Source organism: Saccopteryx bilineata, chromosome 4 (genome assembly GCF_036850765.1).
Source record: "Saccopteryx bilineata isolate mSacBil1 chromosome 4, mSacBil1_pri_phased_curated, whole genome shotgun sequence".
Lineage (NCBI taxonomy): Eukaryota > Metazoa > Chordata > Mammalia > Chiroptera > Emballonuridae > Saccopteryx > Saccopteryx bilineata.
In genome coordinates this window covers 160,782,687-160,919,740 of record NC_089493.1, presented here as the reverse complement: position 1 = coordinate 160,919,740, position 137,054 = coordinate 160,782,687, and the positions used below count along the sequence as shown (strand labels likewise).

Here is a 137,054-nt window from a genome sequence, read left to right as displayed (position 1 = left end):
TGGTTGGTGTGGCCCAAAGTCCCAAGTAAAAAAAGAGTCCATCTTATCAGGCAGAACATTACAAGGCCTTAGAGATCACACTGCAGGAGTTGAGGGAAAAGACCAGACCTCTCTTTGGGTAAGATTAATTCTTTCCTACACAGGGGTTTAAATCATATTTGATTTAACATCATTTCAGAATTCTACAATAAAATTGTCTATGGATCCTACTTGAAAGAAAAAATATATTTGAATTGTATCAGTAATAGTTGCTACCTAGTAAAAAGTCTTTATTTTTGGCAGTGTGATGGGAAAAATCCATGCCATATTTGCCTTAACCTTTTGAGTAGTGAGTTTTTTTCATGCTCACTGACCCCCGGGAGTGAGTGTTTTTTTTTTTTTTTTCCAAACAATGAAATTAGTTCCAGTTCCAGTTTTATTAACTTAAAATCATGTTTGTTTGATAACCAATTTATGAAAACAAGAAGAACATACATTTGCCTTTTTTTAGTGCTGCCTTACACATGGACAATCGTACTTTGGATGGTCAGGAGGCACAAGGATGTACATAAACATTCGTACTACTCAAAGGGTTAATATCTAAACTGTCTGCTTCCCAAAGAAAAATCAGGGACATTTCTACTTTTTTCCCTTGCACGTTACCAAACATGTTTCCTACATAAAAAGATACTAAAAGATTTGCTTTGTTACCATTTGTTCCATGGGAACCCTACAATGAATTTAATTGTGCTCTCAAGACCTATCCTGCTTTCCTTTTAAATTTAGGGGTTTTAATATTTTAAAAGGTATATGATCTGTTTTCTAGATAGGGTAAGAGATTTTTGAAATTTAGCCTTCACTTCATATTTTATTTTAGATTAAGCTTTCCCCAAAGGAAATTAGTGAAGGAACTATAAATATTTAACTAAAAAGTAAAGCTATTCATTTTAAAATCACAAATGGCAATTAGTGTCTTTAAATATGGAAGAACTGACTGCTGTTTGCACCATCTTCAAACACAGAATGAAGCCCCTGTAAATGCGGAGGTTATGAAATAAGCATTTCTAAATGGGTCAGGGTTAGTCATCACTTACAACATTGATTCAAAGCATTACCCTGCTTTGAAGAGTGAATAAAGTCAAGGGATTCTGTGGAGCTCAATGTTTCATGAACATCATGTTCTAGCTGATGTAAGATAGCATTGTCTTGCATAGCCTTGTGGATATGAACTTATTATTTTTTAAAACAAAGGAAAAAATTCTTGTAAATCTGTTGCTTTCACTTATGCTTTTCTATTCAAGCCTTTACAGTGTGAAGTTATTAACATAAAATTTAACATTGAATTGTGTTCTCCAATTTTGTAGATTGCCTGGTTTCAAAAGTAGTAATCCAAATAAAATAATCTGCAAATACACTTTGTTTTAAAAAGAAAGAAATGAACTCGTTACCATGTTTAACTAAACATTTCATAGAAATACATTGTTAATCTAGAGATAATTTTCTACAGTTGTTTTATTTATGAAAGGCTCAACCCTGGGCTATTACTATGATTGTCAGCCCACGTCTGGGATCATTGAGAGAAACAGGGTCAGTCATTCTAAATCATTAAATATAAGTAGGTTAGTAGGTTATATTTGATAGTTGTCCTGGTGATTTATCATTTTTAAGGGTACTTCAAAAAGTAATCATTAGCAAAAGTAAAAATTCCTTAGTTTTCTGAACAAAAAGAAAAATTTAACACTAAAATATTTTCTGTATAAAAAGCAGTAAACTCTTTCAAGTTACTAAATTTTAATTTTTTAATTTATGGCTAGTTTTCTTGTTAATTCCAAATCTTTAAAAAAATGACATATTTTAAGATTAAAAATTAAGTACACAGTAGTGTAACTTAACTTATTGGTTTTAGAAATACGAAAGTTTTTTTTTTAATGATTGTTATTTATCAACTCAAGGAATATGCTATATTGCCAGTCAATTACACTGAAATCATAAAGGAGAACAGCTGTCAGAGGAAACAGAAAAAAATACTGTACTATTTAATGGAAGTAATATGTAAAATGCCACAGCATAGCAGTAGACTGCCAGCAAACACACTGATCAAGCACCCAAACGGAAATAGGGCATCTCTTTGTTACAAGTTATTAAGGAGACACTGGAAAAACAGGCTCACAGACATCTGCAGCGTTTGCCAGTCAATGACAATGGTAACCAATTCAGGTCAGAGAACGGTGCAAAAGTACAAACTGTGAGATAGGTACTCGTGACGATAATGTTCACTACAGCTCACGTTGCTGCTGAACACACACACACCTGCAGTAAGGCTCCTGGAAGGTGGTGTTGATGAAAGTTATCACAACAGAAATTAACACAGAACATAGCACCTCTGCTTTTTACATTTCCCTTATGGACTGCATGTATTGAGTAAAATTATAAAGCTCAACACTTTCTGTAGGGAGAGTTACATCTTCAGATCTTTCCTAGGTGTGTTCTTATTTTAGTGTTACCAAAAAAATAGGGTGAGGTATGCAAAACATGTACAAATGTTTTTTTGTACTGACCACGTGCAGGAAATGATGTAGGCTCTAAGATGGGCTTAGAGCAAAAGTCCAGACTTTTGAGAATGCAGAAACCTCTGGATTGAGGAGAAATGATTTTTTTTCAGAAGGAAGGACTAGATCTCATGTGTGAGAGTTGGAACTATTTTCTTTTGTGATTTGCAACACATGTATTCAGTTTCAGTTGTATCAACGTAAAAGAGTGTATTTTAGATCCTCAAATCTCAGTTGAACATTTTTTGCCCTTACATGTAAAAAAAGAGTTTTGAAAGGAAATCACGACACCATCCCTATTGAATGAAATGTGTTTCATTAAAGCAAATTGCTGTTGAGTCATATCCTGAAAGTGAGTTGTTACTTTTAGCAGAATAATTACACAGGTGCTTCAGAAGAGAAGCCAGTTGAATTTTTATTATATTGATGTATTTCCCTGTGGAACAGTTTTCATTTTTAATCCAGAAAAATTCACTAATATTAAACTTGCAGATTATAAACACAGGTTGCCATTAACAAATGGTGTTGGTGTTAGGCAACTACATCATTGACGTCTGAGTATAATTTAGTTGCAATTCCCTGAATTAACTACCTGGAAAATTGTGTTAAAAACATAAATTCATAAATCACAGCATTTCTTCTACAGTATTCATAGCATCCCTAACATTTTCCTTAATTGTTCTCAGTGTAGTGTTTGAACACTATCTAACCATAAAGGTAATGGATTTGAGCAAAATGTCCTTTTCACAAACTCAGATTCCCCTATATTGTGGAAATTATATAAAACCTGTTTTCAAATAGCATAAATTTTAGATTTATTTTTGCTATTATTTCACAGATAAATATGATAATGACATAGATACTCTTTTAAATAGCATAAATTTATATTATTTTGAGAGAGAGACAGACAGACATCAATTTGTTGTTCCACTTGGCATTTATGCATTCATATTTTGTTTCTTTTATGTGCCCTGCCCAGGGATCGAACCCACAACCTTGGTGTATCACGACAACACTCTAACCTACTGACCTACCCAGCCAGGGCCGACAATATAGTCTTCAAATTATTTTAATAATTAAAGTATAGTTGGTATACAATATTGTATTCATTTTAGGTGTATAATATAGATATACACCTCAACATTCATATATCTTATGGTGTAATCACCATGATAAGTATAGTAACCATCTACCGTGGTACCTACAATATATTCTCAATGCAGAAGCCAGAGTAGTCCTATTAGAATGTCAGCTCATGTCACTACTCTGCTTGAAACCTTCCAAATGCATCCTTACTCAGAGTAAAAGCCACTCCTTATAAGGACCTATAAAACCTTCTCTCAACCTTTTTATCCCCCACTCCATTTCTTTGACTTCATCTTCTGTTACCTCCTCCCTTCCTCCCTCCCTCTCTCACTCTACTCTGATCACAAAAGGCTCCTCCTCCCTGTTCATCAGACCCTCCAGGTTTACTCCTCCCCTGGGGCCTTTGTACTTACTTCTCTGCCTAGAATGCTCTTCCCATGCATATCTACAAGGCTTACTCTTTAGTCTCCTTCAGGGCTTTTGTCAAATGTCACCTACTTTCTTTCTCCTTATTACTAACCCTATATATCATAATATACAGTGCTTTGCTTCTCTCTTACTAAAATGTAAGTTCCAGCCAGGGATATTTTTGTGTGTTATATACAATTCTATAGCCTCATTACTTAGAGTGGTGCCTGGCACATAGTTGGCACTCAATGCATAATTATGGACAGAATGAGTAAATGAATATCTTTTCAATTGTTCCATTAGCCAGAAGATGGATGGATGGATGAATAGAGATAGATAGATAGATAGATAGATAGACAGATAGATAGATAAATAGATGATAGATAGACAGACAGAACAAGCCTCTAGATAGGTTGGTGTAACTTTTCACTACCTCTCTCCCACCCCTACTCCAGGGTAAGCAGCACAAGTCCCAATACAGAATTACAGAGAGAATTCTCCCATTTTAAGCTAAGGACAGCCTATAATCATTATACATTTTATATTTATCAAAAATTAAGTATTAATTAATACCTTTCATTTGAACATCTCAAAATGTGTTTTAAAAAAAGAACACCATAATTACATGTAGTTACACATCACTATTATACTTCAGTTAGTGATAGAAGGCTTAAGGAATTCAATTTTGCTGGCTTCTGACACCTTTGTACCAGAATGGGAAATGCAAGAGGAGCCCAAGTAGCACTTTGACATTCATAATATGCCATTTAAACCTTAGAAAATCTATTACCACCTGGCTTATAAGCATAAGAAAAAACTGAAATTACTTGTAGACTGTAACCGAGTGTCGTGGTGTCCTTGGGCCAGCAGTGACCTCAGTTGACTTCACTTGGTTCTTCCTGTCTACTCAGCGTATCACGGTCACACATATTAGTCAGGAAGGCTCTGAGAGGAAGTGGGGCTCACTCTTGGCGGTTAACCAAAAGTGTTTTCCTGAGGTCACAGTGTGAGTGACACATGTGCTCTGTGTCAACCACACTTATAAGGCAAACACAAGTGTTCTTGCTGAGACTGAGCTCCTACAAAATTGCTGATGTTTACAGTGTGGCTTTAGTGCCCTGGTCTCTTAATGGCATATCCCTTAGCACCTGAAATCCCCTCTTCAAATGCCCAGAACCCTCATTCATTTTCCTTTCAAAACTGGAGCACAGCAAAGCCTCTGATTACATCTTAAGCAAGCTTCTCTTCCAAGGTTGTTGTATGTCCCTTTGGAGAGCATGAAGCCAGAAGCAAAACAACTGAAGTGTCAGTGGTAAGTTTCAGGTATAAATAAGCCAGGTCCAGCCTCTGTGTTTTAGGGAGGACTCTGACTGCCAATATCCTGGAGATGAAGTCTAGTAGGACAGACACTCACAACCCTGCAGTCCAAGCATACCCAGTACCTAAGTGCTCTACTTATTACAATAAACTGCCCCATGAGTCTTAAAGTCTGAAAGAAACTCTAATAGGTCCTAAATCATATAGTTACCATCATCTGGAGGATCTCAGAAATCATTTAGTCTCTCTCACTTTATAGATGAGGAAATTGAAGTTCCAAAAAGTCAACGCTGTCCCAATCCTCCTCAGTGCATATTCCATGTCTTGCTTTTGTGTTGTGCTTGGAAATGACCAGCTAAATTTCATGCAAAAGGTCTTGTCATTCAGCATAGTCATTCTGCACATCCTCTTAGTCTGAAGTAGTGATATTTAACTGAGCTTGTCAACCAGGATGCTCTAAAAATGTCCATGTTCTAGTAATACAGACTATATAAACTAATAAGGAGATTGCTAACTTACTATATGCCTCTAAAATGGAGTAATGCACCCTGGCTGGTTGGCTCAGCGGTAGAGCGTCGGCCTGGCGTGTGGGGGACCTGGGTTTGATTCCCGGCCAGGGCACATAGGAGAAGCACCCATTTGCTTCTCCATCCCCACCCCTTCCTTCCTCTCTGTCTCTCTCTTCCCCTCCCGCAGCCAAGGCTCCATTGGAGCAAAGATGGCCCGGGCGCTGGGGATGACTCCTTGGCCTCTGCCCCAGGCGCTAGAGTGGCTCTGGTCGCGGCAGAGCGACGCCCCGGAGGGGCAGAGCGTCGCCCCTGGTGGGTGTGCCGGGTGGATCCCAGTTGGGCGCATGCGGGAGTCTGTCTGACTGTCTCTCCCCGTTTCCAGCTTCAGAAAAATACAAAAAAAAAAAGAAAAAAGAGTAATGCCATGACCACAGGCATCAAGTTGTAAATAAGTAGTATTTGCTTGACCAAAGAGAACTCATGGTGGTGTAGAGGACATTGGTTGGGGAAAGGTAAGTATGAGTTTTAGCCCAGGCTTCATCACAATATAGCCATTTTACTTTGGGCAAGCACTTTCTCTCTTTGGGACATAGAAACCCTCCTAGTAAGTAACCAAACTTACTATCATCTGCCAGGCAGGGCAGACAGATGAGCAAAGCAAATGGGCAATAGTTTTGTTTTAAGGTAAAATGTCTCTTGGGCTCAGTGTCTCCTCATTTATTAGAGGCTTGGAGAAACAGATTGTCTGGAGAGGCTGAGAGCACACCTGTGCTATTCCAAGTCTTTCTAGCTTCTTCCTATACTCAGAAAAATGGACACCAGAGAAGAAACCATGAAGATTGTTCCTCCAAACCAATTTCAGGGGTAGACATCTGATCCATACTTTGCCAATGATAGTCCCTACTCCTCAAACAACAGAAAGAGGTCCAAAGGAAAGCCATGTGACCAAAGCAGGACCAATCTAAGTTCTTACCTCTGGTATACAGATCTTGGGAAATAGAAGTCCTTTTCTGTAAAGTTCATATAGAATAATGATGCAAGGTTGAAATGACAGGGTACTTCCCTTGGGCCCATAGTGGAAGCCCATCTATAGGAGGATAGAGAAGGCCAACACAGAGATGATCAGAGCTAAGAGACAGTGTTCAGTGACGCTGTCTGATTCCTGGACCCAGCCATGCCTGTAGATGTTTGAGTTGAAAGTTTTTACTTTTTGCCTGAACTAGCTTTAGCTGGACTTATCATTTCTGATGAAAAAATTCTGAATACACTCTTTAATTTTTCAAATGAGGAAAGTGAGGCTCATATGGGGGAAGTACTGTTATTTCCCCATGTATAAGACACACCCTTTTTCAAAAAATTTGGGGTAGAAAAACTGGGTGTGTCTTACATAGAGGTTGTGGCATTTCAAATGCCATAGATGGAACTGAGGACAAGGTAATATATGAAGACAGTGATTTGTCATCCAACACAGATGAGGATAAACTAATGGATGGGAGTTTTGACAGTGATGAGTTGTATGAATTTTATGATGAATAAAACTTGAGTTCAATAACTTTATGTAATACATTTTTTTTTTCAAATTTCAGGCCCCAAAATTAAGGTGCGTCTTATAGATGGAAGCATCTTATACATGAGAAACTATGGTGACTGATTCAAGGTTACGCAACACATTGGGGACAAAATTTGGACTTGAAGTCAGATCTACTGATTTCCATTCCTGTTGTGGACCATAAATGGCAAAAAGCCTTTGTGAATTCGAGGCTTAGCAAAAGGCTAAGTTCTCCCCCCTCCACCTCCATATTGGCTATGATGCTGAGTATTTGCACCCACTTCACTTGCTTGCTTAAGTTGCTGGAAGCAATTTACATGTCCTTCCTCTTACTCTTTGTTCAGATGTTGGTTGATTTCACTTATGCATGGTAGGGGGATTCCTGTTTTAGCCTCGGATGTGTAACTCTGTATCAAGGACTTCCTTGATTTGCATATGGCTATATAATAAAGCAAACTGGGGCTATGGGGCACTCGGATATTGCCATCAGCATTTGAAGAGTCCTCCCAGTCCCATCCTTTTTTTCTTAATAAGTCTGTTTCCTTAATTACGCACTGTTATTAGGAGCTGTGCTGGTTCGTGGCACATTCCAGTGATTTTACTTCTACAATGAGCTTTATATATATATATATTTTTTTATAAGTGAGAAGGGGAGATAGTGAGACAGACTCCCGCATGTGCCCTGACCAGGATCCACCTGGCAATTCCCATCTGGGGTTGGTTGATGTTTGAATCAACCAAGCTATCCTCAGTGCCTGAGGCCGACACTTGGACCAACCGAGCCATCCTCAGGGCAGACACTTGAACAAATCGATCCACTGGCTGCGAGAGGGGAAGAGAGAGAAAGGGGGAGATGAAGGGAAAGAGAAACAGGTGGTTGCTTCTCATGTGTGTCCTAACCGGGGATCGAATCAGGATGTCCGTGCACTGGGCCAATGCTCTATCCACTGAACCAACTGGCCAGGGCCTGAGCTTTGTATTCTATATCTTGTGAATTGGTTAATATAAATATTTTCTGAGTGATAATACAGATATTTTTTCCTGCCATGTTGCACAGGGCAAAATCCATTCATTTAAGCAAAAGATGGAGGACCTCTTATTAAGGAGTCTGACCACTTATTAAGGAGAAGTTAGACTAATAGGTTTGTATCTATGTAAGTCCAAATAAAAGATTTAATTATAACAGGATCAAAGATAGAAACCATGTACTTGATTCTTTGTGGGATTTTGTTTGCTTTTTGTCAGTATGTTCTAGGCATAGCAACAGAGTCTCTCATAAATGTGATCATATGCAGTTGCCCCACAATAGGTTTCATGCATAGTTGAAACACAGTAAAAAAAGAGGGAAGGAAGGAAGGGAGGCAGGAAAGGAGAGAGGGAGGGAGGGAGGAAGGGAAGGAAGAAGGAAAGAAAGGAGGGAGGGAGGGAGGGAGGATAGATTGAAAATAGGAAGGGAGAAAAAAAGGGAGAGAAAGAGGAAAGAAGAAAAGTAGAAATTAACAGTTTTTTCCTACTGTGTAGTAGAGTTTATATTAATAACTAGTATCTTATAGTTATCTTAAACTATGTCCATCAAATTGAGTCTATTATGAAACTACTGCTTCTCCTAAATTGAACAGAAGAAACTGTGAGAAGAGAAACTTCAAGTCAGAGCCTCAGACCAGACGGCAAGCCTGTCATAGTAGGACTGAGCATTAGGAGCAAATGAGGTAACAGAAGATGAGGACACTTGATAATTGTCCTAATTGTTGTAGTTCCATGAACTGTTTACAACAGGGTTCAGTCACGATCAGTAATATTCATCTACAGGGGCTGAATATTAATTGTAAATTGTGTGAAAGTGGGAAGTTCCTGGATTTAGTAATACAATGAATAATGTTTTAGAAAACCTGAACACTTGATGATGAATAGATGTTAAGATAATTCTGAGTTATTGTTTAGTATGTGTTATATCATTCTTTGTGATCAGATTTTTTTAAACCACAAACAGGATGTAGACAAATGGTGAACAAAAAAAAGTCTCAGAGTCAGAAAATAAGACAGTCATCAAGAGAACTGTTTTGCATTGGTTTGTAAAAGTACTCACCACTTTAAAACTTGTTCTTCTCTAGTTTTAAATACACTAATGAGACACAACACCTCAAAAGATTTCCTTAGTATCATAATCACACAATCAAAGGGCACCACTTGCCATGTTATATTTAGTTAAAATTCAGACATTATAAAAAGGGGGAGAGATTTCACTGGCATCCTCATCAAACTAGCAAAATGTAATATACTGTGTGAATTACTTATTAAATAAGGTTTTTAATCTAATTTCAGTTATAGATGGTTTCCATCAATAGTTTTATATTCTAGAGTACTTAAAAAAACTTTAAACACTTAAAAAACATTATTTAAGTATGAACTTTGTTCTGAAACATTTAAAAAACTTTACCTTAAGTATGAATGTTGATAACATTTACTGATAGCACTGATGAACTAACTGGGCATGTCATTCATCACTGAAAAATGTAGAACATTGTGTGTTGTCCCCCAACCAGTTAATTGGTTTCTTGTGTTCATTTTTCTATCTGTATGTTTCTAGAGCCATGTCACTGTCTCTTGGAGAAATACTAAAGTCTTGGCTTTTCCGGTAAGCAACTTGCAGTCTTTTTATGAAACACCTACAATAGCACCACATGCAATTTTCACCCTTCATTCTTTACAATTTAAGTGTTCATTCAACAAATATGTGCCATTCAGTGTTCCACTGTTCAAGACTCTGAAGACAGAGGTGGGCCGACAGAAATGGTCCCTGTTTTTGGAACTGTCATACTTGTGTGAGACAAGAGGGGAAAAGGCACAAACCAATGAATAATGAAAACGACGATTTCGGAGGGTGATGAATGCTATCAAGAAAACAAAACAGGTAATATGATAGAGGGCGTGGGAGGAGGGCAATATAAATAGGTCATTTAGGAAGTAACATTTGACCCCAAACCTGAATGGCAAGGCGCCAGCATGCATTTTCCGGCCGGAGAGAATAGCAGGAGCACGAGGAATGAACAAACATAGTGTAGGAGGTAAAGTGACTGTGAAGGAGCGAGATGAGGCTGGAGCAGGAAGCAAGGATCCCAGCATGCAGAGCACCCTAAGCCGTGATGGGAAGTTGAAACTTTGTTCTGAAGGTTTAGGCAAGACATTGAGGGTCTTCAACCAGAGCATGATTCATGTTTTAAAAAGGTCGCTCTGTCTTCTGGTGGATAATGGGTCCCAGGGAGAAGCATAGAGTGAGAAGGGCTGTTGGCTGTGTCTTTGTAGGTTATATCCCGCACAAGGGTCCCAGGCAGAACGGGCGAGTGGGGGAAGTCCAGTCTTTGTGCTCTTCACTGAGCCCTGTGTCCAGCATGGACCTGCGTTCACTTGCAGAAAGTGGTATCTTTTTCTACCATATACAATGCACCATATGGGCAGGAAGCAGCGTCAGGAGTGATAACAGCAGGGAGGATACCAAAATAATCTTTGCATGGACCATGGTCATGGTGGAGGGGGAGAGAAATGGGTTTAGGATGTTCTAGAGGTAGAGCCGACAGGACTTATTGATTGATTAGATGTGAGTGAGGGAAAAGGAGAAATCAACCATGAGCCTTAAATTCATGGGGTATGGTGTTATCACTGACTGAGATAATCAAGTTGGGAGTGGACCGGCTTTCTTTACTTACTTTTTTTTAGGAGAGGGGTCAAGAATTTAGTTTGGCTAGGTTTAGTCTAAGATATATGTTAAATGTCCAACACTCAGATTTATGAGTGGAAGAAATTTACGATGCCATTAAATATATCTCAGAAGTACAAAGAAATCATAGCCACTTCTTAGGTCTTCCTCATGAGTCCTGACCCACTGGAGGGTGGGGGCAGGGGCCGAGGGAGAGAACTCAGATTAGTCCAGTCTGGCATTCTTCCTCCAAAGGAAGAACTTAAACACCTTCTCAATCTTTCAGATTTCCACCCCCTCACACACTTCTCCCTCCAGATGGAGGGAGCCCAGGGCCCGCACTCAGCAGTGCCAGAAGGAGCCCTTATACCTTGTGGTGTCTTCTGCCTCCTCTGCACTCTACAGCATCTTACCCACCTGCCTCTGGTTGCTGCTTGCCCCGCTGGTGTTCACTGTGGGCGCTGGCAGCCAGTGTGGCTTGGTGAGAGCTCAGGGGAGGCTCTGGGCCTCCCCAGCTGACTTGGCCTCAGGTCAGCAGGCCCTGCACCCCTATGGGTGTCTGCCATGTTCTCATCCAGCTCCTGGTCCAAAGACCCATTTGACCCTGTGGATATCTATCAGTTCTCTATCCAGTCTTAGGCCATGGACACTCTGGGAGCATGTGGGAATTCCTGAGTCCCATCCTTATCATGGGGGAGTAGGCAAAATCTTTAGAGAACTCCCATCCAGCTTGTCTCTGCCCGACTGTGCTGTACCGCTGCTTCTACTCTGATATGCCCACCGTCTACTCCAGCCACCCAGGTTGGCATAAGGGCCAGCTGGGTGATGATCTCCTCTCAAAGGCTCCAAATTAAATTGGACAGAAACTCTCAGCATTGTCCTCAAGAGCTGTATCATACTTCCCCTGCCTGGGTGGAAGTTCAGAAAGGGAAGACCATCACCACATGTCTCCCTCAGTTGCTTCTGCCCCACCTTCTTCCCCACAATTCCTTGGTACCAGAAAGAGATGGATTTCCAACTTTCATTCGTCCTGGTCCATCTTCTCCTGGCCCGGGGCAGCAATTATCCCAGTCCAGCCAACAGAGTCAGGAGGGCAATTTTCCCTTTACATATTGGATCTTAGTACATGGAAGGATGTACAAGTCCTCTTCAGTCTCATTGCTACACCCTGATGGCTGAAGGAGTGCAGGAAATGTTGATACGATTATTCATAGGAGAAACAAAATCTGGATATATTTAAATATATCACACTTGTAACTTGCATTTGTGGCTCAGTGAAGCTGTCACTGCTGGAGATACAATTTGAGAGTCATCAGCATGTGGATGGGGAAAAGCCAGGACTGAGTAAGAATATCTAATTTAGAAGAGAGAAATTCTGAGAGCCTGGAATAGAGTACTAGGGTGATCCAGCATGCAGGCTGGGTGGGGGAAGGAGCCCACAAGGGACACTTGAGAGGTAGTGCAGGAATAAGAACAAGGGAGAAAGCTAGTGTAGCATCACTGGGGCCACGGGAGGAGCATTTTCCAGAGGAAGGGAGCACTTGATGCAATCAAATGTTTCCCAGAGGTCAAGCCTGTATTCACATCCTAACCCATACTCTGATCCTGACCCTTAGAAGGATAATGAGAACAAGTTTAAATGAATACAATAATATTTTATCTAAAAGGGTCATTCATAACAAAACTTCATAAAATCATGTCACCATTTTTAATTAGGAGGATGCTCTATTCGGCGAATGCTGTGTTCTTTCAACCAAACTGAAACCCCATCGGGATGACTGAAGTAATTCACATTGGCCATTGGAGATCCCCCGCTGTTACTGAGAACTTTTAGAGGTACTCCACAGGATCCTGCAGTCTGACTCTTATGAAGCATCATGACTCTTTCTTTTCTTTGCTTATCTTTTCCTAAAATCAACTTGGAAAACACATTAGTCTTTCATTCTTTCAGACAGATAATAAAGCACAAGGTTTGGTGGGTGAGGGCTCTGCTGGCAAGCTATGATTTGTGTCCAGGTGTTCTGGAGCCAGTAGAGATGTAACCAGAGGTGAGCCTCCTTCTCCACCAAAAAGAACAGTGGAACAAATCCTTGGGATGTGTATGTGCTCGTGTCCTGCTACCTCTCCCCACCATGGCTCTGAGCTACTGGTGCCAACCACCTCCACCCTGACCTTTGCTGTTCCATTTTCTCTATTCCATTCTCCCTACTTAATCAACTTGGCTATACCTAGACTATGGAAACAATAGACTGTGAATAGTGTGATTCATAGGCTGAATTACCTGTTTGCTTCATTGGTCAACCTGGAAGGCTGAATGAGATAATATATAGAAAAGAGGGTGAACTCTAGTTCTGCTTCTCACTAGCTGAGTGACCTTGGGGGTCTAAGCAATCCGGTAGGCTGGAGAGTAGGCAGTGAGCAATCCAGCCTCTAAGCTGAGGTGGGTTTCTAGGACCTGTCACTAGCCAATGAGGAGGTGCAGGGTTTGCCACAATCGTGAGAGGACTGAACCAGAAACTAAGGAGAAAGTCATGTTGATGAAATCCATCGATGGAAACAGGGAAAAAGGTGGAAACTGGAGACAGAGGCCAATAGTTTGCATGTAGGACCAACTAGATAAAGTTAACATATCTGAGTGGGTGCACAGGAAGTGGATTCTACTACAGTCCTAAATTGCTGATATATAAGTCTCTGTCTCCTTTGGGACAGAGACTATAACTGAGCTAAAATGACTTCCGCCCAAGTAGCTCTGAGCATCCCTGTGCTGAACAAACTATTGGATCTGTAAGCTGCTAAAGAGAAAGTGTACACCTTAATTCATCCTCTATTCGTGTAAAGAATGGAAAGATATTATATTGGTTTACTCAGTCTCTGTTGGGACCTATCTCTACTACCAGTCCTGATTATTTATGTTTCTGAACAACTATTCATATGCACCAGCAGAGCACAAACTTACCATATATAGAAAAATACTCAGCAGTTTAAAGGGAACATTCAGAGCAAATAACCCTGAGTGAAAAAACACTGAATAAAAGAGCTTCTTTCTCACTTGTTTCCTGTGCATCTATATTAATAATGTTTAATCTTACATTGCATTGATAAAGTAAGAGTAAGCTGTTATGAAAAGGAAGTAATATTTAACAATTCTTAAAGATAAAAAATATAATTGCACAACTGAAAGAAATAGAAACCTAGTAGCAATAAGCACAGCTAGCTTTAATCTTGCCATCAAATGCCAGTCTTTAATAAAAGGAATCAGGCCCTGGCCGGTTTGCTCAGTGGTAGAGCGTTGACCTGGCGTGCGGGAGTCCCAGGTTTGATTCCTGGCCAGGGCACACAGGAGAAGCGCCCATCTGCTTCTCCACCCCTCCCCCTCTCTTTTCTCTCTGTCTCTCTCTTCCCCTCCCATAGCCAAGGCTCCATTGGAGCAAAGTTTGCCCGGGTGCTGAGGATGGCTCTGTGGCCTCTGCCTCAGGCGCTAGAATGGCTCTGATTGTGGCAGAGCGACACCCCAGATGGGCAGAGCATCGCCCCCTGGTGGGCAAGCCGGGTGGATCCCGGTCGGGTGCATGCGGTGTCTGTTTGACTGCCTCCCCGCTTCCAATTTTGGAAAAATACAAAAAATAAATAAAATTAAAAATTAAAAACTAAAATAAATAAATAAATAAATAAAAGGAATCAGCACTCTTGGAAGAAATGGTTGATTCCAGGACCAGTACAGGAAATAGACAAGATGAGCCTGGAGCATCTTGTGGTGCCTGGAAGTAATACAGTGCTTAAAAAAACAAAAACAAAAAAGCCATGAAGATGGGGTCAAAAGGAACACAGGAGACAATGGAAACAGCTTCCAAATGGCCAAAGCTGGAAATATTTGAGCAACAAAATAAATATAACAGTATTGGATTATAACCCAAAGTGTAAAATAAATATCTGTGATCCCATATTAATATCAATAATTAATTGAGCAGAGGACCCAGGTTCGAGACTCTGAGGTCGCCAACTTGAGCATGGGCTCATCTGGTTTGAACAAGGCTCACCAGCTTGAGCCCAAGCTCGCTGGCTTGAGCAAGGGGTCACTCAATCTGCTGTAGCCCCCCGGTCAAGGCACATATGAGAAATCAATCAATGAACAACAAGGAACTGCAACGAAGAATTGATGTTTCTCGTCTCTCCCTTCCTGTCTGTCTGTCCGTATCTATCCCTCTCTCTGACTCTCTCTGTCTCTACCACAAAAATAATAATAAAAATAATTAATTGAATAAATAAAAATGAGGAGACAAATCTTCTATGCAGAAGAATCCCAAATAACTTATATAGATTCTCAGCACTCAAGGAAGTTGGACAGAACTCTGTACTTCTTATGTGCAGGCTGTGAATGGTGACTTCCAGCCAAAGAGCACAGTATAGATAGGGGGGAGAAGAGGAACACTACAATGAAGACACCTGACAAACATGATCTCAGGTGATCAAGGTCAGTATCAACAGGGATAAGTCATGCTGATGTATGTACCTTTGATATTTTATGATGAAAACAGCATTTTATTTCAGTGGTTTTCCTCCCCAAGCACATAACCCCAGTCTTTTCATGAGCAAAACATCAGGCAAATCACAACTGAGGGGCATTCTGCAAAACATCTCACCAGTGTTCAGTCAAGGTCATCAAACACAAAGAAAGTCTGAGAAATGGCCATAGCCAAGAGGAGACTAAAGAAACATAATGACTACATGTAATGTGGTGGTATCCTGGATGAGATCCTGGAACAGAATAAGGACAATAAGTAAAAACTAAGGAAATCTAAATAAAGTAAGAACTTTAGCTAATAATAAGGTACAAATTTGGGTCATTAATTGTAACAAATGTACCATGTACATATTGTAATGAATGTAAGATCTTCATAATATGGGAAACTAGATGGGGGGTATATGAGAACTTTCCATACTATATTCACAACTGCTTTGTAAATCTTAAACTGTTCTAAATAAAAACTATTCAGGGTAAGAAAAAAAATGAAAGCCTGACCTGTGGTGGCACAGTGGATAAAGCGTCGACCTGGAAATGCTGAGGTCGCCAGTTCGAAACCCTGGGCTTGCCTGGTCAAGGCACATATGGGAGTTGATGCTTCCAGCTCCTCCCCCCTCCTCTCTCTCTGTCTCTCTCTCCCTCTCTGTCTCTCTTTCTCCCTCTCTCTCTCCTCTCTAAAAATGAATAAATAAAATTAAAAAAAATTAAAAAAAAAAGATAAAAATTAGCAAAAAAAAGAAAAAAAATGAAAAGATGCTGAGGTGAAGCTAGGGGAGGAGGTTTTGGGGTTTGACAACGGATATCAGATTTTGGAGGAAGGAATGCTAGGTGGCTGTAACTAGAGTAGGGCTTTAGTGGAAATGAAAGTTTTAATGAAATTTTGAATTAATTTAATTTTAGTGGCAAACTTAAAGTGCATTTTATATGGCTTTGTCATTTGTATATCATCTTCCTTCCTCATTTTTATAAAAATAGTGCAGAGTGGGCTTTATGAACGTGTTACATACTTTTTGAAACGCATACGGAACGTTAGAAAGCATTAAAATTAAAATACTTGTTAGTGAGAAAAACCTCACTAAAGATAGATTTTTCAGATCATTCAACTGGGAATTAAAAGATGCAGTCCAGAAGTTCCCCCAGAAATCAGAAATAAAAATGATAAGAAATCTAAGGGAAAAGTAAAGGTATGAAAAATAAGTTTAGGAGAATTGAACATATATTCAATAGGAATTATAGGAGAAAGAAAGAGAAAATTTAAGATTAAAGACTTTGTAGAAAAGATTTTTACTGGAGAAAGATTGTGATCTTAAGATTAAATGGACTAAAAAAAAGATTAAATGGACTATGGACATGAAAAAAAAAATGAATTATCACAACTACACAAATTCTGGTGAAGTTCCTGAGTTTCAATTCAAGGATAAAGATCATACAGATAGGAACAAGCAAAAAGTTTCCTACAAAGGCAAAAATAATAGGGACTTCATCAAAGAAGAAACTAAAACTAAAATTACAAGCTAAAACTGAAATCTTTGAGTGAGCAAACTACATACCCAAATCTATGCAATGCTGTCCAGGCTGTGTCCAAAAGAAAATGGCTCCTTATCTAATAAATAAATAGTTATGTGACCCTGGGCAAGTTATTCAACTTCTTAAAGCTTCAATTTCTCATCTTTAAATAATAATATCAGCTACTTCCATGATGTTAATTATGTGCCAGACACTGTTCTAGAGGCTTACTGTGTACTGGTTTATTTATTCCCCATAACAGCCCTACAGTGCAGATTATGTGATTACCCTATTTTATAGATGAGGAAACTGAAGCTCAGAGAAGTCACTGGCACAAGGTCGCAGGTTTCAGTGGCAGCAACTGTCTAGCTTGAGTCTGCACTCAAAGCCACTACGCTATAAAGAGTTCTTACGAAGCCTTGTTTCTCCTAAAGAGGAAATGTCAAAGAAATAAACTCTGAAAGTCATCAGACCCGAATTTTACAGGCAAATTCTATCAGAACTCAATTAATTCAGCAAATAAATAAATAAATAAATAAAGTAAAATATTAAAGGAACTCTATTTCCCATCAGCCTGATTTCCATTTTCTGTTTAACCGTCTGGAGGAGCAGCTTAAGACCACTCAGTTGTTCCTACCCATTTGCTGCAAGCCGGATCAGTGGCTGGGTCCTCAGTGCCGGCAGCCACTGAATAGGCACCGGGCACCGGCTTCTTCAGACCAGCCTGCGACCTCAGGTTGAACAGCAGCAAATTTGGGAGTGGAAGCAGTCCATCCACCCTGAATTCCCTCCTGAGTTCATGCCTTTTCAGCAGCAGCCTGCTCTTCCTTCAGCGTCGCTGGTGAAATGTGGTGGTCAGGGGAGATGGCGCCACGCATGCGCAGAAACTCCGGGTCAGTCTCCAGGACAATGAATGCCCCGGTGGAATGAGCTCCCTTGCTGCACAGGATCGTCGTGTCCACATGGCACAGAGGAGAGTCTGTGTTACACAGAGCGGTGGTAGACAGGGTAATACAAGCTGCTTCTATAAGAGGCTGGTGGTCAGCCCTGGGATGAGTAACCTCCAGACACCTCAGTCCTGGAAGGGCTGCCTAGGTCTGGTTAGTGAAGGTTCCAGCAATAAAGCGCCACGTTAGGAGTGGCTCCAGTGGCAGCAACAAACTTCAGCACAGCACACTGACTGGTATTCCTGGAGGATATGGCAGTGACGTCATTTTCAACAGCATCAAGGGCATGAGCTGCCATCCACAGCTTCTCCCAGGTTCTCTTCGATGCCTTCACTTTTCCTTTTGTAGATGTATGTTCCATTTGGAAGTCAAGGTTGGTACCACCTCAGTGAGTTTTGGCCACACGAAATTTGAGTACATCCTTTTCCTGTAGGACATCAGCGGCTCCAGATATCGTGAAAGTTTCCATTTAAATTACAACAGGACTCTCACATGCCACATGGACCTCTCTCTGGGTAGTGCAGAAAGGCCAGCAGATGATGTGTTAGTGATTAATGATTATCATTGCCTGCTACTAAGGAGTTGTGGTTATTGATCACACAGCGTAAGTTCACTATTTTATCTATATGCCAGTAATGACCAGTTAGAAAATATAACCTGCACATAATAGCTAGTAAAACAGAAAACACCTCACCTCTTTTTTTACTTTACACTTTTATAGCCAACTGCCTGCTCAACATGACCCACAGATAGTCAAACTAAGCGTGTCCAAAACAAAGTTCACCCGTCACAACTCCTCCACTCCAATGCCTGCTTCTCCTGCAGTCTTCCTTACCTTATTTAATGACCACTATTCTACTAAATGCCTGGGCCAAAAACCCTTGGGTCATCTATGACTCCTGTCTTTCTCTCCCATCATGTATCCATCCCATCAGCATATTTATTGGCTCTACTTAAAAAATATATCTATATCTAGATTCTGATTATTCCTTACTCTCATTGATACCACCCTGGTCCAAGCCACCATCAGCCCTGACACAGACTATCTCAGTAGCATCTTAACTGATCTCCTAAATGTAAAAGGGGGTCATATCTCCCACTCTGTGCCCCAGCTATCGTCCATGCAGCAGCCAAGTAATCCTTCTAATTACTCATGTTATTCCTTTGTTCAAAGGCCCTCAATAGCTCCCACCTTACCCAGAGTAAAACCACAAAAACCACAAGTCTTCCTCACTGCCTCTAGGGCTCTATGATTTGCCTTTTTGCCCCTTGTCTAGCTTCAACATTTTCAGTCTCCAATCATTTCGCTGTAGAAATACTAACCTCCTTGCCGGTCCTCCTGCATGGTAGAAATATTCTAGTCTCAGGGTCTTGGCACTTTCTATTCCCTCTGCCTGAAATGTTCTTTTTAAAGACATCTTCCTGACACTTACTTTCTTTGGGCCTTGACTCAAATAACCGTATCAGAGAGGCCACCTAAAAGAACAGCCTCTAGCACTTACTCTTTCTCACCTGCTTTTGATTTTTACAGCACTAATCACCATCTGACATTTTACCAATGTATGCTTCTGTTTATAGTCTTTCTCTGCTCTCTAGAATACAGGCTTCACAGGATCAGGGACTTTGTTACATTCATTGCTTTATCCCAAGAGCCTACAGTATCCCAATGGCCAGGCTACAGTAAATTCTCAATAAATATTGTAGAAGAAATAGTTCAACCTAAGAAATAAACTGCACATGAATATGAAAACCTGTATGGAAAAAAAAAGAACTATAAAATTGAATTGAGGGAAATAAAAAAGGCTTGAATATAGAGAGTCATATCATCATCCTGGGTGGAAAGATTAAATTTATAAAGGTACCAGTTTTCCCCAAATTCAAATTCAGTTGAACACAACTACAATTAAAATTACAATAGGAGCCTTACCAGATGGTGGCGCAGTAGATAGAGCATTGGACTAGGATGCAGAGGACCCAGGTTCAAAACTCCAAGGTCACCGGCTTGAGTGCAGGCTCATCTGGCTTGAGCACAGGCTCACCAGCTTGAGCATAGGGTCACTAGCTTGAGCAAGGGATCATAGACATGACCCCATGGTTGTTGGCTTAAGCCCAAAAGTTGCCTTTTTGAAGCCCAAGGTTGCTGGTTTGAAGCCCAAGTTGCTGGCTTGAGCAAGGGGTCATTAGCTCTGCTGTAGCCCCCCAGTCAAGGCACATATGAGAAAGCATCAATGAACAGCTAAAGTGCCACAACGATTAATTGATGCTTCTCATCCCTCTCCCTTCTTGTCTGTCTGTCCATATCTGCCTCTCTCTCTGTCTCTGTCACACACACACAAAATAATTTCAATAAGATTTTTTTAGGGAACTTATAAAAAAGTTTATAAAGACTATCTAGACCCACAAATGTTTGAAATTATCTAAGACATTTTTGAAAATGACAAGTAATAAGAGGCAGGCAGAATTCCTATATATAGTTATACATACCAAAGAGCTATAAAAACTAAAGATCACAATACTGTAAGACTAATACAACTAGATAGTTCACAGAGACCGATCAGAGAGTCCAGGAATATATCCAAGTAAAAACAGAAATTTGGTACTAAGTAAAGGTGGTATTTCAAATCAGTAGGTAAGAGAAATAATTAGCTAATAATGGTATTGAACAAACTCACTGAAGAAAAACCTTGGCTTTCTTTCATACTCTCAAGTAAACTTCAAAGATTAATAATGAAAGATTTAACTGCTTGAAATGAAATAATTAACAGTCTAGGAAAATAGAGGTAAACATATATATTTGACAACACAAAAATATCTGTACCGCCAAAAAACACTACAAGTAGAAGAAAATAATATATCTGAAAAACAAATATACATATATATATTACATATATATGGAACTCTCAGAACTCATTATGTAAAAAATCAACACAGCAACAGAAAACTGGGCCCAGTCAGGTAATTCACAAATGAAAAATATATAAATGAGTGACAATTCATTAATTCAACAAATATATATTAGCATCTATTATATGCCAAGCACAATGGCCAAAAGTAATAAAAATCCTTGCTGGCAGTGGTGGCAGAAGTGGACATTCTCAAACTTGACTAATGATGATTGTAAATTCTTTTTTTTTTTTTTTTTTGTATTTTTTCTGAAGTTAGAAGCAGGGAGGCAGTCAGACAGACTCCCGCATGCGCTCTACCAAGATCCAACTGGCATGTCCACCAGGAGGTGATGCTCTGCCCATCTGGGGCGTTGCTCTGCTACAACCAGAGCCATTCTAGCACCTGAAGCAGAGGCCACAGAGCCATCCTCAGCACCCGGGCCAACTTTGCTCCAATGAAGCCTTGGCTGCAGGCGGAGAAGAGAGAGATAGAGAGAAAGGAGAGGGGGAAGAGTGGAGAAGCAGATGGGCGTTTCTCCTGTGTGCCCTGTCCGGGAATCAAACCTGGGACTTCCACACGCTGGGCCAGCTCTCTACCCCTGAACCAACTAGCCAGGGATGTTGTAAATTAGATATATGTTAGAACAACTTTCTGGAGGGCAGTTTAATAATATATGTTGAAATGGAAAGCATTAAACATGTTCAACATCAATTCCAAATCTAGAATTTATGTCATGTCTGGATATAAGACCTGGGCCTAACACTGTCATCTTTTTTTTTCTTCTTTTCTTTTCTTCTTTATCCAAGTGAGAGGAGGGAAGAGACTCTCTCAATCACCCCAAACGGGATCCACCTGGCAACCCCATCTGGGGCAGATGCTCTGCTCATCTGAGACCATGCTTGCAAGAGAGCTATTTTTAGCACCCGAGGCAGAGGCTCCATAGAGCCATTCTCATTACTTGGAGCTGATGTGCTCACTCCAATTGAGCCATGATTGCGGGAGGGGAAGAGAGAGAGAATTAGAGAGAAGGGAGAAGGGGGCGAGGAGAGGTGGAGAAGCAGATGGTTCCCTCCTGTGTGCCTTGACCAGGAATTGAACTTGGGACATCCACACACCAGGCTGACACTCCACCACTGAGCAAACTGGCCAAAGCCTGAGGCTGTCATCTTGCAGCCTCCAAGGGAGGCAATGGGGTGGCAAAACCAACACACAGAGACAGGAACCTATTGATCCACAGATTCAGTGTTTTGTGAGATGGTAAATTTCCTCATTGTTTAAGCCTGTTTAATATAGTTGATCACTAGAATCTACTTCCCATCAGCCTCAAGCCTTACTTTCATTTTCTGGTTGTATTAAGTACACTTGGACTATAGGCTTTATAGTTGAGCTATCAGGAATAGAGATTGATAAACAATAATAGCAGACAAGAGCACAGGCTCTGGGGTCAGATAAATCCAGTTTAAATTGCCAGCTGTGTGACTCAGGCAACTCCCTTAGCCTCTCTGAGCTTCAATTTCTATATCTAGAAAACAAGGCTAATAAAAATTATTGAGAGAGCTGAATCAGAAAATATCCATAGAGTGCTTCATATGTGACCTTGCATATGGCAAGGGTTCAACAAATTCTAGGGCCTTCCCCAATGTGATTCAGAACAGGAGTTCTCATTCTTTCTTAATTAAATGGACACCAATAAATTGGGCACAGCAAAAGGGGTCCCATAGTCTCTGACAAATATACCGGCAGGTTTCAGGTAATGATGAGGGCCATATCAATGTGAGGGTATAAAAATTTCATTCACGCCCTGGCCGGTTTGCTCAGTGGTAGAGCGTCGGCCTGGCATGCAGGAGTCCCAGGTTCGATTCCTGGCCAGAGCACACAGGAGAAGCACTCATCTGCTTCTCCACCCGTCCCCCTCTCCTTCCTCTCTGTCTCTCTCTTCCCCTCCTGCAGCCAAGGCTCCATTGGAGTAAAGTTGGCCCGGGCGCTGAGGATGGCTCTGTGGCCTCCGCCTCAGGTGCTAGAATGGCTCTGGTTACAACAGAGCGACGTCCCAGATGGGCAGAGCATCGCTCCCTGGTGGGCATGCCGGGTGGATCCCAGTCGGGTGCATACGGGAGTCTGTCTGACTGCCTCCCCGTTTCCAACTTCAGAAAAATACACACACAAAAAAATTCTATTCGCAAGGATGGCCTGGATTGTTATTCAAGGACAGTGAAGAATAGGAGGAGAGGGGTGGGGGATGGGAATAAGGCTAGATCCTAGGTCTGGAGCTCTAGAAATGGCATGGGAGCCAAACTGGGAGCAGTTGGCCCTGTGTCCACAGTGCCCAGCAATGCTGAGGAGGGAATGTGAATTTGCTTAGGAGGGATGGGAGGAAAAAGGTGCAGGGCAACCAGCTAGAACTCACACGCACCAGGGAAGAAGCCGCTAAGGGGAGGACCGCACATCCAGTGGGGCTTGCCCCATCCCACTTGGTTGGGAAATGCCAACTCAGAAATAACCATTTGATTAAGAAATTAGTGCTTGAGGATTCTCATAATTAGTTATCTCTTGGCTGTTTAGAGAAAAAGGCAGAATGGGTTTTACTTAGAAATTTAGTGTCATGTGTGTGTGTCATTTTGTGCTGTGGCTTCCCAGAACAAATAACTATTTTGTTTTATTCCCAGAGAAATAATTCATGACACATGGGTTTTTAATCGCAAAATAAAAATGTCAGACTTTATCTTTGGAACTAAATAAATGGTTGAGTATTGTCATTTATTGTAAACTATGTCATCTATGCCCAGTCTTGGTAAGCATCCCACTCTCCAATCTTCTTTATATTTAAAATAGTGAGTCATTAATTTCTGAGCCTGGCGTATTTTTTTCTGCAGGAGATCATTTGCATGCTTACATTTTGATATTGCAAGAAATCCTAGAAGCTAAACCTCAAAAGCTGTTGACTGCCTAGATAAGCATCTGCTGTTTTAATGGTGTTTTGAACTGCTGAACTACCATTTAAATGTTCTTAATTCTTTCCTTTTTTTTTTTTTTTATAACTGAGTGGGTGGGGATGTGGGCAAGAATTGTAAAGCATAGTCACCTAACTCTCTCTGTTTCATCCTTTACAGAGTTGGGGTCCCCACACCTGACACCCCCCCCCATGTAGTCATTTTAAGTCTTGAAAGGGAGAAGAGGCTGAAAAGCACTTCAAAATTGTCAGGGACCTACACAACAAGCAAATTTACGTTGTTCATTATGTAATCATTTGTGAAATGCTTTCTTGTTCAGGTCTTTAAAATGTCATGTCTACTCTTTGTTCCTGATCCACTAAAAACATATATTGGTCATTTCATAAATAATATACACTTAAGAGCTTTAAAAAAATTAATTTTGTCATCCATTCCTCTAAGCAGTAATTCCTGAACATTTAACTTAGGCCATACCCTGGGAATACTGTGATGAACAGGAATCAGTTATCATGTCTCATGGAACTTATGTCCCCCTAGGAGGAATAAATACTAAGATGGAATCATGCAGATTGCAATGATTACTATAGTCAAGGAGGGCTTCGTGAAGGAGGAGGCATTAGGGTTGAGACCACAAGGATGAGAATGGGCTGTACATGGAGGAATTGAGGAAGAACACTCAGGCAGAGCTTTGCAAGAACAAATGGAGGCTGGAGATAGAAAGAAACCAATGTGACTGGAGGGTGGTAGGGGAGGAAGAGAGCAGAGCCTGACCAGAGCATGGAAGAGACCAGTGGAAACTCGGTTCATTCCTAGGGAAGCATCCCAGACAGAATGCTCCTATCCTTCCATGAGGAAGGGCTGGTGATCTGCCGGTTTCTGTGTGGGGAGGGTTGATAGCACACTGATGCTTGGAAAGGCTGGGTCACCTGCTCGGGGAGCCCCGCTGCCCACAGGTCACCTCTTCCTGCACCAGCCATTGGGGGTGGGGGTGGGGTGACCCAAGCCCAGCTGCTTAGGCCAGGATTTGGCCTGGGGAGAAAAAAATGTTTAGCTTGCCCACTTCTTTCCTGACTTCAGGGTGTGGGGCTCTTCCTGCTAAGCCAGGGCCGAGATGAGAAACCATTGATGGTGGGTACCTGGCTGCACCAAGACCAAACCTTTGGCTCACGGAGCTGTCAGCTCATACCACAGCACCGGAAAGAATGGGTCCTCAGCCCTTCAGAGGATCTGGCCACCAGTGCTTCAGGGCCACCCCCCTTCTCCACAGAGGCCTGAGCTGAGTGACCAGAGCAGCAAAGGAAGAAGGGACAAGGGGGTCACCAACCCCTAGGTCTACCCTTCCCAGGAGGGAAGATAATAGCTGAGGAATACAGGGTGGGAACTAGACCCAGCATGGGTAGATTTTCTCTGTAAAGGGCCAGAGTGTAGATTTCTTAGGCTCCACAGGCTACAGTCTCTGCCATACCTTCTTCTTTGTTTTTATTTCTTAACTATTTTTTAAACAACTCTTCTGAAAGATTAACAACTATTCTCAGCTTGCAGGCCTTACACTGGATCTTGCCAAGTAGGTTATGGTTTGTTGACCCCTGAACTAGACAATAGGGCCCTAACAAACTTTAAATTAAGGCTATTTAATTCATTCTAAGCACTAAGTAAATATTTATTTTAATCTTTACAAGAATCCTTTGAGATAGGCTTTATATAATAATCACATCCCCACCACCCTTTTCTACATCCTCATCCCTGTTTAATAGTCAGGATATGGGAGCTTGGAGAGGTCAAACCACCTGCCCAAGGCCATGTGTCTAACAAGTGATAGAAACAAGATTTGAACCCTGGTCATCTCATTCCAGGGTCACTGGCTTAACCACTATACTATACTATCCCCCACTAGTAACTAGAGATGTGGCTTTAGACAGCCCATTTTTCTTTCTGGGTATGGCCCCCATCATTACAGTAAGAGGGGTGGTATAGTGTTTCCTCAGTGTGAGAGGCACATCTGATGGCAGGCGACATCATTTCCATGGTTCACCCACACAGCATTCAATTGCACTGATTTTTTTTTTTAGGGATTTTATGTATTCATTTTTAGAGAGGGGAGAGAGAGACAGAGAGAGAGACAGAGAGAGAGAGAGAGAAGGGGGAGAGGAGCAGGAAGCATCAACTCCCATATGTGCTCTTACCAAGCAAGCCCAGGGATTTGAACCAGTGACATCAGTGTTCCAGGTCGATGCTTTATCCACTGCGCCACCACAGGTCAGGCCAATTGCATTGATTTCTATAGTGAGAAGATGATGACCTTTTCAAGTCTCTTTTAAGTCTCCCAATGATGTCAGGGAGAGTGGTTCAATTCAATACTAGCACATCTCTGACATCTTTCCAGCACATGTGAACTTCTATTTTTATAAGAACTTTCCATTTTTCCTGAGCTTCAAGGTCCTCAGTGGGCAATGATATCTCACTAGAATTTAGTACCACTCTTATATTCTTATTGCTACTTTCCTTTTTTATGTTTATTTTTATTAAGAGAGAGAGAGAGAGAGAGAGACAGGAACATCCATCTGTTCCTATATGTGCCACAACCAGGAATCAAACCAGCAACCTCTGTGCTTCAGGGTGATGCTCTAACCAGCAGCTCTGTCCGGAGCCTTATGGTTACTTTCTATCATTGCTTCTGTGGCTTTAACTTTTTTTTATGGTTATTTTCTATTTGTGCAAAGTGTTAGTGTTGCTGCTACTGCAATCGCTTGTCCATTCCTTCATAGTTATAAGATTGTTACTGAAGCATAATTGGTGGTGGTGCAGTGGATAGAGCATTGACCTGGGACGCTGAGGTCCCAGGTTTGAAACCCTGAGGTCACTGGCTTGAACACAGGCTCACCAGCTTGAGTGTGGGGTTGCTGGCTTGAACATGAGTTCATCAAAATGATCCCGTGGTTGCTGGCTTGAGCCCAAAGGTCTCTGTCTTTAAGTCCAAGTTGCTGGCTTGAGCAAGGAGTCACTGGCTTGGCTGGAGCCCCCCTCCCGGAGCCCCCCTCCCGGTCAATGCACAATATGAGAAAGCAATCAATGAACAACTAAGGTGCCGCAACGAAGAATTGATGCTTCTCATCTCTCTCCCTTCCTGTCTGTCTCTCTCTCCTCTCACTTAAAATATAAAGAAAAGAAAGGAAAAGAAAGGAAAGGAAAGGAAAGGAAAGGAAAGGAAGAGAAGAAAAGAAAAGAAAAGAAAAGAAAAGAAAAGAAAAAAGAAAAGAAAAGAAAAGAAAAGAAAAGAAAAGAAAAATGCTGCTGAAGCTCCTGCTAGCACACTCACAGCCACATTCATGGCCTTTGCATTGATTCGCACGTGTCACAGGGACACCTGTAGCAGCAAGAGAGGCTGAAAAAGGGGCTGTTTAGCTGGGCACATTGCCTCTCTAAACCAATCAGGGTTCTATCGACAAGGAAAGGGTGTAGATACCAGATTCTGTAGTCAGTGTGTCTGCTATAGGCTGGGAGACCTTCTCCATGCCAGAACACAGGCATGGCGGTCAGAACAGCAGGAGGAGTTAGGGAATTTTGCAAAAAGCCAATTTGTTTTCACCTTGTTTGGCACCAAGATACCCCCCACCCCCATAGTGCAGCCAGACCCCGAGTATCTCCCATCACTCCTAAGGAACAACATACAAAGAAAAACTCTATTGCCACAGGCTGTTAAAGCAGAAAATTTGTCCCCATTGGCTACTACAGCTCCAAGTGCTAAACAAAAGGACCCCCAATGTTGGTCAAATAAGTTTGTAAATATGATATATAGATTTGTTCACTTACAGTTTGCATTGGGTGTGGGGGACAGGCTGTATGCAGGCAGGGTGGTTATACCCTAAGGCTTAGTTTTAAGACTAAGCCTTTCCCACCCTAAGTGACTTTGTATCAGAGACTTCCTTGTTTGTATATTGGATTAAAGGTTTTGATTTCTACATTATAAAATGGGGCAGACTGGGAGCTTGCTCTCTCTCAGTTCCTGAAATTAGCATTAGAGAAGAGAGCAGAGAAAGGCCATGTGGAGGAGAGGAGAAGCAGCCAAGATGGCAGAGTGCTGAAGGAGAAGCCAGTTTGTGCAGAGTTTGTGCAGAGAGAAGGAGATGGGGAACAGAGGTGAATAAGGTTGGTGAGGTAGAAACCTTTGATTCTAGGAAACTCGGATAAGTCAGTGGCTTTGGGAGCCCTGAATGGAAAGGGAAGTGTTTTCCCACTGTGTGTATTTCTTGCCTGCCGGGTGCAAGCTAGGATTAAAGCTAATGCCCACCAGTTTTTGGCTCCGTTGTTTCATTACTGTTTGTCCCAATCTAATGCAAACATGCACTGGCCAGGCGGCTGTGATGGTGGCCGTGGCTTCTGACTTTACACCCACCTTTCAGTCTCTCGTGTGTAGAACATACATATTCTTAAATGCATATGCCTTCAAATATGTATGCAGAAACTAAATTTAAACCTTATAAAAATTTTACTTTATGTGTATCTTTCTTACAATTTCAGAAACTACTTTTCAAAATGAAGTTTTCATTAAACATTCATTTAGTTCCCATGCAACTAGCCCACTGTTTCCCAGGTGCCTTCCCAAGCGCTGAGACCCAGGAGTGAACTAGACCCACAGGGCCCATGGGGCATACATCCTCTTGGGAGAGGCAGACCAAAACACACTGAGAAAAGCAGGGAAGATGGAGGATTAAGAGCCGGACCTGGGGGCCAGACTTCAGCTCTTGAATACAAATTTTGTGGCTTCCTGGCTATGTGACTTTGGGAGAATTCTTTACCTCTTGGTGCCTCTTTTTCCCTAGCTCTAAAATAATGAGGATAATCATAATACTTATCCCGTAGGGCTACCGTGAAACTGCTTTCTAGCTTCTGGTGATAAGAACAGCCCCATCAAAGGTCTGGGAAGCTAAGATAGAGACAGTGTTTTAAAAGGTAAAACAGGGGAATGACAAATTAGTACCCACCTCATTTGGGGCTGTACATATACCATGGCTTCATTCCCATACAGTGCTTAGAAGTGTGACTAGAATGTAGTAAGTGCTCAGTAATGTCAGCTACTATGCCATTTCAAACACCGAGTTTTTACTTAGTTGCACAGCACTCTGTAAGTTCCCTGAAGATACTAAAGAATCCTCAAGGCCAATTAACAGGCAGGTTTGCTGCATTCTTGCACTTACAGTTGAAGAGTTTCCTCTTGAGATCCTCATTCAAAGAAATACTTGCACAAAGATGCACTTGTATGAGGTACAGGATCTGGCCTCAGGCATGAAAAGACATTGTTAAGATTTGTGAATAAATATAGTAAGACTGAGGTGGCAATGACTAGACTGAGGTTGCAAAAACCCTGACAGACAGAACAGCTCAGGAAACGGTACTATCTCTCATCCTCCTGCCCTCAACCCGCCACGCTCTTCCCCACTCCTCCCCACCTCCTTCGTTAGAACAGCTGTGGCTGGCTATTGTATCAGCATTTCCAATGAAGTGGAAAAGGGAAAATACAGCCCTGGGCTTTCATGGAAAGTGTAAATTTCACAACCACAACCTCTGCCTTAAAATGATATATCTATTATATGTTACACACACACACACACACTCATAAATATATGTTTTAAGGTCTTTGACTTTTCCTATAGCATCTTAGTATCCAATCTTTTCAAAAGTATCTTTTGTAATGAAAGATTTCCTGAGACTATATCAATTAGTCTTTGCCAAGTGACTCAGTTTTATATAATGCCTATCTTTTTTTTCAATGTCAAGTGGCCCGAATTTACAGAGAAAAAGTGGGCACTTGGTATCAGTTTGATGTCAGGGTTTTTCCACGTTTGCAAGGGAACTTTAAATACGACTTGACGTGAAGGTGTGTACAGGCCGAGCTCCAGCCCTGTGTCAAGATGCTCCTGACTGTAGTCCTTGCCTCTGCCCTGCTCCTGTGCTCCGTGGCTGGCCAAGCGTGTCAGACCCTGGTAGCAATTCAAAATGTCAAGAACCTCATTGACAAACTGCGGGTAAGCTGCAGAGGGGCGCGTCAGTGTGAAAGGCAGCTATTGAAAATTTAAGTGAATTTTTTTAGGAGGATGAAAAACACGCCACCCATTATGGATTCTTGTCTCTGTCTACTTTAGGGAGATCCACTGTCAAAATGCAGCTGTAGCAGCAATGTGAGTAAACACTCTGTTAAGGGCTTTCCAAACTAATTTAATTTTCACATCTGGGATCTTCACTTTGAACTTAATCTTTTGCAGGTGACCGATTGTTTGTGCCTGCCCATTCCTTCTGTAAGTATTGTAAAGGAAGATAATCTTGATCTTGTTCTTTGTGTTTAAGCAAAAGTAATTGCTTTACTTGATGTTCTAGATAAGCAAGTGTTACTTAATTACACTTGTTACAGATTAGTATTTCCTTTTCAAAGCAGGCTTGTCTTGGCAGTCTATATTATATAATTTCTTTATAGTTGGTCAGCTCTATGTCCCTTGAGAAGTTTGATCACTTTTCAATATTTAAAATAGAATCCTGATCCTCTTTTTAGGTTAGTCGCGCCATGGGCAAAATGAAGTCAAACTGGAAGGGAGATTATAACGAGTGATATAGCCCATATCACACCACTTTCTAATCCAGTCAATGATAACTCTAAGGTTGCAAAGCAATGCCAAGAGAATGACAACTCTTCCTCTTTTTTCTGGCACTATGTGTGTGCTGGACCTTTTCCCTCCCTCCTCTCTCCCTTCCTGTCTATGTAGCTAATTTAGAGTGGTCTCTGGGAGGGTGGAGTGGCTGAGGGGAAGTGGGAAGGGATTCTGGAAGTTCATTGCCACTTGGGTTGAGAGGACACATGGCAGGAAATTTCTGGCTAAGATGAGGAGGAAAAACTCATGCAGGGAGCCTGCTTTGCTCTCTCTGGATCAAGGTCTGGGAGAATCTGAGCTCCTCATCCAGCTGAGGTCAGACCTCCCACTCCCTGTGGCCCAGCCATTACATGAAAACAGGGAAGCGCAGCAGCATGCAATTATACCCTATCCCATCCCCGTGGGCTGCAGTCCCCGATTTTGGCTACTGCAGAAACACTGGCTGCATTCAGCTGGTACATCCCAGCAGACTGAGGTGAAAAGCCTTTTTCTTCCCTGTACTTTCGAACTTGCTATTTCAAGACTTGGAACAGGGGAGCATTGTTTGAAAGGAGACTCAGAGCTCATTATTTCCAGGGCCCGTAGGCCTCATGTTGCTTGGATGGAACATACTGAAACTCTCCAGGGACTGTCACTGTGGACAAAGGGCCTCACCTTGAAATTCTGATCATTTTCTAGACTGGCAAGGGATCTGTCAAAAAATAATGTCAGTTTAGGTTACACTGGTTAAATTAAAATAGTCTCCAAAACTACTCATTTTCTTATTTCTTCTTAAAGTGGTCCTCTGTGTGCTTCTCTTCATAAATCCTTATTAATCCCCAGGACAGCTGCACCACCCCGTGCTTCCAGGAGGGTCTGGTCCGGATGACCAACACCACAGTGAGCACAAGCTCCCCCCAGATTTTCAATCGGGTGAAGAAAACAGTCGGAAATCTGAAGCACAACAAGTGTCCAGTGAGTTTGTCTTTATCTGCGTTATCTTCCGCTTAGTTGTTTCTATGTAAATGCGATGCCAAGTCTATCTGAATGAGAACAGATGATAGTGTTGGAATTGGTAGTTCAAGGTCAGTTAGAGACTTCTCAGAAAGTTAATCAGAACAATAGAATTAAAGTGGGATTTGCCTTGGATATCCCAGTGTTCCCTAGCTTTAAAAAATGCTCATACTGCCTGACCAGGTGGTGGCGCAGTGGATAGAGCATTGGATTGAGATGCGGAGGACCCAAGTTCGAGACCTCGAGGTCGCCAGCTGGAGCGCAGGCTCATCTGGTTTGAGCAAAAAGCTCACCAGCTTGGACCCAAGGTCGCTGGCTCGAGCAAGGGGTTACTTGGTCTGCTGAAGGCCTGCAGTCAAGGCACATATGAGAAAGCAATTAGTGAACAACTAAGGTGTCACAATGAAAAACTGATGATTGATGCTTCTCATCTCTCTCCGTTCCTGCCTATCTGTCCCTATCTATTCCTCTCTCTGACTCTCTCTCTGTCCCTGTAAAAAAAAAAAAAAGCTCACACCTATGTTGATACTAACTTCTCTGTACTGACTGAATACTGAATGAATTCACCCGATTGTAATCCCTGGGCACTAAATTATCCTAGAGATTCTATTTGTTAACTAAGTAGACATTGTGGCCTGCAAGTTAAAGATTTTTTTTTTGGATTGGCTAAGGAGGTATTTATTTATTTATTTATTTATTTATTTATTGTATTTTTCTGAAGTTGGAAACAGGGAAACAGTCAGACACTCCCACATGCTCACGACCAGAATCCACCCGGCATGCCCACCAGGGGGCAATGCTCTGCCCATCTGGGGTGTTGCTCTGTTGCAACCAGAGCCATTCTAGCGCCTGAGGCAGAGGCCACAGAGCCATCCTCAGTGCCCAGGCCAACTTTGCTCCAATGGAGCCTTGGCTGCGGGAGGGGAAGAGAGAGACAGAGAGAAAGGAGAGGGGGAGGGGTGGAGAAGCAGATGGGCGTTCCTGTGTGCCAACCGGAAATCGAACCCAGGACTTCCACACCTGGGCCTACACTCTACCACTGAGCCAACTGGCCAGACCAGGCTAAATATTTCATAAGTGGCAAAGCTTAGATTTGAATTCTGGTCTGTGTGACCCCAATCCCTGTTCTTCGCCATTGTGCTATAAAATGGCCCCGAAAGGACATCCAGAAAGGACTTTTGGCCTCAGAAAGCCTCAAGGAAAGGTTTCCTCTAATGAGGAGATTTAGGACCATTTGATAAGTGTGCGTGTATGTGTGTGTCCCCTGCAATCCTGACACGAAGTCAGCCACTCACGCGTCTACACAAAATGCGCCATGAGCTGGCCCATCGATTTGCTCTCTGGTTCGAGCTCCCTGCTGCCTGCACCCTGCCCTCCCCCTAGCAGGCTCTTGGCAGGCGGCCCCTGGGCTGTGAGACCCCACACTGTGTCAGTCACTCTGTCTCTGTTAACTTCACCCCTGCAGTATTTTTCCTGTGAACGGCCATGTAACCAAACCACCGCAGGCAACACACTGACATTTCTGAAGAGCCTCCTGGGAGCCTTCCAGAAAACAAGGATGGCAGGCAGAGAATGAAGATGACATAGTATTTATTCTATTTATTGAATTTTAAAAGCCTCGTCCTTAAGTTGTTACAATTTAAAAATGAAGTAAGCCATGCTAAGTCAAAATCATTTGCAATATTTGTTTAAGATTTTAAGAATATGTATTTGTTTAAAATTGTATGTCTTTATTTTGGAATAAATACATGTGGAAAAAAGGAACCAACTTGGTCTCTTGGGGCTTATTCCCACCTTGCTGCTCAGAACAGAACACTATGAACCCAGCTGAGGGCTGAATGGCTGGAGGGGATGCAGTTTTTGTAAGGTCGGTGGATGGGGGCATGGTGACGTAGGGACTCAGACCCGCCCACTTTGGCTAGGACCGCCCACAATCAAGCCCACCAAGGGAAGCTTCCCAGGAACCATTTGGAAAGAAGCAATCGTCTGCCAGCCAGTGAAATTTTACCATGTCATAGTAGTTCCACTTCCCTAGAGGGACCCTTTAAATATCTGCCACGCGGTTTAATCTTTGCAACTTCCCTAGCCTCCATTTTCTCCATCTTTCTTTCCTCGGGGCCAGGGAACCTTGCCGGGCGGGGTGTGCGCTCTGTACTCAATAAAGCCGTTTATTATTTCACACTTTGCGGCTCCGAGCCCTCTTCCTTTCTTCTCGGCGGGGAAAAATACCTTACAGTTTTGAGGGTGTGGGGAGAAGCTGAGGGTTACAGCTAGGGGAAACTAGGCCTGCCTGAGGTGCCCTACCTGTGGGTGCTGGAGGGAGGCTCAGGCCACTGCCAAGAAGTTCCGGGTCCTGAGAAACTAACCGTGTATGTGAAAGGGGAGAAGGCAGCAGTTTGGTTAGCCTGGAAGGTGGGAGACTACTCTACAGTGGGGGTGTGTTCATACATAAGAAAATGCTGGAAGCTGAGTCAGGATCAGGTCCTTGAGCAGACCCTCTTTGGGTCAGATCACCAAGCAGAGAAGCCCTGGGATTCATATAGTCATCTGTTCACCGGGAAGACCTTCCACTAGTACCCGCCACAGGTCACGTGCAGTACCAGGTGGGGTGCAGAGGCTGAGGGGGGATATACCTGAGGGAACTTTGAACTCAGCTGTCTGTCTGGCATGGTGTCACTGTAGCTATCTGTGATGGTTAATTGTATGTGTCAGCTTGACCAGATCACAGGGTGCCCAGATAGTTAGTTAAACATTATTTCTGGGTGTGCCTGTGAGGCTGTTTCTGGCTGAGCCAACTGAGTAAAGCAGGTGTTCTCTCAGTATGGGTGGGCCTCATCCAATCCCTGAGGGTCCTCAGGGAACAAAAAGGCAGAGGAAGAATAATTGGCTCTGCCTGACAACTTGAGCTGGGACATCGGTTTCTCCTGCACTAGAACCGGGACTTACACCATTGGTTCCCTGGCTATTGAGCTTTTGGACTGAACTAAAACTATACTGCTGGCTTTCCTGGGCCTGCTGCTTGCAGATTGCAGGTGGTAGGACTCTCAGCCTCCATGACCATGTGAGCCAACTTCTATAATCAATCTCCTTGTCTGTCTCTCTATCTGTCTATCTATCCATCCATTTGTGCTATTGGTTCTGTTTCTCTGGAGAACCCTGACTAATAGATTATCCACCACACCTAGCCACCAGCCCAGTTCTCCTGGTCCTGGCTTCTGGTCCACAGTACTTACCACCTTCAAAGATGCTCTCTCATTTACTAATTGACCATGTTTGTTGTTTACTGCTTGTCCTTTCTGGCTCACATGCCAGCAACCTGAGGACAAAGAACTTTGTCCTGTTACATCCCAAATACCTATCCTGAGCCTCTAGTACTCTTATTTCAGAGTAGATACTCTATAAATATTGACCAAATGGATGAAAGCCCTTTGAGATGCAAAAGCAAAGTTTAAGCTGGTGTGTAGGTCAGGAGAAAAGATGGTACCTAGAACACACTACATGTGTTCAGAAAGGTGAGGTTCCTAACAACATCCCCAGGCAGGCCCCAAGTTCAGATCTGGCCGTGCGGGAGTGGGCAGCCTGTGCAGCTTGGGCTTCTTGGCTCTGTGTCATGGGTGGGATGGATGGGAAGGATAGGTTGAGGGTGAACATCTTATAGTTGGGTGGACAGACGATCAGACTGACCTGCTCCCCTGCTACCTGAAGGCTCAAAGCCTTGAGAAGAGCATAGAGGAACTGATTATGGGAACCATTTTTCTAGGCACTGTCAAAAATAGAATTGTACCCTTCTATGGGGTTAGACCATCCTTGTACATTTACTTACTTTATTTATTTATTTATTTAATTATTTATTATTTTTATTGAATTTATTGGTGTGACATTGATTTCAGGTGTACAATTATAATAAATCATCAGTATATTGTATTATGCACTCTCTACCCCAAGTCAAGGGCCCTTCTATTCTTGCATGCTTTTGCTCACAATAATATGGAAAGTTTAGAGCACCAAGAGACAGAATTCCTCAAAGGGCTTTGCTTGGCTTTTACTTTCAATCAATTACAACATCCAGCAATAGCTCATGTGACCTGCACTGCAAATAGCCCTTGGCCAAAGGTGAGGTTTTCTGATGATCTAAGTAACCTCATCCCTGGAGTTATAAAGTTACTTTAGCAAGGGGGAGGGTACAAGTTTGGCCCCCTCACCTGCAGCCAAGCATCTCCCATGTAGGAGGGACACAGAAGGAGTTTTAGCAAAGGGGGCCCATATCAGAGGAATGTCTTACTAACCTTCTTGAGGTGCAGAAATTGTGGGTCCATGGTGATATTCAATCATAATTTTTTTTTACTTTTTTTTTTTTTTTTGTATTTTTCTGAAGCTGGAAACAGGGAGAGACAGACAGACTTCCCGCATGCACCCGACCGGGATCCACCAGGCATGCCCACCAGGGGGCGATGCTCTGCCCATCCGGGGCATCGCTCTGTCGCGACCAGAGCCACTCTAGCGCCTGGGGCAGAGGCCAAGGAGCCATCCCCAGCGCCCGGGCCATCTTTTTGCTTCAATGGAGCCTTGGCTGCAGGAGGGGAAGAGAGAGACAGAGAGGAAGGAGGGGGGGGGGGGTGGAGAAGCAGATAGGCGCTTCTCCTGTGTGCCCTGGCCGGGAATCAAACCCGGGACTTCTGCACGCCAGGCCGACGCTCTACCACTGAGCCAACCGGCCAGGGCCCAATCATAATTTTTTAAAATCTCAGGACTGAAAGAAAAAAAATTTCTCAATGATTTATCCATGGGGCTTGTATGTCACAGGTTAGCAGGTAGGATTTTTAAGTTAAGAGGCTTTCAGGAGGGGACCACTGTTTTGCAGGGGACACAGACCTTAAGACAAATAGACAATAGTCACAGTTTGTTGACCAATCTGCTTCTCTCAAGAAGTGAAAAACTTTGTGTGGCAGTGGTGAGTGTGGAGGGGTGGGACACAAGTTCCTTCAAGATTTTCTGAAGATGTCCCATAACAGTGAGTACGAGAATTCGTGTCTGTTATAATCTCCCAGCATCTCCTATATGATTTCTTCCCTAAGACTCGAAGTCTGAGCATCAAGTGCCCTCAGTGCCTCCCCCTCTTCATGGACAGCTACCCCCGCATGGGGCACGGAACACAGTACCCAGATGAGGCTGTCCTGCTTGTCTCCCTAGCTGGTCTGTGGATCCCACGGATAAAGCACTGAGAAAAAGATCTATCAAATAACACTTATTACTATTTGTTAACATGAAGCACATAATGATTAATCACTGACTCTGTGGGTACTAAGCATGTATCATCTCATTGAATCCCCTAATAACCACAGGGAGTGGGTATTATTATTTCACTTTTACAGATAAGGAAATCAAGGCTCAGAAAGGTTAAACGACTCTCCCAAGGCACATAGCTGGTGAGGGTTAAAGCAGGGTTCCCACTGTGGCTGTCTCTGATTCCAAACTCTTTGATTTTTCCATTCTAATTCTGTGAATGTCAAGTGCATATGTCGTGTTTCCTGACTACAGTTTGAGAGTAAAACAGATTCATAATAATATCAGTCCACACTACCATATCCAAAAACATGGGCATAGACAGTGTTCAGCACTGAAAACGTTTAGCCTTTTAGGAAGGTAATACACAGTTCATGCACCATATATTACATAACACCCAAGCAGGGCCTGGGGCAGGATTCCAGAATTAAACACATTAATATTCTGCAGCAGAGTACATGAGCAGTCACATGAGATGATCAGGTCTGGCAGCTCAATGAGTCTCAATAAATCTCGGGCTCTTGGAGCTGTCTGGACAACAGAATTGTGATGAGGGACAGAGGGGCTTTTCTCCAGCTCTCACCCCAGGGCTGGGCTGGGAGTCTCTGGAGGAACCCAGGCTTCTGTAGCAACCTGGATGGCCCGCCCTGTGGGGTTCCAGGTCATGGCTGCAGGGCCTTCTCTTCTCCTGTCCTCCATCTGGGTTTTCTGAATGACTGTCCCCAGGCCCAACTGCATCGCATCACACAATGTGGTTTACAGGATGCAGCCTCGGCACTGCCACCTCAGCCAAGCTTACCCCGCAGGGGGATCACGGCAAGGACAGATGCTAGTGATTGGTTTCAAAACACACACGGGGAACAAAATTGCTGCCAGAGAAGATGGGCAGAGAGATGAACTGCAACCCACCGCCACAGATTCATTGGCAGCACAGCTTGGTGGTTTCCCTCCACTTTTCTGCAAAAGTCATAAACCCCACAGGATACACCCCCGCAGGCAGCACAGAGCAGGCTTCTCAGCGTCTGGGTGAGCGGATGAGGTGTGCTGTAACGACTCTCCTCCCTGTGCCTGGAGAGCAGAGACTTATCCAGAGGCACCCTTGGAGAAAGGAGACTCACACTTCCTGAGTGTTTACTGTTACCAGGCACTGTGCTCAGCATGTTTTGCAGAATATTGTTATAAAGTACGGTACCCCAGATTCTGAAAGGTACTGTTCCTCACTTCATTGAGTTCACGTAGAGACATCCAGTCCAGATGAATTTTGAAGAGTTTTATTAAAGGAGGAGATTTATTAAATATGCCGGCCTCATATGGCTGACACGGGGCAGCAGACCCAAAAATGGTTCAGGGGCTGCTTATACACCCTTGATCACACACGGGCGGGGGAGAGCATGACATTATGGCACAAACTGACAACATTTGTTTAGGGGATACACAGAAACATTAAGACTTTCACGGTAACACAATCAAAGATGTTTACAAATCTTTTAGGGTTCATCTTCCCTCATTAGCCTAGGGGTATTTTACCCTCAAGATTCCAGGAAGGGGGAGGAACTACAATCAATGTAAGATGGTCTATAAATTCTGCCTCCTATTGAAAGAGAAGAAGTTTCTGTGTTAACCTTTATTTTAGATTTAAAACTAAATGACCCATTGTTCTTGCAAGCCAGAAACTTCTACATTCTTCTCCCTCCCAACCCCAAAAGAGGCACCGGACAGGAAAACCTGACCTTTCCTCCCAGAATATCAATATTAATTTTCAGCTTTTTGGTACCTTACAACAATATCCAGTTGCAATCGCCCCTTGAGATAGATACATAAGTATTATATATAACTATTTCCAGCGCATATATGAGGAAACGAAGGCCCAGAGAGGTTACATACCTTGCTCGGGGCACACTGCTTACAAGTGGCAAAGCCAAGACCCTAACTCAGGTAGCTGACTCCAGAGCCACACTTTTAAATCCGATCCACAGGAGCCCCTCTCCACAGTCGGTGGTCTTGTCCAGGTTGCTAGGACCCAGACTATGTTGTTTCCAGGAGAGATTCCAGACCAGGGTACAGCATAGCTGGCCAAAGCCAAGCCCAGATGCCACTGGTCTAATGTTCACCAGTCCACATGCATGTCTCTCTGTGTTCCCATCCATCCAATTTGAAACAAGAAGAGTCTGTAAAGGCTCAAGCCTGTAATTCCTTTCCTACCCAGACTAAGGCCTCTTCCTCTGGAAGGGAAACCCTCAGCAGAAATGTATAGACTATTTATTCACCCATTTAAAGTGGGTCATTCAATGGTTTTCAGTATATTCACTGGGCTTTGCAACCATCACCACAACCTAATATGAGATTTTCATTTCCTGTAAAAGAAATACTGTATACATTAGCAGCAATTCCCTATTTTCCCTTCCTCCAGCCCAATCAACTAATAATCTACTTTATGTCTGTATAACTTTGCCTCTTCTGGATTTTTCCTGTAAATGAAATAATACGATATGTGTTTTTCTGTGTGACCGGTTTTTTTCACTTAGCATGGTGCTTTGAGATTGCATTCATGTTGTAGCAGGTATCAATACTTCATTTCCTTTTATTGCCAAATAATATTATTTTATGGATATACTGCATTTTATTTATCTGTTTATCTGTTGATAGACACTTGGGTTGGTTACACTTTTTGGCCATTAGGAATAATGTTGCTATGAATATTCATGCAAAGGTTTTTGTGAGGACATACGTTTTCACTTCTCTTGGGTTTATATCTAGAAGTGAAGTTTCTGGGTCACATGGTAATTCTATCTTAACCTTTTGAGGAACTGCTGAACTGTTTTTCCAAAGTGGCTGTACCATTTTATATTTCTACCAGCAATGTATGAGGTTTCCAATTTCTCCACATTCTTATCAACACTTGTTATTAACTGCTTTTCTAATGTAGCCATCCCAGTGGGTGTTTGGTGGTATCTCACTGTGTCTTTGATTTTTCATTTCCTTAATAACTAGTGATGCATCTCTTTCTGTGCTCATTAGCTACTTGGACTTCTTCCTTGGAGAAATGTCTACTCAATTACTTTTACAATTTTTAAATTAGGTTAGTTGTGTTTTTATAGCTAAGTTGTAAGAGTTCTTTATATATTTGGAATATAAGTTTCTTATCTGATACAAGATTTACAAATATTTTCTAGGTTGTCTTTTAATTTTCTTGATGGTATCATTGTAGCATACAAGTTTCTAATGGTAGTCCAATTTGTATTTTATTTTGTCACTTATGCTTTTAGTATTTTGTCTAAGAAAAATTTTGCCAAACCCAAGATCACAAAGATTTATTTTGCATTTCCTTCTATGAGTTTTATAGTTTTACTTCTTACATCTAGGTCTGTGATCTATTTGAGTTAATGTTCATATATGGTGTGAAGTACAGTTTTAACCTCATTCTTTTGGCATGTAGACATCCAGTTTCCCAACATTATTTGCTGAAAAGTCTATTTTTTCGCTATTGAGTTATCTTGACACCCTTGTTGAAAATTAATTGACTATAAATGTAAAAATATATTTCTGGACTCTCCATTTTATCCCATTGATCTACATGTCTATTCTTATACTAGCACCACACTGTCTTGATTGCTATAGTCTTGTAGGGAAATGTGAGTCTTCCAAATTTATTCTTCTTTATTAAAATAGTTTTGCCTATTCTTCTTTATTAAGATCATTTTGGCTAACCTTTGTATTTCCATATGAATTTTAGATTAGCTTGCCAATTTCTGTCCCCCCCCAATCCAGCTAATATTTGAGAAGAATTTAATTAAGTCATTAGATCAATTGTGGGGGAGAATCATTGCTATTTCAACAATATTTAGTATTTTGATCCATGACATAAAATATATTCTCATTTGTTTAGATCTTTTTTTTTTACAGAGACAGAGAGAGAGTCAGAGAGAGGGACAGATATGGACAGACAGGAAAGGAGAGAGATGAGAAGCATCAATCATCAGTTTTTCATTGTGATACCTTAGTTGTTCATTGATTGCTTTCTCATATGTGCCTTGACCGCGGGCCTTCAGCAGACCGAGTAACTCCTTGCTCAAGCCAGCAACCTTGGGTCCAAGCTGGTGAGCTTTGCTCAAACCAGATGAGCCTGCGCTCAAGCTGGCGACCTCTGGGTCTCAAACCTGGGTCCTCTGCATCCCAGTCCAATGCTCTATCCACTGCGCCACCACCTGGTCAGGCTGTTTAGATCTTTTAAATTTTCTTTCAACAAGGTTTTTTAATTTTGTTAAAATATGCCTAATTATTTCATTTTTAAAATATATTCTGAATGAAATGATTTTCTTAATTTTGTTTTTGGAATATTTGTTGCTAGAAAATAGAAATACTACTGATGTTTATATGTTGATCTTGTATCTGAAGCCATGCTGAACTTGTTTATTGGTTATAATAATAGTTAACAATAATATTTATAATAATAATATTCGTAATAGTTATAATAATATATCAATATAATAGTTTTTAAATGGATTCCTTAGACTTTTCTATGTACAAGATATCATCTGCACACAAAGGTAGTTTGGTTCTCTTTTTCCAATTTGGATGTCTTCTATTTCATTTTCTTGCCTAATTGCCTTGGGTAAAAACCTCCAGTACAATGTTGAATAGGATGTGAGATCTTGTTTCTAATATTAAAGGGAAAGCATCTAGCCTTTAAGCGATGAGTATGATGTTGGCTGCAGAGTTCTAGATGCTCTTCATCAGGTTGAGGGAGGTCCCTTCAGTTCTGAGTTTGTTGAGTGCTTTTATCCTAAATGAATACTGTATTTTGTCAAATGTTTTTTCTGCACTGATTGAGATGATTATTTTTTGTTTATGAACATAGAAGTTAATTCTTGGCTTTTGAACGACTGAAGTAGAGCTCCTAGGTCCTGTCTTTGAACTGTGGGAGAGACGTCAGGGAGGAGAGGGTGAAAGCAGCCACTGTGAGCATCCGGACCCTGGCTGAGCCTTGAGACTGTGGGGGCAGAGTTCCCAGGGAGGGCTGAGAACGTGAGAATGGGGGGCCTCCCATCACTTGTGTGTCCTGGGAGATACCAGTCTGAAAAGAGAATGCCTCCACCACCTGACACGTGGCATGGCACAGGGAACCCCGGAAGAAGTTAAGGCTTTTCCCATAGGACAGAGAGGGGCATGGAGGTGTCATGGCACTTAAGAGGACCACAGAGGCCTCGGGTTGGCAGATACGACATGTACAGACCATGAAGTCAGATGAAATGGGAATGAAGATGCTTCCACCTATGCCATGAAGGAAAGATTATGCCCTAGGATGAGAGAGGAGAATGCTAGGTGGGGTGGGGTATCTCCCAAGAGACAGAAGCCTCTCCCTAGACCCCCCTATACCCCCCAAATCTAAAGTCAACCCCAGGGCAGGGAAAAGAAAGAGAAAATCCTGAACTGACTGCATTTAACTTCTAATTTCTGAATTTTACCCTGAGATGGCAAAATCCTTTATTTTGCTATCAGATAGAATGGATGCTTTATTAAAATACTAAATTTAAAGTAGAGAAATTTCATTTACTTTGTGTATACCTGAGAATGTGGTTGAATCATTAGCAAACACCATAAAGCACAGAGTGAGTGCCAGGTGCTGAACTCAGTACAACAGTAACTTAGAGCAGCGTCTTTGGAGTCTGCAGGTGTGGAGGAGAGACCTGGTCAATGCTGCTGGGAGGCAAAGGGGCAAGGCGCTGGGGTGGGTTTTGTGATGGGCAGGGGAGATGGAGCCCAGAGAATTCTGGCCCCTCTCCTCTCAGCCAGATGAGGGAAGCAGGGATTTTCTGGATGGTTTTTCAGATTCCCAGGAACTCATAGGCTGGACTTTGCTTTAAGGTTTCCTGGAGTCGCAGAGAGGGGCCAGAACCCTGAAGGGCTCAAGTCAGTGACTCATCAGATACCCTGGCCTCAGAAAGGCCACACCAGCATCTGCAGCCATCCCAACCCTAGTATGTGTATGAGGGCTTTACCTGCAGAGACAAGGCCTCGGGAACACCGCTGCAGCCATCCTGTGTTGCCCCCTGAAAAATGCAAACAACCCAGACTCACAGAGAAGAAGGCAGGATGCAACCAGATACAAGAAAAACCACAGTAACCCCCTGCCTTCCTCTAACCCCCATTTTGCACTTTATAGCTTACAAAACAACTTTTGCACTTGATTCTTAACGAAGTCCTAGAAGGTAAGTAAGGAGACCCAGTGTGGCCATTTTGCAGATGAGGAAACAGGCCTAGCAGAGGGAAAAGCTTGCCAGTGTCACACAGGTAGCTGATGACAGACTGAAACTGGAACCCAAGGCATAGGTCTTGCTAGTCTGAGGTTTGTTCCACCGCGGAGAAGTTAAAGGACAACAGCGAGAGACACAGGAGACCCAGAAAACAGGAAGAGTGGTGTTACAGGGCCCAGATGCTCTCACCACTGAAGTATTGTAGCTCACAAGCCACCAGAAGCCGACACCTGTGGAGAATTAGTTGATCTCTGCTGCCACCAACTGGTGATTCTGCAGCTTATCAGCCAAGAAAGCCTTTAGTGACGAATTTTTTTGTAGATCTGCCGTTTCAAAGGCGTCCTCGGGTCAAAACTATTTTCATAAAACACTGCGATGGTATCTACCCTTTTCACTCTCATTTTCTCACGAATGTACAATGGAGTTTTCTAAAGGCTACATGGCAAGTGACATCCCAACGGATTGAAAACAGAGGTGATACAGGGCTCCACCTGTCCTCTGTTTACACCAGAAGTTCGGGAGATTTGCAAAAATGTAACAGTGCAACTTTCTCGTTATTATTATTATTATTATTATTATTGGAAAGAATAGATATTTTCAATAAAGTGTTATGTTAGCATGTAATGAGTTACTATACTTTAAATATTTTTTAAATAGTTTTAATTTTTGGTAAATGTTATCATCTACATAAACAAAGGTTCTTTGAGGCCCTCCGTAATTTTGAAGAATGAAAGAGATGGCTGTTGAGAATCCTCGTTATAGTGTGTCAACTGACAGTTTTTGGCGCCAATTCAATACCAACAGGAACCTCCCTTTTGGGATGCGGTGAAGAAACTTTATTCAGTGCAAAAGGGCTCAACTGTGATATAGCAGGCTGTGAAAATAGCATGGCCGTAGCACAGCTCTGGGGCCAGCACCCTCTCTGTCTAGAGTCAGCTTTGCTCTGCTCTGCTCAATGATCTGTTCTGCTGCTCTGCTCTGGTTTGCTTTGCAATGCACTGGTCTGCTTCATCCTGATCTGGCAAGACATCTCCAGTGGGAAATACAGTTTCATTCTTCAGTGGAAAGGGAAAGTCACTCACTCCTTGAGTCACAGGGGAACTTTTATAGACAGAAGTTCCTGCCATTGGTCCCTGATTGGTCAGTCTTCATGCAAATTAGAGCTCCAAGTCCTTGCAGTTTGATTGGCCTGAAAAGCACTCTCCTGATTGGTCAAAGTAGAGCTGCTGTGATTGGTCAGAACTGTGCAGCTCTGATTGGATGGGGTAAAGTCTCAATCTTATTAGTTGAAGTAGGATTTCAGGAAATCTTTATAAGGGCTGGTTCAGATGGCAGAAACACAGTGGAGGCAGGTGGTTCATCTGTGGCTTCTCCATGAAGTGGCCTCTCCATGTGTGAGAGGCCCCTGTGCAAAATGGCTGCTAAGTTTCCTTTCCTTCTCTTCTTTCATTTGTTTTTTCTTTCTTTCTTTCTCTTTCTTTCTTTCTTTCTCTTCCTTTTTCTTTATCTCTCTTTCCTTTCTTTCCTTCTTCCTTCCTTCCTTCCTTCCTTCCTTCCTTCCTTCCTTCCTTCCTTCCTTCCTTCCTTCCTTCCTTCTTTCCTCCCTCCTTCCCTCCCTCCCTCCCTTTTTCTCCCCTTCCTTCCTTCCTTCCTTCCTTCCTTCCTTCCTTCCTTCCTTCCTTCCTTCCTTCCTTCCTTCCTCTTTCTCTTTTAATTTGAGCTCCATTAGCCACCAGGAGCCCTTTTTAGTAGGTGTTTTTTACCGCCCTTAGGGTTTACAAGAATATTGGTAGTTGTTGTTTTTTTACAAGATAATAGTAATGTTCCCTGTTCAGGGGGGTCAGGGTGTCCAGGCAAGAGAAAAGAAGAGGAAAGAAAGCCTGTAAAGTGATGGGCAGACAGGAGCTGGTCTCGTGGATTTGTTGGGTCACTCAGTCACTCCATCAACAAACATTTAAATGCCCATTATGTGCCTGGCATTGGGTGGGATGGGAAAATTGGTTGGAGTACAAGGAACCTGGGATAGAGCAATAAGAGATGAATCGAAGAGCAGCTCTGATGGGAATTACCAAAGGCCTTCAGTGGCTGTTGGGGACTCTACATTATATGTCTCAACAACTTATTTTTTCCCCAATTTTGGAATGATGTTCCTTGGGCTAGACAGCAGGGGGCAATGTAGCCTCAAGAAGATTATCAAATGGAACTGGAAGTCCAAGCTCAGCAGGAGCTCAGATACCTTGGAGCCTCACTTTCTCCCTCTGTATACTCAGTCAGCAATGCTTCTTTCTACTTCCCTCCTCCTATCATAGAGTGATCATAAGATGATGTGGCTGGCTGGTCATGGCTGTTCAGGGCACTCTGAGAAAGATTCTGAAGTGGCATTCAGCTCAACAAGATAGGGCTCTACACCTGATTAAAGGTACCTGTTGTAGGCACAAAAGTGGGTGACATCATGGACACATGACATATAACAGCAGAAAAGCAACGCCCCGTCCCATGTGATTCTAGTGAAAAATACAATTTAGAATCATGACATTATTCTGGAAACCAGACTGAACAAAGTAGTTTATTTTGCTTTGCTTTGTTCTTCATGTGAAAATAAGGCCCAGAGAATGCCCACCTAACCTGTGCTTGGTGCCATCGCCTCTGGAGCCCTTAATCAGCATGTGTAGCTGGCAGGGTGGGGCCAGCGCCTGCATGGCTTCTTCTCACTCTGCTGCCCTTTCCACCACTGCACCCTCCCTGCCCACCTTAGGCAGCTGGGGAAAGGGAAGTGAGACTTTCTTCTCACCTGTGTGGAGTGGCCTCTTCTCTGGGTGACATCTACAGGGGCCTAAACAGAGGAAAGAATGAGGGTGGCCGGTGTCTCTTGGAAGCCAGGCAGAAGCATCTGATACAGAAATGACCTGAGGAGGTTTTCAGTGTTTTTATTTGGAAACTTAAGAGACAACTCCAGCTCCTCTGTGCATTCCCAGTGAGTCTATAGCAGGCATGGGGAGCCAGGTGCCAGCGCAGATCTGAAACAGACGGCGATCAATCAGTGAGCCTGCCAAGGCAGCAGCACTGCGGCTGCAGCTGGGAGGGGAAGAACAGAGTGCTTGCCATCGGGGAGGAAGTTGATTCGGAGGTGAGCAGGCTCTGGAGAGGCGCCCTGCAGCAGAATGAGGTCCTGGTCAGATGACAGCAGCTCTAGTCCTGGGAAAAACGGAGGAAAGATAAGATGTTCAACTATCTGGACTTATCAGTCAGCAAGACGTGGCAGGCAAATAACCCACTTGGAGCTGCTGTGGTGTAGCAGCACTTGGCGAGTGCTCCATGAGGCCAGCTGGTGAACAGCTACGAAGCTGTCTAGTTTATTCACAAATGTTAAAAAAAAAATGTTATGGTTGCGGGAGATGTCTCTTCTTTCCTTGAAAATGAAATTGAAAGAAGGCTAATGAGGATTGGAGCATGAAAGTCAAGGCAGGGGGCAGTCCAGCATTATTCTGGGAAGGTTTTTTGAGGCAGCGGATCCCAGTGGACAGGTAGGATGGTGTGGATTCACGGGCCTCTGACAAGCCCAAGAACTGACCAGTGACTGACCAGAGGTTGGGTCCCCTTTTCTATCACCAAAGGTCATCTTCCTGGTATTGTCTGGCTTTGGTTTCTCCATGCACACCAATAAAACTGACCTCGTCACAACCACCTCATGCTGTGTCCACTAGATTACACATGGTCCTTGGGTCACTCACATGTTGACGTGGAGGGGAATAACTGAGCAGATGAGTGAGAGGGAAGTATTCCTTCCCAGGACCCGTGGGAGCCGGGAGAGCTCTGTGTCTGGTTGTTGGAAGGGGGGCTGAAGGTGCTTGCAGCTGGTCTCTGTTTCCTGCAGGCACCTGAGAACAATTCCATGTCATTCCCATCGTCTTTACTGGGTACTTGTGAGATGGTCACCATGCTATCACTTCACTTCCTTCGTTCTCTAGTCACACATCTTACTGTCCATAGTTTAGACCATGGGTTCTCAAACTCTTTGAAGTCGGGACGCATTTAAAATCCTACAAATAATTGTAGGCGCACTATATACAAATTTCTGAGAAATATGTTATAATAATTAAGTCAAATATTAAAGAAAAAAAAATAAAGTCCAAGTGTGCTTGTACGGTAATTAAACAAAATAAATATGACAAAATTAAATTTATTCTGACATTAAAAAACATTTTTATGTTACATTTTTTGAATTATGCTTTTTAGAATTTGTAAAAAAGAGGGGTTAAAAAAATGACAAAAAAGTTATCTTTTTATATATATAGATACATTCTGAGTAAGATTTAGTAAATTTAGCAGGTCCTGGTGCAAATGTGTTAAGTTTTTTCATTCTTGTGTTTATGAGAAACATGAGCCTGATGTGTCCTAGCGATTTCTTCAATGTTTAGACATATATTTGAAAGGTAAACTCTCATTTCCTCATCAATACATTGAAGAATTCCTCTCTTTTTACTCTTAATTGTGTTGAGGGTAGAAAATCCTAATTCACATAATAGGATGTTGAAAATTGTAGGAAAATGTTCAAAGCTTTTTTAGATATTGCCACATACTCTTATAGAAATCCAAAAGGCTTCAAGAGAGAACTCCTTATGTTTAAGCATCAGTCCAAAACCCCTACCATACATATCATCTTAACTTTACACCAAACAAAGGATAGAAAAAGCTTGCCTCCAGTCTTTCTGGGGAACATGGGAGGTAATGTAAACAATCCAGCACCACAGCTTAACAGCCTTTTGCAACCTAATCAGGCAAGTGAGGTGGGGGGTTGGGTAGACTGTCAGCTGACAGCCAATTCTCCACACCTCTGCCCAAAAATCTAAACTCCAAAAATCCTGTTGGTTTTTTGGTCCCAAATAGGCACATATTTCTCTGAAATACTATAGAGTGCACCTGGAAATCTTCTAGGGCACACACTTTGAGAACCACTGGTTTAGATGATGAGAGAGGCACTGGTGTCTATGTGGTCAAAGTGTGAATAGTGCCCTGTCCTGGACCATGGCCTTTCTGAGATTTCAGAGCTATGTGGTAAGTTCAAATCCAGAACTAGTTAGAGGGCCTTGGTGTTCTTGGGTGATAGCAGGAAATCGAGCTCCTTGGGTGAGGCTTGTTCAGATGAGGCTCCAGGAAAGTCATTTGGAACCCCCCCCTTCCAGCTGAGAGGCACCAGCCTCCTCCCCACCTGCAGAGGAAAGGTAGACAGACCTCTGTGCCTTTGTGTATTCAAAGCACTTTCAGAAAGAAAAGCTTCCAAATAAAGTGGTCACTCTTCTGAATGGCCAAATCCAAAACAATCAGGATTTCCCTTGCTAGAAACTTCTTCCTTCTTCCTGAAGTAACCAATCACCATGGTAGTGACAAGTGGCAGAGTGTGACAGCTCAGGCAAGTGTCCAGCCACTTAGATCTGCCAGGTCTTGGCATTAAAACCACCTTGCCGCTGGAGACTTGAGGACACAGGGAACGGTCCTGGACTGTTAACCAGGAGAGCAGGTTATAAAGCATTGTGGGAAGTATACATAAAAACACTTGGGAGAATAATAGGAAGCTCTTAGTATTTTTTAGGGTTTTGTTGTTATTGTTCTTCTTCTTTCAATTTATTTATTTTTCCAATTTTTTTTACAATAAAAATGCATTGAATTTATTATAGCATTTTTTTTTTCATTTTTCCGAAGCTGGAAACGGGGAGGCAGTCAGACAGACTCCCCCATGTGCCCGACCGGGATCCACCCGGCATGCCCACCAGGGGGCGATGCTCTGCCCATCCGGGGCATTGCTCTGTTGCATCCAGAGCCATTCTAGCACCTGAGGCAGAGGCCACAGAGCCATCCCCAGCGCCCGGTCATCTTTGCTCCAATGGAGCCTCGGCTGCAGGAGGGGAAGAGAGAGACAGAGAGGAAGGAGAGGGGGAGGGGTGGAGAAGCAGATGGGTGCTTCTTCTGTGTGCCCTGGCTGGGAATTGAACCCAGGACTCCTGCACGCCAGGCCGATGCTCTACCACTGAGCCAACCGGCCAGGGCCTATAGCATTTTTTTAAGCCACTTTCATCTGTTCAAAGCAGGGAGTGGCCAATATCTGAGCACAGCTCTCAAAACTAGACTTCTCTTCCCTGCCTTGGACATAACCCAAATATACTAACTTGTCACCTAAGATGCCTAACTATGCAAAATGCTTTGCTACCCTTCTCCTTTTGCGAGAGGGCAAAACACCAGGAAAGCTGCAAATGTGGGTGCTTCAGTAAAGAGCTAAAAGCCTCTGATTGAAAGCCAGTGTTCAGGGCTTATCTTGAGCTTACTCTCATCAGCCTGACCTGTCCGTCTGTCCCCAATTCTGGGGTCTGGCCATCCAGGCATCCTGGCGGGGCTCGGCTGCCTCAGGGGCGACAGCAGGGTGGTGTGCTAGACCTTCTGGACGAAGACCTTTCTCTCTGAGAGAATTTGCAGTCACCACGGCCCAAGTAAAATGGTTTCTAGGTAACTAAGAAATTCAGTGTCACTCCACTTTGTCATCTGAGCTCTGCAAGTGTCCGGTTTAGGGCCAGAGGAGGAGCAATGAGAATGGAAAAGAGGAAGAAGAACTGAGACGATACTGGAGGTTGATTATCCAGCCACTTGATGATGTTTCTGAGTGGCCATTTTGTGGCAAGCTCTGTGAGAGGAGGGGCCGTGCAGAGGTGAAGTGCCAGCCACAGCTCTCCTGGGACTTCTGCGCTGGCCGGGGAGTGAGAAGAATCGCCAGGCTGAGCAGGCACTGTGGGAGGGAGCCTACAGCATTACCCCCCTCCCCCGGCTGGGACATCGGGGCAGGCTTCCTGATGTCCTGATGACAAAGAGGAGCTGATGAAACCAAGGACGAGGGGAAAGGCATAAAAACAAGGTGGGGACTGTATGTCAGGCAGGGACAGCACACAAAAAGACCCAGAGATGAGACCGAGGATGGTGTTCTTGGGATGGTGGTGAAGAGACATGATTAAAGACTGATTGATGCTTTACCTACAGGGCAATGGGGGGGGGGCGAGAAGGCATTTGAACAAGGGAGTCTCTTGCTCAGATTTGTTTTCAGCTTTCTGCAATGAGAAAGGGGAAAGGGCAGGGTGTGGGAGGGAGGAAAGAGGGCAGAGGCTGTCCCCTAGAGCTTTGGGAGCCTTCTGGTGTCTCTCAAACTCAGGCTCTGAGTTCACTAGGGAGGTAGGAAGATGGTGCTCATGTGACAGGGGTGGGCACCCTGGTTTGAGTCCTCACTTCTGAGCCCGGGTCATTAAATGGTACAGTGAAACGACACTTCTCTCCCAGGGCCATCAATGCTGCTGAATAGAAAACCAGGTGAGCTTACTATGCAGAGGTAAGCTCTGTGCCAATCCCAGTCACTGGGCTCTCAGCTTGCCACTGGTCACAGGCAGGCATCTACGAAGGGGTTTTAGGTGACAAGAAGGGTGGCAGCCCTAGCCCCAGGATTAACACAGGTTAGACAGGAAACAAATTACAGAGAGACAGTTTCACGGCCAAGAAGAGAGCTTCAAGCTTTGCAAGGTACAATTGGTGGTGAAGGAAGCATACTGACCTGGCACTCAAGGGCTGGTCACTGCGTAGTCCCCCCGGAAGGCCCGCAGAGAGAGCTCATACCCGAGGAACATGGCCGCACTCATGGGGAAGCCCCGTACAGCATTCACTGTGATGCCTCTGAAAAACACCTTTGACAGGAGACACTTGATCACAGGGAACTGAGCCACACCCTCTGGGGGCCACCACTGAAGGGCAAAGGGAGGGCTGGTGGTGATGCCCACTCAGGCCCCCTGTCTCAGGCTGGACCCCATGGAGCTCGAAGGACCTGTGCAGGCAAAGACCACCTGGGATGCCCCAGCATGCCCCTGCCCTTACCAGGTCACATCTGATGGCACTTTTCCTTCTAGTCCTGGTCCATGTGCACTAAATATGATGGGAAACTGTTGAGTCCTGTGAACACCCACGTATACTTGTTTAATTGCCACTCTCTTGTGAACATACACATACACCCCCCGCCCCCCACGTGTGCATGTACACCCAGTGCTCAGGAATCTGGATGTCAGAGGCCCCTGCTTCACCTACTTGGCAGTGGTAGACAGAGCACCCAGCCACGACCAATACTGTGACAGGTGCGTCACAGGACAGCCCAAAGGGTCACGGTGCTGCAGATGGTGGGCAGAGTCAAGGCATAGCCTCACCACTCAGCGGCTGTGCTACTCAGGCAAATGGTAGCCTCTGGAGTCTCAAATTTACCAACTAAAATGGGGGTAAGCAAATGGTGGTCCTGATGCAATTGTTGAGGAAGTAAATGAGATGGTGCTGTTAGGCACTCTTGCAGTGCCCGCTGCGCGGTAAGCGCTCAGCAACTGTTGACTAGCACATCACCACCCGTTACCAACAGCCATTGCTTTGTGCAGAGTAGCACTCAAGCTCAGTCATTAGTGGATCCCTAGTGCGAGTGCCGGGGGAGGAGTGGCTCAGCTGTTAGTGCAAGAAGACTGTATGTATTTGTCTTCCATCCCTAGGGAGCGTGGTAAGATGCTTCACTTCCTCCCCAAATCTTCTTGCCTGGAGCTGGGTAGACACAAATCCATGTGATCTCATTCTAGCCCTTGGAAAGTTTAGAACCTACAGGGGAGCTAATCCCATTCAGGGATAACTGCAACATAATGTAAAATGATAAGAACAGATAAGGGCTTTCGTGAGCAATGGGGTGGAGAGGGCCTGTCCTTAAACGTTCTCTCTAGAAAACACCAAAGGCAAATTTCTACCCAAGCATAAATGACACAATAACTGTCAGACACAAGATGCAAATCTGTTAACTGACTCCTGTATCATATACGGAGTTTATGAAATGAAGCTGGTGTTGTGATTTAAGAAAGCAGAAACCTAGCCCTTTGCCTTTCCCATTTTCTTGATAGTTGGGCCCCGGAGTATCAGGGTAGATGCAGGCCAGTCATCTGTCAGGACATCAGGTGACCTTCCCTCAGGAGAGGAGCCTGCCCCTTACACTCGGTGGCAGCCTAGAAGGTGCAGTTTGATTGGGAAGGGGAGAGAAAGGACTTGTGGACTTGGGGAGGGAGTGGATGGACCAGGATCCCTGAAGTGACCAAGTGGCTGCTCAAAAGCCTGGAGCAATTCAGGCCGGGGCAAGCGGGATCCTTGTACCAACAGCACTCCTTCCTCATATCTAACCTTTCTGGAATTCCACAGGCTCACCCAGAGTGACTGAGGAACAGCAGGGAACTAGGTCAGGTTCCTAGAGGAAAATTCCATGCTAGTGCCCTCAGAGGCTTCCCTGTGGACCTGGGTTTGGCTCTGCAAGGCAGGGCAAGCCAGGCAGAACCCAGCTGGGAGTGTGATCTGCCTGTCCTACAGCACTGGGCCCTGTAGGAGCCACTGGCCACTTCAGACAGACAGATGTGACCTCTCTCCAGCAGCTGTGGCTGTTCTACCTCTGCTCGACGAGGCTGAAAGATGGCAAAGTGCAGACCTCCTGGCTTTCACTGCAGCTTTTGGAGCACAAAGACTAGACTCAGTTGTTCCTCATGAAGCCTCAATTGCTCCCCACTGCCCAAGATCAAGTGCACACCCTTCCCTGGACTGGCAGGACCCACACTCTGTTCCTGCACGTTCTCTGGGCTGCCTCTTACACGTGTCACTTTGGGCGGGCGAATGACCTGTCCCTCCTAAGGGGCCAACTCTTTCCCACCACTGGGCCTCTACTGGAATGCTCCCCAGATCTGGATGTGCTCTCCCATAGTCCCTCCAGGGCCACTGTGAGTTGGATTATGGCCCATTGTCTTCTCTGCACTTAGTATCTCTCTGCCGTCACAGCGCTTTTCACACTATATTCCAACTGCGTGGCTTGCATGTCCTCTTATTAATAATCCCAGTAAGGGTAGTGAGAGCAGGGCTGCATGTGTGGCTTCCCTCTGAATCCCCAGATCCTGTGCTGTGCTTGGCCTAGAGGACCCTCTATAAACTTTATTAAATGAATCAATGGATGGATAAATGGCTGGTTTGCTGGATGTAAAAATGAATGAATGAATGAACTTGATACAAAAAAGAATGCTCTCTGAGCTGAAAGATCCCAGCAGTGACTAATAGTGGGGGATTCCTGCATTGGAGAGAAGGCTCCAGAACCCACAAGGTGCAGAACCAAATAGCAACCAACCCTGGTACCACAGGAAACTTGTCTACTACAAATGTTCCTCTCTGTCACTCCTTAGAGTTATCCAATCTCATCCTGCTGCCCAAAATCCCTTCACAGCAGTTACCTCTATGGAGCTAAAGGACACGAAGTCACTCCTCCAGCATCCTTATTTCAGATGACAACTCTCCAAGTATGAACCATGGCCCCTGTAGCCCACAGGATCATCACAGTAGGCAGAGACTGGGTCCAAAATGACCAGACCTTTTTTTCTGTTCCACCTTGGGAATGCCCTGAAAGTCCATGGATTTCTAATCCCCCTATCATGAAGGCTGCTTCACTGGTAATCATTCAGCGAGTTGCAAAAAGGGCTACTAAAATTGGGACCATCATCATTATTTTACTGCTTTCCAATTCTCTTACCATTGAATTCTTTTCTCATGGGAAAGCAGGAACAGCTTAAGGCTTTGTACCCTGCCTCAGTGAGCCACAGTAAAAGTGTTTCAGAATGGGGACTCCACAAGCCAGTGCCCAAGCCAACTGGGACTGGAGCCATCCCTCAGCCCTGGGAAAGGCATTCCTCCTATTGCTAAGAATATGACTGTGAGACATCCCAACTTTCCAGGACTGTGGGGGATTCTTTTTTGTTACTATATGTTATTTATATGCAAATACACACATACATAAATATATATATACATACATATATGTTTGCACAGGCCATGAATAGTTTTAAAATATATCACAAGAAATAACAGTGATTGCCTTTGAGAGAGGACCAGGGAACTACAGGAGGGATATTAGACATAGATATATATCCTCTTACACCTTTGAAGCTTCCTATGTTCATATATAATCTATTTTTAACTTTCTAATAAAAAATTTAAAAATTAATCTGATAGCTGAATATTGCTATCTTTACTTAAAACCTGTCTCTGCCTGACCAGGCAGTGGTGCAGTGGATGGAGTGTCAGACTGGGACACGAAGGACCCTGGTTCAAAACCCCGAGGTCACCAGCTTGAGCGCGGGCTCATCTGGTTTGAGCAGGGCTCACCAGCTTGAGCCCAAGGTCACTGGCTTGAGCAAGGGGTCACTCAGTCTGCTGTAGCCCTCGGTCAGGACACATGTGAGAAAGCAATCAATGAATAACTAAGGTGCCATAACGAAGAACAGATGCTTCTCGTCTCTCTCCCTTCTTGTCTGTCTGTCCCTGTCTCTCTCTCTGTGTCTCTGTCACAAACAAATAAAATAAAATAAAACCTGTCTCTGCCTATAAACTATGGGCCAAATTTTATTAAGATTAAAAAATGATTATCTGGCCTCATTTGCCCTCTAGGACTTTAAAAAGAATTTGTTACAGAGGGTAGTAATTTTTGGAGGAAATAATATCAGCAATATATTTTGCTTCTACAGATATTTTTAGAATTATGACACATTAATATTAAAGATAGCAGACAAAAAATTTCATATAAAAACAGAGCATCTCATTTGAATCTCTCTCATGTGTCCCTCTGTACTTGTTGGTTGTATCACAAACTGTGCTTCTGCCAAAAAAAATAAAAATTAAAAATTAAAAAGGCAATTGAGGTGAGAATTCTAGAAAGATGGTAGAATAGGAAATACCAGGAATCTGCCTCCCCACCTGGACAACAACTATATGAACAGAATCTGTCTGATTTTGGGATTCTGGAGTCTATTGAATAGTTGCAGTTTTTAGGGGAAGGTCTGGTCAGTAAATTGTATTAATTTCAGTCAATTCCAGCTCTTAGCATAATAACAGCTACCCAGCCTCCACCAAGGCCTGTGGCAGAAGCTGTGCATGTGATTCTGGAGTAACCTGCACATATCTATGGTAGCCAGGATAGGCAAAAAGGACCCTGTCCTGCAAATATTGAAAGTCTACTTCTGATCACTGATTGGTGTTCTGGTCACAGAAGTGCCATTGTTGTTTCACATGCACACATACATACCCTCGTTGATATAAGGCCCTCCCTTCTGGCTGAAGTGATTTCCAGGAGATTTAAAGGGCTAATGTCCCTCCCCCTTCATTTTCCCCGTTTTCCCTTTTGGGAGGCAGACATTAAAGACTAAGACATTAAAAGCAATCTCACATTTGGGGATTGAAGATGCCCAGGGAAAGGTACAGGCTCAGAAAAGACCTGAAAAAACCATAAGTTCACCCCTGATCCTCAGCACAGAGACAGCATGCAACAGTCAGAAAAGCAAAACAATAAACAAAACAAGAACAGCTGGAAAAGGAAAGAATCTGATTCCCACAGCTACCACAGGATCAGATTCAAATGTCTGCTTTTCAACAACAATAAAAACACAAGTTATATGAAGAAACAGGGAAGTATGGTCCACTCAAAAAAATAAATCAATCAACAGAAACTTTCCCTGAAAAAGATTGATAGCAGAATTACTTGACAGACTTTAAAACAACAGTCTTATAGGTGCTTAAAGAACTAAAGGAAGATATGAAAAAAGTCAAGAAAATGATATATGAACAAAACGGAAATATCAGTGAAGAAACAGAAAACCCAGAAAAAGCAAATAAACGGAAATTCTGGAACTGAAAAGTATAATAACTGAAATGAAAAATTCACTAGAAGGAAAAAGCATATTTTAACAGGCAGAAGAAAGAATCAGCAAACTTGAAGATAAGACAATGACAATTATTGAAGCTGAGCAGTAGAAAGAAAAAAGATTGGAGAAAAATGAACAGAACCTAAGGGACCTGTGGGAAACTCTCAAGCCAATCAACATATGCATTGTGGGACTCTCAGAAGAAGAGAGAAAGGGGAAGAGAGAATATTTGAAGTAATAATAGCTGAAAACTTCCCAAATTTGATGTAAGACCTGAATATAAGCAGCAAAGGAGCTCAACAAACTCCAAGTAAGAGGAACACAAAAAGACCCACATTAATATACATAATAAACTTTTCAAAGACAAAGACAAAGAAACAAGAGAGCAACATGAGAGAAGCAACTCATTGCACAAAGGATCCTCAGTAAAGATAACTTTAGAAGCCAGAAGACACTGGAATAATACATTCAAAGTGCTAAAAGAAAAAATTGTCAACTAGGATCCTATATCCAGCAAAATTATCCTTCAAGAGTACCTGAAACTGGTATAATTTTATTAACCAATGTCACCCCAATAAATTCAATAAAAAGAAAAAAAAAACCAAAAAACTGGGAATGAAAACGTTCCCAGTTAAACAAAAGCTGAGGGAGTTCATTACCGTTAAACCTATTCTGCAAGAAATGCTTAAGGGAGTCCTTCAGGGTAAAATGAAATGACACAACAGTAACTTGAAGTTGTATGAAGAAATCAAGACCTCAATAAAGGAAAATTCATAGGAGTGTGATGTCATCATCCTGGTAGAACAAGACATTCCTCATTTTGTCCCCACCTCAACAACAAAAATTTGGCATCCATCCATGAACAAAATGGCTGCAGGAGTTGTGAAATCCAGCACCATACAAGGGAACCAAAAGAAGTGTCTCCCGTCTGTATGTCAGGTAATAGGCAGGCAGACCTCAGCACTGGCAGTGGAACCTGAGGTAGCCTGTGAGCTGGCACTAGCCCCTCTTGGCCGTGGTCCATGAGCACCTGGAGCACACTGACTTGGGCAGTCACCCACAAATGAGAGAGCCTTTGGGGAAGTCCAGGTTTCCAGAGAACTTCCAGCACTCCATTGGAGCAAAAACAAAACAAAAACAAGCAAACAAAAATAGTGTGGATGCACTGGAGTGGACAGTTAGTAAATACTGGAGGGCTTGGGACAAGGCAGCCACATGGGAAAAGGCCCAGAGCTCAGCAGTAACATTAAAACTAATAAAAATACTGATACTCATGATGCCAATGACAAATGGATAACTTTTAAAATGTTCTCTATATGTGATGCATTAAGCTAAGCACTTTTTACGTGTGCAACTTAAATTAAACCACAAATATCCCTGTCGAACCTGGCAGGGATGGTTATCCCTGGGGAAACTGAGGCTCAGAGAGGTGAAGCAATTTGTCTGGATTCCTCCAGCTCACAAATAGCCAGGCCTGGCCTTGAACTCAAGTTTACTGATTCTAAGAAGCATGTCAAGAAAATCAAGGGCCTATTTGTGTAAGAGCAAACAAGATGGTATCTCTGGAGGGTGCTAGGGGTGTCATGGGAGACAAGATAGGCAGTGGTGGGTTTGTTCACAACCTTGGATGCAGGCATGGAAGTCTGGTCTGCATTCTGGGACAGTTTGGGGGCCAGGAAGGGGCTTGGGTTTAGGACAAGCCTTTGGATGCAAGGAGGAAAAAAGAGGAAGAGATGAGGCTCAGCTGGAGGCTGCCTCAGTAGCTGAGACCAGAAGTGATGGAGTCTGGATTCGCATGGGTGGGAGAGCAGAAGAGATCAGGGAACCGAAACTTGTGAGATGTGACGACTGGGGTGGTTCTGGGACTTCCCACTAGGAGAAGGAGGAAGGGCGAGGCACTGAAAAGTGAGTGAGGAAGGACCTCCCAGCCTAGCTTGATGAGAAGGCGAGCTTGGTGACACACAGATGTGGGTCTAGGTCCCGGCTCCACCATGCATCAGCTGTTTGACCTCAGGTGGGTTACCAGTCCTCTCTGAACCTCTGTCAGGTGGGGTGCACGCCCACCTCCTCCCAGGCCGGGGCAAGGACAGGATGAACCAGTTTCTCTCATAGTGCTTGATGAATGGTAACCACCAGCACCTCAGTGACCCTTCTCTATAATCTCACACCCTGACAGGTCTGACTGACCTTCCAGGGACTGACACTGACCCCGCGTGACTGCGGTGGGGCTTACTTTAAGACCGTCCTTCTGGTAACTCTGGGTGATACAGTCCAGGACACCTTTGTATTTGTTTAAATGAACCCCATCTGCCTGGAGTCGACTTTTCACAACATCCATAGGAGTCGCTGTCCCCCAGGAAATTGCTCCTGTAAAGAGAGAGACAAACAGATGTCAGGCTGACTGGTTGGGATCTGCAGGGAACCCTGTAGATTTCCACCATTCCAAGGCTTCATTAGCTGATGAGGGAAGTGGAATTGCTCAGGGTTAGGACCTGTCAAGGCTGTTCCCAAGCTTCCCTTGCTACTTGTTGTGAGACTTTGCAGAATTATCCTACCCCCAGTAGACCTTGGGTTTGTCACCTGTAAAATTGGGCAGCAGCATCTGTCTTCACAGGGTTGCCGTGAAGATAGATAAATGTCTGCATGTGAAGGACTTAGCACAGTGCTGGGCCCACAGCCAGGGCTCCGGAAGTGGAAGCCTTTCTTAGCAGCTTCAGTTGCAGAAACGGAAATAGGACCCCCCACCCCCAGTGCTTTGCAGCATCTTTCCAGGGGGCCTGGGGAGAGCCCAGGGTGAGGCCTGAGGCCGAAGGCTTGCAGCTGCCCAGAGGCAGGATTTACCCTGTACATACAGAAGCTAAACAAACCTGTGCAGATGGGCCGCTGGCCAAGGGACCAGCCTGAGGATGGCAAAGAACAGGAACAGGTCTTTAAAAATCTCTTATCTTTTCCAGATATATGGAATAGAAGCCTTAGGACCAGTGCCCCTGGGTAATCCTCATTGGATCAACTCAGGTGCCCTGGTTCCAGCACTTTTGTGACTTTAAGGGACTCTGGAAAAACAACACAGCTGGGTTATTGTGTAAACACAAAAGCTGGCACATTCTTGGATGGGGAGAGAAAAACAAACTCATGCCAAAGTTCAAGGCAGCTGGTTTGCAAGGTTTTATAATTGCTTCCCACAGAGACCTTTGCCTGCCCCAAGCCCTCGGCTGGCCCATCCCAGCCTCCAACCCCAGTGGCCCTTGTCCATGGCCCTCAGGGAGCCCTCTGGACCTCCTGCCTCCTGTTAGTGTAATAGGCTGCTGCCCCTGGCACTGCCCATCGTGAGTGTAGTACAAATGGAGGTTTGCCTGCCCTCTCTCACCAGAAACGAGAAAGCCACAGGGCCTTGTCTGTCCTCCCAGCCAGGCCTCAAGCAGTGACTGAACACTGGCTAGGAGGCAGGTGGGCCAGGCCTAAGGCCGGTGGAGGTGAGGGAAACACTGGAGTTTGGTGGTGAAGACGTGGCTTTGTTACATATTGGCTGAGTTTCAAGCATAGCTAATTATGATGAAGAGGAGGAGGAGGAAAGACAATTTTCTTCTCTCAGCATCAAGCATACCATGTTATCAGCCTTTTTTTTTTATTAGATTTTATTTATTGATTTTTGGATAGAAGAGGAAGAGAGAGAGAGAAAGAGCGGGAGAGTGAGCAAGATGGGGGAGAAGCAGGAAGCATCTACAAGTAATAGTTGCTTCCTGTATGTGCCTTGACCAGGCAAGCCCAGGGATTTGAACCAGTGACCTCAGCATTCCATGTCAACGCTCCATCCACTGAGCCACCACAGGTCAGCATTATCAGCCTTCTTAAGAAGCAGTCCTCTCGGACTAACGTGCCCCCTCTGGCTGCAGCTACATTTCTCTCTGTCCCTGTCCTGCACAGCCAGACCCCTCCCAAGTGCTGTAGGACTTGGGTTCTCCGATTTCTTTTATTCTGCTCTCTCTCAATCTCACTTCAATCAGGTTTTTACACCCTTCTCTTGACCAAAATGGGTCTCATCAAAGTCCCTGATGACCTACATGGTGGTGAGGGGCAGCCTGTGGCAGAGACCGGTGGGGCTGGGGCCCAGCAAGTCAGTCGCAGGAGCAGAGAATGAGCGCCAGGGGGCCCCAGGCAGCCAGGCATGGAGAAGGGCATTGCCTTTCATCCTGCATGACGTGGGGATGCAGTGCGGAGGATAAGGGATTGGTCCATGGTCACAAAATGAGTAAGTGTGGACGTGAACTTGGATCTTTCTGACTGCACCGTCCCTGCTACACTGTCTGCACTAGCTGGGTGACCTTGGCTTGGTCAATTAATCTCTCTGGATCTGAGCTTTGTTATCTGAAAAATGGGGAGACTGATTCCTACCTCCTGGAGGTAACAAAATCCTCACATGAGAAAGGTTTACAATGTGCCAATATTCAAAAAAGGTGAACCCTAATAACCACTTCCTTTGCAAAGCTCAGGAACACCTGACACAGAGTAAGTGCTCAGAATGTGTCATCTGACTGGGAGCTGAATAAGCCCAAATAGGGACTTATCCCCACAGGTCAAGCAGAGAGGGGATGGGAGAAAGGGAGGACCAGTTCCCACTCCTAGCCCTTGCTCTGGCACATAGTAGGTACTTAACATGGAACTGTTGGATGAATCTTGCCCTTCCCCATGACTGAGAAGGGCATGGTGGGCTTCCCAGCTGTCCCATGCAGTGGCCAGCCAGGGACAGGGATCACTGCCGCTGCCTTACCTGCCATGCCTCCTGCCAGCCACACAGCACAGGGGCTGGGGTCCGCACAGGCCTTGGGTGTGATCCAGTCACTCAGGAACACATAGGGGATAAAGTAGAGGCAATAGCCCGGGACATCCCTCAGCAGCATGGCGCCGGCGCCCCGGTACAGCCCCACCAGGCCCTCAGTCCGGACGATGGTTGCAATGCAATGCACAGGCCCCTGGTAGGCTGGCCGCTCCCCAAGAGCCACTGCCCTGGGCTTCAGACTGAGGTTGGCTGCAAAGACAGGGGCAGAAGATGACAAATGACCCTGGGCACAAAGAACTGGCCATTCTTTGGACAGGAAGCCAGTCCAGCCCATTGACAGTTCCCACTCATGTGGCCCATTAGTTTTTACCAAACCTGATCTTGGCATCTCACACCAGGATTGTGGAGACCCTACAGACAGCCCCTGCCAACACATGCAGCCAGACTGGAGATGATCCCACCCAGGAAATAAAGCACCAAGTTGCCTTAGAATGCCCAGGGTTTCTGGCCAACCATCACTATGTCTTTCTAAGCAGATAGGACTGTAGAATGCTAGGATCAAATCGGAAAAGCCAAACCAAGCTCTTTCTTGAAGCAGAGACCGGGAAATCTAGCCCACTCTGTGTGTGTGTGTGTGTGTATGTGTGTGTGTGTGTGTGTGTGTGTGTATTTGTGTGGATGTGTACTTGTGTACAGTGTGGTAAAAAAGTACTTGAGATTTGGACCCAGTTCCGAATCCTGGCCCCACCACTTACAAATATTTTGTCCTTGGTAGGACACCTTTTCAGCCTTTGTTTCCTCATTGTTTTAAAGGAGACAGGTCAATACTATAGCATATGCTTAAAAGCGCTGAGAGAGTGGCTTTTTAAAGTTCTCACCACATACATAACAGTACCCGTGTGAGGTGACGGACATGTTTACTAACTAGAACTTGGTGATCATTTTGCAATAGACACATATAATCAAATTATCACTTTAAGCTTACACACTGTTATATGTCAATTATATCTCAATAAAGTTGAAAAAATATATTTGTTCAAAAAAATAAAAGGAGAACAAGCTTTTGTAAATATAAATAAGGCAATATCCTATGAAGTGTTCAGCATGGTTCTAGGAACATTGTAGAGTGCAATAAATTATCCATAGATCATTACTCATACCGAGGTTAACAGGCACAAAGCAGGTGCAGCATGCACTGGCTGGAGGCTGGACATGTTCTCACTGACTCACTCCAGCTCTGGTGCCGTTGGCCCCTCAAAGTCCAGGGGCACAAGGCTGTTGTCTCCTTGTCTGACTTCAAGGGTCTCTGCCAGAAGATCACAGGTTGTCTGTAGCTCCTTCTAGGGGCACGTGTAGCCAGCAAACTGACTGTCTCTCAGATTTAATCCTTCCATCACGTCCCCCACTCCATTTTCATCTCTGATGCTCCTCTCTTCTGCTATGAACCCTTCAGCACAATTTGACATATGGGCAGAGAGACCTCCCAGTACCCGTGCAGATAAAGCAGTTCTCAACTTTTCCCTTCTTGAAGAACTAACACAACACACCCGGGAAAGAAGTCTGCTGTGACAACACACCTATCTGCCCCAGGGGTTTATTTCCCAGTATGCGCCCTCTATCGTTGGTTTTACACATGCTGGCAAAGAGGCAGAGCAGTTTCGTTATATAGTTGTACTTCCAAGTCTCCCACGCAGTTCCACCTTTATCAGAGGAAAGGGTAGCACAAAATATTCAGTTTCATGATGCCACAGTCCAAACTGGAGATTAGGGTGTGAAGTGCAACCTCTCCTTTCATGCATTCCAGAAGTAAATCAGGTTGAAGAGGAGGTTTCTATTTCCATAGGAAATGTACTTGAACAAACTAACCCTATATTTTCCTTTGGTGGGGCGGGCTGGTGGGGGCAGGGTGTGATCACAGCCATGTGTGTTAAGACGTCAGTGTGGGCAGGACACTGAGTCCCACTGACTTCTACAGCAGATCTCAGAGGAAGTGAACCACTCGGCTGGCTGCTTTTGGCGGAGGCACAGGGCCCTATGAGTTCAGAGCAAGATCAGACACTGTGGTCTCTGAAAGCCCACTGAGGGGTCATTGGATACCCCTTCCTCTCCCAAATCTACTATGACACTGCCAAGGTCATCTTGGGAAATTTTGGCACTAAACAAAAATAGATGTAATTGTCCCAACATACAAATTGCCTGGGTTATGCTCATGTCTAGGTGCAGGGATCTGACCCAGGAGTCAAAGTTTTCATGAATCAGCTAAGGGAATGATGTGGCTTCAGAAATCCCTGATGGAAAGAAGGGGTCTGATAACATTCTGCTTGTTGGAAGGTACAGATGTTGAAAGAAGTACTGGCCCAATCTCCAACTGCTCCTGTCAACAAAGAACCTGAACTGTTTCCTTTTCTTTCCAGAGTGAGCCATAAGGAAATTCTATCGCATTCTCCCACGTTTGTTACGTAAGCGATCTAGCTTTAATTGCTTGATTATCCATTTATGACTATTAACCCTTTGAGTAGTACAAACGTTCATTTATGTCCTCGTGCCTCCTGACCATCCAGAGGTCAATCGTAAAAAACTTTTTAATTTAAAAATGTAAGGCAACATTTAAAAAAGGCAAATGTATGTTCTTCTTGTTTCCATAAATTGCTTATCAAACAAACACGATTTTAAGGTAATAAAACTGGAACTGGAACTAATTTCATTTTTTGAAAAAAAACTCACTCCCAGGGGTCAGCAAGCATGAAAAAAACCTCACTACTCAAAAGGTTAAAGCAATACAGTTATCATGGTGACGTCCATCGCCCGGAACACTGACTCGAATCTGAACTGGCAGCCAGCGCCTCCTGGACACAAGGTGACACTGCAAAGCCCTTGGAGCTCCATCCAACTCCCTCATCTTCAATATTTATAAAAATACAAACAAAACAAAACAAAAAAACCTTTCACTTGGAAATAATTTCAAATTTGAAAAAAAGGGCAAAAAAAGATAAGATTGTACAAAGAATACTCTTATATACTCTTTACCCAGAGTCACCTACTGTTAACACATCATCTCACTTGTTTTCTGATTAGCAAGCGTTCCCCTCCCACCCACCCCCCACTCAAGCGTGCACACGCGGTTATACTGAGCAGATGCCAATGTCCCCATGCACAAACCTGCCTGGGCTGTGTTCATCTCCAGGTAACAGTGACCTGACCTGTAGTCAAGGTTTTCACAAGCCAGCTATGGGTATGATGTGGGCTTCAGGGGGTTACAGATTGAAGGACAGTAACTGATGGGGTCTCCTTTGTCTGCAGGTGTCAATGTTGGAAAAGCACTTGCCAACCCTTGAACCAGCCTCGTGAACAAGACCTAAACCTGTTCCTTTTTCTCCCCAAGGTAAGCAGTAAGGCAATTCTTTTGCATACACATAGATATATAATTTTATTTCCTGAACCATTGCAGGGTGAATGGTACAGACACAATGGCCCTTCACCCCTAGTTCAGAGCATGTGTCTGCTAAGAATATGGTGTCTTACATACACCACAATGCAGAGACTGGTTTCATAACCAACACTGGCCATACTGTCATCTAATGGATGGTCTATACTCAAATTCTCATTTGATCTCCTAATGACCTTCATAACCTCCTCCCCCAGCCCCCACCCCAGGGCAGAATCCAGTCTAGTAAGGTCCTGCCTTTAGCTGGCATGCCTCTTTAGCTTCCTTTAATCTGGAAACTTTCCACAACCTTTCTTTGTTTTTTATGACACTAACTTTTTTTTTAAGAGTACACTGCCGCCCTTCTTGTAAACAGAACTTTCCTTCTTTGGGGTTTGTTTGATGTTTCCTTGCTATTATATTGAGGTTATGCTTTCTTGGTCCAACCTTCTCCCTGTTCTGACCGTTTTTTTCCTTCTCTGGCCTTCTATACTTGCTTTTTATTTTTAACTGGAGTATAATTTACATTTAATAAAAGGTGTAGTTGATAGGCACCTAATAAGTAAGATCTGACATTGTCACTGTACCTTACTGAGAAAATGGCATCTGATACTTGAAACAAACTGTTATAGTCACAGCCCACTGAGGCAGAGCAAGGATTCCAAGTCCACCTCCTACTTTCTCCTGCTTTTCAAGGTAAAAAAACAACTGTGACATCAATGTGTCCCTCAGTGAGAAACAAATCTTGTAGGTGATGGCTGATGGCCGTGACGGGCCCATCTGCATCAGCAAGAGTGGTATGACCTATCCCTGTGGGACCCCAAAACAGAAAACAGCAGGAGCTGCTGCCCATTGCTCAGACCACAAGATGCTCTGTGGCTCAGCCAGGAAGGTGTAGCCTTGAGAGGTGTGGCCTGGGAGCCTGGACAGCTAGTCAGACAAGCCCTGAACCAGAGTTCTCAGTAACTAGGAGACAACCATTGTCGTTTGTGAAAAACAAACTGCGGATCCCTGAAAACTGACTTGGGAGGTTGCTGGCAAGCAGCGCTTGGAAATGTGCACAGCTGAAATCATGGACTTGCATGTCGTTCATGCAAGGGCCCTGAGGAAGGAGGCCAGGTGCTGGGTCGGTACCGCGAGTCCTCACCTAACGTCATGGACAGGCTCCTGTGGGCCGCGACTTTGAGCAAAATAACATATAATGAGACCACTTTTACCACACGCTAATAGATATAAACAAGAGTTAATTAAGTTCCTACGGCATATTTCTGATCACTAAAACAGCGCCAAACTTCTAAATAAAGAACCAGAGCACTTCTAACATGAAACATGGACAGAAATGTGAGCTATACATACATTTAAGACAGATCAGTGAAAAACAAGAAAGAGAATTCTTTTCCAGCCTGCTTCTTACAGTTCAGGGTCACGGTGGCCTGAGGCTGTTCCGGCAGCTCAGGGTGTGGCAGGACCCACCCTGGACACACACACTCTCACTCAGACCCGAACAAATTAGACACACCGATTCACCTAGCATTGGGGTGTGGGAGGAAACCTGAGGGCTCAGAGAAAACCCGCTCAGGCTCAGGAAGAACAGGCCAACTCCACACAGTGGCCCAATTGATATTTTTCACCATCATTATGATGAAATGACGTTGAATGAATGACGTTACTCGAGGCCCCGCGGTTCTCCACTCACACTGAACACTGACTCTCAGCCTGTTGTTCCTGACCCTTCAGGAGACGTGGGCTTGAGGGTGTACACATGCATGTGATGGGATTCACGTTAGGGTTATTGTCTTTTAGGGTGAAATGCATTTAGTTTCTCTAATTAGAATGTTCTAAAATGAGGGTAAGATTCTGAATCAAATTTTGCTCATGTCTTATTGTGAAGGTTTTGCCGTTGAGACTGTTTTTTTGCTGTGCTCCCTAAATCAAGAGTCTGTTACCGGTCACAGTGAGAGGTAAGGATTCTGTATCTCAAAAACTCAAATACCTGTGGTTTCTTTGTTTTTCTAAGTTCACTTCCGATCTACTCAAGCCCCTATACAAGACTGGCAAGATGTTGAAAGTCAGTGAAATGGGCCCCCACCCTGCTCCTAATTTCCCCCTTGGAGTGGAAGAGGAACTACAAAATTCCAAAAAGACCCTCTCCTCCAGACCCTGTTACTTTGTCTAGAGAGGTCCCACTCCTTAGACCACATGCTGTGGCTCTGAGCCCATTGCTCAGCATCAGTGGCCAGAACCTGGCTTGCCTCCTTCCTGGGCTAGGAGGTCGCTTTGAAGAAGGCTCTGTGGGTGGCAGGGGCTGCCAGGTCTGGCCAGTCGTAAAAGGTACCCATGCAGCCGCCTCCTAGGGGTCTTCTTACCGCAGAGGTGCTGAACCAGCTCAGACACAGGTCAGAGTCCCCACAGCTATGCCATTACAGCCTTTCTTCTGAGAACCCAGGACCAGGTGACAGCATGCCACCGGGCCCTTCTTAGGTACAAGCATGAGCAAGCTTCATTTCTTTCCCTTTCTCAGATGAGGCTGTTCAGTTTCTTCAATGGGCCATGACTCTGAAAATAGGAAAGCTCACTGTAGGAAGAACCATGAATCAGGAGCTTCTCGGTGTTATTTACTGTACAACTCGGTGCAAGGAACTCACCCACATTGGGCCTCAGTTTCCCCATCATCTACAAAGTGGAAGAATAAGTGGCCTATTCACCTCATTTGGCTTTTGTGAAAAGTATGTGAAAATGATAGCAAAGGTACTTTACTAAAATGCATGTTGTCCAAATGTTCTTTCCTCGAGGCAACTAGTTATCACTCCTAATTTTATTACCCTGTCTGGCTTTGACCCCAAATTCTGCACATGCTCGACCTGCCAACCTGAAGCAGCTGGGGCCTGCTGCCAAGTCTACTGTGGGAGATTGTGAATTCCTACATGGGGTCAAAACCAACCAACACTGCGGCAAGTCCAGAAATCAGGTCAATACTTGTTCTTGTTAACTGATTCAAAGGACAAATGGACGTGTCACCAATTACGTAAGTTCACAGCGATGTGTTCTGTTACGTGCACCTTTACTTAACTCTGGTAGCTCTATGGGGCCACAGTTTGAAAAAGATTCAAACTGTCTAGAATTCAAAGACTCCTTCAGTACTACATGGCTAAAGCCTGGAGTCTCCACAAACTTCCTCCCTCCACTTTTGGGCTGCCATTGCTCCAGCCCTCACTTCCTATTAGCAGCCCAGAGCCTACTTGAGAAAAATGCCCAGGCTGTGTGGTTCTGGCTTGTCTCCTGTTTTCTGTGCTCCTTGTCATGCTCCAAGGCTTCCCTTCAGGGAGGTTATCATTGGTCATTCCAGCCCTGCACTAGAAGAGTCTTGAAAAATCCATTGTATCCAAAGACTGCCCCTCCCCAAGACCAGCCTGCCTGGGGAGTGTTTTTCTTGGCAGTCACATACCTTTATGGTAGCGATAAAACTATGTTGCCAAAGAGACTAACTAATGTATTAAGGGCTTCTGACACCCAGTTGGGTGACCTGCCCAGACAGACACCGCTGAAGATTCCAGGAAACTGGAGAAATGGTTTGGCCCCATTTGTCAGCATGCAGCTTCTGGGGTTCAAATAGGCCTTGTGTCCTGGTGCATAGCTGGTGACCGTGCCTGCCCAGACCCACCTCTCAGCTGACCTCTCTGCTCTGACTGTCCAGACCAACATGCCTCTACCTGACATGGCCAGAGAGGAGCATCTTCTCCTCCTGAAATCTGGACCCCACTCCGTCCCCTTTATTCTCTTCAGATGATCTTGAACAGGGTAGAGCCCGGCCTTCTGAGTCAAGCCCCCTCACTCCCTTCCTCTTGCCCTCAAAATTCTCTCTCAGTGTCTCTTTCCTTCCCTCTCCCAACTTGGAAAAGAAAGCCTCTCTCTTCCACCCCTTGGTCTCTGTCCCCAGTGTCTCCCTTCTTCACTCTCCTGCCCATATGTTGGCGACAGCAGGCTCAGGACCCTGTTTCCAGGGGTTGCAGAGTGGGATGTCTTGGGCAATGCCCTGCCCTACCGTGAAACAGCTGAGTGAGCACCGACAAGTCACATAACCCGAGCCTCAGTTTCCCCACCTATAAAATAAAGAGAATGACAGTGCCTATACAGTTAGGATGGCTTATTTATGGCACGTGCATTAGTGCAGTGCACGTTGTATGGGCTCAGAATTTGTTAACTAGAGCTGTTAGTGTCCTATAGCTCTCTGCTCCTTCCCAAGCTTTTCTACTGTTTGTTTGTTGATATCCACCCTTTTCTCCTCTACAGCTCGCTTTGGCATTGGAACCTAGTGTGTCATGACTTCAACTCTCACTTCTACATCTGACATTTCAGCTGTGGTCTCAGACACCTCACACAGGTAAGCCAAGTCAGACTCACCCCGATCTCACTGCAGCCTGCCCTGCCAGCCAGGCTCCTGAGCACAGCCGGGAGCATGGACGGATCACCTCTTCCATGCCAACCATTGTCCCACACATGTCATTTGCCATATAATTCTCTGTGTAGGAGGTTCACCCAAGAGTCACCCAACTTTGAAATCCCAGGTCATTTTTAACATTTCTCTCCTGCTTGGCCTGTTGGTTCTACGTCACCAATGCCTCCTCAGTCTGCCACTTTCCTCCCTTCCCAAGTCCACAGCCCTGTGTCAGGCATTCCTGGCCTCTCACCTGGTCTGTGGCAGCAGCCTCCCAGTCCACTGACTTACCTCTGCTATTCCCGCCCCTACTGAAGACGAGCCCCACCTTCCTGCCACATGGCTCTGCTCTGGTCATTCTGGTGTCCAAGCTGCTTTACTGCCTGCTGAATAGCACCCAAGCCCATCCTCAGCCAGAGGCAGGGGCTGTGGTCTGAATCATCTGATTTACCTGCTGTGCTTGGCTTAGAGCAGGGATCTGGAAATGCTTGTGAATGAGTCAAAGAGTGAATTCGAACAAGTGTGACTATCAGCCCTCTGGGCCTGGTGAAATCACTAGGAGGGTCAGCCCAGAGTTAATGCCAAGTCCTCCTCTGAGCCCCCAAACTCTGTGCCACTCGAGTGGCATTGAGGGCTTTCTGATCTGATCTGCACATTAATTAGGCTCTTAATAAAAACACAGATCTGAAAGCTACCCGATTGGGGAGGAGTGAGTGTCATCAGCCATTGGCTATTGGCCTCCAGGATGTGAACTGGCCCAGCCAGTGGAGGCACCACAGCTCGACTCCCAGCTCAGGCCCAGCAGGGCACCCAGTGGGGCTCACGCCTCTGCAAAGTGTAATGATGACTTTAAAGAAGGGTTTCTGTACAGGTGCCTTCCCATCACGCCAATCAGACTGAGCTCAGGCCAGCTCTCCCTTGTTTGCCAAGTGGCAGAGGCCCCAGAGAAAACCTCATCAAGGAGGAAGAGTTTTATATGAGGAATAACTGTCTGGACACAGTGGTAGTCAGTGCCAGTTGGAAATTCCCTCCAAACCCCAGCAACTCTGAATGTAATTTGGTAAAACCCTTCTGTAACAATTTCACGTATGTACCAAAAATCTTAAAAATGACCATAGACTTTGACCCACTCATGAATCAGAGAACCCACACATTTAGGGAAATAATCCTAAATGAAAGCAATGCTTTATCTACAAATTTGCTGAACACAGCACTATTTTTTAAAAGAGGAAAAACTGTAAACAACTTAAATGTTCATTACTAAGATGCTTATTAAATAATGAGTTTGCTAAATTATGGCTAACACCAATTTTGTGTTTTCAATGTGGCAGGCATTGCTCTACCTTCATGTGTAATACAGTATCCCATTCCATCCCAGGTATGAAATAACTACTATTGTGCCTTCTTTGCAGATGAGTAAACTGAGGCTTGGTCATGTTAGGTAAGTTATCCAAAGTTTCTTGACCCTGGGAAAGGATGAGAAGCAGGTGGTCTAACTCTAGAAACTGAATTCTGACCATACAACATCATCCCTCTCAGTGTATCTGTGTGTCCATATTGCACATCTTTTAAAAATATTATCCATTTATTTTAAATCATTTGATATGCTATTTTAATAACATTAAAATGTTTCTGTTATAATGTTGAGCTAAAACAGGTTACGAAAGTGTCTATATGAGTACAACCTCCTAAAATACTTCATCTATGTATACAGTAAAGGAAACACATTTATGTGTCAACAGTGATAGTATTTGGGTGGATGGGCATTTTCTCCCTCTATAGTCAATGTTCTGTACTTTGTACTTTTTCAACCAGAAGTCATCACTAATAGACAATCAGGCTTTAGTCGAACTCATTGGCTTTTATATTTGCAAATCTGCCAACCAGATAACCTGAGCTCTTATCTCGACCTGACCATCCACCTGTCAATTTCCCAAAGCAGAGAAGCCAAAGAGGCATTTGGCACTTGGCTTTGAGACATGGGCGTAGTCTCTCGTGGCTCACTGTCACCACCCAGGAAGTGGACTGGCAATTCTGGGGTAAAACCACAAGCCATGAGCAATCTCACAGGCCTTGCTCAAGGCTGCTGGAAGTTTGTGCTCAGTCACCATGCGGAGCAGGCCCGGCCCAAAGCAGAGACCAGAGCATGCAGCCAGCCTCAGCCCCGCACTGTGTACTCCACATGGTGCTTTGGTTGTGTTTAACTTTGTTTTAAATTGAATTATCTAATAATTTGCCATTGAAAGACCCCACAGAAAAAAATCTAGCCTTCTACTTTTTCTTAAAGATCAGAAGACCGAGGCCATGTGGTTATAGTCAGCAGGGGCGAGGTCCTAGCCACCCCCTCAGCCCACTCCTCACAGCGCCCCCCCCCCAGATGCCAAAGCTGACACAGGTGCTTGAACTGCTGCTTTTCTAAGAGTGATCTGGACAGTAACATATGCTCTGTGTCCATGTTTCAATGCAAAGGGAAAAATGAAACAGGCTAGGAGGGCTGTGGGTGTCAAAGTGGAAGGGTCATTTTCCAGTCACCTCTACTCACTTCTGTCACCTCTCTGGTTCTGATGAGTCTGAGGTTTCTACCTCAGGCCCAGAGGGTTCCTGAGGGACAAGTACAAGGAAACCACATCCTTATTCAAATTCTGGAGAGATTCCTGGCAGAAATCATGGCCTGGTGATAGTGCCAGTCTCCCTGCTCCATCCCCAGTGGTGATTCTGCTCAGCGCCTGTCATCACTGAGCCTCTCCCAGCAGCTGGGTGGCAGCCAAGGAGAGCAGACTGTGCAGAGGATGGAGCCAAACTCACCAGTTATTAGAGGCCTTGCCCATAAGAGATGATCAGAGATGACCCGTCACCAGGGCAGGTCTGTTCTTCTTATCCTGCAATGACCTTCTGAAGCCTCCGAGGCACCTTCCCCCATCCCTAGCTCAGGATGTCTTATATACCCATGTTTCTTCTCTGTCTCTGAACCTCTCCTGCATGTGCGGTCTCTGGCTCTCTCACGAATGGGGCACTCCCATATGTATGTGTGTATTAAATTTGATTATTTTTCTCTTGCTAAAAAAAAGGCAAGAAAGTTCGCCAATTAATTTTCTTCCAAATATGCCAGGCTTTCTGAAGGAAGACATTACTTGAGAAACATCTTCCCTGGTGTCCAGGCTGGGTGTCTGGGTGTACGCCCTACACACACACACACACACACACACACACACATGCATGCACACATACACACATGCCAAAAACAAGGTGTGCAAGCTGTGAAGGAGGCTGGGATGCCCCCAGGAGCTAAGGAGCCTCATCGCCAAGACTCTTCCAACATCTGGCCCCCAAAGAGTTTTAAGATGTATGGAGAAATTTGCTCTGCACCCGAGACTAACACAAGCCTTTCTGAAGTCGACAGGACAGGGCAGAAGGCCAGCCTGGGGACGGGATGCCTGGCTTCTAAGCCTGCTCACATGGCCCTTTGTTGCCCTACATCTCAGCTTCCACCTCTGGGGTGGGGCCAGCGAGGCCAGCCTCAAACCTGCCTTGGAGGTACAATCCTTTGATCAAACAAACACTATCAAGACCCGCTCAGTGTGTCGAGTGGATAGAGGCAAGGATCCTCCTGCTCTGTGTCTCCCTGGGTGACCCCAGAGCTGTGCTCTGTGACCCTCTGGATGAGCCGGCACAGGTGTTGCCCTGCATGGACCCTGGGGCACTGAGCATCCAGCAGTTGCGACCCACCCCCTCAGGGCAACCAGGTCCCAGGCCCTCCATGTGCCCCCGTGGGGAGCATCGGCATCACACTCAGAGGTGCGCAGGCCAGCCCTGGACACCCTTCCGGCTGGGCAGGGAGAGCAAGCTGAATCAGGTGCCTGGGGGCCCGAGCCAGCTCCTGGAGCTCCGTCCACTGGGCACAGCTGAGCCCCAGCCTTTGCAGAAACAGGGGTCACACCCAGAAGGCTGTCAGAGAGGATGTCTTATCCACGTGACAGCCACAATGGGATACCTGAGGTGACTGGATCATGGATCCTGACCTTCCATTATGGAAGAAGAATGAGAGCATGTGCCTCACAGAATGGTTATAAAGACGGATTAAGAGAATGCAAGCAGAGCTCTTAGCAGGTGCCTGGCATGTAGTAAATACTGAACCAAGAGAGTTACCCCCTAGATAAAGTAACGATAATTACACACTATTAATAATGACACGACCATGTCAATGCCCTGCTCTATAAAAAGGATGTTAACAAGAGCACCCCAGATCCGGCGAATCAGGAGGGGGGTCACAGGTGCCCAGACGCCAGTCCCCTCCCGGGCCTCTTACTTTCCCGAAATGGCTGTGTTTGCATCTGCAGGCGGATCTTGATGAGGTCCACGGGGGTGCCCAGTCCGATGGACACCACACCGGCCACCATGCTGGCCAGGAGCAGGTCCGAGAGGGGTGGGCCAGCCTCGGGCTCCCTGCCCTGGTGCCAGCTGAGGAATCTCTGCGTGTTACTGAAGACCCCAAACACCACCGAGTTGTAGACGGCGACGCTGGCCAGGGGGAAGGACATGCCCTTGAAGAAGCCGAACACCTGTGGGGAATCCCGGGGGAGGAAGTGTGAGAAGTGTAGGCAGGTGCCAAGCTCCCAACACTGTCCTGGGCACAGCCCCTGCCCTCCCGCAGCCTGCAGGCTGGTGGGGAGATGGCACAAGAATAAACTGATGTGCCAGTGAAGAGGACAAAAGAGGACGCTGACATGGAAGCAGGCTGGGCACTGAGAGTGTGCCTGCCCTGGGGAAGGACTGCTTCTGTGCGGTCTTGCTGGCGAGAGGGGTGTCGGGCCTGGGACCCATATTGGACTCTGGAATGCAGGGCTCTCAGGCTGGGCCGAGGGGAGCCTGTGGAGCCCAGGTGGCTAATGGGCTAGCCAAGCATCACATACACCCTTCTCCTCTGCTACTCCAACCAAAGTGTTCCCCAGCACTTGCCATGTGCCAGGCCCTGGGGAACAGCAATAAGAAAGAAAAGCCTTCCCTGATTTTAGTCTGGAGGCGGCAGAGGGGAGGGGTGAGCCTGGATGGTCAAATTAAAATATAATGTGCTAAGCTTATGGTGAGGGGCAAAGGGAAGGGTCCTATAGCTCCCCTAAGGACAACCGGGCCAGCCTGTGGATGGGTGCCCCCGAGCATGGGTGTTTTTTGGAAGTATAGCTTGAGGAAGGAGCCTCCGGGGAAACAGCATGGGGCAGCTCTGCCTACACACCAGACACAGGAGGCTGAGGAGAGGGTGCTGAGGCTGAGGGCAGGTCCTTTCCACACTCAGTGAGCACCACAGAGGCTCTGCTGAGATCGGACAACTTCTCAGGGCTGCACGCTTGAGCCCCACGCTGGAGGTGAACCAGCTGCTGTACCAACCCCGGGCTACACGCAAACCCTGCTCCTCTGGAATTGCTCACATGCACCGTATTTGCCAGAGATAGACACCTCACATGTGCATGTTCGCACACATGTGCAACACACACACACACACACATACACACACACACCCTCTGCTTCAGCCTCTTCCTTGGGTGACCTGGAACATGCCTAAGCCCTGAGCTGCTGTGTCCCCGCAGAAACCTCGGAGCTGGGACACTGGCTGGCAGACACTGTGGGGAACGTGTGCCAGCAAGGGAGAAGCACCAGCTGTTTTTCAGGGCACCGAGGAATCGCACACTCCTGGAACAGCGAGTGCCAGGTTGGCAGCACTCGTCCGGTTTTAAAGAAGCCAATCAGAGAGAACAGCACCCTGACACAAGACACGCTGCGTCTGAGGAGGAACTCCAGGTGCGGGCGGAGGCCCCCAAGCTCCGGGGCGCCTCCCATACGGACAGTGCAGAAATGGGACCACATTTCCTGTGACTCAAGGAAAAGCTTTGGATTGCCATGGGGCTAACACCTGACCATTGCTTTAAATCAACAGATCACGTCAACCTAAATGTTAACATCTACTTTAAATTCCCCAAAAGGGGCCTTAGAAAGTCTCCCTAAAGCACACGGTAATTCTCAAGAAGGGTACCTGATGCATCGTCTATAAAATATTTATATTATTCAGGTTTTCCTGTTTGCAAAGAAAAACCTTGGGTCCTGTGGTCACAAGTGATCTGTGGTACAGTCAGCTGTGGGCGAGTGGCATCAGAGCACCTGGCCCCAGCTGCTGCACCCAGAAACAGGGAGCCTGTGGGCACACGGTACTGCCACTCACTCGGTTTTAAAAACATGACAGGTTAGCCTGTTTTTTGCAGGAATTTTCCACACTGTGGTTCTAAATTCCTCAGAATTTCTCCAGAGAGGTTACCTAAGATCATCTCTTTTCCTCCAATAACAACACTCTAGGTGTCAGGGTTAGGGCTAGGGAATGCAAGATACTTAAGGTGTGATGTGAGATGATCAGGGACAACTGAGCCAGATGGGATGAGCGGGATGAGCGGGACAAACGGGCCTCCCACTCGCATGCTGGCGGGGTGCAGTGGCTGCAGACCCTAGACCCACATGGGCTTTGCCTATGGCTCTGCCCGCCCGCCCAAGGGGTACTTACACTCTCCTTCCTGTACACCATGCGGATGCAGCTGAGGGTGCTCCCATAGCCGACGCCGGCCTGCAGGCGAGTCTGTGGAGAGAGGCGAGGGTGTGAGGCCCAGACAGAGGTGTCCCGCACCCTCACTGCCCCCAAGATGCTGAGGCTCTAGCACTGAGGCCCTGCCCAAAGTGACCCAGGCAGGAAGGAGGTCTGGGTTTCAGTCCTGGGCAGGCTGGCCCTCTGTCTTTTACTGCAATGCCTCCCTCAATGTCCCAGTCAGACCTTCCTGGAGGCAGCAGGAGTCTGATCCCTGCCTCTTGAGTACGAAATGGCAATGGGTGGCATGCCTCTGTCCCATCTTCTGTCTGACACTCTGCCTTCCTAAATATTCCCAGTGTGGCCTGCTCATCGCACATGGCCTGGTCTCCTTAGGGCCTCCTGCTTCCCCCTCTCTTTGATATGTCACACTCATCTTTGACAGTCTGATGAACTGCATCACTTCTGCTTAAAGCTCTCCAGTGGCCTCCTATCAACTTAGAATATATCCCACAGTCCTACTAGCATCCAGGAGGCCCCGGGAGAGGCCTGGACCCGCCTCTCACCAGACCCTGGCCCCACCCCCACCCCGGCCTCCACCTCAGTGCCGCACACGCATGTTCCCTGGAGCATCGGCTCTTCCTGCCTCCAGAACTTTCTACCTCTGTTCTTTCCCCCCAGACACTTCTCCAGCACCTGCTTGTCTTTTTGGTCTGAGCTTAGAGGCTGCAATGGTGTCATCTGTTTGCCTATTTACTTAGGGCTTCTCTGGGTGCCCCCCCGCTGGGGTAGGGCCCCTTCTACTTCCCTCTCATCCCTGAAGCCAAGTGGGGACCTTGCACATGACCCCTTTGTACTGTCTGGATGGTGAAGATATGGTGTCCTCTCATGGAGGCTGGCTGTGATTGCTGGGGCATCGTGAGGGCACAGAGGGTCTGAGGAAGCCCACAGGAGTGCCCAGGGTACCCTTTACCCTGGTCTCAGAGGGTTCTGCTTCTTTTAAGATGTGTGGCCTATAGTTCTCCATCAGAACACTTCCTTAGCACCCAAACATGCTGTGCCTGGTAGGAGGGAACTGTGAGAACCACCAAGGAGAAGACCCAGGCCCTGCCCCGAACCTGAACCTGGGCCCTGTAGGGCTCTGAGGCCCAGGTGCAGACTAACACTTCACACCAGCAGCCTGAGCTCAGCCTGTAGAGGAGTGAAGGGACCCTGGAAGAACGTAAGTCATAGACGTAAAGGGCTCTTAGGTGGGAATCATGCGTCGTGTTTTGCTACATTAAGCTTTTCTTCATTTTCCAACTTTCTTACAATAAGCATTGATTACTTGGATTATTTTTAGCTTACATAATTTTTTTAAAATTTAAGTACAAAACTAATATAGGAATACAGTCTTTTAATAAAATATATATTTAAAAACATTATACATAAAGCTAAATTCTCCTTTGGCTCACCCCTCTCTCTCTCCCACCCGTGAGTGAATAACCACGGCTAACAGCGTGCTGAAGAGTGCAGGGGCACTCATCTCAGTGGTTTTATACAGCCAGCCAGCCAGAGGAAACACGTAGCGCTCCTACAGGTATGGTGCATAAATGACACTATTCATAAATATGACTTTCATAATCAGAAAAATGTGTTTATTGATCCACTCAACCAATATTTATCGAGTGCCTGCTTCAGAACAGTCACTGTTCCAGTCTCAGGGAATTTAGCAATAGAGAAAACAAACCCCCTGCCCTCATGGAACTTAAAGCAGCTGGGATTGGAAAAGATAGTCAATAAAAAGTAATTCCCAGGTAAATATATACATCAGATGGCAAGCGCCACAGGGAAAAATGAACCAGGCTCAGAAGGGCCAGTGGGGAAGAGGCCCTGGAGCTTGAGCAAGGTGAGGCCTGGGCCACCACGTCTTCTGGTTATGCAGAACCACAGAGGTCTAGCTTGTGCTGGGGCACACCTGACCAGGGCATGGCCAGGGGCCAGGGCAGGCCAGAAAGCAGGCCTCACTCTGCTCCCTTTAAGGCTGGCCCGAGGCTGACTGCTCTGCCCACTGGCCCCAACCTTCAGGGCTGGCCCTGGTTACTGAATCTACAAAATGTCTGAGCCCCGAGAGGGATCAAGTTCTCACTAAGAAGGCTGAGTGGTCAAGTCACTCAAGCAAACAGTACATGAGGGCACATAACCCAACAGCCAAACCCAGGTCACAGCCACAGAGCAAAGGTCTGCCAGCCGGTGGAGTCCTTGGGAGGCTGCCACTGAGGCCAGCAGCACAGCTCAAGCCTCAGGGTCTCCAATTACAACAGGAGCATTTAATGTGCACCAATGGCATACTTGGGGGAGTTACTGGGCATCTTACAGAACTCATCTCACTGAATCCCGCAAATGCTATGAGGCCTGGATGCTATTTCAGTTTTACAGATGAAGAAAGCTGATCTCCCTGTTGCTGCTGTAACAAGTGACCTAGTGGCTTAAAATAACAGTTTTTTCTCTTATACTTTACTTGCTGGTCTAAAGGCAACCAAGCCCTGATTAGAAATCCTGCATCAGGCATGAACCCTAATGCACCTGCTGTGCCAGGATCCAGGCCAGATAAGAGTCCTGCTTCTGCCCCACTGTCACTAAGTAGCCAGTGGCTGGGTCTTTCACCTGTGACAGGCAGCTACAGACAGGGAAAGGAAACTCTGGCCCAACTCAGCAGCCCAGGCTGGTCCTGCTAGCTTGGCTCTCCCATGGGCCAGCTCCAGGACCACAGACACATCCCAGCCAGTGTACATGTTCATTGGGACAAGAAAGGCCCACACATTGCTCTGTCCTTGGTGTCATAGTGATAATCCTCATGACAGCCCCATTGGGGAGGTGCTCTTTGACGATTTTACAAATGAGGACTCCAAGGCTCAGGGAGAGTAAATGCTGGGCCCTGGAGAGTGGGTGGGGGTGGGTGGGTGGGGGGCTGGGCTTCAGGTTATTCTCACTCTTGACGTTCTTGCCCGGAACTTTCCTTTGTTATTTTTCTTAAAAAATATATTTTTAGATTTTACTTATGCATTTGAGAGAGAGAGAGAGAAGGGGGAAGGAACAGGAAGCATTAACTCCCATATGTGCCTTGGGTTGCCTGGGCCTTTCTTAGTAGACAGGGACTCTATAGAAAAGGGACAGAGGGAGGGGAGGAAGGAAAAAGAGGAAAGGGAGAGAAGGAGGGAGGGAGGGAGGGAGGGAGGGAGGGGAAGAGGGAGGGAGGAGGTTCCCTTCAGAAGGAACAGACTGGAGATGAGGAGGAGAGCTCCAGTCTTTTCAGGTGACACGTGGCCAGGCCCAGGGTGGCCAGACACAGCTGTGCAAAGGGGTAGTGGCTCCAGCAAGGTACACAGCCCTGGCTGCTGGGGGAGAGGGAAGGACGCTGTCCCAGGGAGACACGCTCACCCGCAGGGCAGGATTTGCACTTGCTCTGTCCTCTGAGGCCTTGCCATCCCCATGGTGCCCGCTGTGTCCAATATGCAGTTGATGTGTGAGCAAAATGTAAGGCCCATATGGGAGACACCAGGAGCCAGGAAATATCTTCAACTCTTTAAGACAAGTATTCTGACCTCCCCATCAGAAGGAGAGCAGGCCTGGGTTCTGCCCCGGGGGTGGGGGGCACTGTCACGCAAGGAGGATGGGGAGAAAGGAGATGGCAGCAGCCATGTGAGAAGAGCCTGCAAGGTTCCTCCTCGTGCCATCCAGGCAGAGCTTTTTATCAGATCTAGATGTCACTCTGTGACTGTGCTCTCAGGGCAAGGCTCTGAGTCCTGGTCGCCACTGGAGACAGGCGGCAGTGGTGGGAGTAGAGTCAAAGAAGACTCCTTTGTAGTGTCTCACTCCTTGATGCCTTAACTTGTGTGACCTGAGGCGAGGCCCTTCCCCTTTCGGAGCCAGCTTCTACATCTGTAGACCGAGGGGCTTGAACCCCATGCCAGATGGCCCTGCTGGCTCATAGTCCTCACACCACAAGAGCGCCCTCAACTTATAATGGCTTCTCATTCCCCACCCAGGTCCAGAGGCCTGTCTGACCCCCAGGGCTTCCGAGGATTGAGTGCTGACCCCCTCCCTGCCCCCGGACTCAGACCTGCAGCTGCTGTCAGAAGCCTGGTGTGTCATGCTGGTCTTTCCCAAGTAGGTCCACGAAGTGCTCCATCTCAGTGCCTTTGCCCATGCTGTTCTGTGCCTAACATATCTTTCCCAATCTCTTGAAACCCAGCCTTACATTTTGGGCTCAGATGCCAAGTCGCACCTGGAGCCTTTCCTGGCTCTTTAGTTCGGCAGGGCCTTATAGGACACTCCCCAGTGCCTTCCTCACCCCTCCTCCTGCCACCGCCCCACAGTTCACGGGAACCTGCAGGCAGAAATGAGACATTCGCCAAAACAAAGTCAGTGCCAAGTAAGAAGGGCAGAGCCATTCCAAACCAGACCTCCTGGCACCACATCCCATGGTACACAGAGAACCTGCCTGGGCTGGAGACTCTGGAGACCAGATACAGTGGGCACAGAACTGCAGGCTGACTCACTGCAGTCTCCTTCCCAAGAAGTCGTGACAAACGAGGCTACATACCTTGACCGTGTCCAGAGGGTATCCAACAATGACACTGGCTGCACCTGTGGATTGAAGAAGAACACCTGGTCATTCAGTCCCTGGACTCCTAGCTTGCACTTGTGGGCCCCTGGAACAAGATGGAGGGCTCAGGCACTTACTTACATTCACTTCTTCAGTCAATACCTGGTCACCAGAGAGGACCTGCAATGTGCTAGGTAGGCACTGGTTGTGGCTTGGAGGAAGGCAGAGACAGTGGACTAAAACCTGGGCTCTGTGTCAAGAAACAAGCACCCCCTCAAAAAATTGTGGTGAAGGTGTTGGGACAACCAGGTATTTACATATGAAAGAATAAAATTAGAACCTTTTCCTCATACCATATTAAAAGATTAACTCAAGCCTGACCAGGTGGTGATGCAGTGGATAGAGCATCACACTGGGATGCAGAGGACCCAGGTTCGAAACCCCAAGGTTGCTGGCTTGAGCAACCAGCTTGAATGCGGGGTCACTGGCTTGAGTGTGGGATCATAGACATGACCCCATGGTCACTGGCTTGAGCCCAAAGATTGCTGGCTTGAAGACCAAGGTCACTGGCTAGAGCAAGGGGTCATTTGCTCTGCTGCAGCCCCCCCCCCTCCTCGGTCAAGGCACATATGAGAAAGAAATCAAGGAACAACTAAGGAGCTGCAATAAGAATTGATGCTTGTCATGTCTCCCCTTCCTGTCTGTTTGTCCCTATCTATCCCTCTCTCTGTCTCTCTTTCTGTCTCTGTCACCCACACACACAAAAAATCAATTCAAAATACAACAAAGACCGAAGTAGAAACACTAAAACTATAAAAACCATATACTAAAACACAGGGGAAAATCTTTATGACTTTAGATTTGCAATAGATTCTTAGCTATGACATCAAAAGCATAAGTAACAAAGAAAAAATAGATAAGTTGAACATCATAAAAATGTTAAACTTTTGTGTATACAAGGATACTATCAAGAAAGTGAAGTCAACCTACAGAATGGGGGGAAATATTTCCAAATCATATATTTGGTAAGAACCTAGTATCCAGAATACATAAAGAACTCTTACACCCTAAAAAAGATTTTTTTTTAATATAGGCAAAGAATTTTAATAGACACATCTCCAGAGAAGATATGCAAATGGCTAACAAGTATATGAAAGATGCTCAACATCACTAGTCATTAGGGAAATGCAGATCAGAACTACAGTGAGACTCCCCTTCACACCCACCAGGACAGCTATAATATAAGAGAGGAAAATAAGGATTGACGATGATATGGAGAAACTGGAACTCTCATGCATTGCTGATGAAAAGATAAAATGGTGCAGCCTGTGGAAAACACTTTGGCAGTTCCTCAAAAAGTTGAGCATTGAATTTACTGTACAACCCAGAAACTCCACTCCTAGGTAAGTGTCCAAAAGAAATGAAAACAGGTACTCTCACAAGTATCTGCACATGCATGCTCATAGCAGCGCTATCCACAATGGCTGGAAGGTGGAAACAGCCCAACTAATTGCCCTTCACTGGAGGAATGGATAAACAAAATGTGTCCTATCCATACAATGGAACATCATTCGACACAACCAGGAATGAAGTGCTGATACAGGCTACAGTGTAGACTAGGGGTAGTCATCCTTTTTATACCTTCCGCCCACTTTTGTATCTCTGTTAGTAGTAAAATTTTCTAACTGCCCACCGGTTCCACAGTAATGGTAATTTATAAAGTAGGGAAGTAACTTTACCTTATAAAATTTATAAAGCAGAGTTACAGCAAGTTAAAGTATATAATAATAATTACTTACCAAGTACTTTATGTCGGATTTTCGCTAAATTTGGCAAAATAAATCTTTATAAAACAACTTAGTATAGTTAAATCTATCCTTTTATTATACTTTGGTTGCTCCGCTACCGCCCACCATGAAAGCTGGAACGCCCACTAGTGGGCAGTAGGGACCAGGTTGACTACCACTGGTGTAGATGAATGTTGAAAACAATATGTCAATGAAATGGGCCAGAATAAAGGTCACATATTGTATGATTCCACTCAAATTTTTTCCAGAATAGGTAAATCCACAGAGACAGAAAGCAGATTAGTGACTGCCAGGCCTTAGGGGGAGAGAAAATAGGAGTGACTGCATGGGTCCAGGAACTTCTTTGGGAATGAGGAAAATATTTTGGAACTAGATAGAGGTGGTAGTTGCACAACACTGTGATGTACTAAATGCCACTGAATTGCACACTTTAAAATGGTTAATTTTGTGTTATATGAATTTCGTCTCAGAAAAAAAGGGGGAAGTGTGGAGAGAAAACCTAGAAACTTTACAGTTACCTGCAGGTTACTTAACTTTCTTATACCTCACATTTAGAATAATATTAGCACCCACCTCACAGCTCCATTGGAAGAGTAAAATGAGGTAATGAAGGGAAAGTAGTACCAGCAGAGAGCCTGGCATTTATAGGACATTTAAAAATAGATGCTATTGATTTTTTTCCCTTCTTTTTTTTTGGTGAAAGAAAAGGGAGATAGTGAGGCAGACTCCTACTTACACCCTGGCCGGGATCCACCCAGAAATCCCCATCTAGGGCTGATGCTCAAATCAACTGAGCTAGTTTTAACACCTGAGGCTGAAATGCTCATACCAACCAAGCTATCCTCAGGGCCCACGGCCGATGCTCGAACCACTTGAGCCAGTGGCTTCAGGAGAGGAAGAGGGAGAGAAGGAGAAGAGGGAGAGAAGCAGATGGTCACTTCTCATGTGTGCCTTAACCAGGAATTGAACCCAGGATGTCCATATGCTGGGCTGACACTACTCTATCCATTGAGCCACCAGCCAGGACCAACTTTTTTTTCTTTTTTTTTTAGAAAGCCCCTTTGAAAAGGTGATGTATACTCTGGGTTTTTTCATAGAGAAATGGCTATCCACACAGAGTCACAAGACCTGAACCATTTTGCAGGGGAGAAAGCCACCTAGAAGCCACATAGGTTAGTAAGCCCTTGTTGCAGAAGTCAGTGACTGTAAGATTGAAACAGGAGACATTCTTATAAGACAAATTCGCCAAGACTGTACTGAGGAAGAAAGTGTCACTGCTAGCAAATGTCTCTGCTCACCAGGTAAGGCAGGTAAGGGGTCTTGAAATATTAGATATTTACAGGGGAAGAAAAACCAGCTAATCCCAGAGCAAATGGTTCCCTGGTCTGGCACCTCCATACCCCTCTCAGCCTCTCCTTCCCAGAGAATGGGACAGAGGCAGAAAGGTGACAGGCAGCAGGGAGCTGGCCTATTCATTTCACATGAACGAAGGAGCCTGGTCCTCAGACTCCAGCTGCTTCCCCCCAGGAGTGTACCTTTCACTGTGGGCATCCCTCAGCCTGGGCAGCAGCCCAGATCCAGCCTTGGGCCAGTCTCTCCCCACTCACTTAGACCACCCATCTGAAAGCAGGGGATGCGAGGTGGGAAATCAGAGTATCGGGGCACTGGTTTCTAGACCCTAGGAACTTCACAGACTAGTAAAATTTCAAACAAAATGTGAGGGATGTAACGGTGAAATTTTATCATGCAAGGTCATTATGAAAAACAAAACAAAACAGCTATAGATGACTACAGGGGTTAACGTGGCCCTGGTACCAGACTACTTGAGTCGGAACCCCAGTGCTCATGCCACATGCATGGCCTTAGACAAGTTACTCAGTTTCTCTGTGTGTTCATTTCCTCATCTGTCAAATGGGGATGTAATAATAGTAGCTACCTCATTGGAACTATAAAGAAATATACATAAACAGACACAAGAGACCACACATTTTATGGTTCCATTTATAGAAAATGTCCAGAAAGTAGATTAGTAGCTGCCCAGAGGGAGAAGGAGGGGGTGGGATTTAACCATAAATGGGCATAAGGATCTTACTGGGGGATGAAAATGTTCCAGAACTAATTTATGGTAATGATTTCACAATTCGGTAAAGTTACCAAAAATCATTGAATTGTACACTTGAAATGGGTGAATTTTATGATACGTTAAGTAACCTTAATAAATTTGTTTTTAAAATATACTCAGATCACTTAAACAGCACTTGGTACCTACTAAGTAATCACTGTTACTACACTCATCACCATTTCATATCAGGAAAAAAAACATGTTAACATCAACAAAGTACAGACAATCACAGAATAAAGGGCAACCCACTACTTGCTGTGTGCACTAGGGAGGTAAACCCACCTTGGATGGAGTGGACCCCCAGGAGCTCCAGTGTCATCAGAAACTTTGAGCTCCTCTGACAGGCTTAACCTCCAGGGGTGGTCTCAAAACAAGCCACCCACAGCTTTACTGGAGTTCATCTGGCTGCTTAAGGAAACAGCAGAGGGAAAGCTCCCTTTTGGAATAGAGGAAGGGTAGTCCAAAGAGGGCCTGGATAGGCACGGCGGGCCTCCAGGTGCAGCCCCCTGAATGGGAAAGTTAGGAGAGGCAGGTCTCAGCCAAACGCAACAGAGCCTGTGTCAACAGAATCCCTCCCCACCCCCACCCCACCGCGTGAAAGGAACCACCTAGGCTCAGGACAGTGAGAAGCAGGTGCCCTACAGCCCTCTGTAGGGGACAAAAGTGCACTCCTGCTAGGAGTACTCCCATCTGTATCTGTGAAGAAGAGGGAGAGACCTATCAGGAATTCCCAAGAAGAAGGGAGAGAAGGAAATGGATGCCACTCCTGATAAAGCAAACCCATCTCAGACCCAGCAGAGAGAGGCTCCTGAAGCGTAGGAAGGGACCATAGGGCCAGAAGGAGGGTCCTGGCCGTTGACAGCGGCTGAAGATGGAAAAGGGTCCTACTATCCGCTCCGTCCAGTCGGGGCGCTTCCTAGAACTAGCCTGATCACGATGTCGGGCTTCCCATCCCGCGCCCAGGGCCAGCGGCCAAGCGCCACCTCACCCACGAGTTCCTGCGAGCCATGTCTCCAAATTCAGGTGCGCACTCGGTCACCAAAGGGTGTGTACGCGTCCAGAAGCTCAATTGGCGGCTGGCTTGGACCAGCGGCTGAGTAAGTCCTTACCAGACCAAGCTCCGTGGATCTTAACTTGCAGGCAAATCGGGAGCTCAGGTGAACCTCTGCGAGGCTCGCGGAGTTTACGAGAGCAGCAGAAGGGGAACCGCAAGACCCCAGGCGCCCGGTGCTCAGATCTCCCCGCAGCAGGTGGCGCGCGGGGCTCCGGTGGGAAGCGCGGGCCCAGAGTGCCCAGCCCTGAGCTCGGGGTGTAAATGCGGCCCACGCGGTGCCCAGCCCGCCTTTCTTTCTGTCTCTCGGACCCAAGGGATTTCCTGAAAACATACCCACTTCTGGGGGTCCCTCCCATCCAAGGTGGGTTTACCTCCAATCCAGCCCGCCGCAAAGTCTTCCAGCTGGAAGCTGCCCATGGCGCGCCCGCCGGGGGCCGGATCGGTGCCCATTCAGCCTGTGCGGGGCGTGGTCCGCGGGAGGGGCGCGCGAGGGAGGACCGCCAGAATCCCGGAGGGCACGCAGGTCCGACGCCCAGCCCAGTCTCCAGTCCCGCGCCGCGCTGACAGCACGCCCCCAGCGGACCTTAAAGGGGCAGCAGGCAGGCGCGACGGTGCGCCGGGCGCCACCGCACACCCCAGACTGAGAGATGCCAGGGACACCGCGGAAGTTCCCTGAGCCCAACCTGCCGTCCACCACTCCCTTGTCAACCGCAGAACATCGCCTTGAGGCGAGAGTGCCCGCCAGGGCCTGTAATTATTCACATTGCGTCCCACTCTGGAAATGATTTCAGGGACATTTTTGCGAAGTTCATTACAAGAGGGAGGGAAAGATGTTTTATCTAAGGTCGGGAAGTAGATTCTTTACCTGTGATGACACATCCTCTTTAAGCTAAAACAGTGCTGAAACAATTCTAACTAAATGGCCAACTAAACCAGTTCTTCCTTCTCTGAGAAGCGGATTGGAAGCCACGGACAATTTCTCTATAAAATATACAGGATACACAGTTTTCTATGCCATTTTAGAGGTTAGGGACTCTACTCACCACAGATCCCCACAGCCCCCAAGTTTTAGAATCCTTTCTATCCATGAAAAACTGAAATAATGTGTGGAAAGCACCTTGTTCAGGGTAGGCTCCAAGTCAGCTCTAAACAAATAGCTGTTTAATAACACTGGGGAACAACTGTTTTTTCATTTTCTGTTGCATGAGGTTTTAGAACTGTTTCTATATATTTCTGCATCGCGGATTCCAAATCTGAAATCTGTTTTTTGGTGCATGCTCTAATTTTTATGCAATTTTAATTTCTTTTTGTTACAGTTAATGGCATGCATTGGTTTTTAAATTGGAGTTAAAGGGCAATGACTCTTGGATTGAACATAGCCACAAGGCAATTAATGTTTTACAAACATCACTTTTACATAATTGTAGTTGTTTTTAAATGTAAAAAATTATTATCTGATAAAAACACCCTCTTATTTTGTTTTAAGATTGAGTCATGGCTTCTTTGAATAGATGTAAAACGTAAGAATAGTCCTGACACCTTCTGTTATATATATGGCTGTTACACACCTCAACATCAAAGGTGCAATATTTCATCATTTGTGACACATGCGTATATTGCCTATTTTCAAGTTCCCCTTGGCGATCAAGACAAGAATTGGGCTCCTCATATTGTGTGTCATAATTGTGAGGAAATGCTTCGTGACTGGACAAAAAGAAAACTCAAAGAAATGCCTTTTGGTATTCCCATGGTTTAGCGTGAACCTAAGGACCACAGCAGTGACTGTTATTTCTGTCTGATCCATACAAAGGGCATTGGCAAGAAAAAAACGGCATATGATTGCATATCCTTCACCAATATTCCTTCAGCAATATGACCTATCTCACACTCTGAGACACTCCCAGTTCCAATTTTCAATGGTTTTATTTCTTCTAAGAATGAAGAAAGTGAACATGGTGATCAAGTGTATTTTGATAAGATGCATGAGGAAATGGTTGTAGAGTCTGAAGGGTCTTCTTCTGATGCCAAGCAGTCATTAACCCCTTAGCAGTTTAGCCAACCCGAATTGAATGACTTAGTAAGAGATTTGTGCCTATCAAAGAAAGCAGCTGAGTTATTAGCCTCCAGGCTTCAAGAAAAGAATGTACTTCACCAGTCAACTAAGTATCCCATTTCAGGAAGTGTGAACAAATTTTTGTGAACTTTTTTTCCAAAGACAAACACTTTGTTTACTGTCATGATATCAGTAGTCTTCTCAGCCAGCTAGGTGTTACCACTTACAGTCCAACAGAATAGCAGCAATTTCTTGACAGCTCTAAATGGAGTCTGAAATGTGTTCTCCTACACAACAGTAATGTTTATGCAGTGGTTCCAACTGGTTATTCAACTGATCTGAGAGAAGATTATAATGGCAAAAAAACTGTCCTTGAGTTTCTAAGTATGAGGAGTATAACTGGATCATTTGTGTGGATCTTAAAGTGGTAAATTTCCTGCTAGGACAACAGAGAGGTTTCATGAAGTATCCTTGCTTTCTGTGTTTGTGGGACAGCTGAGCTCGGGAGAAACACTGGACACAGAAGGAGTGGCTGAAACAAGAAGCTCTGGAAGTAGGGATGCAAAATATTGTGAATGAACCTGTAGTTAATCGAGACAGGATCATTTTTCCCCCACTTCACATCACACTTGGCTTAATGAAGCAGTTTGTTCAGGCTTTGAATAGAGAAAGTGAATGCTTTCAACATATTCCTTCTGCTTTTTCTGCCTTGTTTTTCAAGAAGATAAAAGCAGGTATATTCGATGGACCTCAAATTCTAACCCTCATACATGACGAAGAATTTGCCAGAAAGATGAAGGAGGAGAAAGCATCATGGCAGTCTTTAGTGGTATTTACAAAGAACTTCCTTGGCAACAAAAAAGCAGAAAACTGTGAATTTCTGGTTCAAAGGATGCTGTTGGCTTTCCATGATATTGGATGTAACATGAACATTAAGATTCACTTCCTGAACAGTCACCTTGATAAGTTTCCTGAAAATCTTGGAGCTGTTAGTGATGAACAGACTACTACTGGAGCATCAAATGAGATTGTCCTCAACAAGTACACAAACGCAAGAGCTACAAATGCAAATTTTTGCCTGAATAGAATTTAAATAAGTTTTGTGGAAATTTTATGATTAAAATAAGTGTTTTAATATGTTCTATTTCAAAATTGTAGACAAATTCTGATGCAATCATATTTTTTAGTGTATTAGTGTATTTACTGCATTATATAAATTATTATATTTGCACAAAGATGATGCCCAAGAAGACATTCTACTTCATTGTTAAACTAAATGTTGAAAATTTTACAATGAGATGAAAACCTAAAATCTTGAATTGCAAAAAAACTGTAGCTTCCAGAGAAAAATTAATGTCAGATTTGAGATCAGCACACTCAAATTAGGTAAGAACAAATGTTTTTGTGGATACAACAAAAATTTTGTTTGCCAGTGTAATGTCCCATAGTTCCTGAACACTTAAATCATGCTCCACTCACGTATCTGGGCTTACTCTTCATAGCAATCCTGTGAGGCGGGTGCTATTCTGATCCCTACTCCTAGGAGAGGGGGTTGCCTATCTGTTTAGTGTATGTGTTGTGTGTGTGTGTGTGTGTGTGTGTGTGTGACATAGATTTAAATCTTTTAGAAAACTGGCTCAAATTAAGAGATGAGAGTTGTCACACCTGAGTTGTAGGTGTAGCTGTAGAAGAACAGCTTTGAGCTTCTTCACAAAGGTCTGGCTGTCACAGTAGAGAGTCCAGGCGAGACTACACCCGGAGTGGAAGGTCCAACAGCTGAGGGCACACAGCCCCCTGCTGAGAGCACCCTGGCTGGGTGGGAATTTCCAGAGCCCTGAAAACTCTCAGCCTGTCCTTGGCCAGGCGTTCAGGAGGGGTGAGTCTAGGCTGGAAATTTCCTTTGATAGCTGTCTGGGTATGAGGTTTGGGTGGCCAGATAGTACACTGTGCCTCTGGCTTCCTTGCAGGTCCCAGAATTTGTGGCTGTCCCACCCCCGGGGCTCTATGGGCCAGTTCCTACCCCCTGCAGACAAGCAGGCCCAAGCCCTAATATGTCACCCTGCCTGATACACTTTCTACCACCCCCAAACACACACACCTCTGCCTTTCTACCTACATACTCCACAGAAGCATTGGACACTGCAGCCACCTTGCCCTGAGGATGTCTTCAAGCCAAAGTCTGTGCCAAGGGCTTTACACACGTCCCACTCCCTCCACATAGCAGCACTGATGGTCAGTTTGAGGTGCCAACTTGGCTGGGTGACCTTCCTAGTGATTCAGTCAAACACTAATCTAGGTGTTGCTGAGAAGGTGTTTTGTAGATCTGGTTCACATCTACAACCAGTTGACTTTAATAAGGGAGCTTATCCTTGATGGTGTGGGTGGGCCTCATCCAATCAGTTGAAGGGCCTTAAGAGCAAAATGGAGCTTTCCCTGAGGAAGAAAAAATTCCCCCTATGGAATGCACTGACGTGCCCAGCCAGTCCCCACGACACGACACACACGCGTGTGCGCGCACACACACCTGGGAGATACTGCAGGTCTGGTTCCAGATCACAGCAATAAATTTATAGTCATTTCACTGGTAGAAGGTGTTGCCCTCAGTTTGTAAAAACGCAACAGCTGTGAAGTGCAGTAAAACGAGGGCCACCTATGCCTCTCACAGGCTTTTTCCGGTAGAACCCTGGCTGTGTTCACTTGTAAAATAGAGATGAGGAGACCAGGCTCAGTGAGGTTAATGAGACCCTATCAGGGAGAATCAGCCCGCAGCTGTGAGGTGAGGGAGGGGTTCTAGGGACAGCCTAGAGCTTGCTTGTTCCCTCTGATCTCCCACACACACCTCTCATCCTTCCCTACTGTCCTGTCCAGCCCCCCCCCACCTACCCCGCTAAAATGGCACCTGCTGGGTTCCTCACATGTCCCTGGGCCTAGGCTGATGGTGCTGGTCTCAGTCAGCATGGGCTCTCTTTCTTGTCCCAACCTTGGGTGGTGATGCTTAGTGCCATCCCAGCCATGTCCCACTCCGGGCCCTGGGCCCAGAGCAAGTGGCTGGAGGTCCAGGGTCACATCTAACTTTCAGGTACAGTTCTCCAGGGCCCCTGCTTCCTCCAGACCCAGACTCAGCCTACATTGTTCACCCTCGGCCAGCCTGAAGGAGGGGTGGTCCTCTCTCCCCTCAAACTTCCTCTCTGTAGGCAGGCACTGGACCCAGCCAGACCCCCGCTGGAGGTCCAGGCTCACTGTGGGGACATGGCCAACTAAGGGAGGGTGCTTAGGGTCCCATGGGAACTCTTTGGACTCCCTCTGAGAATGAAGATGACTTGATGTCCTCCGGTGTCCTGCAGGTCTTCAGCAGGGACCCGCTTGGCGCCCAGGATTGTGGAGAATGGTGAGGGTGGTCTGGAGGACAGGGCCTCTGCTGAGCCTGCTCTTCTCCACCGCCCTGCATGTCACATCCGCCAGGCCATCGCGCAGCCTCAGCCAGCCTGCAGGACAGGGTCTGACCACTGAGGCTTGATCCTAAAAGGGCTGAGAGGCCTGCTGGGAAGGTGATTATATCACCAATGCCCAGGCTCTGCCCTGCCATGCTGGGATATGTGCCGGGACAGTTATGAGAAATGAAAGGTCTCCAAAGAGTGGCCCTTTTGTGAGTTCACTGTTGGAGCAAGTCCATAGGTGGAAAGCCTGCCAGTTCTCCAAAGCCAACTCTTTTGAAGGACCACCGAATGGGTGCCAGGAAGATTGTCATTCCTTGAGCCCCATGTCAGCAAGAGACCAATTGGGAAGGTCCTGAGTTGGCAGTCAGTGGCCCTGGCAACATGGGATGAAATCCTGAGCCCCAAAAGCTGCTGCTTGTACTGCTAATGAGCTGAAGCTGAGAGGAAGGTGCAGGCTCCTTTCCAGAATGAACCTCTGTGCTCCATGAATCTGCTCACGAGGCACATCACCTGAGGGGGGTGCAGCTCCCTATTCTTGCCTCTCTCAGGGTCAGTGTCTACTTCCTTCAGGCCTAAGTTGAAACATCTTTTGCAAAAGAGGCTTCTCCAGGCCCTTGATTAAGGTCAAGACCTCATTGCCCATCTCAAGGTGTCCCTGCTTGTCCTTCCAGCCATCACCACGTGGGTCAGTCCTTGTGCAATGCCCAGAAGGCCTAGCAGGGTAGGCCCTGTCTGACTTGTCCACCACCGAGGCATTCTCACCCTCATCCGCAGAGCAGATGAAAGGTAGTTAATTACTCATGATTGAGTGGAAATGACCAGATGAAGTGGGAACACAAGCACGTGTTCTCTTTCTTCTTGGACCTTGCACCTGATGCATCACTCCTGTGCTGACCTCAGACAGTGGGAGCTCTGAGGCCCCTTCTCTGAGTCCACGGGGAGGAAAGCATATGGTGATTTTTTTCAAGGTGCTATTTGAGCTTCTCGCATTGGACAGGATTCCTTCCTTTATGGGCAATTCTCTGAGAGGTGTATTCAGAGCACATTCAGACTGTATCTGTGCCGGCACCCATTCAGTTGGGTACTCCAAGTCGAGAAACAGAAGCAAGTTGAAGTGAGGGGGCAAAGCAGCTGCTCGGAGGCTGCCTGGGCTCTGCTTCTGGTGCTGCTGCTGACCCACTGGGCACCTTGGGAAGGTCCATGCCTCAATTTCCTTCTCTGTCATTTGCCTCTCTTAGGCAATGTCAAAGAAGTCTGAAATTCTGGGCCTAAGAGACACCAGCTATGTGTGTCTTGTCAAGACATTCCAGCAGAGGGTGCTGCTGCACAGCTCTTGGGGCTCTCAGGAGAAAAGACCCGCTTGCTTGGCTGCCCCAGGGGGAGAGTTTCCCATCGCTGGGCCGGCACAGTCAGACCCAGTATATACAGTACCTGGGCTATGAAAGAGGTGCTGACCTGGTGGCTTAGAAGGATCCTAAAGGTGCCAGAGTGGACCTCTGAGAGCTTGATGGGGACCCACCTGAGACTTCTTGGGAGCTGTGTATTTAGAGGGAGAGCACCCAGTAAAGAAAGGTAACACCCCCAATCTCTTTACTTGCCTTGATCCATTGAGGCCTTGAATATACCAGGCTCTTTCCCACCACAGGGCGCCAAGCTGGCCCAGTGCTACATGCTCTACCCACACCATCTCATTGAATTCTGTGAGGCAATTTCTTGTTTTACAGATGAGAAGAATGAGGGTCAGGGAGGTTAAGCAATTTCTTCAAGCCACACAGCAAGTCAGTGGAGGATGATAGGTTTACACCTGCTGTTTGACTCTTAACCAAGATGCTGCCTCCAGGCCGAGACTCGGGAAGCGAAGTGACTTTCCTAAAAATCCTTGCCCTCACCCCAGCCCTCTGCATAGATGTCCAAACTTCTTTGCCTCAGTTTCTCCACTAGCAGTGAGATGATGTTAACATTTGCCAAATACACTCACGTCCTTAGGCCTCTGGGAACAGATGCCTCAGTAGACAGTAGCAGTGTCCATCCTAGGATGGTTTTTGTCCTTTCTTTTCTGACCAATTCCCATGGGCCAGGATGGCTCCATGCACATCTGCCACCAGTGGAACCTGGCCTTCCTTGGCCTTTTCTTCTCATTTGACAGATATGAGTAGCTGCTGCTGAGGACAGGTAGAGGCATGGGGTCCGGACACCAGGAAACCTGGCTGGGAGATCTGGATAGAATTGAGGGGTTTCTGTAGAGGAGGGTTGTGGGTGTGGGTGGGGGAGTCACTGCTGCTGTTGAGGTCACTTCCAGAAGTCCCACTGAATGCCTGCTGTGTGCTAACCTGCCCTGGGTGCAGAGAGCCTGCAGTGCTGATAGTGAGAGGGGATGTGTGTTAGGGAACGGCTGCCCGGCTCTGCCGTGTGGCGTGTGGTGGGTCTCCTCCATCGTGTGCTCATCAAACACCTGGCGCAGGGCTCTGGTGGGACACAGGAAACCTCACACCTTCCTGGCCCAGAAAGAGTAGAGGCCAGAAGGCACCACAGAGAGAAAGTCTGGAGGGCAGCCTGGGGAAGGAGTCAGCACTTGGACTGTCCTCAGAAGACAAGCTGGATTTTGACCTGTGGAGGTAATGAGGGCAAGGGGGACAGAGAGGGGACAGCCTGACTGACGCCAGGCGTGAGGAACAAGGGAGCGTGAGTGAGGAGCGCTGCTTGCCCAGAGCCCAGTCTGGGGTCGAGGGTGCTGGGGGTGTGGGGTCTGACGGCACAGGACCCTGACCGGCACAGGGAGGGCTAGGATGTGACTCTGGACGTGGTGTCTGCTGGTTGTTGGCAGTCCTCAGTCCTCTTGCCACTCCCTGTGAGTAGACAGGGCAGTCATCTCAAAGTCAGCTGCATCTCATCTGGACACCCCTTCCTGGACCACGCTGAGGTGGGTTCAGGCTCCTTGCAAACCAGCCTTTGCTCTCTGTGGGGACCTCATGAAGGTGGGGCCTGTGCTGGTCCAGCGTCTCAGAAGGGCTATGATCTCCCTCCCCACACCTGCCCAGGATGGGCAGTCTGCTCCCCCACCCCTCAGTGGTCTCTGAATGCCCCGTAGGTGAGGCTGGGGGGTGAGACTGGGACATGGGGGAGGGGAGTCGGTAACTAGAATTATACATTCTGTGCTAAAGGACAGACCAGCTCTTTCCACTTGCCATGATCTTTGGATACACTGTTTCTTCTGGGCCCCAGTTTTTCCATCTATTGGAAAAAAAAAGACCAGACTTTAGACCCAACACCTTGAGAAGAGACAGGGTGTGACAAAATCCTCAGTTTTGCACCCCTTGAACCCTGCTGTTCTGCTCCAGGGTCAGTGTGAACACGGCAAAGAGCAGTCATCATCCTGCCTTTAAGAGATGGGAGATTTTAAAGGACTTCAAAGACATCTCACTTTTGATGCAAGTACAAACAAAAAAAATTAAAAAACAAAATTCCCAAACTGTATGAATTAGCTTTTCTCCAAAACAGACAGAGATTTTTCTAAGTGACAAAAGCTGTGCCCAAGGAGGAGGCTCAGGGGACCCATCCTAACATGAGGAATAGTCACCTCTCCCCAACAGGGACCCAGCCTGAGGGAGTCCCACCTCTCCCTCCTGCATGCCAGCTTTACCCCTTCCATCCAGGCTCTCCTATGTGAGCAAGGTGACCTTACTGTCTTCCCATCCTCCTTTGCTAACTTTAGGCTTCATATAACCAGTATGTGCACCTTTATCTGCCTTTATTGATGCCTTGTACATTCAAAAGTTAACACATGAGTCCCTACTATGGGCTAGGCATAGACCTGGGCACTGGGGCACAGCCCTCCCCAGTGTATTGTTAATCTGCCTCCCCACCCCAACCCCAGGGCCTGCCTTGGTGAGTGAGCGTTCTCTCTGTGCATGAATCACCAGAACTTGGCACTCTATCTTCTGTTAGAGCATCATGATAGCCAGTCCCCAAGGTGGCCCCCAATGCGTATCACCACCCATGCCCTTGTGAGGTCTCTTTCCACATTGAATTGCAGCTAATCTGTATGACCGACAGATATTGTAGCCAACAGGTAATCTGCGTGACTTTTGAGGCTTGGCTGTAATAATCATTACAGCTTCTGTCTTGGTCTCTGGAATCAGTCGCTCTGGGGGAAGCCAGTCACCACACTGTGACTCAGGCAGCCTCGTGGAGAGGTCCGCGCTGAGCAACTGAGTCCTCCTTCCAGCACCGGCACGTTTGCCGCCTTGGGAGTGAAAAAGCAGATCCTCCAGCCCCAGGTGAGCCTTTAGATGACTACAGCCCTGGCCAGCACATTGACAGCAATTTCATGGGAGACCTCACACAAGAACCACCCAGCTAAGCTGCTCCCAGAATTATAAGAAAAGTGTTGATTGTTTTAAGTCAGTAAGTTCTGAGATAATTTATTACCCAGAAACAGAAATCTAATAAAAGCTAATGTAGCCTGACCAGGTGGTGGCGCAGTGGATAGAGCATCAGACTGGGTTGCAGAGGACCCAGGTTCGAGACCCCAAGGTTGCCAGCTTGAGCATGGACTCATCTGGCTTGAGCGCAGGTTCACCAGCTTGAACGTGGGGTGGCTGGCTTGAGCATGGGATCATAGACATGACCCCATGGTCGCTGGCTTGAACCCAAAGGTCGCTGGCTTGAAGTCCAAGGTCGCTGGCTCGAGCAAGGGGTTACTCGGTCTGCTGTAGCCCCCCCCCCCCCCCCCCCGTCAAGGCACACATGAGAAAGCAATCAATGAGCAACTAAGGAGCCACAATGAAGAATTGATGCTTCTCATCTTTCTTTCTTCCTGTCTGTCTGTCCCTTTCTGTCCCTCTTTCTGTCTGTCACACAAAAAAAGGTAAAGTAAGCATAATGTTTATTAATGTTTATTATAACCTAGGCCTAATGGTTAAGAACATGAGGAGTTCTTAATGGTTAAGCTCTAGAGGAGTTAGATGATGTTCAAATCCCTCCTCTGGGCTCAGGACAGGCTACAGCAAGGCCTGTGGGCAGGTGAGTGCTGGACCAGGCAGAATCCCCTCTGTGGAGCCACTTTGGAAAGTTGATCTGCATGTCTCATCAAGCAGGTTTCTAGCTAGAAGAGCCAGGTAGGAGCAGCCCAGGGTAGGGTTCACTTCCTGGGGGCTGAACATGGCACAGGCTGAGCTGCTCCCTTCTGTTTCTTGAGTAGAAAGGCCAACCTATGCTTGTAAGCCAGGCACCAGCATGGAGCCACACACTGGGGTCTTCTCACCTGTCCTTACAGTGGACTGAGAGGGGCAAAGAGCCTGCCAGCTCAGCAGGTTAGGCACTGAGACAAGGGGTAAAGGCTGAGGGCTCTGGTTCCAGGGCAAATGGAGCCCTGGGAGCCTTACCCCCAGCCACCTCCACCCCAACTGATGGGCGGGTGCTGGGGCCTGTACTCTGGTGGCTCTTGCTGCTGCCAGCCTCCGCTTCCTCACAGTGTGGCTGCGCCAGGCCTGGGAAGTGCTCCTGTGGGCTCCTGGTCCCTCAGCAGAGAGGCAGGAGGCCCTGGGCTAGTGTGTAGTCCTTCCTCGGGGGTTCTGTAGTAAGGCACAAATCCTAAGCCATACAGGGCATGGACACTGAAGGCAGCATTGCTGGAGAGAGGGGGGTCCAGGCCGCTGTCATGAGAGTACCCTGTTGAGACCAGCAGGATGGGGCAGCAGGTCAGTGAGGACCCAGAGACGAGGTCCAGGCCTGCTGAGGCAGCCTGGGTCAGGAGGAGACAGAGGGTTAGCCAGCCTCCCGGGATTAGTCCAGACACCCATCATTGGCTGGTGCCTATACCACCAGTGGCGGTAGGGGAAGCAGGCAGGGCCTGTGCCCACTCCACACAATGGCAAGTACTCCTTGGCATCACTCACACCCCCCCTCCAGGCTCCCAGCTGGGACGGATGTGTCTGGGGTTGGAACCCATTCACTCCCCCTTCCATCTTTGCAGCCATGGGGCATGGTGCCCAGCATCAAGGTGCTAGAGGTAGCTGTTAGTAACATAGGGTGTGGGCTTTGGTTTGCTCTTGCTAGCAATTGTGCCCTTGGCCAAGTCACTTAGCTTCTCTGAGACTCATTTTTCTTACCCATAAAATGGGAATAATAATTAGAATTATCTCATCAGACTATTAGGATAAATGAGATGGTACTTATAAATATTTGGGTGCCTAGCAAGTCATACGGACTACACAGATGCTTCTGCAGGGGAACACCAGGCTTCAGCTGTCTAACAGTCACATTGTTGTATGTAATTTGCACAATGGCTCTATGACTAGCTGCCACTATTATCTCTCTTTGATAAGAAAACTGAGGCTCATGGGGCTTAAGCACATTCCCCAGGCCACTGTCTAAGTGGCTGAATTGGGACTGAGAGTCTGCCTCCAGCCTCTGTGCTCTTGACCAAGGACACACTGCTCCAGGAGCCCCAGCAGACCCCAGAGTATGGGGACTGGCCTGGCCTACTGGGGTCTGGGGCCCTGGGACAGAGATTGGAAGGAGGCGAGGGGGCCCAGGCTTGTTCCCCATACTCTTCTGTGGCCTCTCCACATGGCCTTCCCCACTCACGGAGCTCCTGCTGCAGAAGCAGCCAGCCCACGTGTCTCTCCAGCTGGGTGGGTTTTGGGAGCCCCCAGAAGAAAGGCTAGGAAAAGTCTCCTCCTTGGAGCGGTAGTAAGGAAAGAACCTGCCAGGCGGTTCTGAGTTGTCCCAGAATGGCGCCTCCCTGATACTCCAGTCGCTTTCTTGGTCCCTGCAGACCTCTGGCTGCAGGGCCAACTCCCCAGTCAGGAGCTGGCCATAGGTGCGGAAGAAAGGCAGGTACTCCAAGTTCACCAGCGACCCATGGGAGAAGTCGAGGTTGCTGAAGGGCTCGCTGCCCCTTGACCTTACGGCCTGTAGTTGCTGGGACAGGGGCCATGGGTCCTCCCCCTCCAGGAAGCTCTCCTCCTGAGAGGTTGAGACCCCGGGCTCATACTCGCAGATCTTCTGGGATATCTGAGAAGAGAAGGGCCTTCCATCTGTTACTGCACCTCAACTTCTTCAGCCACTTTGGCTCCGTCCCCCAATTCCTGCCTACACTGGAGGCCAGAGGACTCTTTCCAAAGGGGAACCCTGAGTGTGGCTCTCCTGTTAAGACCCAGCCAATGGCTCCCAGCCAGGGTTAGGGTACATACGAGCCTGCCAGCACCTGCAGCCTCATCTGATGTCCTTCTCCCCTGCTCACGCCCTCTGTTCACACTGGCCTCCTTACCAGCCTTCAGCCACACCAGGCTGGTCCTGCTTTAAAGCCTGTGCCCAGATCTGCTCTCCTGCTCTCAGCCCAGGGGAGCCTTCCCACTTCCCGCCTCAGCCCTGTGACTTGTCACTTGGCCCGTCACTTCTCCCATACTGAAAGTTGTTTGGTCTGCGCTTCCTATTCCATGTGTGCAGTGGTCTTGTCTGCTTAGTGCTCCTGGCTCGTCGTAGGCACTCAGTTGATAGTCTTCCAACAAATGATTGATCTAATCTGCTGACCCCCAGCCTATCTCCTATTCTCTTTATTCTGTTCAGTCTGGCCTCACAGACTTTCTCTCAGTCCTTCAACTTGCCAAGCAGACTCCTGCTACAGGGCCTTTGTATGTGCTAATGTTCCTCCCTGAAATCTCTCCCCTCTCCTTTTTCCTGTTGACAACTTCTTCAGCTCTTGGCCAAGCTCACTTCCCTTACTTCCCTGGTGTAAAGCATCACTCCATTGTTGACCCCCATGGCCCTCAGTCACAGCACCCATTCCTCTCCTGTGGAACATTCATCTACATGACTTGATAAATGTCTCTCATCCTACTAGGTATAAATTCTACCAAGGCCAGGCCTATCTGTCTTCTATATCCTCAGGGCATAGCACAGCCCTGGCCTGCCACAGACACCAAATACTGGAAGAAAGAAAAGAGGTGGGAGGGAGGGGAGGAAGAAGACAGAAAATATCAGAGTGGGCTTGGCTAGGAGGGAGAAGCCATGAGGAATTACTTCCCAGGCCCCAGAGAGGGCATAGAGGCCCGGGGCACCTGTTGTGGAAAAGCCAGCCTATCCTCCATGTCTGCCTGTCCGAACCAAACCCAGAGCCCATGGGCGCATAGTGAACTCTTCCATAGGAAGGAACCATTGTGGCCTGGACCCTTTCTTCTTGATCCCTGCTGGGGCCTCTGGACCTTAAGTCCCCCTCCTCCATGTGTCCTGTGTGGTCCATGCTTGTCCTAATCCCTTGAGATCACCTCTCACCCATTCTTAAGTCTGAACTTGTGGTGGGTCCCTGCTCTCCCACAGACTGAACTCCTGGAGCGCAGGGACTGGGCCTCCACCTTAAATCCCCGGGCCCAGCTCAGGGCCAACTTTGCTGAATTTCTGCCACTCCCCAGACACTCCATGGGTGCCCTGCGGTCCTCTCAGATACTCCTTAGGTGGCCTGTGAAGAGAGACTAGCCTTCCCAACTTTGCTGTGCAGAGGACAGGACACAGGACAAGAGGGTGGCAGTGCTAGGGTTTGATCCCAAGTCTGCCCTGCTCCAAGGCCTGTGCTCTTCTCACAGCAACTTACATACTGTTGTGGGTGGAGCTGTGTCCTCCATAACATTAGTTAAAGTCCTAACTCTGGTACCTGTGCATGTGACGTTATTTAGAAACAGAGTCTTTGCAGATGTAATCAAGTTAAGATGAAGTCTTTTGCGTGAACCTTAAATCCAGTGACTGCTTGCACTTTTAAGGCCTAGCAAATCTAGACACAGACACAGGGACAATGTTACGTGACAACAGAGGCAGGGATTAGAGTGATGCTGCCACAAGCCAAGTGATGCCAAGATTGCCAGCACCCACCACAAGCTGGGAACAACGCAAAGGAATAATTCTCCCTCTAGGTCCCAGGGAGGAACCCTGCCCACACCTTCAGAAATGCATGAGAATAAATGTGTAAAGCCACCCCATTTGTGGTGACATGCTAGCAGCCCTTGCACACTAATTCGTCCAGGTTGGCTGGCTGACTGGCTGTGTGGATGAAGGGATTCAGCACAGGCGGGGGATGGTCGGCTCTCCCAGCCCTACCTGGTGAGCAGCGTGTGGGGAGAGGTCCATCGCCATGACTGCAGTTCCTGGCGTGGGCTGAGCACACCTAGGCCTGACTCCCCTGCCCTCCGGTGGTGCTGGCCCAGGGCAGACGCCTGTGGTAGGTTAGTGGCTCTCTCATGCCTCAGCCTTCCCGCCTGGGCCTGGCCTCCACCAGCCGGCTCCCTGCATGCTCAGTACCAGCCTCCATTCTGGAACCAGAAATAGCCTCGAGGTGACATGATCAAGCCCAATCTTCCAGTTCTGGCTGAAAGGACAGAGCCTCCCTTGGCAGTTCCCACCCTCCTGGCCCCCCTCTTCCCTGGCAAATCCCCCTCTGTGTGTCAGAGAACATTCTGATGTGAAGTCACAAGACCTGGTCAGGCAAGAAAGCCAGATGGCTCTGTTACCATGGAGACTCCTGCCCAAGCACCCAATACCTGTGATCATCACCTGCCTTTTAATTCAGCTTAATCCAGATCTGCCCAGAGACCCAGGGGAAACAAAGGGAAGGCAGCTGTCTTCTGGAGTCAGATCAGCTCTCCCTGACGGGCCAGTGAGCTTCTCCGGGACTTGTGCCCAGAGACCTGCAGGGGCCCCGGGGCTCCCAGCAGAAGGTAAGGGGAGTCCCAAGGATCAGTTCTGCTGCCCTGGGCTGTTGGACCTCTCCTTACCTGGGTGCCTCAGTTTCCTCAGGGCTGGGTCCTCCTTCTTGCCCCTCAGTGTCACCCTCCTGTGGTTCTTCCCCCGTCTCTCGTGAGCCCGACATGAAACAGTCCCAGGAGGACTGGTCACACTGTAGGCCGCCTTTCTCCCACGAGCCTCCTCCCCAGCTTCCTTCCCAGGTCTGCGGCTCCCACTCGGAGGGAACAGACCAGAATTTGTTGTCCCTTGCCGAGTACCGGTATCACCTGCCATACTGGGCAAATGCCACCTGCAGCTCACTGCAGACTTCAAGTCAGGAAGTGCTCTGCTGCTATGCCAACTTGCAGATTGGAAAGCTGAGTCTTAGGGCTAGGACAGCCTGCGGAAGAGGGCTGAGCGTTAGTCCTCATTCTCAGGCCTCAAGATTATTACCGCTTTGTAAAGAGAAGCAGGTGGAGGGTTAAAGAGGTTAAGAATTTACTGAGTAATAAACAGTCGGGAGTAAAATGGTAGAGCTGCAATTTAAATTTAGGCAGTTAGCCCCTGAAGCTGAAGTACTTAATTACTTTGCCATTGAAAACATGATTCTAGAGCTTGAACAGGGAGCTCAGAGCATCGTCCCAACATGTCCAGGTTGCGGGTTTGATCCCCAGTCAGGGCACATACAAGAATCAATCAGTGAATGTGCAAATAAGTGGAATAATATTGATTTCTAAAATCAATAAATAAATTTTTAAAATAATTTTAGGTAACACATAAGTGAACAGTGTTAACAACAAATACATTTAATCTAAATATTAGAAAAAATATAATTACCACATCAAATCCATGATTTTATAGATATTTGTGCTTAGAAGAAGAGTAAAGTAGATTTTTTATCAATAAAAGATGAGTCTATTTAAATACCTATCATGAGGTAGAACTGGATATGGGAAGAACAAGCAGGACACGGTTTGGACCCCGGTTCCAGCAGGCCTCTATGTGTGTGTATCTGTGGACGCAGGTGATGACACTGAATTTTATGTAAAGAGAATCATGCATCACAACTTCTTTCTTTATTCCATATGTCCTAGACTTTGTCCTTCTCCCACGTAAAGAAACTAAGCCAGCCTGACCAGGTGGTGGTGCAGCGGGTTTGAGCAAGGCTCACCAGCTTGAACCCAAGGTTGCTGGCTCGAGCAAGGGGTCACTCGGTCTGCTGAAGGCCCGCGGTCAAGGCATATATGAGAGAGCAATCAGTGAACAATTAAGGAACCGCAACAAAGAATTGATGTTTCTCATCTCTCTCCCTTCCTGTCTGTCCCTATCTGTCCCTCTCTCTGATTCTCTCTGTCTCTGCCACACAAAAAAAGAAAGAAAAAATTAAAAAGAAACTAAGCCAGCCCTTCAGGCCCTTCTGTGGGGTGGATGGTCTTCTTTACCCACAAGAAGTTTCAGGTGACTTTTAGAGAGCCACCTCTCCATGGCGGCTGTGCAAGCCCAGGGTTTGGGGTTTCACAGCAAGCCCTCCGCTATCCCAGCCAGCACGGAGCCCAGGAGGAAAGGCACCTAATTCACCTGTCAGCTGGAGCTTGTTCAAACTAGGGCTCAAGCATTTGGCTAGGCAGAACCCCTACCACTGCGTGTCTGGCCCGTGGGGTCTGCTGCCAGGTCAAGAGGCATTGATCTTTTTTTTTTAAGAGGGGAGACAGACAATAACCCACTTGTGCCCTGATCAAGATCTATCCAGCAACCCCTGTCTAAGGCAGACGTTCAAACCAATTGAGCCACTGGCTGCAAGAAGGGAAAATAAAGAAAGAAGGGGGAGGGGAAGAGAAGCAGATGGTTGCTTCTCAGGTGTGCCCTGGGAATCGAACCCAGGATGTCCACACACTGGGCTGACGCTCTATCCACTGAGCCGGCCAGGGCCAGCATTGGCCTTCTCTGGCTTCACTGAAACCTCACCGAATCCTCACAATCATGGGTCAGTGGGTATGATCGGGCCCAGAGATGGGGGCTGACTTGTCCGCAGTCATAGAATGTGGAGCCAGGACTCAGCACCAGGACCTTTTAAACAAAGCCACACGTGTAACCCTCACAATAGCCGGGGCAAGCAAGTGGATCTTCGTTCTGGAGATGCAGCACTTGAGGTCAGCGTGGCTAAGAGTTTTGTCCCAGGTCCCTGCCCCTCAAGCCTGTGCTTTAGTCCTTGCTGTGCAGGAGGAGCGTCTCATCCAGACAGACCACCGCCCAGATAGAGAGAGGCCCCAGGCCTCCCTGTGCCTCACACTTCATGTGGTGACAGGAACCATCTGCCTGTCCTGGCAGGAGCCAGAGAGGACAGTGCAGGCCAGAGCTGTGCCATTCAGACTGTCCCAGACTTCCAGGGACACGTGCTCGCTGCACTGCTGAGTACAGATGGAGTTTAGAGAAAGCAGAGGTTCTCGAAGGCTGGAGTGGTCAAGGAAGGCTGCCTAGAGGAGGCAGGAGAGCCCAGACTGCAGCCAACTTGACTCTGCACCTTCAGGGAATGTATATGAAGGTCAAATCCCCTTGAAAAGGCAGCCAAGGGAGGAGCAGGGACATCACCCCGGGTGCAGAGGCCTGAGTGGGGACCTCACGCTCAGTGAGAAGTCAGACGAGAACTTGGGACTCAGTGGCAGGGCAGATGGCCTCTCAACTGCCAGCTGGTTTTCTTTGTTGGAAAAAGCCCTCACTACATTTATGCCTCTGGTGGGCAAAATGGCCCTCTCTGTTTTTGAGCGATACATTTATCACCAGGAAGCAAATCTCACGGGGAGAAATGGCACCCCACTCAGAGTCCATCCAGAGCCTCCCTGACTCTTCTGCATGGAAAACCTCCATAATGCTCCTATTCTAAACCATGTCTGCAGTTTTTCAAGTATATAAAAACTACCTGGCACCTTTCATATCATTTTTTGCTTCCTGAAAGGACTGAGGATGTGTTTAATTTTCCCTTCCTGCCTGGCCCCCGGATGAGCCACTCACCCACCCACCCCTCTGCCAGCTCAGGTTAGTGTGCAGCGTCAGTAGGACAAGCTTCCCAGTGCCATCTGCTTTCAACGCCGGCAAATCAAAGACGCACTTTTACAGACACCAGCCACAGCAATGCATGGTATCGCTCAAAGGTTTTACAGCTCTTACCCGAGTCCCCCACTCCCTCTTACTGATCAGAGGATGCCACTTGGATCCCTCAGGCAGGGCCTCTAAGTCACCTCCAAGCTGTTCCTTCTCAGAGAGCCTCTTGTGACCCAGTCCTCCAGCCACTCTCATTCTGACCTTTAAACCTCTGATCCTGGACAATTGTAGCCTCTTTCAGCTGATCCTGACCTTCAGACAGCCCCCTGCCAACCCGATCTGCCACCTGCCTGACTCTCTAAATTCTGATTTTTATCCTGTCACTTCCTTACTGAAAAATCTTAGGTGGCTTGCTTAGGAACCCAAACACAGGCTCCTTGGTGGGGCACTGTAGGCCCTTCACAACCCGTGTGCCTCTCCCCTTGGGCACCCTGGCCTGGCTGGGCCCTCAAAGTTCCCCTCTGTGCCTCTCCCACACGGCAGTCCTGCCCCCACCCCAGCAGCCTCCTCCAGGAGACCGCCTAGGTGGCCACCGTCTGGGTTAGTCTGCCAGGGCTGCTGCCCACGCCACAGTCGGGGCTTCCGTGCTCACGTGCATTTCCTCTCAGTCCGAGAGCTGGAAGTCGGAGGTGTCAGCAGGGCTGGCTTCTTCTGAGGCTCTCTCCTTGTCTTATAGACCAGTGGTCCCCAACCCCCGGGCCGCAGACCGGTACCGGTTCGTGGGCCATTTGGTACCGGTCTGCAGAGAAAGAATAAATACCTTACATTACTTCCGTTTTATTTATATTTAAGTCTGAACAATGTTTTATTTTTTTTAAATGACCAGATTCCTTCTGTTACATCCGTCTAAGACTCACTCTTGATGCTTGTATTGATCACGTGATACATTTATCCGTCCCACCCTAAAGGCTGGTCCGTGAAAATATTTTCTGACATTAAACTGGTCCGTGGCCCAAAAAAGGTTGGGGACCACTGTTATAGATGGCTATCATCTCCCTTTGTCCTCACATGATTTTCTCTATGTGTGTGTCTGTTATAAAGACACCAGTTATATTAGATTAGTGTCCATCCTAATAATCTCATTTTACCTTAGTTACTGCTTTAAAAGCCTCATCTCCAAGGAGGAGTACATTCTGAGGTAGCAAGGGTTAGCGCTCCAACATTTGAATTTGGGGGATACAATTCAGCTCAGAGCAGGTGCTCAGACCTCTTCTGCCCCCTTCACAGACTGTGCTACAGAGAGGACAGCTGTGATTTTGTGGGGGTGGGAAAAGGCTGCCTGCTTATTGGGTGCCCAGTGCTACTTTTGGTGCTGCCCCTGTTCCCCTCATGGAAGGTTTGCCTCCAGCCCTCTGGGTGCATCGAGGCATAGGGCTTTGGGGCAGGCAGACTTTCCTTGCCGCTTACCAGTCGTGCAACTCTGAGGAAGATACTCGGACTCTCTAAGCCTCAGATTCCTCAGCTATAAAATGGGATAATAACTGCATAAGCTTGTAGTGAGAATTAATCTACAGAACAGCCAGGAAGGGTAAGAACAGTTCCTGGAATACAGTAACCTGCCCCCAAGTGATGGTGATCATTATTGTTACCTCTCTTGTGAGTCCCCAAGTTCCTCACCCACGACCCCCTTGTACCCCAAATGTTTCAGTTCATAAGATATAGACAAGGACACAAAGACTGACTTAACTGACAAATTATCATTGCCCTGGGGATACAGGACAGAAAACCCTAACATTTTATAAAAATTTTACATATTATATTTTACCTCTTGTACTTATTTTTGGGTGTTCTATTTAAAAATACCAGTCATAAAGCCAATCAGCTATTACAGAGCTATTCTGTTACTTTAACACAAACTTTACATAAAATGTACTTCCTGTTACTTTTAAATGAGAAGAAAAATATATACTCTACAGCCCTCAGAACACCTTTAACAAGAGGAACAGGCACTTTCCTAGTTGTCCACAAGGGGGAAGACTGATTCCATTTCTTTTGGGAGGTACCCTTTGGGTCATTATTAAAGATCATTCAAAACTGATGTTTTTGTGTGACTATTTCCTTCGAAAGAAAGAAAGAAAGAAAGAAAGAAAGAAAGAAAGAAAGAAAGAAAGAAAGAAAGAAAGAAAGAAAAGAAGGAAATTTCCCTGTTCACAGAAGATGCCATTTTGTTAAACAACTTACAGATGGTCGTTGGTTTAGAAACATTTCAGAATCACTAACGCACACACTCCCCCTGCAGTCAGACACCGAGGATTCTAACAAATGCCACATCCGGACTCTCAGAACAGTGTGGTTTTTCCACTAGAAAGTCAAGCTAATTATTTAAATTCACAGGAAAGAAAAAAAAAAAGAAACATCTTTTCTCAACATCAAACAGAAAACATTCTCCCTTTGAACTTGTAAATCCCTCAAACATACTCAAGAATTTTAACAAGCATCTCAGAAACTATTCTGTTACTCTTTGAAGCCTTTAAAGAATTTTCTTAAAATAATCACACAGTATTTGGGGAGGGGGAGAGGGGCTTTTAAATGACAATGGAGGTGGAAGGGCCCCATGAGTCCCTGGTACCTTCTTCCAAAAAGGAAGAAGAGAGAGTCACTAGGCAGATGGAGGGGTGCGGGGAGCTTCCCTGAGTAAGGCACGGCATCCGTTTCCCACCTGTTTCCCATCTGGGGTTAGAAGTGGGGCACAAGTTATGAACTACGGGGAGCCTCCAAGACGATGATGGGAACAGAGAGTTGCAGAGAACAGGGCTCCCTCCTAGCTCCATTCTGCCCCCAACACCTCAGTCCTGTGGGGTGGGGACACTCCAGGAGGATGAAGCCCGGGTGGTGGGATGCCAGAGGTAGGAAGTAGGTTGATGCTCAGTGCTCTTAGGCTTCAGTTAAGGACTGGAGCTCCAGCCAAGGTCAGAAAAACAAACAATCTAGAAGATGCCAGTTATTTTACTCCCAGAAGTTCCTCCTAAGTAAATAATTGAAGATATTTACAGAGATGTGGCTGTAAGATCTCTATCACAGTGTTGTTTATATCAAGGAAAAGTAAATAAAAACTCTTTTTAAAAAGGAAAACCCCTAAATATCCAATAATGGGGAGCTGGTCAAATAATGCTGTAACCACAGAGGTAAATATTATGAAGCTATAATTACAACATAAAAATGTGTTTATGGCTATGGAAGAAGAGTCAATATATTAAGTGAAAGATAGCTGGTTATAAAACAGTCTATACAGGCCTCATTGTGATAGACTCACAGACATTCTCAGTTTTCTTTTTGCTATTTAAAAAATTTCAAACTACTAAAAACAATATATGAAATACATGCTAGCTATAGAAAAGTTACATTAAAAAAAAAACTACAGAACCCTTAGCCAGGTAGCTTGCTTGGTTAAAGCATCATCCTGATACACCAAGGTTGCAGAATCAATCCCCAGTCAGGGCACATACAAGAATCAACCAACAAATGCATAAATAAGTGGAACAACAAATTAGTGTTTCTCTCTCTTTCTCTCCCTCCCTTCTTCTCACTCTCAAAAAAAGAAAAAAGGATCATGCTGATATACACTTCATATCCACTAAGATAGCTAAAATAAAATAAAGACAATTTTTTTCTTTTTTTTATTAAATTTAATGCAATGACATTGATAAATCAGGGTACATATGTTGAGAGAAAACATCTCCAGACTATTTTGACATTTGATTATGCTGTATACCCCTCACCCAAAGTCAAATTGTCTTCCGTCACCTTCTATCTGGTTTTCTTTGTGCCCCTCCCCTCCCACCCCCCCTCTCCTTCCTGCCCCATCCCTCCCTTACCATCACATTCTTGTCCATGTCTCTGAGTCTCATTTTTATGTCCCATCTATGTATAGATTCATATAGTTCTTAGTTTTTTTGATTTACTTATTACACTCCTTATAATGTTATCAAGGTCCATCCATGTTATTGTAAATGATCCGATGTCATCATTTCTTATGGCTGAGTAGTATTCCATAGTATATATGTACTAAAGCTTTTTAATCCACTTGTCCTCTGACGGACACTTGGGCTGTTTCCAGATCTTCGCTATTGTGAACAATGCTGCCACAAACATGGGAGTGCATTTCTCCTTTTGGAGCAGGTCTATGGTGTTCTTGGGGTATATTCCTAAAAGTGGGATAGCTGGGTCAAAAGGCAGTTCTTAAAAAAAGACAGAACACAAAATTCCTTTCAAAATCCCAGCACAAGATTTTGTAAATATAGGCAAGATTATTCTAAAATATAAAAGGAAAGACAAAAGACTTAGGATAGCTAAAATGATTTTTTAAAAGAATAAAATAGGAAGAATCATTCTACCTGATTTCAAGACTTATTACATGCCCACAGCAATTAAGATTGTGTGGTGTTGGTTGAGACACACAAGGGCCAATGAGACAGAAGAGAGAACCCTAAAGTAAATCTACACAAATATGTTCAACTGATTTTTGACAAAAGTGCAAACAGAAATTAAAAGAGGAAAGATAGGCTTTTCAACAAATGGTGCTGGAACAATTGGACATATGTGGGTAAAAAAAAAAAAGAGTGAACCTTGACTTAAGCCTCACACCTTATGTGAAAACTCATTCTATCACAAACTTAAATGTAAAGTGTAAAAATATAAAACAGGAGGAAATCTTCAGGGTCAGGAAAGAGTACCTAGACACAACTTCAAGAGCACAATTCCTAGCCTGACCAGACGGTGGCGCAGTGGACAGAGCGTCGGACTAGGAGGCAGAGGACCCTGGTTCTAAACCACGAAGTCGCTGGCTTGAGCGCAGGCTCATCCGGCTTGAGTGCAGGCTCACAAGCTTGAGCGTAGGATCAATGGCTTGAGTGTGGGATCATAGACATGACCCCATGCTCACTGGCTTGAGCCCAAACGTCACTGGCTTGAAGCCCAAGGTCACTGGTTTGAGCAAGGAGTCACTTAACTCTGCTGTAGCCCCACGATCAAGGCACATATGAGAAAACAATCAATAAACAATGAAGGTGATGCAACAAAGAATTGATGCTTCTCATCTCCCTTCCTGTTTGTCCCTCTCTCTGTCTCTCTCTCTGTCACTGTCAAAAAACAAAAACAAACAAACAAACAAATAAAACAGTGCACATTTCCTAAAAGGAAACCTTGATAAATTGGAATTCATTAAAAAGAAAAGCTTTTGCTCTGAAAAAGACCCTGCTAAGAGGGTGGTAAGAAACATAAGCTACAGAGTGAGAGAAAGGAGGTACAGATCACCTGTCAGCAAGGGACTGGTATCTAGACTATGTAAATAGCCTGTAAAGCCAAACAGTCCAATTCGAAAATGGACAAAACCAAAAAAAGACATTTCACTGAACACGATACATAGGTGACCAATAAAGCACATGAAAATATGTTCAACATCATTAGCCTTTAGGAAAATGTGAATTAAAATCACAATGAGATATCACTATACACTATCAGAATGGCAAAAATAAAGAAGAGTGATAACATCATATGCTGGGGAGATAGAGACGATCACACATGCGTTTGCTGGTGCGAATGGAAAATAAGAAAGCCTTTCAGAAAAAACTTCTTAAAAAGCTAAATACGCCACAACCACAGAGGCCAGCAATTGTATCCCTAGGCATTTATCCTGGAGAAATGAGGACACGGTTCACACCAAAGTCCGTACATGAATGTATATAGCAGCTTTATTCAGAATAGCTCCAAACTGGAAACAACCCAAACATCCGTCTGTGGGTGCAAGGTTCAACAGACAGGGTGCATCCATACCATGGACAAACTAGCCAAGAGAAAAGAGGGAGGAACTATTGATACACACAACACCCTAGAGGTCTCTCCAGAGAATAAGGTCGAGTAGAAAAAGCCAATCACAGAGGGTGACATTCTGTGTGATTCCATCTATGTAACATTCTTGAAATGATATTATTATGGAAATGGAGACGAGTTTAGTGGTTACAAATGGTCAGAGGGGTGGAGGCAAGAGGGAGGTGGTGTGACTTTGGAGGCAACATGAGGGATCCTTATGGTGATGAACTGTATTTTTGAGTATCAAGGTCAACATCCTACTTGTGATACTGTACTACAGTTTTGTAAAATGTCACCATTGGAGGAAGATGGGTAATAGTATGTGGGATCTGTCTGTATTATTTCTTACAACTGCATGTGAATCTACAATAATCTAAAAAAATTCCATTAGAATAAAAAGCACAGAGATGAAACTCCCCAGAAAACGGCAGGCATGGGCCTGTGTACTGTGCTGCTCTGAGCTTCATCAGAGGCCTCACATCCTGCAGAGGACTCAGATGGGACATGTGTGTGCCAGGGAGAGCCTCAGCATTGAGATGGCATTTGGGTGGCAGAGTCAGGGCCATGGGGGTTCTCCCATGGCCTGACAGTCCCCTATGAGTCCCTGAGGGCAACTCCCACACCTGCCCTGCTGGCAGCCCTCAGTGGAAGGGGAGCAGAGGAGACAGATGACCGAGGCTCACTCAGCCCTGAGCCACTGGGCAGAGCCGGCCAGGCGCCGCCATCCCAGCAGCAGGCCTCAGGGCAGTGCACACCTGGACCAGCTCTGCTCATAGGCAGAATGAAATAGTGACACTCTCTGCCCAGGTGAGATCTGGGAGCCAGTTAGTGTCCATCAGCAATCAGTAAATGAGTAGGTGTGGCTTGTTCAGAGCCATCGCTCTCTGAGCTAATGGCACGTTTAATAAGAGCAGCTTTCTCCAATTAAAAAACCATAGACATGTTTTTTGCAACCCTGAGAGGCCAGCCTAGTAACCAAAAGGTAAACATAAGATGATTTATTACTTTACAAGGTCCAAGAAATGCTATTTTGATCTGTTAACTGCTTCTAATGAGGACACAGCCATCAGAGACGTAAACAAGACGTCAGAGTGAACGTATGGAAGAGCTACTGTTTGCACCAGACCACCAGCCATGCGCTGTTCCCTGTAGCATGTGAATGGTACAGGGGGAAATCATAATGACTTACAGAGGCAAAGGAGGAACATAGCCCAGGGGGTGTCTTCAGGACGAAGAGGCAGGCTGTTTGAGTGATGCAGGCCAGGAATCCCAGCAGGCTCTCTCTCTCTGCTCCTACAACTCACCCAGTTGTTTCCTACCCCAGGACCTTTGCACTTGTGTCCCCACTGCTCCAGTGCTCTGCCTTTGGATCTGGACAGATTCCTAGGTCTCAGTACCCCTCAGCCACTTCCTCAAAAGGGCTGCTCCTGGCAACTCTGCAAGTTGCTCTTCCGACCCTGCCTCCACTCTCAGCCCCTGCAACATCTCCTCCTCAGCACTTGTCCTCAGAAGTGTCTTCTTTGCTGGTTTATTATCCCCACCGAAGGGAAGGTCCATAAGGAGAGGAAGCTTGTCTGTTTTGTTCCCCTAGTCGTCCACATTGTCCATCGTGGAAAGCTTCAGTAAGTATCTGTTTAAAGAAGCAGTGAACGAAGCTGTCTCTCTTCCTGCAGCAGCTTTCATTCTGCTAGGAAGGCTGTGTTCACAATAAAGATCCCTCTCAGGGAATTTACTGCCCATGAGAGACTCAAAAGGGCAAACAGCACCTACCTTCTGGGAAACCCTTTTGGGAGGAGCTTTTGAGATAAGTCTGACAAGTCACTTCAGCAGGCTGAGGCTGTGGCTTGGGGCCCCAGGACCGTGTTTCATACGTGTCTAAGTCTGTGCTGTTGGCTCCCATCTCTGCCCACGAAGCTGGGCTCAGCCACTGTATTCCCGTCCAGTGCTGTCTGTCTGTGTGACAACAGCAGCATTTTCTAAAAACAGTTGGATAATTCTAACGTCTCCTTCAATTTCCAGTGTGGTCTGTTGAAATCATTTCTCAGTGAAAAGGACAGAGCCCTGGTCATAAGTCAAAAGACTCAGTTCTAGCCTGGTTGTGCCAATGACTCACATTGTGACCTTGGATAAGGCCTGTGCTGTCTCTGGGCCCTGATCTCTGTAAAGGATACATGGCCTCTCAGTTCCCATATTAGCCAGGCATTCTTCAAGTGGTCCAGGCTTCTATGGGTGGGGAAAGATCTCCTTCCCCACAGAGAGAGATCACTGTGGTAACTGCTATGGACTAAATATGTGTGTCCCCCAAATTCATATGTTAAAACCTAATATCCCATGTGATGGCATTTGGAAGTGGGGTCTTTGGGAAGTGATTAGGTTATTCTGGAGAAGTCCCATAAAAGAGACCCCAGGGAGTTGCTGCCCCTTCCACCATGTGAGGTTACAGCACAGCAGGCCCTCAGCAAACACCAATCTGCCAGTACTTTGATCTTGGACTTCTCAACCTCCAGAATAGTGAGAAAATATAATAAATGTCTGTTTGTTAAGCCACTCAGTGTGTGGTATCTTGTTAGAGCAGCTCGAATGGACTAGGACAGTCAGGCTCCTGGGCGCAGAGCCCACCTCAGAAACCTCACACTAAACTCTGCCCAGGAGGAGCGCCCTGAGGCAAAGGCTCACCGAGCCAAGAGGGGCAGCTGCAGGGGTGTGAGGCTAGAACGACACAGATGGCCACCGACACAAGAACTATGAGGCTTCCAACAAGCCACTTCAGCGTCCTGGCTCGGTTTCCTCGTCTGCAACTAAAGATAAGAACAGTAGAAACTGATGGGATTAAGCAAAATAATGGTACAGGAGAACACAGTGTCTGGCACAGGGTACATCCTCAGTGAATGGCAGCTCTTAGTGAGATGATGATGATGGAGGAGGAGGAGGAGTTGAAGAATGTGCATTCACATTGAAAAAAACCAGGAAAGGAATGATTTCTGGTTGGTGTTGCTAGATGCGCATGTGCATGCACGGGGACTGGGCTTGAGTCTCTTTGGAAAATGAGGGTATTTGTTTACCCTTGAAGCATGGAGATGGGTTCCATGCCTTCCCAAGGAAGCGTTTTAATGCCAGATATTTCGAGTTCAGCAGCACGGAGACGTTAGAGACATGATCTCGATGTCTGTTTCCCAGCTAATTTAGGCTCTTATAAGTAAGGTGGTAATGACCATTCAGGGAATGGTAAATAAATTCCAGAAGCCACACTGAGTGAGCCGTTAAAGATGGCACCTGTGAAGACCTTGCAGCAATGTGAAGCCAGGTTTAGGAAATAAGGGGAAATACAAGATGCAAAATTGTGTTCTGATTACAGCTGTTTAGAAAAATGTCTGTGATAGGCTCTGGAAGGGAAGATTAAAAACGCTTGATTTGCTTGAGTGACAGAATTAGGAGTGATTAAAGCAACATTGCTATTATACACATCATACTGTGGTTTGTGCTATTTTCAAGTAAAAAAAAGAAGGAGGATTGCAAGGGTGTGTGTCCCTCAGAGGTCCCCACTTCTCATTCTCTCTCTCTCTCTCTCTCTCTCTCTCTTCCATAATTTCTCTCTTTTTCTTTGTTGCTACTATTCAAAATGGATCCTGCCTAGATAGGACACAGTGAAGAGGGATTTTGCAAATTTACAGCAGCTGAAAGAATAGCAAATTGTTAGCCAATGGGGGGGGGGGGAAACATTGCTGGGTGTTGTCATCAGTACGATGAGGAGTTTAAAGAGACAGAAAGGCAAAGGCAAATTTGGGGGGAGCCAGACCATGAAAATGCATCTTTGTGAGGAGCCTTGTGAATCAGGAAACCCTGAGCCCTCAGGAGGAGGCCACAGGGCCCGGCTACTGCATCAGCCAGAGGACACCTTGCCTGCAGGCCTCTCAGAAGAGGAGATATTGGGCAGGGAGCCAAGTGGTCACTCAGGCACATCAAGCCCCTGTGCTCTGGCTCCGTCTGGGGATGACCCTACTTATGTGCAGCCATGCTGGAGAGATGCATTACCTGTAACAAGCACATATGTCTGAAACCCCAGCAGCAATGGTTCTGTCATACTCCTGGAAAGCAGAGGTCGTAGAGAATGCCCTGGAACGCCAGCGTCGTCCTCCTGTCCCTGGGATCCAGCCAGCTGTACCTTGCTCAGCTGTGATGGGGCTCAGGCTCTCCCCTCCTTTGGCCTCTTCAGACAGAGTTCATAAATGCTAATCCACCTCCAGGAGATTGTCTCTGATGCAACAAGAGACCTGCTGGAGGCCCCGGGGGTCCAAGATCACATGTCCTTGGAAATAATGGAGTGTGATTCAAGCACACCACACCCCTGGCATGAATGTGGGGGACACACATCTTCAGTCCATAGGCATGGACTGAAGCCTCTGTGGCCCCCACTCCCACTGGGCCTGGGACAGTGCTCACACTGCCCAGGAGGCACCCGCTGCTGCTCACAGCATGAGCGGCTTGGGGGCAGGTAGCACCGAACTTCGGGTGGGGGGGCCAACACAGACCCAGACAGCCTGACACAGTGTGGTCTCCAAGTAGAGGGAACGTGAATGAAAACTGTTGGAGATGCAGAAGAGAGAAGAGAGATTCTGGTTCTGCTCAGTTTGCAGGTTTGCACACAGATTCAGAAGGAGAGCATTGATTCTAAACCTCTGTGCTGCCCTGGGCCTTCCGAAATTGTTGACAACGAAGGCAAACCTCAGCCTACTTTCACTACAGTGTGGAGTCCAGAGCCCCACGGGCTGAACTCTGCTCAGGGCTGCTGTGGAACTGGCCCGGCCTGGAGAAGCCCTGCATTCCTGGGCTGAATGCCTGCTCTGCCAGTCATTTCTGTTTTCAGCAACACGTTGTCACCAGAGCACATCTTACAATAATCCAAGAGGAATCCCCGGGCATCACAGCCCCATCTTGCTTGAGCCGCGTCCAGGTTAATCATCCCCGAGCCTTGGCAGCATCCCAGGCCGTGAGCGAGGCTGTCGGCAGCCTGCAGTAGACACATGTCTTCTCTGCTGTCCTCTCTTCCTTTCCCTGACCCACACCCCCTTGGAGTTCCCTTCCACCTGCAGGAACCCTCCTGGTCTCCTTTCATCCCTCCTGGCTCTTAGGCTCAGTGCTGGAGAGCAGAGGCCTGCTCTCATTGTTCAGGGCTGAGACCATCCAGCTCAGTGTGTTTCAACTGCCACTGATTACAGACTCTATGGTCTTCATACATCAGGGTGGCTAACTTTCACGGACTGGCATGAAATTTCTGACGGTTCAGAACTGGTTTGTGGATCGGCTGGTGGTTTCAACCAGCTTCAGGTGCGAATCCTTTCCTCCAGCAGTCTAAGGGGGGTCCCCAGATCTAATCAGACAGGAAGGAAACAACACTGGTAAAAATGGGGATGAGAACCCCAAGCCCTCTAGTCAGGTCCCCTCTGCTACCTGCCCCCAAGAACACCCCTTCTTCCGAGCAGCATTTGCAGCCGGGTATGCCCAACAATGTGAGGAAATTGCAGCAGGTCGGCGTCAGAGGCAGGGCCAGACCCTGGCTTCCTGGCCACCAGCCCGAGGATTCCACATCCACGCCTTCCACCACCAGGAGAACCCCAGGAGATCCCTCTAGTCAAGTCTCCTCTGCTAGCTTCCCCCAAGAACACCCCTTCCTCAGAGCAGCATTTGTGCCTGGGCATGCCCAAGGAGCTCAGCTGCTAAAATGAGCAGGGGCTGAAGTGACTTTGGGCTACTTACTGCTTTTCCCACCTCAGCTGACTAAAAGAATGAAATGGATTATATGCAGTTTTCAAACAAATGGATTTGGGGGTTACTATTGATTGAACTGATCCATGAGCCCCTTCAGAACGTAGTTCAAAGGAAGCCTTTCTGGGTGGACTACAGCCAAGCTCTGGCCCCGGTGAGGCAGAGCCCGGTGCTCCTGACCTCCCAGTGAGCTGGAGCAGAAGTTGGTGTACAGTACATCCTCAATCCCGTAAGTTCTGTGACTTCAAGCAAAATGACTTATAATGAAACTAGTTTTACCACAGGCTAATAGTTAAGTTCCTACAGCATCTCATCAATGTGGTAAGGAAACCATATTATCTGAGGACCTGCTGGATGTCTCTCCCCTGTGGGACGGTGGGGGGCAGGGGCAAGCACCCCCTCCTCCCACCACATTCCCCGGCGAGTCCAGGCACTCCCTTGAGGTTCCTCCTGCTCTTAGCCCGCCCACCCCTCTCCGTGCATCAGCACAGCACCCCCTTCCTGCCCCTACTGCTCCTTTGAAGGTGCATCCCCAGGGGCAAGGGGTGCAGCCATCCTCTCTTGGCCCCCCACCTACTCGCCTATCCCTTCCCTTGGGGCTCCACAAGGGGTCTGGAGCCAGGATTCCACTCCCTCCGCTTGCTCCTCCCACTCCCCCCTCCCACATTCCGCGCCCACCCGCTCCACCCCTCCTCCCGCAGGCCAGCTCAGCAGCCCCCAGGACAGCGACAGGCACACGTTTGCTGCCCCCAGTACAAAAGTGGGTTCATTTAGTCATCTTGTTAAGCCTAATTCGGAGGGACTTGAAACATTGAATACAGGAACAAGGTCCATCGGTTACACATCAAAGCTTTATTGTCTAGCTACTCCGACAGAATTCTAAAGGAAAGCGGGCCCTTTGTTCTACTTAGTTTTTATAGTTTTGTAAGTGGGAAGTACAGAAGCAAAAATTGCAATTAGGAGCCCCTTACCACTATTGGTTATAGTCATATGTCCTTTAACATGATAGGACCACGTTCAATTTGCAAGCCATACATCCTTTTGGGGAAAACAAAGTTTACAAGCCAACACAATGCTAGAAAGATGTCTCTTTACATATTAAAGGCATTCCTATATTATCTAGTGTTTATCTGCTATCTCTCTGTCCTGAGTCATACGTGTTAACCACACATATTTACATAGGAGAGGTAGTTTTGAGGTAGTTTCTGTGGGGACAAATGCCCGCAAATGGCTCATTGCTATAAGAAAAGGTTTATTTTGGCTTTTCTCTCCCTGTACCTGGCTAGCCATTCACCCTTTTCCCCACAGGCATAGTGGAATGTCTGGGGATCCATGTTTTCCTCCCTTTTGCATTTACAATACAGTGCCAAGGGCCATCCTGACTATGCCAATCACACAGTACAGAGACTATTCTCACAATTTCTCTGCACATCTTAACCCAAATCAACAAAATGTTTCTCAAGCCTCCCAAAATATTAATATTAACTCTGTAGCTTTTGGTACTTTACAACACCTGCAGGTGAAGTGGCTCAGTGGCTCCTCAATCTTATACATCAATTTGACTGCATTTGACAATGAGACAGTGGGCCCTAAGAAAAGCCCAAAGGGAAAAATAAATCCTAGACTTGTAAAATGAAAATGGAAACTCTTGCCCTTGATAGCTTGGTTGGTTAGAGCATCGTCTGATGTTCAAAGGTTGTGGGTTTGATGCCCAGTCAGGGCACATACAGCTACAGATTGATGTTTCTCTCTCTCTCTCTCTCTCTCTCTCTTTCCCCCTCTCTAAAAATCAATCAATAAATTAAAAAAAAGAGAGAGAGAAAATGTAGGTTTTTAATTTAATTTCTATTTTCAATGCTAGCTATTTTTTAAATTAAATGTTGTATTTTGAGATAATTATAGATTCACATGCAGCTTGTAAGAAATAATAAGAGATCCCATGTGCCCTTCACCCAGTTTCCCGTAATGATAAATAACATCTGGTAAAACTGTGTGTGGTGCTAATATCTGCATTGGGATATTGACATGGACACAATGCACTGGTCATTGTCATGTCCCCAATTTCACTGGTACTTGTGGGTTTAGTTCAGTGCAGTGCTATCATACGTGTGGGTTTATATACACACCAGCACAGTCAAGATACAGAACAGTTCCAAAGACACAGGATCCCTCTTGTGGCCCTACTGCAAGCACACCCACTTCCCTCACACCCCTCACCCTTGGCTGTTACTAACTGCTCTAACTTTTTAGCATTTCTAACTTTCTATCATTTCAAAAACATTATATATATAAATGGATTCGACACTATGTAACCTTTTGGGGTTGTTTTATTTTTCACATGGCATACTTCTCTGGAGAGTCAATCAAGTTGTGAGTGTATCAGTAGTTCGTTCCTTTTTTGCTGAGTAGTAGCCCACAACTGCCCTGAGGAGGTAGGTAGTGAGCTCCCTGATACTTGTGACATCCAAGCAGAAGCTGGATAGCAGCTGCTCAGGAATATACTCTAGGGTCTAGGCTTTCTCAACGAGAGAGATACATACCCAACAGGACAAAAATTGGTTCTTGGGGAACAAAAAATCTTAGCTGTTAGAACGGTTTTGGCCCACCAAAGGGCCATAGTATATACACACATATGTGGTATATATTTGTGGTATCAAAATTTCACAAGAAGCCTGACCAGGTGGTGGCACAGTGGATAGAGCATCGAACTGGGATGCGGAGGACCCAGGTTTGAGATCCCAAGGTCACCAGCTTGAATGCGGGCTCATCTGGTTTGAGCAAAAGCTCACCACTTTGGACCCAAGGTCGCTGGCTCGAGCAAGGGGTTACTCAGTCTGCTAAAGGCCCGCGGTCAAGGCACATGTGAAAATGCAATCAATGAACAACTAAGGTGTCGCAAAAAAAAAAAACACCTGATGATTGATGCTTCTCATCTCTCTCCGTTCCTGTCTGTCTGTTCCTATCTATCCCTCTCTCTTTCTGTCTCTGAAAAAAAAAAAAAAAAAAAAAAAAAAAAATCACAAAAGGAGGCAATTAGGGGAAATGTGTAACTCGGCTGAGAAACACTGCTATTGAGGACACGTATGCTGCAGGAGCTTGGGGTAACCAGTCTCAAAGGCCACTCTTCCTAGTCCAGAGCTTTCAACAGCTCAAATCCCATGTCTGTAGTTTAAAGTTGCACACCATGGCCCTGGCCGGGTAGCTCAGGTGGTTGAGCATCATCCCAACATGCCAAGGTTACAGGTTCTATTCGCAGTCAGAGCACGGACAAGAATCAACCAATGAATGCATAAATAAGTGGAACAACAAATCAATGTTTCTCTCTCTCTAGCTTTCAAATCAATCAATCAATAAAAAAATTGCACACTATGGACTCCTGCTTATTAACCTTTTATACAGATAGAATCAGGACTGCCTCTCTATCATAATAGGAAAGACTCCTTGTTGGACAAGAGCTCTCTCACAGATGCCCAGAACCTCCTGACAAGGAAGCAAAGCCAATCATCCACTATGAGAGAGGCTGTGCAAATCCTCCTGAGGAAGCAGCAGACTCATTCAGGTGAAGGTGTAAAGAAGGATAACCAATGAGATCAGAGAACGGGCCCTTGGAGAATTTTAGGTACACCCCCCCCCACCATGGCGTTACAGGAGATCTTGGGGGGACTCAGGTCAGCTATAAGCTCACCTTCTTCTTGAAACCCACATCACTACCCACCTACTGGTCCATATAAAGGTGCTCATCAGTAACCTACCAACCAAGCCAGTGTGCTGACTGTGGGCATAGTGGAGGGGTTGTGGGGTTGACCAGCTCTCCACAGTTTTCTCAGGGCTCAGCCAGTCCTGCTCTTCCCCTTGAGGAGGATCCTAATGGATATGGTAGAGCTGGGGACTGGGCAAGATTGAGGATCTCTTTTCCTTGTAGGAAGCATTCTGCATCTTGAGAAAAGGAGGAATATTTGGACAAAAATTTTGTCAATAGTAAGAGTGTTTTGTCAAGGTGGAAACATACCGCCAGATGACAAGGGGCCCACGCGACATCCCCCACAAAGCCTTGGAGCAGACTCTTGGAGACTGGGTTTCTGGGAAACTAGCACAGTTAGTACTGTTGGAAATGAAAGAATAAATCTCGACAGGAACCTACTTGTTCCAAGTAAAACCAGGAAATACAAATCAAGAGAACCGGAATTGCACCTTGCAAGGCACAGGAACCTGATGTGGGTTTAGCCCCAGGAAGCCACGCCCTGGTCAGGCTGAGCACTGGGTTTTGTAATCCTGTGCCACAGCTTTAACGAGGCACAACTTCCTAACTATAGCTTCAGGTGGTTCGAAGCGAGAAAAGGCTGTGCTATTCAAGTTGAAGTTTTCTTTCAGGAGGCATTAACACAGAATGAATGGATTAGTAATTTAAGAAATTTGTTTTTTCCTACAAGCACACTTTTATGCCAACACTCCCCTGTCCAGACCTTTCATCCATCCCCTGGGGCTCTGGAGAAAGTCCTGAGAGGTGAAGTCACCTCCAGCCAGTCACAGCCTCCCAACACTCTCCTGGGTGCAGCCCACTCAGAGCTGCAGTGTCTGTAACAGCCCTTGAGGGGATGATGGCTCAGGCCATGCCTGGGGGTGGGGGTTGAAAAGGCCACCAGAGTTAATGGGAGCCATCCCAAGGCCCACCCACCACTTCATTGGGCTCTCAGGAAGAGCTGTGTCATCATGGCTGGAGTGGGGGTCACTGGGCCAAACTTCAGAAACCTGAACACCACCTGGCGCTCTTCACCCCTGCAGCAGTGCCTCTCACATGGCTCACAGAGAGGAGCCCATCAGAAAAGTGCCGCTCTGGGCCGGAAACCCCAGCTTGGAGCAGTATAAACACTGGATCTGAGGCCACGTGGTATCCATTTCACCTCTGCTATTTCTTCCAGATGCGGCTCATCTGCTCAGCCTCCCCATCTCTGCCCCGTTCAGCCCTCACCTCCTCGCATCTGCCCTATAAAAGAGCCTCCTCCGAGTCTCCAGCCCCCTGACTCTTGCCTCTCTAGCCAGGCCCCCAGGATGCCACCTCTTATCTTTCTGAACTCTGGTTCAGTCCTCTTAGTGACTCCCTTTATCTACAAGGTAGAGCTCAGACTCCTTAGCCAGCCCCACACTGTCATCTCTCTAGTCCATCAACCCATACACCCAGGCCTGAGCCCAGAGCACTGAGCAGGTGACATGCAGAGTGTGGCCTACATGTCACCTTTGCACAGATCTTCTTACTGCACTGTATGGGGCCACAGGGAGCCCCTTCTTCCTTCAAGCCACGCTACCTCCCCTAACTAGCCCAAAATGTGGCTACAAGGGCTCTTCCATGCGGCAGTGTGTGACCTTGAGCATCATGTGGCTATTTTGTGTTCCTTTTGCTTCCTCTGTAAAATGGGGATAATAACAGCTTTCAGTCTCCTAAGGTTGGGGTTGAGATCAAATGATCCAATACAGGCAAAGTGTTTAGAAGACTGCCTGGTGGAGGAAGTGCAGAGAAAGTGCTGGCTGTCGCTGGTGTTATACCTCTGTGGTGTTTCTGCAGTCAGGACCCCTGAGCCAAAGTGCAGGGGAAAGTGATGCCCCACCCACTGGGGTTGGCCCTCATTGTGAGCCAGGAATGGTGAGTGGACTTCTAGTCTGCAGGAAAGGAGCTCTGGCTGCCACTCTGGGAAATGACAGAGCCATCTGCCCTCCTGGTCCTTCAGGTCGTGTGCTCCTTTCCCCAGGCCCAGGGCAGGAGCTGGGGGATCTGTGGACGGCAAAGCCCGTTCTGCTTCATCCTCTGCAGCCACCCTGAGAGAGGCCTGGCCATTCCTGCAGTCTGCTCGTTTCAGATCCCCTTCCCCCATTACTGACTCTGTCCATCTCGCCTGAGGCCTGTGAGCTCCTCTGCACATGCGCCTCTGCACTTGGCCACGCCCCAGCTCCAGGTGGACAGAGCCTTCAGGGAAGGGTAAATGATTCCAACTTAAGCTTCAAAACCGGAAACCATTCTCATAAGCCTCGCCTGAGCTCCTGCCCTCGCCTTTGCGGCTGCTTCCTCTGACCCGCTGGAGGGGGGCAGGGGAATGAGCAGCAGGTGTCTGCGTCTCCCTCACCTCCAGCTCCTGCCCTGGTTTCCCACCTCTCCCACCACCAGCGCCCGGGCTCAGAGCGGCTGCCCTGTGGACAGAGGCCCGCAGCAACTTTCCAGCACACAGGCTCAGGTGGGCTACGCAGAGTGCCTCGGCGTTCTCCCCACTCCCCAAATAGGAAGGTCATCCCACACAGGGATTTGTTTCGGAATTTGCAATCAGACTCCATAGCCGTGACAGGGGGACCACACAAATCTCCTTGCCACAAAGCATCAAAACGTCTGCTGTCCCTGGGAGATGGGAGGCTGGAAGCCCAGTGACGGAATATAGGCTGACCCTTATGAGCTAAACTAGAATAAATCTTGACCTATTTGAGCCTTAGTTTCCTCACATGCAAAATGGAAATGACGTCCATTGTTCTGTCTCCCCCATGGGCCTCTATATGTTTATTCATCTCTTCAGTTAATTAAACTGCAGTTAAATGCCAGCGCTGAGCCGGGCTGTTGGGAGAACTTGGTGCCTCCAGGGGCTCATAGTCTAGCTGCTCTGCCAACTATAAAAACTCAGAGTTGTAAGAAAGCTTTATAAAGTGTGAAATGCCAAACCACTGGCATGGTGAACATGGATGGGCCTGCATGAAAAGTAATTATCTGCTGATAGAGGCAAAATGTGCAGGAAGTGAGTGCTTCTCTGACTTCAGTGGGCACTAGGGTCACTTGTGACCTGTGATGTGGAGATCCTGGTTCAGAAGGTCTGAGGTGGGCCCAAGCTTACGCGTATCTAGCAAGCAGATGCTACTGGTCCACAACCACATTTTGTATGGCAAGATATTAGGTTAATACTGAGTGATTAATGTTTTTAAAGCCAAAATATAACTTTATCAGATCAGGATTTGGTGGGAGGGGAACACATGATGGATAAGCTTTGATGAAGGTACCTGACACTGGGCAAGTTCTAGAATCCGGGGCCCCTCCGAATGGTGGCCACTGAGGACGACAGTCTATGCATCTACAGGGCCAAGTGAAATGCAGGGGCAACGAGGGACACTAGGACTGAAAGGGAACAGGTGAGAATACTCCATGGGCTTCTCAGTGTTGTCCAGAATGCTTCGACGAAAGGCAGGTGGTCCCAGATGCAAAGAGCTAGCAAGGTGTGAGCACAGATATGGGGCAGCCCCTCTGGGGTGCACTCAACTACCCACAAGCATTCAAGGGGATGAAGCTGGTGGGTCTCAGTTGAGACTGAATTCAGGGAATAACCTGGATTAAGCCAGAAAATATCCTCTGGACAAAGCATCAATTTATGGAGCCCAAGCAGGGAGGAGGGGATGGGGGCTGCCCTTGCCTGGGACCCTCTCTCCTCTCTCACTGGGTTCTCCTCTTTGTTCCCCTCTCTGGGTTCCCCAAAGTGTCTACTGAAGGGGCCCTAGGAAGTCAGCAGAAAGAGGGGGTGAATAAGTACTGGGTAATAAATTTGACCTTGAAAGAAATAGCCCACTCAGACACATGCTTTATAATAGAAACAAAGTTGGGGCACCTGGAAAAATGCTGTTCTTCATTTGATGAACATTTTGCTCCAAAAATAAAGCGCCTAAACTTGATCAACAGCTAGATTTCCCTCTGCAGAGAGCACCTCGCAGTCTGTAATTTTCACAAAACAGTAGGGTGTGCCTGGCAGGAGATGTTTTCTATATTCCCATGGAAAGAAAACAATGAGAAAACTTCAGAACAAAGGATGCTCTGATTCCATCAGAAAATCATCCCCAATTCAGGGTCAAGGCCAACAAAGACGTGGAAAGTTTTCAAGCAGACTTGTGAGGAGTTGAAAGTGCTATGCTTCAGGGAGATAATGAGGAATGCAGCCTGCAGGATCCCCGGGTGGGAGGGCATGTCGGAGCAGTGGGCCTGGGAGGAGGTAGCTGCAACTGCTCAGGCGAGAAAGCCGAGGCATGGAGGTGGCAGGAATAGATGCTGAGGAGAGGGATCCAGGCGGAAATCTGCACAGGGAGGACCAACAGGGTGTGGCTCTGAGTAACCTATTCAGGAGGAGGGAGGGTTCAGAAGACAATGGCAACCTTGACGTTCGAACTCCAGGTAAATAATGTGGTCAGGTAATGAGGGGGTAAAGGACAGACAGATGGGAAGAGGTTTGTGGAGTCAGTGGCGATTTGAAAGTAGACTTCTATATTTCACGTCTAAGCAGGTCCTGTGTGTTCAGGGGCCACGGGAAGGGAGAGAGTTGAAGTGAATGAAGAGGACTGCCGAGAGAAGGAGGCGGGGGAGGACTCTGCTTCTTAGGAACACGTTTTCTAGTAACCCTGAGCAGTGAAGCTTTCCTGCCCCTATGCCAGAAGAGAGACAGCATTCCTGAGAACCCACCAGCATAGTGAGTTCATGCCCACACGAGGCCAAAAATACCTAAGAGTGGAGAAAATTGCAGTTCTCTCACAGGTGGGGACATTGATGGAGTCTCCGTGGGACTGAATATCAAGTACTGCAGGCGAGCCTCATCTCTGGCACCTCGCTCCCCTCAGAGTGCAGAGGAGGAGGGGACATAGGGCATTGAAAAGACCATCATCCTTTATTCTAAACTAGCTGACCTGCCTGGTGGGGCTTGAGAGAAACAGTAATTAGACTCAAATAAATGCCTTTCTGGTTGTTGACATAGAATTGTCCATGGGACAAGCATCTGCCATGTATGCTTGTGCCCTGAGCCTTTCGAGTTCAAGTTCACATTTGAATCCACCATTTTTTTTCTCTGCCGAGGTCTTCTTACCACGGCTGTACATCTACGTCAGCGGTGGTGACATGGGAGCTCTTCTGCACCTCGGTTTAGCTGCTCTGGACGATGACTGGCCACCTCTTTGAATGGCTCCAGGTTCTCAAAGTGCGTTTTGCTCATATGATTATACCCATCAGGGTTGGCTAATGCTAGTTGCTATAACAGAAATATCTCAAGTTTCAGTGGCTTAATACAGAAAAGGTTTATTTCTCACCCACGGGAAGCCCAGAGGGGACATGCTTGGTTGGCTAGCTCTTTTGCATGGCTGTCCTCCATGGGAACTAAGGTGTCTGGCTCTTCCACTGTGTGGCCTCACCATCCCTGAGCCTTTCATGTTTTATGGCCTAGCCTCGAAGTGGCATGTAACTATTTAACTAATAGTTTAATCAAAGCTCAAAGATATCCTCCAAATTTGGTAAATGAAAGATATATATATATATATATATATATATATATATATATATATATATCTCCCCATATTTCACATGATGGCTTAATAGGAAAGAACTTAATACTATATTTCTTTATGGACAAGAGATCACTTTCAGGAGGAAATGAAATATTTAAAACTTGCCCTTATGAGAGATGTCTGCCCTGCTCACCTCTACAAGGGAGGCTGGCTTCTCAGTGAGCTGCTAAACTCCTGGACAAAGGGTCACTTCAGAAAAGCCATTTGAGCAGCAGCAGCCTTCCGGGCAGAGCCATGACTTGGCTTCCATTTACTGAGCCCCCTTTCTCTGCAGGCTCTGTCCTAGGCACAAGACGAACGTTCCATGTAATTCTTACAACAGTCTGCAGTGTAGGCATGGATACGCCCACTTTACAGAGGAGCAAACTGAGCACCAGAAGTTGGTTAACTTGCCCAAGGTCACACATTGTTACATTGTTACATGGTAGTACTGGGTTTTGATCCCAGACAGTCTGGCTCCAAGACCCACGCTGGTTTCACCACCTAAGCCCGCCTTACTCAGTGATCAAAACCAAAGCAGAACAAGCGAAGGAGACAGCAGTGGCTTCAGCGGCTTTGTGCCCTTTAATACGGTCCAGGGCAACTGGTAAATATTAGCATGTTGGAGCCATCGCTGCCTTTTGAAAATCATTTCTGCTCTGGGTTCTCAATGACAGTAACTTGAGGCTACAGTTCCCATGTCCTGCATTAGCCATGAGTATACACCCAGACGGCAAGACTGTGCACAAACCAGCTTCCCTTGCAGCAGGAGGCAGCGATTCCATTGGACTATGCCCACAGCCCTGTGCGCTCAGCAGTCCCAGCCGAGGCCGTGACACACAGTCACGCTCTCACAGTGAAGGGGGACCTGCTGGTGGTTCTCTGGACACCACTTGTACCAGCACAGCCTAACCAGCTGTGTATGCCTCTTCCCAACTCCATGTTCAATGTCAGCATATCATGAGCTTTACATTGGCCATGGTGGGAGTATTTATACCAGAGGAACTGGTAAATGCTTCACATCAGGGCTTTTCCCCAGAAACCTGGTTGATAGTGTTCTTGGGAAAAGTGTGTATTGGGGGAAGGTGTGTATTGAGGAAGGTGGGAAATTACAGTAGAAACAGTAGCAGTCAGCATGAACTAGCCACTTACAATGCGCCTGGCTCTAAGGCACTGTCTTTGACAACCCACAGGAACCATATGATGTAGTGATTATTGCTATCGCCATTTAAAAAGGAGGAAACGGAAGTTCAAAAAGGTTAAGTTCTATAGTCAGTATAGTTCAGCTTAGGATTTCCCACTCCAACATCCCTACCCGTTATCCTCCACGATGGGCCTTTCACATAGCGGTGCAGCTGGAATACAGTCCCGGCCCCTGCTTCCTAGGCACCTGGGGGGCTCGCCGCAGTGCAGACTCCGAGGCCCTGTCCCTTTGGTACTGAGTCAGAACCTTTGGGGTGGGGCAGGACTCGCTATTTGTATCAAGCTCTTTGGTGCTTCTTTGCATTAAAGGTTGCAAATAAGGGCCCAGCGGTTTAGAACTGGGCTCTGCTGGAGTCTTCCCTCTGGGTCCCACAAAATTTAACAGAAGACCCGGCCAGAGAGCTGGTTCCAGACTTGGGTGGGTGGGAGGAATTGGATGGAGAGCCCACAGCTGAGGAGTCCAGTCTGATTCTAGCTCCTTCTGGTGAGTTCTCAGGCTCAGCAGGCTCAGTGGGCAGCAGGGCAAGGGCAGTGAGGGCAGCTGGTGTTAAAAACAGAAAGAGCCCATGAGCAGAATCACTGCTATCCTTAGACCCTGTTGCCTGGGGGGCTGGAGAGCCCTTGTCCCAGGGGCATGGAGCCAACAGGCAAAGGATGTCCCAGCCTGACTCCCAACCGCGCAGGCTCCGCCTACTTTCTTCATGCCCTGCTCCAGGCACCAAGGCCTCAACTGCCTGCACCCACCCATCCATCACTCAACATATTTATTGTCCTTCTGCTCTGAAGCCTGTTCCATGCCAGGCACTGGAGTCCAGGATTCAATAACACGAACATGGCCCCTGTCCTCATGAGCTCTCAGGCTAGCTGGGGAGAAACCAACGATAAACACATGAAGAAAGATTTGAAATCATTTCAGATTGACAAAGATGTTAAAGCAAGAAAACAGGATAGGAAAGACAGGGATGGGGAAGCTGCTTTAGCTAAGGGGGTCCCCAGGGCCTCTCTGAAGAGGTGACACTGGAGCAGCAACTTAAGTGAAGGGAAGCAATGAACCAAGATCATATCTCAGGGAAGTGTTGCAGGCAGAGGGAATAGCACATGCAAAGGCCCTGAGGCAGGAATGTGCTTGGAAGTACTGTATATGAAAAATAAGTCAACCAAAGCAGCTGAAGGGTAGCACACAGAAGAGAGGTGTAGGAACCAAGATCAGGGAGGTGGGCTGGGCGGGGAAGATCATGCAGGGCCTTGCAGCCCTCATAGGAAGCTTGGATTTTACTCTGAGTGGAGAGAGGAATGTCACAAACACTCTGGTTGGCAGTGAGGAGAAGAGACATCAGGGAGGAAGAATGGTGCCCAGAAGGTCAGATCAGAGACCACTGCAGATTTTGAGGACAGCTTAGACTAGGGTGGCAGCAGAGGAGAGGGAGAGGGGCCATCAGATTGGTGCTTTGGAGGCCAGAGGGACTGGCTGGTGGGGAGGCTAGAAGGGTAGAGGAAGAGGAGAATCCAAGACATCTCCTGGGTTGGGGGGGGCAGAAGGGAGACACAGAGTGCTGAGCAGGGAAACCCCGGGCGGGGACCCCCAGAGGGGAGGTAGAGGTCTGCTGACCGGAGAGAAAGCAGGCCAGAAGAAAGCAGCAGAGGTGAGAGGCAACGCTGGCAAGAAATGCCAGCAGGAGCCTCCTCTTTGGGCTGCAGAGCTGGCTGATCAGGTAATGGCCCCGGGGACAGGCACCAGGGACCTGTCACCTCCCCTTCTCAGGAGCCCCTGGGCTGTGGCTGACAGGACATGAATTAAGGACCTCTGGAGTCTCCCCGACCAGATTCCGTCCCTACTGCTCTGAGGGCACGCTGGGACCCTGCCGTGGCCACGTACTGAACACCCACACCCACATGCCCCACATGTTCCACACGGTCCATGTGCTTTCTTCTACCTGGTCTCCATACGGGATTCAAAAGTAACTACTGTAGAATTCATCACACATTTACTTCTCCATGAAGCCTTTCCTAATCATGAAGCCAAAAGGGCTGTTGCCCTGGCCCCCACTGCCCCACACTGTCCCCTCGGGTCTCCTGTGACACCATGGCCTGCTTGTGGTGTGTGGGGAGGTGAGACAAGGCTGCATGTCAGAGGCCCGAGGGAAGGACTGAGACCCTAACACCGCATGTTCCTGAGAGCTCCTCCTCCTTCAAGCCCCCCCCCCCCCCGCCCCAGCAGCACCCGCTGATGTCCAGGTGGCTGCAGAGGCCTCTCCCACTGTCGCCAGCACTGGCTTCCCTTCCACCGGCACTGCCCTTCCACCCTGGGATTTCTGTGCTCGCCCATCTCCTTATAAACCGGGAGCCTCTCAACACAGAAGAACAAGGCCCCTGTGATACCCTGGTAAATACTGAGTGTTGACCGTGTGTTCGGGCCAGTGCTGAGTGCGTTAAATGCTCCCATCAGTCCTTTGAGGTGGTAATGTTGCTAACCCAGCTTACAGATGGGGAAATCAAGACTGGGGAAACATCAACATCTTGTCCAACCTCACACACTCGCAAGTAGCAGAACCAGGATGTGAGTTGAGGTTTGTCTGAACACAGAGATCCTGTTCTTGCTCTGTTGGACCTCCCACCCCAGCCCCAGGACAGAGGAATGAATCACCTTTGTACCCTCAGTACTTGGCACAAGTCACCAGCGACCCAGGAGGCCCATGACATATCTCTCTCCTGGCTGCCCAGCCCAGAGGCAGGCCTGGTCCTGGGAAGTAGCCAACAGCAAAGCCTTATTTACCCAGGTGCCAGGTATAACAGTGAGCTGGGGTGGGGGACCTCTCTCTCACAGACCGGAGGCTCTCTTTGAAAATAAAGGGTTGGATTGTGTCCAGATAGGCAGCCTAGAAGAGACAGCTGAGTTCAAAGTCAGAGCTGCGGCGGGCATGACTCCTGAGGACAGAGGTGAAGCACGGCCTCACAGACCGTCTGTGCTCCCACCATGCCAGCTAGCAGCCTCCGCCTTCCTGCATGACTGGGATGTGACACTCAGCCATGGGGACCAGCCATCTCCCAGGAGTTGTTGACATCATGATGTTCTGGGAAGGCCTGGCTCCATCTCACAGAAACAAAGGTGCGGTCCTGATGCTGTAGGCAAACTTTCTTCTCAACAGATGAGCTCAGAGAGGCCACAGTTTGTAGGAGCCAGAGCCCAGATACAAACTGTGAGGATGCCCCCAGCTCACTTTATGTCTAAGCAATTTTGCCTTGTCATCTATTCTTCCGAGCACTAGATGATGTTAGTGCATGGTCTAGCATCTAGCATGGGTTGGGGCCTGCTGGGTACACATTGCTTAGGCATTCTTCGCTGTGTCGTTTTCAAAGCTAACATTCCCACTTCATGGATGAAGAAATCAAAGCTTCCCAGAGATACAGATCATGTTCAAGAGCCCCCTTGCTGGGTGGCAGAACCAACCTTCCCAGTGAGCAACAGCAATGTGGGGCCTGTCATGAAGGCAGCTGCTCGCTCTGCATGTCTGCTTCTCTCTGAGTCATGGTTTGAAAATGCAAGGCCAGACTGGATGTGGGGGCTCTGAATCAGGGGGTCCAGGCTGAGGGCCAAGGGGCTGAGTTCAAACCTACAGGGAGGAACGTGGTCATGGCAAAGGAAGGGATTCCAGAGCTTGGCCCAAGAGCCCCTGGCCAGTCTCTCCCAGGCCCAGGTCATCTTCACTTGGCCAAGAGTGCCCTGGCCACCCCCAGCCCCCCGTGGCCACTCCGGCCATGCCCTCCTATATCAGCGGCCACCCTCAGCAATCTCCCCAGGCCCAACACCTAAAAGGCAGTCAGGAATCTGGGTGGGTTTGCCACGTCAATCCAGACTGCACCCTGCCATCTGCCTGATACCAGGGAACTCTCTGGATACTTAGAAATTGCCTGAAAATTCAGTTAAGAATGTAGCTTTGCCATCAGCCAGCATTGGGTTTAAATCATGGCTCTGTCATTTATTAGCCATTTAATGCTGGGCAAGTTATTTAATCTCTCTGTCCCTCAGTTTCCTTACCCATAAAATAGAGGTAATAATAATACCTGAAAGGGTTAATTGAGGGATTAAATGAAATAATGCACATAAAACTCTTAACATTCTCCCTGGAACATGGTCTAACAAACAAATTAGGTAATTTGAGCCGAACTTGCCCTTACAGGTATCCCAAAAGTAACAGGCTAACTAGTACTGGCCCTACATCAGAAGTCCTGAGTCTGTGAATTTAGCCAAATCTATAGGCGTTTTTTCCCTCTTTAAAATGGGGATAAAACATCCTACTTGATATTTGACAGAAGGACCTGCATTGCTGACAGAAGGATCTTTGGGGTGCCCAAAGCCCGGGGAAGATTAGATGTGGCCCTGTCCCCTACCTGGCTAGTCTAGACTCTCCTTGCTCTCGTGAAGAGCAGGCCTGGGACTGGGGATCTGATGTAACCAAGAACCTGAGCCAGTTAAAGAAACAACAACCTTGTTTTCCACCTAATTTGCCACCAATATCCACGTTCAGAAAACGTGCTGGGCAGCAGACCCCACCGTGTGGAGACCTCAGCTGCTGCTGTCTGTCGCAGGCCCCTCAGCCCCGACCTGGAGTGGTGCACAAGCCCAGGGCTGACTCTTCCTGACTCCAGAATGGATGTGACTGCCGGACACGCATCGGACAGTATAAATTGACATAGATATTTGTTGCATCTCAGGGTAAAATTTTTGCAAGAGTGTGAGGCTGCTGTAAATACCAAACACTGTTTGGCGTTAGGTACCAATCGCCAGAAGGGCGCTCACGGGTGCTGGTGATTCTGCAGTCGTTTTGCTCTAGATCTGGAAGCGGGGGTGGTAGGCACACAGACAAAGGGTGCTCATGGGTGTGACAGTGGGGATCCAGGAGGTACCCAGAGAGGACTGTGTTCACTCATCAGCTATGTTCTGGGTACCCTCTTGGGCCAGACACTGCTGGGTACTGGGGACACAGTGGTAACTTCAACCATCCCATCTTCATGGAGCCCATGATCGGAAAGAGACAGTCCCTGAGCAGCAGCCACAGGGAGTGTCAGCACCTCAAAGGAGGATATTCAGGGTGCGTGGAGAGGGTAAAGCAGGGGGCACATAAGCTAAAGAATCGAGGATGGCTTCTTGGAGGAAGGAACATTTCTGCTGAGAGGTTAGCCAGGCAGGGATGGAAAGTGGAGAAGACGGTGGCCAGCAGGATGTCAGGGGCATTCCTTGCGCGTGCTCTAAAAACGCCCACCTGTTAAAACATAGTGGGGTCGGGAGCAGAAACAGCTCCTTGCAGACTAAGTGTGTGGCTCATCTGTCCCTGGCCTTGAATCTGTGCCACAGAGAATGAAGATCTGCTGCTTCTCCCCTCTGTGAACGAGAGGAAGCTGCTGGAGCTGAGCCGCCTTGGGCTCAGACGCGAGGCGCACAGGAGGCCTGAGCAGCGACTGAAGTTTCCAGGGTTGCCTCTGGGGAAATTCCTCTGCGGAAGCTAACATACTGTTCCCACAGAGCCACTCCCCGGCTCAGACCTCTTGTCTTTTCACACTTGAGAAGAAACAGCACAAGCCTGTGCATCTGCCTCTGTTATTTTTGCCGTGGGCCCCTGTCCAATATTAAATATTACCATCTTGTTCACGGCTCACTGTGAATGGCATTTTTATAGCCATTTCTAGAACAATTAAATTTCTTGAGGGCTTTCCCTCAGCGTCGATGAGAGTGGCAGGGGTTGTCAGACGTGTTGAAGAGGCTCGGGCAGGTTCCATCAAGTGGAAGGCATTTTCTTGAAGAGGACCCGTGTGTGGCTCAGTTTACAACCCTGCGTAGCCAGGAGGAGGCCTGTTTGGCATCTACAGCATTTCTCAGGGTGTGCTCCTTGGAGCCCAGCTTCATGCCATGCTAAAGTGTGTTTTGTGAGAGAGGGGTCCCAAGATCAGGTCTGTATGGGAAATTTTTGACTAAACGACATTGAACAGATTTCCTGGCTTTGGGACCTCTTGGGCTTTCACAGGCAAATGGGCATTGAACACCTTCCCAGACTTAGTAAGAAGAAGACATACGGTTTCCTGGGCTGCATAACAATGTACCACAAATTTGGGTGGCTTACAACAGAAGTTTGTTCTCTTATGGTTCTGGAGACCAGAAGTTCGACATCAAGGTGTTGGTAGGGCCATGCTCCCTCTAAAGGCCCCTGTGGAAGTCTTTTCTTGCTTTTCGCTGGCTCTGGTGGTCACCAACAAACCCTAGTGTTGCTTGGTTTATAGACATGTCACTCCAATCTATGCTCACATCGTCACAGGACATTCACCCCACATGTCTCTGTGTCCTCACATGGCCTTCTTAAGAGAGCCCTAGTCATGGGATTTAGGGCCCACCACCATCCAGTCTGACCTCATCTTCACTTGGTTACATCCGCAAAGACCCTGTTTCCAGATGAGGTCACACTCACAGATACCAGGGTTAGAATTTGGTCAGAGCTTCGGGGAAGGGTATTGTTTAAACACTGCAGATGGTTTAGAGAGAAAAAAAATTGAAATGCAGGAAGCAGTGCACAGAGCCCCTCAGTGCATAGACATACAGCCAGATCTAGAATCAAAGTCCAACCTCTGCAATTGCTGTGAATGTGAACAAGTTAGCAAATGTGGGCTCCAGGCTCCTCCTACTCATCTGCATGTAAAAGGCCTAACACTCCTCTCAAGGACAGTTATGTGGATTAAAGTGGTAAATATGTAAAGCCTAGACCCCAATGCCTGGTACAGATAAGGGCTTCAAGCAGGAGAGTGCTTGAAGGTCAGATTAGTTTTTTAGAAGAAAACGATCACCCTGGTTTCTTGGTAGAGGACAAGTTGGCAAGGCCAGACTTCTGTCTTGATCTTGCTGGGCCCCCTCTTGGGTACATCCGAGGAAACCACTCATACAACATACCTGCCCTGATAAAAAAATATGTATATGGCTAGCCCCAATCTCAGCCACGTGAGCCACATGAAGTCCAGTGTCTGACTGTCCTACTTTCTGCCAGCTCAGACCCCACCACGGGACACAGGCCAATCTACCAAAAGCTTTGGGGTCCATTTCCTCCTTTAAATGTGAGAGTGATAGTTCCTTGCTGTCTTTTACAGGATGCCAGGGATTGAACGACAAAATGCACATCAAAGAGCTTTGTGACATGCAACTCAGTGCTCTAGATATGGTCATGTCCTTCAGAATGCTGCTCCCAACAGGTCAACAAGTGACCTGCTCCGGCAGGCAGTCGGTCTTCCTTTGGTACAAGGTGGGTGAGAACAGGATGGAGGCAATCCCCTAAGACAGTGGTCCCCAACCTTTTTTGGGCCACGGACCGGTTTTAATGTCAGAAAATATTTTCACGGACCGGCCTTTAGGGTGGGACAGATAATTGCACAAAATAAAATTATGTGTAAAAACTGTGGTATTTTTAAATATAATTGTCGCACTTACGATATTTATTGGGCTAAGTTAAAGGAGGAACGAGCATGTCCTCATTATTCAGGCTGTATTTAAATTTGTTATTCTGACAATGTTTCATGTTATTTATTCTTTCTATGCGGACTGGTACCAAATGGCCCACGGACCAGTACCGGTCCGCAGCCCGGGGGCTGGGGACCACTGCCTTAAGAAGTGTTAAGCCTCAGTGTGTAACTCCGAACGAAGCCATCCTCAGATACATCACTGAAGCCTTTGATTGCCAGTGACCAGAGAGAGTGCAGGGAGAGCTGGGGGGTGCACAGCACGGGTTGAGTGGACCAGGGCAGGCAGCCTGCGATCAGTCACTGGGACATCTTGATGGGAGAGACCCATGGCAACATTCTGAGGCAGATGGGCAAAGTCTGGCCACCACCACGGGGCTGATAGCCGGGAACGAGGTTGGATGGGGAGAACTGGGAGTCTCCAGGTGACTCTGCACACTGTGGTGAAGATGCTCCGCGCCAGAAGTGCAGGCAGCACAGGGCCCTGCAGCGCTGCCTGTCAACTTCAAGGCAGGAACGCCAGCTCCTAAGGCCCAGGCCCCTGTGATTTATGGGGGCCACGATGTCTCAACTGGCACCACACCTGTCTTTAGAAGCTGGAAGCAGGGGCAGACCGGCCCCCCCCCCCCCGGTCTCGGAGCGTGTTTACAGGCAGCATCCACTGTGTCGCTGCCAGCAGGAGTGTCCCCCAGAGCCACTGAGATGGGGAGCCCACATGGAGGCCCAGGTGTACACCTTGAAGCCCTGGGGCCTACAGAACTCCCCGAGAGAGTGCCTGTGCTCTGACCTGCATCTGGAGCCAGCGCTTGTGAAAATAAAGGGAACCATTTTCACACCCAGGCTGCTGCCTTGTGGGGCAGCTGAAAATCAAACCTACACCTGGCCAGAGACCATCAGACAGGGCACAGGGCAGCAAGCGCCTGGGGAGACCAGAGGCCTGCCTGCCAGATCCCTCCAGACTGTGGGCTCTGAGCAGGCGCCCGTTTGCTGCTTTCCCTCCCTCCCAGCACAGGGCCTGGTATTCCACAAGTTCACTCAATACTTGACAATGCCTGGAACGCATACTTTCAGTCCCAGCACCATTGTCCGAGGGCCCCTAATGCCATGTGATAAATGCTCGTGGGGACCCAAAGGTAACAAAAAAATCAGAACTAGAGAGACAATTAATAGCCATGAAAACCCTCAGATAGCCTGACCAGGTGGTGGCGCAGTGGATAGAGCGTCAGACTGGGATGCGGAAGGACCCAGGTTCAAGACCCGGAGGTCGCCGGCTTGAGCGTAGGCTCATCTGGCTTGAGCAAAAAAGCTCCTCACCAGCTTGGACCCAAGGTCGTTGGCTCCAGCAAGGGGTTACTCTGTCTGCTGAAGGCCCACGGTCAAGGCACATGTGAGAAAGCAATCAATGAACAACTAAGAAGTCGCAACGCGCAACGAAAAACGAATGATTGATGCTTCTCATCTCTCTACGTTTCTGTCTGTCTATTCCTGTCTATCTCTGCCTCTGTAAAAATAAATAAATAAATAAATAAATAAATAAATAAATAAATAATAAATAAAAACCCTCAGATAAAAAGGGTTTGTGCTGGGTCTGGTCCCCTAGGTGGTCGTGAGCACTGCTGAGAGCATTGACAGGCTGTCTCCTAGCGCTGCAGAGTATGTATTCTTAATGCCGGCTCCTGATCTTTTTCATTGATATATGAGATATATCTAGCTATAGATATATAAGATATATATATTTATAAATATAGATATATAAGATACATATATCTATACATATAGACACACACACACATATATATAATTTTATATAAAATAGAACACATAGACTTAAGTGTTCTACTTGATGAGTTTGGGCAGCTATGTAACCCACCTGTGTAAGCATCATCTGAGACAAGACATGGACAGTGAACAGCCCTCATCACCCCAGAAAGCCCCCCAGGCCCCTTTTCAGCCAATCCCTGCCTCCCTGCTGCTAGGGGCAGCAGTTTTTCCCCCCTAATTTCCATTATCATAGATGAACTTCACCCATTCTGGAACTTCACATAAATAGAATCATATAGCATATCCTCATATGGTATATCCTATTCTTCTATGTCTGGCTGTTTTTTCCCCTGGCTGTAATTTTTTTGAGCTTTATCCATGTCCTGGGTATTAGTAGTTGTTATTCTGTATTGGTGCATAGTATTACATTATATGAATATATCACTTTTGAAAACCTATTCTCCTGTTGATGAACATGTGGTCTGTTTCCAGTTTGGGGTTTTATAAATAAGTCCGCTTTACACATTCCTGTACACATCTCTGTATGAATGTACACTTTCATTTCTTACCTGGAAGACAGGGCCTGTGAGGTATGTTCTTATCTCTCTGGAGACACACCAAGGATGACAATTTCTCAGGCCCAGGAAGAAGGCTACCAGGGTGTCTGTCTCTCCTAGAGACCCTTGTCACAACCTCAGTGCCTTGCTGGTTCTGGTGGCACACCCTCATACATCTTTTCTACTTTCCCATTAAGTTGGACCTGGGTAAATAATTAGGACTCAAATCACTAGGTCATAACATACATGTACATTTGTAAGAAACTGCTAAATTGTTTTACCAAAGTGGTTGCAACATTTTATATTCTCACTAGTAATGTATGAGAGGTTCAGTTGCTCCATAGCCTTGCTAGCATTTGGTGTTATCCATCCTTTTAATTTTAGCCATTCTATCAGGTGTGAACTAATATCTCACTGTGGCTTCCATTTACATTTTTCTGATGACTGAGGGCGTTGAGCACATTTTCTTACTGGCCTTTCACCTCTTGTTTTGTAAGATTGTTGTTCTCATTTCAAAATTGGCTTGTTTGTCTTTTTATTTTGATCTATAAAAGTCCTATATATATTCTGGATATAATTCCTTTATCAAATATACATATTTCAAATGTTTCTCATTGGTTGCTTAGCCATTAATTTTCTTAATGGAGCATATTTTGATGATGAAAAGCAGAAACTTACACTTTTGACAATCAATTCATTATTCTTTCCTTTCATGGTTAGTACTTTTTGTATCCATCTAAGAAATCTTTGCTTACCTCAAGGCTGCAAAGGTATTTTTCTATCTCTTTTTTCTAGAAGTTTTTTGATTCTGGGTTTTACATTTATGATTCATCTCTATTACTTTTTTAAATTCTAGTAGCTGATTAGAGCCATAAACACTAAGTAACAGATTCTTTAGAAGATCAGATTTTACTTAAGCCTCAGGATGAGAGATAATAGCAGTTCTAAGAAAGGGCCTTTGTTAGAGTCATGGCTTTGACCCATCCACAGAGTCACCATTGACTGACCATGGCCATAAATGGTTGACTTAATTACCAGCCAGAGAGAAAGCTATGCTGACCTCCTCCTGTCCATCCAAGGGGCATTGAGCTTCCAATTACTAACTCAGACAACCACACTATGACCTGACATTGGCCCTGGGAACCACAGCAGGTCCCAGTCCAGGGCCTCAGTGTCATCACCAGGAGGCCACGTGGAGGATGCCCAGGAAGCCCAGCCCCCCTTGAGCCCAGGGTCAGACTTGTTTCCAGGGTCTTCCTGCACTGACAACCTGGAGATGGCATGCTTCAGCTTACAGGGGTCCCCAAACTTTTTAAAGAGGGGGCCAGTTCACTGTCCCTCAGACCGTTGGAGGGCCACCACATACAGTGCTCCTCTCACTGACCACCAATGAAAGAGGTGCCCTTTCTGGAAGTGCGGTGGGGGGCCAGATAAATGGCCTCAGGGGGCCACATGTGGCCCGCGGGCCATAGTTTGGGGATGCCTGAGCTAGCTCCTCCTCTGAGGGCTGGTGTAGATGGCCCTAAAGGTGGCAAGGTCTGCTTGCAGTGGATGCCAGAGCCTCCACATGACCTGGTGACTCCCTGGACAGTTGGGACAGCAGGTCCAGGGGCATAATGATATGGGAGCCCAAGTCAGAGGCAGTGAGAGGTCATGAGGAGACAGGCTCCTTACAGCTGGAAGAGGCCCTCAAAGGTTGTGCTCTTAGAGTGAAGACCGCAGCCCAGCCTCTGAGAGCCTGCTCCAGGAAGCTCACAGGGCAGACAGGGTCTATGAAATGTGTTCTCAGCACTCTGGGGACACACGGAGGATGCCCATGTCTCGGGCCTTGAGAGAACGCCACTGGGGTGTCTGTCTCTCCTGGAGACCCTGTCACAACCTCAGTGCCTGCTGGCACACCCATGGTACATCTTGTCTGCCCTTTCTCTATGTTGGGCCTGGTGCTCTTATATCCTAACACTGGCACATGGGATGGAAAGACGCAGCAAGGACTCACACAAGAGCAGGGTCTGACCTCTGGCCAAGGAGGCTTTGTCCAGCTGCCTGCACTCCACTGGTCCAATGCTTCCAGGAGAGGAAGGGTGTGCCAAGGTCACACAGCTGGTGGGTGACGGCAGGGGGATATGAGTGGGCAGTCCACCTCCAGAGTCATATCATATCTCAATGATACCAATGGACCAGTGGTTTCTGCTTGCTCTCTGGGTCTCCTGAGCAGCCCAGGGCAGGGCAG

General features: G+C 46.6%; 2 protein-coding genes across 2 annotated transcripts; one reads left to right on the top strand and one right to left on the bottom strand.

Annotated features, from left to right (window-relative positions):
* The first annotated feature begins 29,812 nt into the window (after positions 1-29,812).
* Positions 29,813-33,113, top strand: IL9 (interleukin 9). Its single transcript, XM_066276778.1, has 5 exons — positions 29,813-29,926; positions 30,044-30,079; positions 30,164-30,196; positions 31,367-31,498; positions 33,003-33,113. The coding sequence occupies exons 1-5, from the start codon at positions 29,813-29,815 to the stop codon at positions 33,111-33,113; spliced, it is 426 nt and encodes a 141-aa protein (XP_066132875.1).
* Positions 33,114-45,609: 12,496 nt separating this feature from the next.
* SLC25A48 (solute carrier family 25 member 48) lies at positions 45,610-85,180 on the bottom strand. Its single transcript, XM_066272532.1, has 8 exons — positions 84,983-85,180; positions 79,625-79,668; positions 75,022-75,093; positions 72,784-73,036; positions 60,610-60,867; positions 58,075-58,208; positions 50,660-50,789; positions 45,610-46,269 (listed from the first exon to the last, which is right to left on the bottom strand). The coding sequence occupies exons 1-7, from the start codon at positions 85,059-85,061 to the stop codon at positions 50,667-50,669; spliced, it is 963 nt and encodes a 320-aa protein (XP_066128629.1). The 5' UTR covers positions 85,062-85,180; the 3' UTR covers positions 45,610-46,269; positions 50,660-50,666.
* Between the last annotated feature and the right edge of the window lie 51,874 nt (positions 85,181-137,054).

Bases quoted from the DNA above. Each gene is read 5' to 3' on its own strand.
- IL9 (XM_066276778.1), top strand. From the start codon at position 29,813: ATGCTCCTGACTGTAGTCCTTGCCTCTGCCCTGCTCCTGTGCTCCGTG. The intron at 30,197-31,366 runs GTAAGTATTGTA...ATTAATCCCCAG, and splicing joins TGTGCCTGCCCATTCCTTCT to GACAGCTGCACCACCCCGTG. The intron at 31,499-33,002 runs GTGAGTTTGTCT...TCACCCCTGCAG, and splicing joins TGAAGCACAACAAGTGTCCA to TATTTTTCCTGTGAACGGCC.
- SLC25A48 (XM_066272532.1), bottom strand. From the start codon at position 85,061: ATGGGCACCGATCCGGCCCCCGGCGGGCGCGCCATGGGCAGCTTCCAG. The intron at 79,669-84,982 runs GTAAACCCACCT...TTCAATCCACAG, and splicing joins TGCGGCGGGCTGGATTGGAG to GTGCAGCCAGTGTCATTGTT. The intron at 75,094-79,624 runs GTATGTAGCCTC...CTCTCTCCACAG, and splicing joins ACCCTCTGGACACGGTCAAG to ACTCGCCTGCAGGCCGGCGT.